This window comes from Haliotis cracherodii, unplaced genomic scaffold (assembly GCF_022045235.1).
Source record: "Haliotis cracherodii isolate W230 unplaced genomic scaffold, xgHalCrac1.p SCAF_22, whole genome shotgun sequence".
Taxonomy (NCBI): Eukaryota; Metazoa; Mollusca; class Gastropoda; order Lepetellida; family Haliotidae; genus Haliotis; species Haliotis cracherodii.
This window is the reverse complement of record NW_027266278.1, coordinates 10,574,619-10,713,792: the sequence shown is the minus strand read 5'-3', so window position 1 is coordinate 10,713,792 and position 139,174 is coordinate 10,574,619. Positions and strand designations below refer to the sequence as shown.

Here is a 139,174-nt window from a genome sequence, read left to right as displayed (position 1 = left end):
TCTTTGTCTACATAAGCAATTAGACATACAATTTAGAGCTAAGGACATTGCTAATTCTGCAGGCATGAAGTACGTCATAGCAAGCTGTGATCTTTATTCATACTTTAGATATTCGTAATGGAGATCTGTAACTGAAGTTTATCGTAATCTTCGGCAACTCTCACCTCCTGACCAGTTGAACGTCTTAGTGCATTCAGATGCCATTGTAAAATTCCAGGCTACCCCTCTTTCTGTGATGTTTTGACGGATGAAATCTATTGCGTTATAATAATCTCTGTTTGCTGATATATAATATGTACATGTAAAATATTTACGATATTTTAAACGTGTAATTCGATGCATATGCAATGCAATGTGAACATAAGTGCGGATGCACGAAGGCGGTTATAGTCATAGTTATACTGCGATGGATGTAGGGGAATGGTAGGGGTGTGTATGTATGTATGAAAGCACGAATACCAATACATGAGGGCGGATATAGTTATAGTTCGATGGATGTTGGGGAAGGGTGGGAGGATGGATTATGTATGAAAGCATGCGCATGGATCCATGATGGCTGACGTAGACATAATGGTGGGGAAAGAAGAATGTGATGTGTGTGTGTGTGTGTGTGTGTGTGTGTGTGTGTGTGCGTGCGTGCGTGCGTGCGTGCGTGCGTGTGTGTGTGTGTGTGTGCGTGCGTGCGTGCATGCGTGCATGCGTTGTGATACGAGGGTTGGGGAACATGTTGTCAGATGATTGTGTGAGTAAGTTAAGTGGTTGAGGATGTGGCAGGTATGAGTATTGATACATGCAGACTTGGGGTTTGGGGACTGGGTGTGCCTGTACTGAGGTCTTTTGTTTCACTCACTTATCGTGTTTTCTTTCACTCAAATACTGTTTTACGCATTTTAATGACTGAAACTGTAGTGACACAAAGGTCATACTGGCCGGGCATTCAACATATCTACCCCAATTACATACGTAGCCATTTTTATGATGTACAATTATTCTTCTACCTCACACACACACACACACACACACACACACACACATACACACACACACACACACGCACACGCACACGCACACACACGCACACACACATTAATTGTTTTATTAAATGTATCTTCGAGAGTCAGTAAGAAACTAGAAATAACTGCCTTTGTTCTGTAAACCTCACCAAGTTTCAGCTTTCGCCTCTTCCTTTGTGGACTGAGGTTTCACATTTGTAAAATGATCTCTCTTATCTGTCTGTACCATCAACTTAACTGCCCTCACCCCCTGCAGTTTTCCCGTCCCATATTGCCAAGCAGGTGACCCACAAGGAGGAATACCGCCCTCCCTCAGTCCAGTGATACTGTGCCTAGCACAATATGTTGGGGATACGTAGCCTTGCTGTGGGCAAACATTTTGTAACAATTTGGCAAACTTTGATATGTAAACAGCAAATATTATTCAGTTTTATTTCAACAAAAACGGAAAAAATCGGATCCTACTTATTTTGTGGATACCATAACAATAAATCAAGCCAATAGATCGTTTGAGCTGGCATGAATATAAAAAAATGATTAGCAAGTCGATAGTCATAATTCCCTCTGTTGGTCCCACGTGAAATGTTCTTCATGAATAGAATAGATGGCTGATAGACGTTCGACCGAATAATATCATTTGCTTACTTCAACTGTTCATCTAATTTCCATGAATGTATGTTACATAGTTCATATGTTCATGGGCTTCTTCACTGAATGTATAGTGTGGAGGACTACTTCACTTGAGGATAAGTAACATAATGATGATAATTATGATAGTATTGCCATTATTATTCCTTCAGATTATTAAAAAAAAAGTTATTTGTTTCATAGAGAGAAAGAGGTATGGAGATTGTGAGATTATTTTTAGCATCAGCATTGTTAACATAATTCTTAAAGATATTATGTTTTGTTTGTTTGTTGTTAAATGCTGCACTCAGCAACGTAAGGATATTAAAACATTACATTTAGGTTCAGTTGTATTTGTATATTTGTATCATTTTGCAAATGTTACAGAGACCTGATAAGGGATATATAATAATGTATAGTCGCTATTCTTAAAGTAAGAATATGGTAGATTTATCAACCAGAAATATTGCACACAAGAGGATAATCATATTTCATGACACAATTCAACGTCGAAGTCAACGATATGTGTGTATGTTATTGCTACATGACACGGATACGTCATGATAAAGCAATTAGAAATTGGCATTTCATGATATAAGATAGCTACGCGATAAATCACAATGAACAAAGAAGGAAGTTATATTTATTTCAAGATAAAACATTGTTCTATCATGACGTCATTTATTGAGATTCGAACATGCACTCGCAACTTGAAAAGTAAAATTTGTAAATTTGACCTTATTTTTGAGAGGTTGGTGTCTAGTGAGTTGTTCCCAATAAATGTTGCTGGAGAATCCGAAAGTGAGAGTGATATGACAATCGGTATTGGGGGGAAAGGTACAGATGATTGACGAGAAAATTGTGAGAATATGCGGGACCATGGATTTATCAAGCATGGCCTCTGTCGGATTCTATTAAAGGAATCATCATTATTTAAGTACGGGTAAATATTGTTAAGCGTGTATATTTTCCTAATTTAACACCCTAAAAGAGGCTGTACGTAAAGTTGATATCTCATATAGAAATAAACGAGTCTCGGTCGTTGTTTATCGTACAATAAACAACTCCCACTCGTCGTTTGTTTCTTAATTACATGACCATTTTCACTAACATTATATCTTTTCATGTTTATCGGTCAGCAAAAGCAACATAAGCATTTCCATTATCATGAGAAACCCTTGCCAAAAGTAGCGGCAACTGTACCATTGCGACAACATCAGGAGCATCTTTCATGATTCATCATAATAAATGATGACATTGGATGCTCGCAAAAACGCGAGCTCATTCCGATCCACTAGTGGCACCCGCCACAAACACAACCAAAGGCAAGCCAATTTTTCACCCGAAAAGGCAAAGAATTGCATCTGACATCATTTTTGTCATTGATACGTCAAACCTGGAAATGCCATCTACACGTCCAACACACAGCCCAAGCCAGGACCCAAATCCTTCAAACCCGGCCAAAGTTCTGTTTATTACATACATTTCCCCCTAACCTTAAATAATCTATACTAGTTCTGAAGTAAATCGTATTTACCCGTATGAATCGTCTTATGTTATTTATTGCCGATAAACAGAATATGCACACTTTCTGAAAGTACTGTGTGATAAGTCACGCACCAAACCTATACTCTCAATATACATGCTGCTCTTACTTAAAAAAGAATATTGGGTTAACAAGATACGTATATTAAAGTACCATGCTTTCCTGATGTGCTCTCATTCTAATTTGAAATAATGACATAAATAGTTACCACTCATCTTTCAATATTTTTCAAGGTTGGGTTAATCACGAACATATTTGAATATGTACAACATCTATACTTACTTATCTTTATACTTAAAGGCATCAGGTTTGTCTGTCATAAGACCCCGAAACAAATATGTCCAACACATCCCAATATTTGGCTCTTGGCTCCTTGTTCTTATATTTTATAAGTATTGTTTAAACAACTGTATTTTTCTGTAAAATATGTTCATTTCAGAAATTAGATGTTATTCTAGCATCAGGTCTGTGGTACGTTTACTGAATCAGCATTACATTAAAACGATATTACATTATATAAATCCATACAGAGGAAATGCTTAACATTTATCTTTTAAGGAAGAGTGCAGGACGACTTGCTTTATACATATAAATGTGGACATATATGTATGGACATTTGGATGATACAGATATACCTCCTTAAAGCTAGTGTTCGTAGATGACTGTAGAAAATGGAATAATAATGTGAGTAATCGGGTTAATACCACGTTCAGCAAAATTTAGCCATATTGCGATATTGGTTTCCAACATACAAGACGGACCATGAAATTATGACTTGAATTTGGACCTGGCTTTCTGGTGTGATGTAACACCCCAGAATCTCCGGTAGAAAAAGGGCTCAAAGCACGAATTAAGATCACGAGATGATACTGATGTATGCATCTGGACATATATTTGCGTAGTATTACTACCTTAATTCATCAGTAAATATGTATTTTGCATAAAAGGATATTATAGGATCGACGCTGACATGCGCATATAACCTATTCACCAGTGCTGTAATATTTCATTTCTTCTGACACATATCGACACGAGAAATTATATTTAAATTTAAAAGGAGCCCAAGTGGGATAGAAATTTGAGTCTGAACCTGTTGAACAAGGCTTGTTTCATTTTGGGCTATAGCATTGCCGCAAGGCCTGGGCGGAAGGGAACACCTGTTTGCACCCATCAGATACCAATCACAACTTCTCTCTCCAAACGAAAACAAAATACGAAAAATGTCGGAAGTGTATCCTTCTAATTTTCTATTTAGATACATGTTTTAACTTTAAAGTAATTATATGTATCTCATGTATTATTGGTAACTGTGATGCTGGTACCGTTTTGTTGCCATTGTGTAGCTTTTGTGGAGTTACTATGAATATCAAATACATGCCTTGAAATATGGACTTGTGAAAGAACTCATCATTGAATCATTTGCATTTAAATTAATGCATATACCATTTACTTGGCATGTATGGACATATAATCCATCTACTTATACACACTTATTATGGACATATACAGAATTTCATTGTACCTTATTATTTAAAAAAATACCCGTGAAGATCCGGGTTAGAATAGGCATTCAACAACCCGTGCTTGTACGAAGGCGACTTGGCTCGCTGACTTGGTTGATGCATGTCATCGTATCCCAAATGCGTAGATCGGTGCTCTTGATGATAATGACTAAATTGTTTGGTCCAGACTGGTTTATTTACGAACTACCGTCATATAGCTGGTATATTGCTGAGTGCGGCGTTAAACAACAAACAATCAAACAAAATCTATATAATTATTAAACACCTGCCAACAATGAGAAATTAAACTTATATTTTCTAAATATTCTGTTATATTTATAACATAATTTGATTCATAATTTATTTATTGCGTTGCTTTCTTCCCTGTCATTCAATGTGCATGTTCAAACCCCTAAACTTTTAATATTTCCATTCCTGGTGTCCCCCGCCGTGATATTGCTGGAATATTGCTAAAAGCGGCGTAAAACCATACTCACTCACTCACTCACTTTAATATTTCACTTTTCATAAATGGCTACGTTAGTGCGTTGCCTAGATCTCTCGTTATCTATTCACAAGAATAGATTAAAATAATTTGTTTTACTCTCATATTTCTGTTTATCTAATTCATAATACGAAATTGATAATTCATTTATAATAGTATAGATCATATTCGTGTATATCACTATCTGATGCTAAGGTTTTATTTCAGAAAATATAATTAATTCAAAATGTAGAAAGATACACAATTTGCCATTATTTGACTTTTAAACTGTACAAAGTATGATATAATGATCAGAATGCCTGTAATGGGTAGTATTTAAGAAAGAAATATTTGTCGAGAAGTCCCATTTTTCAGATATGCCCTTCAGTAGTATTATTGCATATCTCCAGAGAGAGGTTTACATTGTAGTTCTCATTATTTGTGGATAATTCAAAAAGCAACATAGAAAATATATATGCTACCATGACGAAAGAATACAGAGTATACATAACTCGCAATTCTATATATTCAGCACACAGCCCCAAACCGAAACTCCACAACATATCCGATTACACTGATTAAGGCTGTCCCAGTTCTCCATGCGATACTGACGCCCGTTCGTCTCCCAGACCATACAGAATAAATTTAAAAGGAATCCAGCTCAAGTCTAGAACGATTTGGCAAGCCTAGATTGCCTTAATTCTATCCATGAAAGTAAGCATTAATAAAAAAATATTGTTCTTGTCTGCTTCAGATTATATTTTGTAGATACTTATTTTAACTAGGAAAATTGTACTGACACCGGCGCTGTCCCTATTGAAGCTATCCATAAGAATTTCGAATTGCCGTCCATTGTTCGATGTCAATACATCGATGACAAGTGAGGATATCATAAAGTAATCGTTGATGCCGCGCTACACTTTGATAAAAATTATAATCAAGTTGACTGGTGTGTACATTACTACAGTGAACATGTACATGATCATGATGCCCTAATAATCAAATGCCGTAATGTCAAATACTAATTATATAATTGTGTGATGAATTTAACTGGATCAGTGGTAACATGTGATATTAATATTCAATCAATTTATTTCCTGGTTGGTCCATCCATGTCTACAAAATCAAAATAATACAATGAAAATGGAGCATAGAACAATTCTTAATTTCTGGCTAGAGCTGTGGAAATCTAGACTTTCCCAATCATTATAGACTTGAGTTGGTCTCATGTTTTACATTATTCTCTTGGGTCAACGTCACAGCTCATACCATACACTAACAAGACCAGCTTGCCCTCCGCCGGAGCTCCCGGATTTTGGTTATATCATCTAACATGGCCAACTCTGCTCTTAAGTAAACAAGAACCTAATCAGCGAGGGGTCCTTTATCATCCCTATGTGGCTGCTTATAAAAATCTGATATCTATTCCCAAAGACCTGGTTAATAATATATTTTCTGCTGAATATTCGAAACAAATAGAGTGAGTTGGTACTACATGTACATATGTATACGGTTCTATTTTAAATGACTGCAGCGCTCCATTATGAAAACAATTTGTTTTAACGCCGCTCTCAGCAGTATTCCAGTGATATATGACGGCGGTCTGTTGTATATGAAATATATGCAATTGAATCTTGAATCTTGAAAGTTGTAACATTTCCGCAAATAAGTATCGCATGCAGTATACAGTATATCAACTGCAATATACTGTATACATCAGTATACAGTGTGTCGCGAGCTCTGCGCTGGGCTGGAGCACACATTTCCTACACCTCTCCCTTCGGCAAACACATCACGAGGGTTGCAACGAGGTCACAGGTCAGGCGTGCACTCGTCAGTTGTCTAATACGGTCAAGAGTAAGATCTTCCGGAAGACCACTGGAACTGGGAGTTGAACACTAAGCACTTTTAGAGAAGAGCTCACAATAAAACGTTATGGTCTCGCGGACGGACTTGTGTTTTCATTTCAAGACGTACATTTATCAGGTTGAACTTCCTAACTGTAACAATAACTGAACTTTACGCCTTTTATACACATTTGTGATGGGGCGACAATGCGACAACGAGACATATTTTGACCTTGAAAATGTCGCGTTACGGCATCGTCGCCCTTTTGTAAAATAAAGAAAAGGATTATCAAAGAGCGACAATGCGAACACGCGACAATGCGACAAATGGCCAATTGTCGCGCTTTTGTTAATTTTGACACGTTTTGCTTGTTTTTATTAAGGCGTCAAGGCGACAATGCGACAACGAGACAATGTCACTTCCATGGTAATCCGTGCAAATAAAACTGAGTAATGAAATAGAAGTCTGACATGCCAGTTAAAAGATAGAGTGTTGCAGCTTCTGATTTAATAGATCTTCAAGAAGGGTTATCAATAATGGGATGGGTGATGAGTTCAACTGCATACGCTGTGATTAACAATAATGCTCCGAGTCAATACATTTTGTCAAATGTATGACATGTATTACGTGAATGAACATATTGTTTATACTCGTCCATGTTTTTGACGGACAAAATAATTTACATGCTCGGTAAAACTGAGGACGGGCATCATTGTGTGTTTCCGTGCTTTGTTCAGGTGAACAATTGACTTGTCCTTGCATGTGTTTGTGACGGGTGCCACTTGTGTGGCAGGATACGCTCACCTTTTCCCGAACACCCATTGGATGACCTGAACCACTTCGGATTTTTATCCCACATCAGTCTGATACACCATGATATAACTGAAATACTGAAATACTGTACAGTTGAAAATGATGTTTAATGCGATTACCGTAGTGTGTTACTGCAACTGTTCATATTTTGTGCAGTGATGTTATGTAATATGTAAAAGAAAGCATATTCAATTATACAATTGATTTGAATAGAATATACTTGCGTCAGTGTATTTTATTAACGCCCCAAATCGTAATTTAAACACATAAAATAACAGATCACGCATGGTGCCTTGACTTACTACTAGATTTAATGGGCCACCCCGGAACAAAATAGTTCCCCCCAAAGCGAGGAACATATGTTTTAGTATGTTTACAAGGAATATATTCCAAACAATATCCTCATTAGATGAGAAGATCTTTTACATAATTACCTCAGAAAGTCAATTACAATGACAGAGCGTCGTAATACATTTACATCAAGTACAATACGTCAAAATGGCCGACACGATAAACGTGACGGGAGATATTTTCGAAGTTGTTAATTAACCTGTGGCTATTTCAAGCCTTTGGCATCACTGATCAAATGGCCGATCATTGAAAGGTGATTGTGAAGATGTGTCAAATAGATACTAAGGTAAATTCAAAGATTTCTGTAAATTGTCACTGCGACAGTTTGGATTTTTTTTCGTGGTTTTTCTCTCTGGGATGGGTTGTAGCGAGGGTATCCATAAATGGGCTTGCAACCACGCTTCTGTATGAATTCGTACCACGGAATTCCAAGGGTTTTCCCCAGGAATGTGGAAGCAGTCAGTGTTTACGCCTTTTCAAGAATACAGTCACGTGAAGAACGTCATGTGACCGACCTCGCGTCCCAGTCGTATATCTTGTAAACTTCACATTAAAAAATTAGTTATTGTTATAACCAAATGAAACACAACCCATTATCCGATAGGGGTAACTGTACATAGCCGTTACCACAATAAACTTAGTAACATTGTTTGGTTTGACTTCTTGGCGCGTGTCTGAATTCCATTAACATGTAACATATCCTAAAACTAGCTTATCAGCAAATCTCGCTACACTGCGCGCGACAGATACTAGAGCAAGGCATGCCAGAAATACGAAACCTAAAGCTTCCGAAAGGAAGCCTTGGACATCACGTGCGCCGGGGGACCAGCGCCATCTGATTGGCCGTTAACAGTTGTACAAGGCGGAGCAAAAAGCATCGTTTTTCCGTCCATTTTACGCTTGAAAAACTCGACCCTTTTCTGGACACTTTCTAGACGCTGACCAATTAATCAATTTTAATGAATTTTTAGTCGTTTTTCCGTCCAATGACCATATACGGAAAAAAACGACGTTTTCGTATTTGCAGTGGTATTCTCAATCAATTTAGTACCTGCGGGTTCAGATCACATTTTGATTCAATTAAGGGGGCGCAAAAAGACGGTCTTGGTACCTAATGCGCCTAAATCACAAGTACTACTACAATAATTACTACTACTACTACTACTACTACTATTTCTACAATGACGGCTATAACAGGCAGGAGTTACTACTACTACAACTACTACTACTACTATTTCTACAATGACGGCTATAACAGGCAGGAGTTCCTTTGACAGACAGTGGCAAGACACTATTGATGGAAATATTTATGTTAAGTTTCAGCATCGCACCGGGAACTGTTAAGGAGAAACTGGCAGAAAAATTGAGCTCGAACACCTGTGAACAGACCAAGGACAAACTCTTTGGCATATGAGCCATATCTCTCTGGCCATGGTAATGTCAAGAAATCAAGAGGCAGCTCAGCCCACCAAAGCAGGGACACTTTCGTGTGAGGCACTACATGACCCCATGGACCTCGTGACGTTTCACATTTGACTGGTGCTGTGTTTCTGCTTCCCGCTCTGGGCTCGCCAACAGCTTCGTGGTCTCATACCAGTGAAATCATTGGGGTTTCAAAGCCATTATCTTTTCCTCTGGAGCTTCTTGTTGAAATAGTTCAAGATGCTGGACAATTTGTCTGCAAAGACGGTAGGAAAGGTTGCAAGAAACCACTTAATGCCGTGTTTAGAATTATGTTTTTTTAATTCTTGCTATTTAAAACCAATAGATTAGGACAATCCCTAAATACACTTGTTAACAGAGTAAATGGTTTAAAAATAATATTGGAGGTAGAACACATTCAGAACGATGAGACATAACATAAAATTTTACGATTTCAACAGAAATGTTTAATAAATGCAAAGGTCGTCGTGTTGATTGAATCGATGTGTGTAAAATACCATTCCATCTGTGGAGGTTGGCAGGTAAGTATTAAATGTCCCTGGTTGTCTATGGTTGAACAGTTTCCTCAAAGCTGTATAAAATATCAGATCACTATTCGCTTTTGACATTATTTTATTAGTGTTATAAAATATGCATGTTCTTTTATCTGTATCGTTCAAGGCTAGTATGGTATTAGCACGTTTTGGTGTATTACATTCGCAATTCAGAAACACTAACGTAATCATCCCAGCTCTATCGTGGCTCCAGCTTGCTGGTAACATTGAGACTAACCCAGGCCCTTTCTCAGAACGATTGTCACGAGAAAACGATTTTTCACCTGAATAGGATAATTGTTTGTTTCATCGAGACCCATCATGATAAATCGTTTGATAACGCTTCCATAAAGTGGGAAAACTGTTACGACCAAATACGTAAGGATAGAATTTTTTTCGGCAGGGGTGTAATGTTATATGTTAAGCAAAATGTAGCTTTTAAACGAATGCATGATCCCAAGAATATCTTTGACCATAGAATTTGGGTTAAAATACACCTTCCTATGAAACTCCATATGTTATACGTAGCGTATAACAACGTGGAATTATTGAATGGTATTGATACAAGTATTGACAGTGCCCTTGATATTACAAGCAAAAGTAACAGTGTTGGAGATTTAAATGCAAATCCGTTATCAAGCGTTAGTACAAGTAATCATCTCAAGGATGTATTGCTAAGTAAGCATTTAAGAAATATCATAGGTGAATAAACACGGGTAACACGATATTCAAGTACATTGTTTGATCCTATACGAATCAGCGGAGATGTAAATATTTATATTGTTCAGAATCAGAATTTGAGAGCAAACGCATGCTAGTTGGAAAAGGCAAGGTATTGGATTGTTGGTCAGCTCATTGACATGGTTGATTGTTTGTCATCCACGGAGTGGAGTATTGATCATAATATCACTGGATTATCTGGTCCAGACTCGATTATTAAGGTACGACTGCCATATAGCTGGAATATTGCTGAGAGCGGCGTTAAAATAATAAACACCCATAAATGCAACTTTTAAATGAAACAAGACATGTGGCACTGCTCTTAGGTCTTTCATATATTTACTTTTCAAAGTGTACTTTACGCAAAGGCATATAATAAAATGTTGAGTTATTACCAAGCAATGAATGCAAAGTTCCTACGCAATTATGGCAATAGCAGAGTGAAATGTAAAGTCAATAATATAATGTTGTCATAAGAATTATATATACTTGAATCAATCATGGAATGAAATAACAATGAATTAATATCGTTGTCTTGTTTGAAAGGATAATGTCACCATAATCTACTAATGGCTGGGGAGTGCTTTGGGAAACAAGTTTGGATTGTGTTGATATCATGTATTATAATATCACGATTAACATGACTGATATATGTTCATTCCGACACACACACTCCGCATTCCCTCCTTCTAATAAATATCTGACGTTGATATCGGTGAAAATAATTTATTATTTATCCCATACAAACCTAATCTAGGTTCGTAATTACGTATGGAATATATCCAGTCTGTGTACAACACAAAATACAATACAAATCTTACACAAAATGTAATATACTGTTATGACGCTTCACCATCAATAGAAAGGACGTGATTGTACCAGGGAAGGGTTAATTCGTTGAGAGGGTTTGTATTTCAATGTGGCGGTTTGCACTGGTGTCTATTCGCTAGGGGAGCCTCTATGCTGGGTGCGATTCTAATTCGTGCCATCCACAGGAAGTGTTGTTTACCTCAAGAAACATAGGAACCAGCTTTCATGTGAGGATTGCTCATCATCCCTTACCTCGGTAGCTAGAACATACCGGTGAATATATTAACTGAATATATTGATTTGTAAACTTAGTGAAGTTCATAATGCATTTGTTGACTGTATACCACTTGTTGGTTGTTTGTTGGTTTCACCAATTTCTGGGTTAACACATTGTTGCAATTCGGGAATCTTTGCTTTGCCTATCACAAATGTTATGCTTGTAGTTAGTGTAGTCTAATATAACTTTGTGTTCAAGTCGGTTTACATGTAAGGCATTATGGTTAATATCTTGTGAATATAACACGTTATGTGGTTTTATTCCTACCACCTAGTGATATTTGAATACGTATTTCTCGTTTGTATAATGCATCATACAGGCCCATAGGAACAGAGGGTGCTAGGGGGATCAAGCGGCCCCCTTTCGTGTTGGTATACCATATTAGCTTTTCTAGGAATGATTGCTCATGAGCTATTTGTAGATAATGACGGCTCCACAACACAATACGACCCCAGCGAATTAACCTTACCTCAATCTGAAGTTACGACCGTTTCCCCGTAACTCGATCTTCGTGCGATATGTCAACCTTAGCGCTGAGAGTACAATCACAAAGCTGCTTGACTTGCGTGCTAAAGCCATTACTCGATATGCTTTTAACATCCACCACTTTGTAACCAACCTTTCTTAATAGCATGCGTACATGTTGTTTCAAGTCCGTGTGTAAGATCTGTATTTAATTAGTTAAGTATAATCAGATTCCCTTCAACTACCCAAAAATGAGTCCAATCGCTGAAAGAATCTAGCAACAGGTAATCTGAATGATCATCACACAATTTTTTATTGTGTAAATGTTGCTTTGTTTATAGAACATCAGGAGAATACAATTCTCAAACACGGGTAGAAAAGTACTATGAGCGTCACCAAATATATAATCACAATGTACCACAGATATCGACTCTTGTCTTGTTTATATTTACCTAACCTTTATTTTATACTTCAATTGTTTATTCAAATGGGATATTAGCATTACACTATTAGAGGGGCATTACGCTATTAAAGGGGCATTACACTATTACAGGGGCATTACACTATTATTGGGGAATTACACTATTAAAGGGGCCTTACGTTATTATTGGGGAATTACACTATTAAAAGGGCATTACACTATTAAAGGGGCATTACGCTATTACATTATGATTACACTATTAGAGATGCATGACACAATTAGAGGGGCATTACACTATTACAGGGGCATGACACTATCATTGGGGAATTACACTATTACAGGGGCATTACGCTATTATTGGGGAATTACACTATTAAAAGGGCATTAAACTATTAAAGGGGCATTACACTATTACAGTATGATTACACTATAAGAGATGCATGACACAATTAGAGGGGCATTACACTTTTACAGGGGCATTACACTATTACAGGGGCATTACACTTTTACAAGGGCATTACACTAGTACAGGGGCATTACACCATTACAGGGGCGTTACATTTAATACAGGGGCATTACACTAATACAGGGGCATTACACTATTGCAGGAGCATTACACTATTACAGTATGATTCCACTATTAGAGGGACATTACACTAATACACGGGCATTACAGTATTGCAGGGGCATTACACCATTACAGGGGCATTACACTATTATAGGGGCATTACACTAATACAGGGGCATTACGCTCTTACAGGGGCATTACACTAATACAGGGGCGTTACACTAATACAGGGGCATTACACTAATACAGGAGCGTTACACTATTGCAGGGGCATTACACTATTACGGTATGATTACACTATTAGAGGGGTATTACACTAATACAGGGGCATTACACTAATACAGGGGCGTTACACTATTGCAGGGGCATTACACTAATACAGGGGCATTACACTATTGCAGGGGCATTACACTAATACAGGGGCATTACACTATTAGAGGGGCGTTACACTAATACAGGGGCATTACACTAATACAGGGGCGTTACACTATTGCAGGGGCATTACACTAATACAGGGGCATTACACTAATACAGGGGCGTTACACTATTGCAGGAGCATTACACTATTACGGTATGATTACACTATTAGAGGGGTATTACACTAATACAGGGGCATTACACTATTGCAGGAGGATAACACTATTACAGGGGCATTACACTAATACTGGGGCATTACGCTCTTACAGGGGTACTACTATATTACTGAGACTTACTCTAGTATAGGGAATATTTCTTTATTACAGGACATTACTCTATCGTAGTTGACAGGTGGTATTAAGAAAACATTCCAAATCTGTAACTGTGAATAGACAGATGAGTCGTTCTTTCCTCGAAAATAGGCACTTCTCCTGAAGACGTAAAGCACCATCTGACATGTTCCTTTATGCGGCTCTTAAAACTTGTATTAAACATGTTCCGCCTCGGTCACCATGACCGGATGCACCCGTCCCATGGAAAGCTATCACCAACACAATACAATTTGTTATTAAGATAGTCAAGCCTGCTTACTTACAGGTGGCTAACAGAGTTTGAACATGTGCGGATGAACTGGAATCAGATATGAATCTGGAAAGCGTTATTTCACATTCAAACTGAATGTCTTTCATATCTGACAGAAAAGGATTTGTAATCGGCTTTCTGGCGTATTGTGTAAATTAGTAATACCTGGTCATTTGTTAGCTCTCAACATTCATTTAAGTCCAGTGATTCTGCTTTCTGAATTAAAATACCTCTGGCTTAGTGTGTCACTTTGAGCAAAGCCCCTTACAAAAGACTGTTTCACGTTTCATTGTACACTTGAATATCACTTGTACAGAAATCTATCTCACAACTGTACAATCATCTAGCATAGATAACCAAGCCCTTCATGGTCTTATAAATAAAGAAACGATCAGTCGACCTATCTATTCACTTTCATCACAAGTGGGGACCTATCAATTCTGGTAACACTAAATCGTGTTTTGATCTGAATTAGTGTATTGTGTACATTCTATATGTAGGCTTACCTCGCATGTTGTACAACATGTCACAGCGAAGACAACGGACCTATTGAGAAGAGCAGTGTGAGATATACTAGCTACTACCACAGCAAACACAGCATTACCATCTACAGTATCAGTGACATCATTACAAATGCCAGTTGTAACATCACTTCCATCTACAAGATATTTGTTTGAAATGTCATTCATTGAAAAAGTATATGCAAATGGATTAGTGAGTGAGTGAGTGAGTAAGGCGTGTCAGCTGTTGAACTTTTGTTGAAGAATTCTCTTCAAAAAGTTCGTTATGCAGTTCATACTATAATTTATCATTAGCACGTTTGTTCGTTTGTGTGTTTGTTGACTAGCACCGCACTCAGCAAGCGTCTAGCTATATTGCCTTAGTCTGTAAATCTGTAAATAGTCTGGACCAGCCTGTACAGCGACAAGGAGGTGACATGTTGCGCCGGGTGCATTGATAAAACATAGAGATGGTATAAGTGTACGGGTTACCTCCCTTATTGAAACCGGGTTGTCTGAAACTACCACACTGGTGCACAGTTTACCCTGAGAATGAGAGTTGGGACTCATGCTGCTTTAATCTGAGATATTGCATGATCTAACCATGTAACATAACAATGATATCATCACAGATGTTAGTTATAACATCAATTCCATTTACAAGAGCTATTGTATAATGTTACCATCTAAAATATTAATGATATCATCCCATATGCCAGTTGTGACACCACTACCATCTACAAGAGACATTGCATACTGTTACCATATAAAATATTAATAATATCATCACACGTGTCAGCTGTAACATTACTTCCATCTAGAAGAGTTATTGCATAATGTAACAATAGAAATATTAATGATATCATCATACTTGTCAGTTGTAACTTTACTTTCTTCAACAAGAGCTATTGCATAATGTAACCATCTAAATATCAATGATATCATCATACTTGTCAGTTGTAACATTACTTTCTTCAACAAGAGCTATTGCATAATGTAACCATATACATATTAATCATATCATCACATATGATATTTGTAACACCACTTCCATATTGCATAATGTAACCATCTTAAATATAAATGTATCATCACACATGTTAGTTTTAACATCACATTTATCTACAAGACCTTTTGCATAATGTAACCATATAAATATTAATGATATCATCACATATGATATTTGTAACCTCATTTCCATTTTGCATAATTTAACCATCTAAAATATCAATGATATCATGACACACATCCGTTGCAGCATCACTTCCATCTACAAGAGCTATGTATAAGTACATGAATGGTTGAACAATTGGGTTATATTCCTTTGTACTTTTTCAGCGATGTTTGATTTTTGTAAGAAGTATATTGAGTAATGTCAATTTTGGGACGATTCATTATTGAGTGAGTGGGAGGGCGAGTGTTTGTTTGTTTGTAACGCAGCACTCAGCAATATTCCAGCTTTATGACAGCGGTCAGTAAAGTAATCGAGTCGGGATCAGACAATCCAGATTGACATCATGAGCATCGACCCACACAATTGGGATCGATAACATGTATCAACCAAGTCAGCGAGCCTGACCACCCGATCCCGTTAGTCGCCTTTTACGACAAGCATAGCCGCCTTTTACGGCAAGTATGTGTTGCTGAAGACCTATTCTACCCCGGATTCTTCACGTGTAGGAGGGCGAGTGAGTGAGTGAGTGAGTAGGTGGGTGGGTGTGAGAGTGAGTGAATTGGTTCGGGAGTGAAGGTTTGCCCAGCTTTGGTAATTTCCAGGAATATGTTATGGACACAGGCTTCATGCATTTGAACACGTGGTGACTCGAACCCTGTCTTCGGTGTTACAAGTAAAATTGTTAACCATATCGCCACTTCTCGTCAATAGGGAAACACAGATATCAATACACCGAAACCTCAATATTGCGCTAAAGTAGAAACGTTCTGCAAAACATGAGAAATAATCTGGCACTGGTGTATTGCGTTGCGTGTTTAAATGTCTTGCGTATAGTGAAGCGACAAAGTAGTGACAGCTGGTGCATGCTGACCTAGATCGATATGCGCAGTGTGTGTGTGAAAGACAGAGGCCAGATAAGTGACGTCGTGTAGCGCCGGGTACGGTGATAAAACATAGGTGTTATGCACGTACGAGTTACCTCCCTTATTAAAAACCGTTTGTCTTGAACAGCCCAATTGGTGCATAATTTACAGTGAGAAAATGGGTTGGGTCTGACGCTGATTTCATCTGTTAAATGAAGTGTCAGCTTGACGTGTGAGGAAAGTCCGAAGTGATGCATGTCTCAAACGTTTACCACTGTGTTGAACCCACAGGTACGGGACTGGCGGTGACAAAACAAATATGATTATGAGGACTAATCTGGACTTCGAGTCCATGGTCATAGTATCCTTGCACGCCCAAGGGACGCAACTTATCATCCTGTCATCATCATCTTCTATGGTTAATTTATGACACATGAAACAAAATATACATTTTCCCAAATTTATTTTTACAGTTGATTGTTTCAGAATGTTTTCATTATCAAAACGATATTTACGTTTGGCATATAAAAACAACTCTACTTGTAATTCGGATTCGAAACAAACATCATTTGTGAAAGACACGTTCATAAATCAAGGTAATTAATGTAATATACGAATGTGTTAATCCAAACTGTTGAAATCAGTTTAAACGTAAATGAACGGTCACTTAGTGCATGTAATCATGCGGCATAATGACGGTCAGAAATATTAACTAAACTAGTGTTGTTAGATATATTAAACATATTTCAAGGTAATATTGTTGAGACATTGTTTCCAGTTTATAAGGTCCCATGTGTATTGAAGATAGGTTAGGTAGTCAGTCGTGGTCCCATGCTATAGCCGACCCATGTATATGCATTGAACATAGGTTAAGTGACAGTCGTGGTCTCATGTTATAGCCAACCCATGTATATGCATTGAACATAGGTTAAGTGACAGTCGTGGTCTCATGTTATAGCAGACCCATGTATATGCGTTGAACATAGGTTAGGTAGTCAGTCGTGGTCTCATGTTATAGCAGACCCATGTCTATGCATTGAACATAGGTTAAGTGACAGTCGTGGTCTCATGTTATAGCCGACACATGTATATGCATTGAACATAGGTTAAGTGACAGTCGTGGTCTCATGTTATAGCCGACCCATGTATATGCATTGAACATAAGTTAAGTGACAGTCGTGGTCTCATGTTATAGCCGACCCACGTATATGCATTGAACATAGGTTAAGTGACAGTCGTGGTCTCATGTTATAGCCTACCCATGTATATGCATTGCACATAGATCAAGTAGTCAGTCATGGTCTCACGCTACAAACGACCAATGCAGTCGGGCATACATACATAAATGTAGCACTCGCATGGCGTTGTTTCCTCAGGGGTACATATTTGTCATCAGCAACAAACATTCTCCTACTTAAAGTATTTGTACTATGGTCAAAATCTTCCAACGTATAACTTTCTCAAAATCCCCCATAGACCACAGGACGCCTGTAATCCTATCCCAGTAGTGCCCTGATCAATTGTTTGCGAGCACCATTATGCTACTAAATTACACGAAAGTGAGGGTTTGGGAATTTTTCCTCTCTGGAGCTGCTTACTAGATCGTAGATGGAATCGGGGATGGTTTGAATCGATTCCGAGTAAAGCCCTGATCAGTATCAGTAGTTTGTCTGCACCACATATAACTTAAATAATACATGACGACGATGAACCTTACTTTAATAGTTGGCAGTGTTGTTTGAAGTGTGTCAAGGGAAACAACATATGTATAAATTAACGCTGCAAACATAAAATGTCCAGAGAAGGTGGAGGTGAGGTGAATTGGGGAATTATTGTACTTATATAGCGATCTGAATTTTAATTATCTGGTGTGACTACATAAGCCCAAGTGTTAGAGATTAAACTCAGTTGAAAAGCTGACATTCACTTCAAGACATGAGGGTTTCTCGCCTTGTTAAGCTACAGAGCTGGACGCTGATGTGATGTTCTTTTGTCTTGACCACCAGTTTTGTGTAGTTGACAGTGAAGATGACTTCTGTTGAACATTCTGATGATTAGTTTTGTGTGGTCGCAGCCAAGAAGATTCCAAGGATAGGATTCTAGCATGCCTGTTGTCACAACAACTGTGACCCCTGGTCAATAGTGACACTTCATTGGCATTCAGTAGTACTTTTTCACACATTGTGCTGTAACTCCCTCATGCAACTGGGGTAGTCTTCAAAGTGATGTTGAATATAAGGCACACATTCCCCTTCTAAGTACATGGATTTCATTTTAGAGAATTTCAAATGCTTCAAACAGCAGTGACAGTGATCATGACGTTTAACATTTAACTCTTTATACCGCTGTCAGTGCTTCTGAAGAATAAGTCATGTATACATGCAATGTAAGACAAGTGATGTTGGTTGTAGTGCCTCGGTCGTGATGGGACACTGATCATTGCTTCATCTGTATTTCAGGTAAGTCAATGATGATGCAAGGATCCCAAGGATCCCAGTTACATGTGCATGGGTCTCCTGGAACAAAGGTATGTTAGTGCTACCATAATCATAAGTTGCATACTTTTGATATAGACTCCAGGTAGTATTAGTGCTGCGATTACTTTGTTGAACGGGACCCTCGAATTTTTATTTTATTTTTGCACTTCTTAGCCCTGCCTGCTGGATTAATTTTTGCCCAGTACACAGTGTCCGAAATAACAGCCCGTGGCTGGTAACTTTCCTGTTGGGTTGCTTGAGACTACTTGATTATTCCGTTATATTATTACTCCTTGTAGATTCTTTAGTAATTATTTAGAGAGCTGCTGTTCAGTGTCAGCATCTGTTTGTTGTGGGAGAAAGAAAGGAGCCATGATGTAGTCAGTGCAACAGCAGAACACGGGAGATGACTCTTCAGTCCATGTAGTCAAATCATAGGCCCATCTGAAGGGTGAATCCAAGATATGTTAGGCTCTCTGTCCCTCCTCCCTTTAAACTCACCTGGAGAAAAGTTCTCAAGCTATGGTTTCTAAAACCTGTTCACAGAATTCCAACTGAACTTTAATCAAAGACACTATTGTTACTTTCTTTGTTGAGCTACAGAGGTTTGTGGCTTTATTTTTCAAATGTCACATTTAATTGTCAGTTTAATTTTTCTTCCCGAAAATTGCATACATTAAAGGGAAGACTTTGTAAATTTTCTTCCACATCATCAAGACAATGATGAGGAATAATTACATGTGTTGTCTGTAAAGTACATGAAGACTTCATTGAAAGTGGACAGCAGTCGTGACTGTAGATAATTGGGCTTCCTGATTATGTCGCGTTCGCTCATCATACCAAACGCCCCAGTTGGATTCCCCACATGGGTGTAATGTGCAGACATTTCTGGTGACCCCGTAATATCACTGGAATATAACTAAAATCGCCGTAAGACCACACCCACTCTCTACTGTGACAGCTTTCAGCTTTGGTTCCTTCAGTTAGACAACTATCAAATCCATTCGAAAAGTTGAGTAAAAATCCATTTGAGAAAAGGTAGTTGTAGTTGTCAGAATTCTGGTGAAAATGGGCTTCAGGTTGGCTTGTCTGTGCCTTATGAGTTCTGCTTGTGGAAATTACCTCCCCTTGATCTAACGATACACCTGCCAATATGAAGTGATTTAGTTATTATGATGTCGAGTGCTGTGTGTAGAGTGAGTTTGTCTCTCCAGCAAAGTGTTCCTCCTGTGATGGCCTTCAACATGGGATCCATTGGCTTCCTCACTCCATTCCACTTCTGCAACTTCCAGGAACAAGTCACCAGTGTTTTACGAGGTAATTAATATATGGCGACATAGTTTCTGAGTGATAGGTAAACAGGTCACCAGTGTTTTACAAGGTAATTAAGATATGGCGACATAGTTTCTGAGTGATAGGGAAACAGGTCACCAGTGTTTTACAAGGTAATTAAGATATGGAGACATAGTTTCTGAGTGATAGGGAAACAGGTCACCAGTGTTTTACAAGGTAATTAAGATATGGAGACATAGTTTCTGAGTGATAGGGAAACAGGTCACCAGTGTTTTACAAGGTATGATATATCGACATAGTTTCTGAGTGATAGGGAAACAGGTCACTAGTGTTTTACAAGGTAATTAAGATATCAAGACATAGTTTCTGAGTGATAGGGAAACAGGTCACTAGTGTTTTACAAGGAAATTAAGATATCAAGACATAGTTTCTGAGTGATAGGGAAACAGGTCACTAGTGTTTTACGAGGTAATTAAGATATCAAGACATAGTTTCTGGGTGATAGGGAAACTGGTCACTAGTGTTTTACGAGGTAATTAAGATATCAAGACATAGTTTCTGAGTGATAGGGAAACAGGTCACTAGTGTTTTACGAAGTAATTAAGATATCAAGACATAGTTTCTGAGTGATAGGGAAACAGGTCACTAGTGTTTTACGAAGTAATTAAGATATCAAGGCATAGTTTCTGAGTGATAGGGAAACAGGTCACTAGTGTTTTACAAGGTAATTAAGATATCAAGACATTGTTTCTGAGTGATATGGAAACATTAACCCAAATTGCTGAAATCTGACAGATTATTTACAGGCCGCCATCATTTGGCTGCAATATTGCTGAGTGCGGTTTTCAACAACAAACAAACAAAAACAAACACAATGATACAGTGTTGATGGTGATGTTACTGTTTCAGGTGCTGAATGAAGTAGTGATAGACCGAGGGCTTTCCCCATACTTGTGCAATATAGACCTGTATATAGAGAGTCGACTTGTCACGTCAGTACAGGGGGATGGTGAGTGAGAATTATGTTCATTATGACCACCTTGACCTTTGTTGACAGTTGGACTCTTTCAGAATCCATGGCTTGACTGTTTGAATGTGTCCAAAACCAAACTCTGCAAATCCTGTTTCAGGCTTGATCATCTCCACGCCGACGGGCAGCACGGCGTGTGCGGTGGCGGCAGGGGCATCCATGATCCATCCCAACGTCCCCTGCATCCTCATCACACCCATCTGCCCGCACTCACTCTCATTCAGGCCCGTTGTCGTCCCAGCCGGCGTGGAAATCAAAGTGAGTAAAGTTACATGACCATTAGAAGGGTGATGGTCATCTGGAAGTATTGTGCAAATAGCCTGAAGTCTTTGTGAAGATCTGGTGTTGGTTTTGTGGAGCTCTGCTGAAGTGTAGTGATGGTCTGGGGAAGTCTAGTTATGACCAGTTGAAATCAGCTGATGGTTTGGTAAGTCTGGTGATGGTCTGGTGAGGGTTTTGTGAAAGTCTGGTGAAGTCTACTGATGGTCTTGTGAGGGCTTTGTGAAGGTCCAGTGAAGTCTACTGATGGTCTTGTGAGGGCTTTGTGAAGGTCTAGTAAAGTCTAGTGATGGTCTGGTATAGTCTGGAAGGTAATTTTAGGTACCGACGTTTACTACATTATCTGAAAAAACTATTGGACCTACTCCAGTCAAAGTTTGTATGAGATTTTTAAACAGTCATACATAACTGGATATTACATTTAAAGACAATCGGTGCACGAATAGAAAATCTGTAGATTTAGCTATCACTATATTTCATCAACAACCAGAGTGTTGGTCACGGGTGGAACAAGCATTCATTGAAACAGCCATCTGCATAATGCTACCCCTGCGTCACACGGCCATATGACACAGTTGAACCAATCAACTCAACTCAAAAGGTTGTACAGGAATCACGCACGCACGAATACGGTGTTAGTTTCAATAGTGCACTGGCATCGCACAAGGCTTTCAGTGATTATTCATTACATTCTCAACTCCGTATTCTTCTGTGTGGATTGCAGTTACAAAATGGTCCACTGCAACTTGTCGTTATAGGCGACTGAATGGATGGTCAGGTTTCATGACTTGTTTTTTAGCTTTTCTTCAAACCCTAATGGCATAACATCAATCACTGGATAGTCTGGTCCTGCCTTGATTATAACAGACTGCTGTCATAGAGCTGGAATATTGTAAAGAAACAAAACAAGTTGCAAATGTGAAAGTGAAATACAGTAATTGTCAGATCTAACTTGTCTTTAGAAATATCTTTATCTTCTTGTAAGTGTGAACCTCCACATGCTTGTGTAGCGTATGTTTTGGCTTGTTCAGATCATGGTGTCTCCGGATGCGCGGAACAATGTCTGACAGGAACAAACAGGAAATACAGCAAGGAGACACGTGAGTAGATGTTTAGATGTTGTCTATCGTAGGTTTCACTTTGTTTTAAAGTATGACTTGTAACATTGTGGAATGTTTAGTTGAAAGAACATTTATGAGTATCATCGACTAACTGTACCTCACTTGCAGGCTACGTATCCCTCACGTATCACCACAACGATGTACCCGATTACCTCGGTGTGTACACTGTATAACCATGTATACTATAACTTACTGCCCCTCACTTCCAGGCTGCGTATCACCACGGCGATGTACCCGGTTCCCTCGGTGTGTACACTGTATAACCATTTATTACTAGAACTTACTGTCCCTCACTTCCAGGCAGCGTATCACCACGGCGATGTACCCGGTTCCCTCGGTGTGTACACTGTATAACCATGTATACTATAACTTACTGTCCCTCACTTCCAGGCTGCGTATCACCACAGCGATGTACCCAGTTCCCTCGGTGTGTGCCAAGGACCAAATAGACGATTGGTTTGATGGTCTCGCTGACTGTCTCCACTGGAACGTACGGCGGCAACAGAAGACATTACCTTCATTACCCAGCACCACCAGTCTGGACTCCGTTATCTTGGACCCTGACAGCAACTGACCAAGGTGTTTGTGTAACAAGCCTACAAGTAAATTCTAGCAGGAAATATACGTCATAAATGTGCTTTTATAGACCCTGACTCACTGACCAGGACACCGTGAGATTGGTGTTGTGTCAACTGTGTTCTCTGCTGAAGATCATCTGAACTGTATAACTGACCACGTCAAGTGCAAGGTCAAGGCTGTGATTAACAAGACACCATGATTAGACAGCTTCTATGTACCTCCAGATTCATACATGGTTATTTGGATTTGGCAGGAGGTGAAGATGTGTGAGATCAAGACTATCTAGGTGTGCAGGTGTCTGTGTGCACATCTGTCTGAATGTCTGGTGTCTAAGTGTCAAGATGTGCTGGTATCTAGGTGTCCAGATGCCATGGTATCTAGGCGTCCAGGTGTTTGTGTGCACATCTGTCTGAATGTCTGGTATCTAAGTGTCAAGATGTGCTGGTATCTAGGCGTCCAGGTGTCTGTGTGCACATCTGTCTGAATGTCTGGTATCTAAGTGTCAAGATGTGCTGGTATCTAGGCGTCCAGGTGTTTGTGTGCACATCTGTCTGAATGTCTGGTATCTAAGTGTCCAGATGTGCTGGTATCTAGGCGTCCAGGTGTTTGTGTGCACATCTGTCTGAATGTCTGGTATCTAAGTGTCAAGATGTGCTGGTATCTAGGCGTCCAGGTGTTTGTGTGCACATCTGTCTGAATGTCTGGTATCTAAGTGTCAAGATGTGCTGGTATCTGGGCGTCTAGGTGTTTGTGTGCACATCTGTCTGAATGTCTGGTATCTAAGTGTCAAGATGTGCTGGTATCTAGGCGTCCAGGTGTTTGTGTGCACATCTGTCTGAATGTCTGGTATCTAAGTGTCAAGATGTGCTGGTATCTGGGCGTCCAGGTGTTTGTGTGCACATCTGTCTGAATGTCTGGTATCTAAGTGTCAAGATGTGCTGGTATCTAGGCGTCCAGGTGTTTGTGTGCACATCTGTCTGAATGTCTGGTATCTAAGTGTCAAGATGTGCTGGTATCTAGGCGTCCAGGTGTTTGTGTGCACATCTGTCTGAATGTCTGGTATCTAAGTGTCAAGATGTGCTGGTATCTGGGCGTCCAGATGCCCTGGTATCTAGAATCAAGATGCCCTGGTATCTAGGTGTCCAGATGCCCTGGTATCTAGGTGTCCAGATGCTATGGTATCTTGGTGTCTGGGTGTTCCGGTACTCAGTATCCTGTCCTCAAAACTCGAGCTGGCTCATGTTTCCCTATACGGAATACAATCACATTTGTTTTTGATAGAGATGAAACTTTGGAATGGAATCATTTTTTATAATTCTATATGATCACATGATAGGTCTATGAGGAGGCAATATTGAGTTTTATAAACAGGACTGGAGTGCAATAATACCAGCTTGATCGGGAAGGTGAGAGGGACAACTGGGTCACATTGACCTTTTCCATTGGCGCCGTTATCTGGTATATTAAATGTGTATACACAGTCTCATGCAAAGGGTGTGTTTCTGCTGTTGTATTGACACTGTGGTCAATTGGCATTTGTATATATGTCAGATACGTAGTTTAAAATACTTAAAATGTTTTAAATGGCTGAGAAGGTGATGAAGGGAGATATCGTTATTCATTGTGTCTGTCTGGACAGAATGATTTAGTTTAATTATCCTGTTAATTGTTCATACATCATTAATATATATGACAATAGCTTTATGTTAGTTGATGTTTCATAATTCTCTTGGCGAAGCAGTTTTGTTGTCATGGAAACAGATGATGTCATCCCTTTCCGGTGACCAACATTCCTGAAAACTGTAATATTTCCAAGAGCAAGGCACATTAATAATTTATTTTACTTAAAGAAAAAGACTGGACTACAGCTGCTTTTATACTTATACTGCATTGTTGAGTTTTAAGTGTTTTTATTACTGTATGGTGATCATGGTGATAGAGTAACTACCTGCCCAGTTTGGTAATGATCACCGCGGTATATCACGATGTGTGATTGTACTAGTTATAAAATTGTATATGTGAATGAAGTTCACATGCCACTAGCACAATGTCATACAAGCACATCACAAGGTTACTACAAGTTTAGTACGATGTTTAGTAGAAATGTGATTTCTGAATTATACCGATGTTGGCATGATATCGACTAGTTTCGTACGAGTTGAGTACGCTATACTTACAACCTTATCACGACATTAACACAATCTCTATGAGTTTATCACGATGTCAACACGACTAAACCGCAACCAGAATAAGACCGAATGTTGCGGCTGCCATCTTGTCAAGTCAAGTCCGGTGCGAGGACACCTTGCTGCAGGAGCTGACACGAGAGACCACTACAGGGTTCTAGAACTTCCCTCTGGTGGACCCGCATAGAGAGTCCTTACCCTTCTCCCTGAGTCCTGAGGGGCTGTGTCTGGACCTGGACCTGGACCTGGTCCTAGTTCTGTGTGGGTGTGGTTGTGCGTAATCTCCAGACTGGGATGGGTGATGCAACCCACACACTCCTCCCACCGTGACTATATCGAAGCGGACTTAGATAAGCTCGTATTCAACACTTGTTTATCGTAGTGAACTCTAGGTACACCGTAGCTAACTTGAATTATGCACGTTTCCCATATCATACTCGTGACAAGGACACGGTTTGCTCTTCCCCATGAAAATTATAATGTGTTGTGCTCTCATGAATCGAACTAACTTTGTGTCTATCGTGAAGACGTTGTACTCACATGGTGTCTATCATGAAAAAGTCTTGTTTGTATCGGGTCAATTACAGCACGAGGTCGCTACGAGTGTGGTATGACATACACAAGCTTCCTTCGAACACAACCGTGGACAACACATATATAACACGAGCAAGGCACGATGTCACATGATCCAACCACAATTGTGATCACGAACACATAAGGAGTGAAGTTCGAGTATATTACGAGCTGATGTAACGATTGCTCATGCGAGCTTAACATTGTGAAATGTCCCAACCTAAATCGCGAAAGGTTACAGGTAGCATAACATATAAGAAATGAATTGAAGCAACATGCAGTTTTAAGTGGTTCTTTAAATGACGATGTGAGGAGTTACCTCCCTTCCAATATCAATCAACTGGTAGGTGAAAATGGTAGTTACGAAAGGATTGCAGGAAAAATAAGAAAATTATTTTTAATTGTTCACTTATGATTGTTTATCTATACAGCAAGTAATGCAAACCCTGGAAATACACAAAGAAAGTATGTCCATGTTGCAGATTGAAAACCAAAACATGAGAGTAATTTATTTAATCACCTCCACATTGTGTCTTTACTGTGCACCTGCTGTTGTTAATCATATATATTTGTTGTATGTTTCACCAGCTGAGAAATTTATATGTGTTAAAGTTGAAAGAAATGCCGAGACATTAAGCCAAGAGCAGAATCTTTTTGCAATACTAATATGAACATTGTCACTCGCTGTTTTCCAATGAGTTTTTTATCAGACCATAGGTTTCCAATCACATAATCAGTCTTCCTGCATTCTGCGTGAAACGTTTCTCTATGCCATCCACATGTACAGGCATATAGGTAGTTTCTGTAACCCACGGCTTCTAAATTAACCTGTAAAATATAGAGTAGTCAGCAGACATCTTTAACAAATACTTGTAGTTGTAAGACCAGTAGTAGCAAATGGGCAGATAACTCTAATTACCCCTAGCTAGCCATGTGCTTGGCATCTGTATTTCTCGACTTGAGACTAAAGTAAGGCATTCTAATCAGCAGCTGAGGTTGTTAACATTAAAAAACCTAAACCTTTGTGGCGTCAAAAATTGAAATCCCAACTTGTGGAATTGTGGTGTTTATTGACAGAGTCAGTCCTCCAGAAACATCAATCACTTAATTTCCACTGCTGTGATATTTTGTTATAATGCTAAAAGTGGTGTAAAACTTACTCTCGTAATAAACTCAATATGGATGCAAGACATTAATCATAAGGCAAGTTATTCTAGTCACTGGATTAATGTAATATCGTCATTAAATACTGTATCTCTATGAAATGATGACATATGGTGTCTAATCTCTGCGTGGACCAGGTCCACGGTCCATCATGAACTCTTCCTTTAGCATGCAAGTAATGGCAACACTTATCATATTGATGTTCTATTTCAAGTGAAGTGTCATGTACACAGGTTGTCTAATAGGACCCCTTTGTGGCCACTGACCTGTCCGCACCATATCAGTGTTCACTGTAAACGTCCTGTGTCATTTGAATGATTCTTCAACAGTAAGCTCTGATTTAATTAAGATATTGTTCAAAGCAGTGTTGAACCTGACTCCCTCACTCGTTTACCCTTGCTGCCATTGTCATCTTTCCAACTGTCCGTGTGAAGCTGAGTACACTGCCAATGTGTCATGTTGAGGGAATGGTGTGTTCGTTATTACACAGCATCATTGGTATGGGGATATTGTAGGGAAATGTATCCGTCAGTGTTACAATAGTACTGCAAGAGTTAACACTTGCGACTGTATACCCAGTACCTTTACCTTCCAACATTGTGTCTGACGTAGCTGTCTGCCTGTTGTCCCGTGGATGGCAACATTTCTTCTTTAATTAATTCTTACCTGTCCAACTGTCTTGTAGAAATAATCAGTTATTCATATTCACAATGATGTTTGTACAGTCAACTACAGTTATAACGAACTCGCTTATAACGAACTGACAGATATAACGAACTTACTTTTTGGTCCCAACTATTTGCTGTAGTTATGCTGTATATATGCTTATAACGAACTACGGTTATAACGAACTAAAATTAGAAGTCCCTTTGAGTTCGTTATAACCGAGGTTTACTGTAATATATAAATGACGTTTTGAATTTGATTAATATACAATGTCAAGACGTGTTTGTATTTTATGAAATACTTTATTTATCAAGAGAAACAATAAAAGACTACACAATTACAAACTCTTAGTTGTGATATTTGTGATGCAAAGTCAGTGAAAGTTACGTAGAAACTACAGAGACACAGCTGATTATGGGAGACCTGGGTATCTTAGACTGAAAGTAACTAGGAAGGGTTCTGCTTTACATGTAAAAACAGAAGCAGTCCAATTCCAACCATTTCCTGAATGTCCACAAATGATGTGACAGCAAACTCGATTATCCAGTAATTATATCTCCATTCGGTATATACCTACGTCTTCCAAAAGACGTCTTCCAAAGCAAAAGCATAAGTTTAATTCAGTACAACTTAGTCATAAGCCTATATCTGTCCTATTAACACGTGGTAAGCACGTCTGGTTTAATGACATCTCTTCTGGATTTAGCACAAAATTCATACTTAAAACAGTATAACTTCGCAACTGCGACCTAAATAACAAAGGTGTAAGGACTTCCGTTTAAATTACATCATTTCTAGTTGATTAAGACAACAACAATAAAGTGCAACTAGGAAAATGACAACTCAATGTCTCCAGCTACCTTAATAAGAAAGTCATAAGTACTGGTTTAATTACATCATTTCCCTTTGGAATATACAACAATACAGTGCAACTAAAAACTTGAAACATACATGCCTCTAGCTACTTTATTAAGAAAGTTGTAGATCTGGTAAAATTAAATCACTTCCCTTTTAGGAAAACAAGAATACAGTGCAACTAGAAAATTGAAACATACATGCCTCTAGCTACCTCAATAAGAAAATTATAAGATATGGTTTAATCACGTCACTTCCCTTTTAGGAAAATCAGAATACAGTGCAACTAAAAAGATGAAACATCCATGTCTCCAGCTACCTTAATCAGGAAACTATAATCACGGGTGTAGTTATATAATTTCCCCTTATTGGGGTGGTTAAATAGGAACTTAGGCCTCCTTGATTTGTCACACAGATCTGGGCATGGGGAAGATATTTAACAATCTGGACAACTTACCTGTTGGATGTACAGGATGTATCACGTTGGTGAGCCTAAGAAAACAATTGCCGCTCTCTAGACAACCTGAATGAGTCTAATACTTTATATATTTACAAAATTCCGAATTCAAGTACAAGCAAGTAAAAGGAAAAACATAAGTTTCTACACAATGGTTATCTACCCATATATTCCTGTATGAACTCCAGCTGTGAGTTGATACTTGTCTGGGTAGAGGGATAAACTTACATATTAAAATACTAATACTAATACTAATAAAGTAGTTTGCCAAGATGTTACAAATGTAACATAACAAATTACGCCCAATCTGATAACATTCAGATATGGTAAAAATGGTATTTTCGACTGCTTCCATGAAAGCCATATCAATAAATCTGATCAGAATCCTGTGAGAACTTCCCTGACACACCAATTCTAGGATCATATACACATTATTGCATTTGATTCAGTGTTATTTAATTTGTTTCCAATCGTTGGTCACATGTTATAGTAAAACAGGAAAAAAAACACACCCATGAAAATACATTTATCTTTTGTTGCATACAACAGAGGACATTCTACCTTCATAAACTTCGTGGTACATTAACAAATGGTTAAACAATCAGTTCCATATACTTCAACATTGTTTCAGTGAGATATATGTTTTATTTTGCTTTTTAGACTACAGTATTTACAGTGAAATTGACATGAATCATACGGGTTACCTTGGTATATTAACATGTGTATAGAACAGATATTGACCCAAATGAGGGTGTGCATGTATTACCTAATTTACTCCACCTTTAGTAACCAATACACACCTATCTGTCAAATGAAGCCCAGAGTTTGACATCAATAACCAATACACACTTGTCTATCACACAAATCACAGTGTGACATCAATAACTACCACACATCTGTCTATCACATAAAACCCCAGAGTGTGACGTCTGTAACCAACACAAACCTGTCTGTAACACAAAGCCCAGTGCGTGAATGTGACATCCGTTACCGACACACACCTGTCTGTCAGACAAAGTATAGTGTGTGACGTCAGTAACCAACACACACCTGTCTGTCAGACAAAGCCCAGTGTGACGACATCAGTATATTACACACATCTGACTGTCACACAAAGCCCAGTGTGTGACATCAGTAACATACACACACCTGTATGTCTGTCAAAGCCCAGTGTGTGACATCAGTAACATTCACACATCTGTCTGTCAAAGCCAAGTGTGTGACATTAGTAACATACACACATCTGTCTGTCACACAAAGCCCAGTGTGTGACATCAGTAACAAACACACACTTGCTTGTCACACAAAGCCCAGTGTGTGAAATCGGTAACCAACACACACATTGAGTTCATTATTTAGTCTATACAGGACACAGGCTCTTTGTACAAAATGTATGACAATTTATGGCCACAGTCACAATGATCAAATATGTGTTCTTTACTAGGATACAGCTTTTTAGCGATATTAATAATGTTTGTGTTAGTTGTAGATAAAATAATATTAAACTAATGGACAATTAGGTGTAGATGATATTTTGAAGGAATAAAGAGATGGCGAAGGTGGGTATATGAAGGGCACAATAGCAAGAGAATGAAACTCGTCTTCTATTTGCCCAAATTAACATACTAGTAGTTTGCAAAATCTTTCTTTAAGAGGGATGCTAAGTGTTCTACCAGTTTCTATTTCCCTTGTGCCTACTGTCTGTAAACTTCGCAAAAAGTTATACTTTTGAAAACAATTAGTGAATAATTCAAGCAGATAATAAAATGTATATTTATGTGACTGCCAAGTGAGGAATAGTGTCTTGGCGCTACAAACAGTGTCGAGTGAGTGATTACCACCTCAATTCATGGGGCATGCACAGAATATGTATCATTAATGTTAGCAATTAAAATGTACATACGTAATGACACTCAATCGTATAGGCCAATACATTCTTGTTCCTAATCCTAATGAACGACACATATCTTCTTCATGATTTCATGATGTGTTTTACTTAATTCCAAGACAAAAATACACGATGACCCAACATACACGCCAATCATAACTTTGAATTGTTTCGTGTTTAATCCACGGAAACGGGAACTATCAATTTCTATGATAATCAATAAAAGACAAGCTACATAAAAGGCAGATACTCTAAATCTTGAATAGATACATCTCCAAGGGTAGATTTACCGGTATAGTAAATCCGAATGTCCTGTGGTTAATCATGTTAACACTATTGATGATAAGTTGCCTTTGTTCATTGCTGTATATGTAAAATTGTTATATTTATCATAAAATAGAAATTGAAACAAATATAAACAAAATTGACACCCCTCTCCATAATTATACGAACTATCTGCCATAAACAGCCCATTCTACGATTCCGACTATACCATTAGACAGGTGCTTATGAATCACTATCAAAGAGTGGTAAGACCATATGTCGCTGCTATTTATCCTCTCACAGTTATGACAAGTGTTAATATACTTGATAAATCATTGGAGTCATAGACATGTCATTATGATCTCACATATTTTATTAATTTAGTCGTAAATGTTTAATTGTCTGATGCTCATTCGTAAGTGTGAGTAAGGAGCCATGTTTAGTTTAGTTTTTCAGCCAAGGGCTTCAGTTTTGATTTATATGTTTCGAGGTTCAGATGATCTGAGCTGAGGCAGCCATCTTTCATCAAAATGAGAAGGAGCACAAGGTAACCCACTGGCTGCCGGTGTGTGTCTCTTGATATTCTTTCTAAAATCTTGCGACCAAGTGTTGATTTCCCAGAGCCTGACTTTCCTTTTATGAAGACAGATCCCTTCTGTTGTATTAGTCTACATGCATACATCTCAGCTTTTGTAGATACATGCTTTCTTGAATCCTCCTGAATGGTGAGATTCCTTGCATCACCTGCAGTAAAATGTCAGTGCCAGTATTCAAATAGTTATTGTCTAATATTGAGAATGAAAGTAGTGAAACATATGTAACAACTCTCACATTTCAGCCAAGTTTCTGCAACAATGAATGACATTGAATAAATCATTTAAAAGTTGCAGCACACAACATTTGTAACTCATTTAGAAATATTTTGAAGTCTGTATAATATCATTTTTTTGAGAAACAACAAAGTATCTAATTTGATAACATTTGACCACATAATGGTGAGAAATATAAATACAAAGTATCATTGTGGTGTAATATGGCTTTTCTGAGAAAAGTGGTACATTGCATACAGAACCAACACATTATGTCAACTCTTTTAGATTTTAAAATTGGAACTTTTAGTTCAAATTGTATATTTATGTCCTATCTCACACTATTCATTTCTTCTTTGATCCTTTGTGGAAATGTTTCCAGGTTCTAAAACAAAACATTCACCCGAACACAACCCAGCATCCGTATTAGTCAATTTCATGGTCCGTGCATAGTAACCTTCCATGATCTGACCACATGTGTCTCTCTGGCAACTCATTCTCGTAGAGCTATAAGACTAGATGAACTGAGATGCGGGGATGGTCAGTGTGCATATCGCGTGTGAGATAAATATATAAATATACAATTTATACTAAAATTTTCATTTATTAAGCTTATCCCATCTCGCACTATGCATTTATCCTATGGCTGGACGGTGGACCGCAGATCCCCTAACCTGTAAAGACTACAACCAGGAGATACATGAGGCAAGACATCAACTCGTGAGCGGGAAAACACCCAATCAACCGTTGCTACGATCGCTAACGAAACGGCATGAGATTGGGGACACATGCCAAACGTGTTTAGACGTATGTAATTGTTCATAGATCGATCGCGTAGCTGTAACCTCACAGGCGAAAGAGCGAACGACTTAAAATCCACCCTGGGCCGTTATCGATTTATCAAACAGGTCGCACATCAACCCTACGTCACAAATATTCAAGGCAGATGTGAGCAGAATAAAGGTGTGGGACACAGCTCTCCTTTTAGGAATACCCGCACCTTGCGGCAAATTCGAAGTTGAAGTTACACTTTCAGGGAAAACTCAAACAATACAAAAACACACAACATACAGAACCAAAGCTAATATTTAAAGATTTAATATGCATATACATTTGTAAGCAAGAGGTCAGGATCAAGCTCATGTGATGTCTCTATCTGCGTTGGTTGGGATGTGAAAGTAACCGTTGTTACATCAAAACCAGAGGATTGAACTTGTGGATACCCTCGACGTCAGTGACAGAAATGTTCCAAAGGTAATGTCAGGCAAAAGCTGTATCAGATTTCCAGAACCACCCTTCCATGAGGATGTAATTGCTGTGTTAAGGCCGTGGTGGAAGCAACCGCTCGACTCTCATGTGAGTTGGACGTTTCCAGTGAAGGCAACCCAGCTAATGTATAGGCCTGGAGTTTGATGGAATGAATCCAAAATGACATCATGGTACGGGACATTTCCTCAGCGGAATGAAGCGTCTCTTCGGGTCTCTCCACCCGCCTAGCACTTGAACATTTCAACTGCATCCTAGTGACATCCAAAGCATTATCTTGCTAACGCAATTGCAGTAGCCAAGACCAAGATGAAGACAGTCTTCAGTGTGATCTGTTCAAACCCTTTGTCAGCCAGTGACACATAATCACTCAATGTCAGACTTTCAAGGAGGCGGAAATCGCAAGGATTGTAGGAACCTGTTAAAAGGTGCCAAGGAGCGATTTGAGTTCCGCAACAGTGGAGACTTTTGCACATGAAGTAGTGGCGATCAGGGAGTTGATAGCTGCAAGGTAGATGGTCAATGTGTAGCCCTTAAGCTTATGTGTAGATTGCAGGTGATGTATATGATCAGCGTAGGAATGGAAATGTCGCAAGTGTGACAATAGTTCTTGATGGCTGTCGACTTATGATCATACGGGTGAGCTGCAGTGATCGTCGCTACCAACCTTAAGTAGCCTTAAGCAACAAGAAACTTCTGCAAATGAGCTAGACACATGGAGCCTTGCAAGGGACAGATGAAGACACTGGGAGCTAGGTTGCAACAGAAGGTCGTCAAGGAGCGGGAGATTATGGAATGGTCTCTAAATGAGCCTTAGAAAGCTGGGGACCCTTTTGCACTTTATCTAACAGGGAGTGACCAAAGTCAGAGAAAGGTGACTGGTGGCTTCCACCTTCTGAGGTACCTAGTGAAGAACGCCTGTCCGTGGAAAGGTGCAGGCACTGAGTCCCTCCCATAGGAATGGCAAAACATCATGGTACCAGGCTTGAGGATCGATGATGGGCCACACAAATCGGGAGAGCTGAACACTGAAGCAAGTGGCTAAGACACCAATTTCCAGGGACGGATACAGTTTGCGATTAACTGGAACAGCACCAGGTTAAGGTTACCACTCTGTTGCCGACGGTCTTTCGGTTTGGGACAGGGATTCGTAAAGGACATGGGAGACCCCTAGAATTTGCCGAGCCGGGACATAGTTATTGAGGGGGTCAATGAACGGGAAGAAGGCGACATAGACTTCATGGACCCCATTCTGTTTATGCAGTGTTGTCAGAATGTATCGTGAGTTGAGAGAAGCTCTGACCAATATGTCACTGCTAGATTGACTGCCTTGATTTCTATGTTGTTTGATTTGGAGACAGTGGTTTAGTACCAACATCCTGCTACTTGGAGACAGCGAAAATGCGCTTGCCAACCACGGTTGAGACCTCTACAAACAGATGAAAGGACAGGACAAACAGCTTCAGAGAGACACTGCTGCAGACGTTCGATTCAACTAGCCACCATTGTAGATGTGAGTGGAGCTGGATCGGTGGTGTAATCTGTGTCTCACAGTCGTCGGTCCTGATGAAGTGAGCAAGAAAGCACTGAAGCAAACACTGGTGCAACTGGCCTCGCAAAGTGAGACCTCACGCTGACGTCAGGAGGCCCCGGAGCTGTTCCTATCGTCAGAGCTGGAATTATTTTTTGAGTGCCAAGGAACAAACCGTTGAATCTTCACCCAACAATCGTACGGGATGAACATCATGCCTTGAAGAGGGCCCCAATGAATTCTAGTCATTAGCTGAGTACTATCTTGGACTTGTTGACGTCGACCATCCACCCCAGTTGGTACAGAAGGCGATGCAAGCTGTCGAGTTGTTGAAGGAGTATGTGCCTGAATGTAGTTGTCAAGATAAGAGCTAAGATGAAGGAATTTTGTGACAGGCAGGGTGAGTCAGGTAAACAGCTTCCATGGGAACGTCAAGATAGGTATCCTGTAGATAGAATCAGACCAGGAAAACGCCGGGATGAATGAGTGTGATCGACGTTTAGCTGCCTGACTGTATACACCCTCTGTAGAGGCTGGAATGTAGTTGGTCTGCGAGGATGATCCAGTTGTCCAAGAACAGCCCCAGTCTTCTGTCAACGAGACTGTCTGAAATGGTTCCTGCTGTAGGCTGAAGTAAGTCGTGCTGTATTGGAGTAACAGTTGGAGCCTAACAGCTTAGGTCTAGTAAAGGAGATTGATGGTCCGGAGGATGAATTAGATCCCTGCTGTTAACGACGTCCTCTTCCAAAGCTGCGAAAGCCGAGCTGACCTGGCATGAACTGTGGGTAGCTGCAATACTCCTTCTCCCGATCCTCCAACAGACCTATAAGTAGGTGTCTCTTTGGACTTCCTGAGTAACTAAGAAGCTATGTGAAGACCACGGGAATTGGTACATCTTGGCCTTATACTGGTTATATACTGAGAAGTACCGCACATCAAACGAAGGCATCCTCTCGTTAATGATGGGAGACGGAGGTGGAAAGAATTTCTGTTGTAGACAAAATAGTCGACACGAGTGGCAAAGTAAAATGCACCCTTGTATCTAATGCAGAAGGTCTTGATCCTCCGAAACAAAGTGTGGAGACATCACTGTCAAATTCCGGGAAAGTAACAATTGGTGACATGCCATGCGTGTCAGCATCCTCAAGGGCGAAGCAAGGAACTTCTAGACAATCATGTAGTCAACGAAACGAGGTGAAAACTTTGTCAAACAAATGTCCAACAATACCAAAAGTAGAGGGAGGGTGATATTGGAGCAACTGGACAAACGCACTGTGAGACCCTTAAGGCATAACTGCAAGTGTCTGTCTGTTGATCGGGGAGGTGAGCGAGAGATACGCCCCGAATGCGAACCCTGATCCTGAGAGCGGGAGCATCGATTCTGAGAGTGAGAGATTGGATTTTGAGAGTGGGGGCGTTAATGCAGCTCGTTGATCCCGCTTGTCCGTCTCAACGCGATCCTTAGCAGGCTGATCAGCAGCATCCTGGTGTATAGTAGTGTGATGATCGGCGCACTGCCTTCTACCGTGGAACATGCAGAGGAGCAGAACGTATCGATTCAGTAAACAAACTAGAAGCAATATCACACTGATTTGAACAAATTTTGATGTCAAATATGAAATACATCTTGAAAAATGATGTCCAACTGAAGGCCATTTCATCCCCGTCAACAAATGCAGGTTTGTTATTGGTGGGATAGTGCATGTGAACTTCAATTTCATTGGTCCTGTGGTTTCTGAGAAGACCAATGCCAGACAAGCAGGGTATGACATAAAGTCAGTTGATGTTAAGTCGGGTGAGCTTAAAATTGAAAGAACCCCAAGCTTTAGCAAATATCACAAATGCACATAAACTGTTACTTAGTTGGGAGGGAAGCATCTACAGAGACTGGATATATCATAAATCAAACGGATCAGAATATTTTATATCCTTTCTGATGTCATGGCTGTCTGGTCATGTTTAAGGTATAATATCTTTGCCGATTTTTGGTAATCTGTCAGTTTAACTTTGGAAGCAGTTTCTTTTGTACGCCACAGTACCAATCAGTTTGTTACCACCAAGCATCCATTAAGTAGTGGTGGCTAATTAATTCCTAAAACTGTACCTGTAGGTCTTCCAATCCACTGAACTAACTTGGGTTTGCACAGATGAAACATTTCAGTACTTACTGATTAGATTGTCCAGTACTGCCATTGTCTGCAACAAAAAGGTTGTACAATTTTATTCTGATAAATGAACAGAAATGCTCTTCATCTTTTATAACGACTTGATGTAACAAAGCGTCCATAAAGAGGGTGAGGCTAATTCATTCCTGAAATTGTACCTGTAAGTCTTCTAATCAACTGAACTAGATGAACCATTTTGTACTTACAGACTAAATTGTCCTGTTTGGAATTATCACCATTGTCGGATTTAATTCCACTAAATAAACAGGAATGTCTACTGATTAGATGAAACATTTGATATCACATTTGATGGGATTAGTCAACATAACCTATTTCAAATGGATGCACTCGATCAAAGGTATGATGTGTTGGTGATGTGTTCATCTACACCCAAGAGTAACTGAGACCATGCTGTTATGGATCATTATCAATGTTTGTTTCCTTATTATTAAAAGTTCCAAAACTTAAGTTCCATCCAGCCAGCTTGGTGTTCTTAAACAAAGTATTCTGGAACGATGATCAGGAGATACGCCTACTGTATCTTGTGAAATTCTTAAGGGTACATTAGATGCCTCTTATATTAATTTTGAACCACATGCTTAAGTGTAAGGTTACACATGTATGGTATATGTGTTATGCCATGACAACAAGAAGGCCTTATTACAGTACCCATTTGGAACTCACAATTACACAGCAATTGTCTGAGTCTGTTAAGTACTGGATGTGTTCTGATCAGTAATCCATCGAGTCGGATCTATATCCTTAAATAGTTCCATGATGGAAGTTATTATCCTGTCGCAAGTGTAAAAGGAAATTCGCTACCATGGGAATGTCCAATGTGACATTAGTTAGACCACATCTGTGTCTCCACTGGACGAATTTGTTCCATCTGTTGTCATAAAGTTGGGTGAATAAGGATCTCCATGATCTTGCGACAGCAGTAGAGCCAGCTTGAGAGATCCCGGAGGCCTGCATTCTCTGAGAAATACTTTCCAGGTGGTGAGATGGAGGCTTGGAAGATTAGAGTAAAATAGGCTTAACCCTGGCTGACACAGGAGATCTTTGAGGAGTGAAAGAGTGAGTGGCTCGTCCATCAGGAGCGATAGTAGATACCATGGGATACCATGTCCTGCTTGGAGTTGGAGCGATGAGGATGACTGTGCAATCTGTCACTTCCAACTTCTGTATGACCTTGTCTAGGAGAGACCATGGAGGGATGCGTAGGCGAACAGTCCTGTCCTATCCATGGATGGTGCATCTATCTGGAGAGCTCTCAGAACTGGGACCAGGCTGAAATAAACCCGAATTTGATAGTTGAAGCAGGTCACGAAGAGGTCCAGATATAGGGTATCCCAAACGGAGGTTATACAGGTAAAAAGGTCTAGGTGAAGAGTCCAATCTGTGAGTACAATCCTCCCTCTCTGGGATAAGCTATCTGCTAATATGTTCAGTTTTCCTGGAATATGGTTCACTTCCATCCTGCAGCTAAATGAGACGGCCAAGGCATATAGCTGAGTATTTTCCGTCATAAGCAAGCTGGACTTCCGCCTTGCTTCTGAGTGTAGGCCACCACTGTCGTGTTGTCTGTGGCAATCAGCACGGATGATTTGATGAGGCGATCTTTCCAAGTCTGGAGAGCATAATCGATTGGTTACATTTCTCTGCAATTTATGTGTAGAGTGGATTCCGTCTCGGTCCATAAACCCTGAACTGTCGTCCATGTTAGTTTGTTGTATAACGCCGCACACAGCAATATTCCAGCTATATGACGGCGGTCTGTAAATAATCGAGTCTGGACGAGACAACACAGTATTTGACATGATCAGGATCGATCAACGTGAGCTCGCCAACATGAATCCAACGCGTCTGTGAACAAAGCTGGTAGGGTGAGAGACATCAACCATCTTGGAGGTATGAAAAAAGTCCTTGTTTGGGATCTTGAGGTCGATGAGTATCCTCATTTATGTGGTAATCGTCTTTGGTACGAGGAATACTGGAGAATAAAAGCCCTTGCTGACGTCCTTCTCCTGGAGTATATGTATGGCTTTTTTCTCCAATAACGTGTTGATGGCAAGATAGTCTGCCAAAAACGTCCAGCCCTCCAGATGGCTAGTCCCATTACAGGTTGTAAATCCCAGTTGAGGTCAGTGCGTGCGCCATCTGGTGGCCATGTTTTTTCTTCAACGATGGGTCCATACGGAACATGGACAGTGGTAAGGCTGACTCCTTAACAATGGGTTGGGAGGCTGAATAACCTGTGCAGTCTGAGAGCGAATCGTGATATGGCTTCTCTACTGGCTCTGTCAGATGGCTGGTTGAGCTGTGCTGGGATCTGGACCCTCTTGACACCCGTGAAGTGAAGGCAGATAACTGTTTGGAGATGGACTTGTGCTGGTGGCTGGACTTGAAACTCCATTCAGTGGCCGGGCGGCTGTAATGCTTGCAGAAGTCCGTCATAGACAAGTGAAAGCCTGACTGACGCCATCGCGGAGAAATGGTAGGATAACCCTTATGCAATTAATACTTACGAATCAAAGCCCATAAAACTACTTACACATTAGTAGGATTAAGAAACTTACTCTGAAACGTATTTGAATAGTGTGTCTACAGATAAGTTCTGGAGAAATACATAGACACAGAGAGAAAAGAAGTAAGATTTTCCCTCCCTTTACCCATAGCAGATCTACATCGGTGACAACTAACCGTATAGTTGACAGTGAAGTGGACACCAGTTTAAAATCTGAAAGTTTAGTATGGTGTGATTGCAACCAAAATACAGGATTTATGGCAATGATGTAATAGAGGTACAATATTCACAAGAACTATTTCTTAATATTATGGAAATGGTTTCGTCTCTTTCTTTTAAATAACTTGCAATTGTAGTGTTTAAAGTATGTTATAAAACATCCCTTAAAATACATTTAACACTATTTCAATGACCACTTAATATTGTAAGTCTCTTTATTATTGAGGAATTACCAACAAGAATAAATAACTTACTCCTATTTAAATAAAATCTTCAATATGTATCAAACCATATTTGGTGTGAATATTTCATTATCCTATTTCACTTCAATTATCCTATTTCTCTTTCTAATGTATCGCCATTGTTTCTTTAGCTTTAGGACCAGCATGTAGAAGCACTGTCACCTTCTGATGTGTTGACATATTGTACTGTCAGAATTAAATCTTTCTGACCATTAGATATTAATGTGCATTATGAGATTATTGGGGCAAATATAGATTAGAATGTCTATAATAATGGTCATGTAATTTTAAATGAAAAAGCAGCAAGTGAAGATATCAAACAATAATTATGAAACACTTCATTATTCATAAAATACATGAGTGGCAGAAATCCTGTATTTCAGCTGTCATCACGCCATAAATTTCCTTGTGAACTATTTATAACGAGTTGCCCATGCTCTGTGCATGCACAGACTGGAAGTCTTCACTTTTTTCAACACCAAATTCCTGGATACATGATATTTGGGAGGGGAGGCAATTACTCCTGATGTGAAATTGGTAGTATTCTTTGAATTATTAACAATGATAACTATTGTGTTATAATTACAATGTGTACAGATAAACCCCGAGGGATAGGTGGCTTCTGACATCTGTTTTACCCTTGCTAGTTAATACCACGATACCCATCAAACTGAATGTTTTTCCTAAACCCAGTATTTTTGTTGACCTAATTATAATGGTTCCAAACAACCAATCCAGTTGTTTTGACCAATATTTGGTGCATATAATCACGAAATCACCTCAAGAAACAAATGTGTGGTAAACTTCCACCGAATTAGCATACCCCTATTGTGACGTCATCAATCGATTTCTAGCAACCTTGATCCTACATGACCATCCAGAACATGACGCCTATGACGTTACTTCCGGTTCTGATAATGTTACTTCTGGTGGACATCATTCCGGTGACTTATGACAGTGATCACTTGCCATTAAGACAATATTAAAGTACCCACCTCTACAAGTTTTGGGAGTTTCTGGGTGATGATCGACTGGCCTGCCAGACCACTGGATCGAGGCAAAGATACCATGCAAATCCGGTTGTTTGTCCCAAAGACATGACGTGGTAAAGTTATTGGTCGAGCACCACTGATAACTGGATAACGTATTCTTCTGAGACTGTATTCCTTGAAGCGAGGGTGGTAGGCATTTATATGTCGGTGCCTGCAGCCAGTTTTCATTAGCCAGTTTGGTATCGTACAAGTCACAACTTGGTAGCCAATTGGAATGCTCTTTTCGTGGTTGTTTCTAACAATGTGGCAGATGCCAAAGGTTCAAATAGATTCTCCAAGGGCGCTGAACGAACAACCAAGGGATTCCGTTTTGGGAATGTGAAGTTTTGATGTCTTCCAGGAGGAGGTTGAGGACAGGGGGATCTCTGACAGGTAGCAAATTGTAGTGGAGAACTCATGTAAGGGTAGCGTGGTATCTTTCAATGGTGCCTGGCATTCTGGTGAAAATGAGGGAAATCTGCTAGCTTGTCCTGCAGAAGGTGTTCCATCTATAGCTATTGAAAGTGGATGAGGGTGGCCTCCATGATCAAGCAACTGTCACTGAAGCAGATTTTGAGTAGCCAGTTGTCTGCATCTTTGTGCTGTAACTTCCACGCATGAAGTAGAGGGAAGATGATGTTTGAGGAGAATATCCTAAGTTCGTCCAGAAGTAACGGGAATAGGCTTGGGAACCATGGATGGGATGGCCATATTGGCACTATGAGATCGATCTTCCTAGGATAGACAAAGGGGGAAAAGTGCCTTTCGAAGTTGCTTGTCCAATCCATGGACAGCGCTTCCATGTAAAGAGTATTGGGATCCGGCACCCTTTGACATTCACTGGGAGCTTTTTCATTGAGGTTTGTGGCAAAGAAGTCCAGATGAGTTTATCCATCAAAATAGCTCTGGGTCCCCCATTGAGACCAGCTGTCCACCACCATGTTGAGTTTCCCGATAAGGGGCGGGCGTCCATCCTGAAATTCATCACTTTGACCAAGGCTAACAGATGTGTCACTCACCTGTTATATGTCATTGCACAACTGTCTGTGTCAGGGCATGTTCCAAGAGTGGTAAGGTAATATGCAACTGGGATTTCAACATCCCATAGGCTATATAGCTTGGCTGAATGCACTGGTAACTGTTATTGCCAAGATGATTACCAGTGTGGAAACTATCAGCGAAACACCATACTCTTTACATTCCTTCAGAATTTGGCACAGCAATTACAGCAGCCTGTACAGAGTTCAGATGTGATACAGAACTTTTGTAGTTGGGGGCCATATAGGTGGAAAAGCTATATACGTCAGGCAGCACCTCATTGAAGAGAAAATGGGGATGTCTCCGACTGATGGCATGAGGTGGAAGGAAATGACCAAGCTAGTAGACGCCCAGGTTAAGTCGGTACGGACACCACCATAGCCAGTGGTGAACAACATGCCAGCTCTACATTGACATCATGGTGCTCCTCAGAATCTGCCTACTCCTCCCTGTAGACATCCTGATATGGTCGGATATGCTGCAACGCCGGTACTGGCATACAGCCAGCTGTCTGTGCACCGAGAAGGGCCAGGCAGAAGTTGAATAGGCGGGTGGGGAACATGGCCCATGAGATCAACTGGGAAAACTGCAAATGTACCTGCGTGATGGTTTTCACTTGTCGCCACCTGGGCTGGACATCTTCATTCACTGCCCTTTATCTGCTGTTTTCTTGAAAAGGTATCCTTCCTTCATAGGATAACATGGTGGGTGTGTGATTCTTTTTTATGGTAAACGTGAATGGATATGGGTGCTTCATGTGGGGTACTGGTAGAGTGCTTCACAAGTTACATTTGGCATCTATGGAAACATCCCAAATCATAAATTATATAAGATAGGGTTGCCCTCTTTACAGCAGGGACCAATTTTGTCCGTTCTGCTTTAAAACGGATGAGTCATTGTGTGCTTTGAAGTGGATGGTCACCTTGGCAACAATTGTTGCCCTCGCTCAGTATTTGCCAATAGTACTAGCCTGGCTGCGTTGTACAGCAACATGGGTTGCTTAGCAGCGGTAGTTGCCAGGAAGTGGTGGTTGCATTGGTAGAACAAAACATGGGTTAAGCTCACAATCTGCAGTCAGCAAAAACCTCTACATCTTCTACTATATCTTTCAAATAAGATCTTTTGTCTTTAAGATCTGCTATCACCGGGGTCATGTCCTTATATAGTGAAGATATAAACAAATTTAATCTTTGCGAAAACATATTTCTACCGAAGTTTAGGTGAAATGCCTGGATGTTTCAACTCTCCAATAACAGTTTGATAGGAAAAGAATTTAAATTCTGAGAATTTCTATTTGACCTGATATAACTTTAATATAGTATCATGCTGTGCTGGTTTATTGTGTACACAGTAAGAATAGAATCAAAGCAACAAAACACTTTCCAAATGCCATTCATAAGAGTTGACTGTACGATTCCGACCATATCATGAGCATGTGTTTAGGAATCAATATTAAATCACTATCAGAAGACTGATCAATCTGTTGCGCCATATAATCCATATAATCAATCATAATTTGCATATACTTCTTCATTTGAGTATATACTACATTACAACGTGTCTTGCGTAATTTGCAGTACTTGCAATTTTGATTCAACTCACTCAAAAGCAACTCTTGTTCATGACCGTATATGACCGCGTATAAGCCGACTTTTGAGGACCAGAAAAAAGATTCTGTAGAAAGGGGACGGCTTATCCACGGGATACACTTTCATGATAGTATTTTTCAGATCGTGATCCGTCAGAATGTATGTCAGTCTAGTGGTTAGTGAATATACTACTATCAAATGTTTCAAAGAATGTTCCTAATTCCACATATGTTTGTCCAGAGTCACACATGCATGTGCTCACTACATACATTGGAAAAACTATTAGAATCAGAAATGACATAGTTACACTAACTAATTAATCTCATGCTTAATCCATGGGAGTACATGTCAACTTAAATATTACACTGAGAAGGCACTTTAGAAATTATTGTTTCTAATGCAGTATGTTATTTACTTTCTCTTGATACTTTGCCTTTAAAGTAAATCTTTTTCAACAGAGTCGTCTTTGATTCAGCTGTCTGCACCACAAATGTTCCGTCAGCTGTTTCACAGTGATGGTTGTTCACTCGACGACGTATGGTGGTCATCAAACTATCTAGGTCTTCCCTGGAAAATATCAGATTAAAAATTATCTCAGAAAAGTGAATTTTCGAAAAACTATTTAAAGTACAGTACAGTCAAGTCTCGTTAATCCGACAATCGGCTTTATCCGACACTTATAATGGGAACCGATTAAATCAGTGCTATTTAGACCCGTTGAGTCTTGCACACCCAATTTGCAACGAATTGCCGAAATCACTCATTAATCAGTCTTGTTAATCCGACAAAGTGATCAGCGTACTCCGTGGCCATCTGCCCGCGAGTACACAGCCCAATGTTTTGGTGCAAGATGAGTCGGCTGGTAGCTACATATTAACCAGCTGCAGAGATAAACTTGCTCAACAATAAACAATTAATGCTTTAAATGAACAAAACAGGACGAATCACATGCTTCGTGGGAAATGAGGTTAAATTTTACAATTAATATATACTCACACGCAAAAGAAACGCAAGTGCTTTTAAGCAAAAAGGTAACAAACACGGAACCATAAATTGATACAAGTATTAGCCTGTAGTGAAGCCTGATGGTGTTATCAATATTTTTGTTTGCATTTTGGAAGCCCCGAGTAAAAATGCAACATGAAAAACGAATCGCCAAAACGAACCATTTCAATGAATATGTGGGTACCATACACCCATTTCTCGCGAAATCGAAAATGCACGAACTGTCACGAACTGTAGTGTGTATAAAACAGTGGCCGATTCTTGGACCTTCCACTCCTCGGTTAACAATGCCATGCCCAACTCAAATTCAGAGAAACCCGGCTATCGGACGTTTGGAAGCTGAAGAGTCTGTCCAAGATGTTGCCTGTCATTTCAACGTTAACATAACCACCTCTACCGTCTCCTGCATCGATACAATGCTACACAGACCACAGATGACCTTCCTCGGAGTGGTCTTCCTAGGGTCACTCCACCTCGTCAAGATCTCCTGTCAGAATCCCATGATCAATCCCGGCTATGTTAATGGTAGATGACGAATCCATAGGAATCCATCTAGGCAATCATCACCATCAATTTGAGAGCGACTGTGTCCTGAGACAAAGTTGTGGGTTTGACCCCAACTTGAACAAAGTGAAAGTGCGAGAAACGAGGAACAACTGGCAGTTGATGAAAGGAAGCTCTAGGACCGTCATTGACTCGCGCTGTCGAAGCTGGCGTGGATGAAATGTCCGTAGAGAGAACCATCTGGACGTCCAAAGCTGCCCGATCTTGATCATTAATCAGTTGGAAATCTCCTTGAGCAACTGAGAATATACGAACGCCGAGGAGAGTCTGGATCTATGAAGGAGGTAACGGAACAGGATGCCAATATAGACTTTCAAAACGTCTCCAAACTTACATAGTTAATCAGATGCGTGTGTGAAAGAGTGAGTGAATCAGTGAGTGAGTGAGCGACTTTGCTTATTCATTGCTTGTAGAAAATTTAGTTACGATCATGTTGATTCTTCTGTAAACGTCAATTCTATAGAATAACCTCACAGGCTGTGGTTGTCGAAAGATCAGCTTGAACTATCAAGAGGAGGTGCCACCATAAGGCTGGACAGACTCTGGAGGGCAGAGGTCCCTGCCTGCATGAACGATCGTAGGTTCTCCACTTGGTCATTTGACTGGTCTCGATGGTCCAGTGAGTTAGGAAGTGGCTGAGTGGATGGAGTGAGCATCACATAAAGTGTCTGCACAGACGAGTTTGGAGGAACCTGAACCGGAAGAAGAGACGATGATTAGAAGTGGCTAGGAAAAAAGCGATCCATTTGAGTGCAAGCTCTCACAGCAATGCTGGTGGTCTGCATAATTGCTGTATCAATACCTAAGGAAACAAGTCCGGGCAAAATGATAATTGTAGGAGCAGGAACGATCCCTTTGACGATGTTTGATCTGTGTAGCTGGATGACCAGGTACAACCCAAAGTAAAGTCAAAGTAAAGTTTGACCAAGTCTATATAAGAACCATCCTCGGAGAAGTGTTGATCCTTAGAAGGTTGATCCCCAAATCGTCCATCCTGAGAGAGTCAATCCCCTGACCATTGTTCCTGCAAGAATTTGTCCAATGAGTGAGCATGTGAACTGGAACGATGACCCGAGACAGTTGATCCTGAGGTGAGCAATCCTCAGATGAGAGACAGGAGAGCGTTCCTTAGATTGCCAATCTTGCGATTGACCTTTCTTGACTTCTTAAAATGCTGTCTCTTGGAAAAAGCGCGAGACCAATCCTTACTCTGTCGATCCTATGTAGAGGGTGAACATGTTATACTGGTATCAGCGGGAGACTTCTTCGTCACCGCCGATGGAGAAGCGCCAATAAAGTTTGATGGAGACAAGCGATCATATCAACATGAACATCATACTGTGGTGCGAGAGAAGAAAGACGACTGGTAGGAGACGATGTCATAGCGCCAATAGGGTCGTCCAACAGTTTATCAGAAGCAGCTTTGCCCGCAGAGAAGGAAGCGAGAACCTGCCTATGTCTGACGTCTGATAAACGACCCAAAACTTACGTCTAGGAAACGCTTGGAGGGTCGACGGTAAATGCTGTCGAATCTGGTGTAGAAGAACTCTGCTAAATGTGAGTCTGCCCATGGGTGCAGGATGCTCTAAAGTCAGGTGTGGGCACTGGTATTTAATGGCTGGCTCGTTTTGGTGTGAATGTCGTCAGTACCTATCTAATATGCCACCGTCAACAACAGATAAACATGTAAGGATGACAAGGATGGTATGGTACACATAAGAGGTGGCTTCACGTACGGTGGAAGACACAGCCAACTTGGTATGCATTTTGACTCCTTTGCCAAAGGAAGGCCGGTGTTCTGCGAGCTTAGATTAAGACCACCTATCAATACTACACTTGTGTAGGTAAATACAAAAGGCTTTCTCTGAGAGATGAGAACACTAGGAAAATCCTCATGATCAGAATCAAAATGTAGTCTCTATTTTATTTATTCAAAAACCGATTGGTGAGGAAAATGAAAATAATGTGGCAGGGGTAATAACATGATTAGTTTTAGTTTTAGGAAGTGAGCTCCTAATAATCACGGAATTCACCAAGCAGAAGGTCAAATAAGGAATAAAAGTTAAGAGCGACTAGCGAACTGGGACTGGGACGAACTGGGACTGCAAAGGAGGAAAGGTTATTGATCAACGGAAAGTCATTATGTAGGGAGATGTAACATAGCAACCAAGGTTGTTTTTTTATCAAAGAGTGAACCTCAAGTTATTTATTGTGGTGCCACTATCTTTCAAAACAAAAAACTACTCTTAGGCATCTGCATTTTGACTTAGACTTAATTCTCTAAACTGAGAGGCGAAGAGTGTGGGATGTGAATAAAAGTTGAAAACAAAGAATTGGGTGATGATGATGATGGTGTTGTAGATTTAACGAGCGCATCCCGTGTTGCCGATTTCGCACTTGGCTGCTATGGGAACTACAGTAAAGATCCTCAGGCATTGAGGCAGAACCTCTCGCACATCCCTGATCGTCAGGACAGAAGAACGAGGGTGTACTGTAGTTCAAGTAGAACTACAGCTGTTAATTCAGGTTTTGTATATGTCTAAGCCAGAACACTAAAGGCTGTCGAGATACTGTAAAATAACCCATGAAATAACCTTGATACTTTAAATATAATCAAGGCAAATCTGGGCTTCAAACCCACTATCATAGGTTTGTGGCAAGCCAAAGGGACGCGACTCTTCACAGTACATTGCTGCAGCTAAGACAGCTGGTCCACCCATGCGTCCAACCCAGGATAGAATCTTAGTAAAAATCTGAATATTTTTTGCATGTGTTTACTTATTCTGCATTACTCCTTAATGCATTCACTGCTTTCCTTACGACAAAAGACGGCACAGCGTAATGGCGATGGTCCTGGGTGAAGAAATAAAAAACTGTTGTTCGTAGACCCACTTTTGGTGACCATCGCCGCTGTCCTGTGACCTTTATGACCTGAGGTCACCTTTTTAATATCAGTGCCTGTCGCCCGAGGTTTTTAGAAAAACATAATTTAGAGGTTTCTGAAGCCAAAATGGAGAGGCAAGTCTTTGACGGATGGGGCTGAAACGTAGTAACACAAATGTAAAAAAATATTTCTATTTTCATAATTATCCTGCATTACTCCTTAATGTATCTGTATCATACGGTTTGGAGGTGGGAAACCCTCAAAATACAGAAACCTCAATAATTCACACCCTGAATACACGACACCAGTTGGTTGATAAACCGTGAAGCGGAAAAGTTAAGAAAAAACGTCATTACTATTAACTATATGATATTGCTAATATCCCGGCTTGGTCCGGTTGAACATGTTGATGTCCTGTGTTTATGAGCGGAAGCGGAAGCCCTTACGGTTACATTGTATGATGGTTGGTTGGTTGGTTGGTTGTTTAACGCCGCACTCAGCAATATTCCAGCTATATGACGGCGGTCTGTAAATAATCCCGTTAGTCGTCTTTTACTACAAGCATAGTCACCTTTTACGGCAAGTATGGGTTGCTGAAGATCTATTCTACCCCGAATCTTCACGGGTCTCCGGTTATGTAAATGCGGAGGAAAAATGGTGGGAATAAAAAGACACTGACACAACGAGTATTAGAGAGATTTTTCAACATTCAAAGTGTCACAAAAGTACAGATTGACAATTACGGTCAGGTTATTTCAATATGAAAACAATTGAACACAGGAATTAAAGAGTAGATCTCTATACGCCCTAGTAATAAAGACAAAACTAGCTCACCAGCTAAATCTTTACTTAATACGTCATAGAGCACTTGTAGACAACCAATTCTCTAATATATTTCCACCCACAAAACCTGAGTGACTGCTCAGGAAAATGTAATGGCTCTGTATGGGGCGAGTTCATTATTTGGGTCAGGGATTGGAAACCTTACTGGGGTACGGTCAAAGGCTAAAAAATTTGTATACCTTCGACGTCCTCGAGAGTCACATCTCTCAGATAATGACTGGAGAAAACTGTGTCGGACCTACAAAAAAATACTTCCATGTTTTAATAGAACAATTACTGTGTTAAACCATGGTAGAGGCTAGCGTCCGGATCTCGTGAGGATTATTCACCAATGACGGATCCAGATTGGCGATCGCATAAGCCTGAAGGATGACTGCTATTAACCATAGAGATATGGTGTTGCGACTAACTTCAGACGTGGACGTAGGTGATACAGGTCTAAATAACATGTCTAGTCTTGGAACGGCGGATAAAAATTCGCAAAGCCCGCACCGAACAAAGTAGTAGTTCACCCTCATTTTTCCCTCCAACAATAGTTGATATTGGTGGGATTGTGAAGGAACGATCGGTTTGGCCTGGTAGTTGATTTTTTGCAATAAAATCCCAGCACAACCCGAGATGTACCGCTCCAAGCGTCCCATGCTTAAAGCGAACCCGGGTGATGTCGATCACATGTAGTTCGTAGGTCATACAATGAGGATGCATGGAGAGGTTTGAAGGGGGGCCTCGCAAACCCTGAAGTACAACATTCAAGTCCCAAGCAGGTCGGCAGAACTTGGCCTTCTGATCCTCAAGCCTGAATTACTGAGTAGAGCCTTTAGTTCCGGGACCTTAGTCATCTTGAGATTTTGCGAGTTAAGTGCAACCGAGTACGTAGTAATGGTGGTATCTTTCAAGTGTCTGTTGGTATCCAATTGTAGGAGGTATTCAGCTCGGAATTGTTTTGACACATTTGTAGGGTCTTGACTTTTCGCCTTGCAAAAGGTTTCAAACGATCCCCACTTGTCATCGTATAGAGGGATGATGACCTAACGTTATAGCTTTTGCTGCTCGTGCCTAAAGATGAAACAAGCGTGCACACGAAACCTGTCTGGTGTTGGATGAGGCAAATTGCCGTAAGGGTGGAAAAGTAAGTTGGACCACTGTGGGAGAAGTAGTGGATTGTCCTCTGAGCTTGACGAATCACCCTCTCATCGGCCATCAGGCCGCGACCAAAGTCAGAGCAAGGCTCCTTGTCTCCTTGATCTTTTGTATTACTCTGGGAAGTAAAACTGGTGGCGGAAAAGCGGACGCTTTTAGCCCTTCCCAAGAGTGGGAGTGCATGGTTCCCTGATTGTGCAGGCACCACACCACAGTGCTGTTGACGGTGGATACTGGCTAGAATTATAGCTTCCAACTCCAAGTTGTTTATGTGCCACTTTTGATGAGTGCTGGATCATAGCACTGAGGCTGGCCTTGCAGGCGAGCACCCCATCCCTGAAGGGGGGCGTCTACGAACAGGTGTAGATTTGGGGATAACCCAGATAAAGGGACTCATCCTGAGACATTTGACTCTACCGTCCACCAATTGAGTTAAGGCCTTATTTGGGCCGGTAGAGTAATGGCCTTAAGTGGATCCTGACACCTGGTGTAAGGATTCAGGATTTGTTGAATTGCGTGTAATTGTAATCGGCTTCTGCTGGTTAGATCCTGTGCTGAGGTGATTAACCCCAGCAACACTTGCCATTGGAGAAGTGTGTGTGGTTGATAAATAGCTGGACTGTTTAGAACAGGCCTCCTATGAACTGTAGTCGATAGGATGGAGTTAACTCATTCTTCGATTTTCCATCCCAGTTGATAATCCCGGTGGTGTACTAACGTCTGCTAACGTGTGTTGATGACACAGGAAACCAAATGTTCCTCAGGTGTAGAAACGCAGTTATGGGCTTCCTTACTCCTGTAAATAGCCAGGGGGCCACTGAAATGCCAAATGGGAGCACTGCTCACTGGTAGTGAACCCCATTGGACTGGAATCTGAGGAACCTGCGGTCGGAGGGATGGATCGGTATAGGCAGGTAGGGATCCCGCAAATCGAGGCTGATCAAGGAATCAAACGCCTTTATGCTGGTACTGAGTAGGCTCAAAGTGATGAGGCGGCAGTAGGGTGGACACTTCAGGCAACGTTCGTTGAATATAGAGAGATTGTGTATCATTCTCATCTTGTCTGAGTCCTTCATGGGTACCAGGAAGATTTTGGAGGAATAACCCGGTGTTAACGCTGGTGTGTGTACAATATATATACGGCTCCCTTTACCAACAGAAGGTCTATGTTAGCAGATGTTGCTTTCTTTGATAATATCAAGGAAGTGGAGCCGTGGTCAATGGTGGAAATACCTCTATGTCTAGTTGGTAACCATGACGTATTTCGTTGAGAACGTAAACGTCCTTGAAGATGCACCAATTCTTCCAAAATTGATCAGTCTCCCGACTACGGGGTTATCGACAATTTGGACGACTTGGGGTGGTATTTCCCAGTCGTGACTGGCCAACATATCAGTGTTTACCAACTTTACCCCTCTTATCACCTGCCCTACTATGGAATTTACCCCGCAAGGACTGGCAAGTACCTTGAGGTTTCCCTCTGCCACGCCCTCTACCATGAAAGGAATTCTGCGCGTGGTCTTCCTTGAGAGATTCGCGTCTGGGCCTATAATTGCCTGACTTGCCGGATGGCTGGGACAAACTGTGAGATGAGTGCTCCAAAGCCTTGAATGCCGTCTCATTCCTAGGATAACTGGAAACTTTTACGTTCGTGTCCGTAATTAGTTCTTTGAACAGAGACGTGGTAGACCCAGGATGACGTAGATTGAGATGATCTAGTCTGTTAGGTTTATCCTCTGACAGATCCTGCCTTACCGCACGTGTTGACGATGCTAGTGCTGATAAAGGTTTTAATACCCGTCGAATTTCTGTTTCAATAAACGCAACTCTGGTATCCTTAACCTTAAGAGTAGTAGGCCTTGACGAACCTGTCATTCTCTGCATATGCTCATCCAAAATATGAGCCTAGTCTGCTATCTCAAACGCATGGATAGGAAATTCATCTTTCCTAAACTTGGGTGGCTATAATAACCCTCTTTACCATTAGAATAGTCGGAAGAATCACAACAATGATGATGTCGTGTGCGTCTAGATGGTGAATGACTTCTACTCCGATGTGTAGTGCTACCTATGACCGAGGGCTTAGATGAACTGCCTGGCAAATAGGAGTCATGCGTCAATGTCCAAGTACGCGCAGACGTACTGGCACTACTCAACAATGAATGCGCTGTATTATGACGCACAATAAGTGTATTATATACGTTAGGTGCCGGAGTAGGTGCCTATACCTGTGCTGTAGATGTAACTGAGGCAGGTTTCTGATACATAGGCGCAGGCGTGGGAGCAGGATACAATTGCTTCATGGACTGCTGCCACATGGTCTGCAGAACATTTTGCATGCAATTAGTGATCTGTATCGGTGTTGACGCCTAAGAGGGCATCTGCTGTACTGGATATGTTGGTACAGTGCTAACATTGTACGCTGATAGCCCTAGGACTGATGTCATAGTAGATGAACTTGGGTCGGATGCAGGGGCTGAGACGTAATGCTCAATGGTGTTGACTGAAGCGTGGCTTGTGTTTGCGCTACCCCCATTAAAGCTTCTTGAGATGCTGGCGCAGACGTCGCAGATCTATCAGATCTGAAAATTAGGGTCAGTTATGAAACTTACAAAATTCTCTGGATTTGATGTTTTCGGCGGAGCATGCACTTTAGCACGACCGACATATTTCCGCCTAAGATAATGGTTGCGTAGGAATGACCGAACCATGTTCCTTGCTATTCAGCAATCTTCCTGGTCTCATGACGGTATTCCTACAAATTACCTTTTTGAGTGAGCTGCCTATAAATTGTAAAACTCGTTGGAGTGATATTTATGAAAGACACATTTAGAATTTGGTGGACAAATTTGCGGGCATGCCAGACACCGTGGATGAGGATCTTTGGCAGATTTGACAATTAGTTCAACGCAGAAGCATAAGTTACGCAAATAAAGACTTTTTGATGAAGTGGGACGGGAAGACTGCCATAGAATTTTATTAATCTATCGGCAAAATATTGTAACGAGCTGAAAGTGTATTCAATAATTTGTATATAAGCAGCTCAATGTAACGCCAAAGCAAGTAGTATTTAAGAACACATAAATATGTTATACATACGTTGCTGAGAATTGTAAACAATTTGACTACCTTGGCAGGCAAACAATTGTAACACAATTCAAAATTGAGGTAAACAAACAGCACGTGACGAGAAAAATGACAGTCTTTTTACGCCTAAATAAATCATATACAACGTCACAACATGGTGTGAGTAATATGAAAAGAATACATCGCCCGTCGCAGAGGAATTTTAGAATTGAAGACGAAAACTGAAGGTCTAAATTAATCCAAAACGAGAGCTCCGCTGGTACACGTCCATGCTGTAGCGAGACAGACAGTGATGTGAAGAGGTGACATCAGTCATCAAGATCACAGGATAGCGGCGGTGGTCACCAAAAGAGGGACTACGAACAAGTTTATATTTCTTCACCAAGGACCATCGCCGTTACGCTGTCCCATCTTTTGTCATAAGGTAAGCAGTGAATGCATTAAGGAGTAATGCAGGATAAGTAGAAAATAGTAAAAATATAGATACTGTTTTATTGTCCTCTTTAATTGACGTCTTAGAGACTACCTGGGAATGATGATAGGAAGTCAAAGGTGTTGATGTAGTGTACTCTAGCTATGTTTACATCACCAATCGGTGTGATATGATTTTCCTGAATAATTACCTATTACCTATATTGATCATGTAATGTGATGACTTCATGTTTTGAGTTTTTTAGTAAATAAAAGATGGCTTCACTGAGGTGATGTGTTTGAGAACGGTGACTACACAAATTGTTAAACATATTACTTCATAATTACCTATCTGCTGATTCACGAAGTGTTTGGACGAGCTCTTGAATAAACCATGAGCCAGTCTCCTCGTTTCTGAGAGCCCTTGTCCCCACCACTGTGGCAAAACTGAGGAAAAAATCTGCCTCGGTCAGTACCATCTTGTCAACCTCATCTTTGATTTTGGTAGCGGCTGGAGTTTTACCACCATCTACGTTGCTCTGAACTGGAACAGACAGAGATGCCAAATGTCATGTACACAAGTTATTGTTTTTTAAGGTATGAGACAAAATGTGTCAAACAATTTGCAGGAGACGCACAGTCGCAAACGTACGCTAACTTGAATCAAAACAGAAGTTTTTAATTATACTTGTTCAAATAGCATATATCATTTATATACTGGTCTTAGTAAAACTGCACCTTCTTGAGTTTCCTCTCCTCTGCATGACTGAAAGAAGAATAACTTTGGTTTGCCAGCCAGTAAAGGACAGTTTGCAGCTTTGAACGGAGATATGATACTGTCGATTGTCAACCACTCGTTATCTGATCCCTGTACTGCCCCGTTGTCCCCATGCGTCAAGAAGATAACCACAACACAGTCATTGTCCTTGTGAACGTCCAGCCTGGCCAGCTCCTGCAGCTTTTCTTCCATTTCCTGTTTCCTGAGGTCATCAAAGGTTCTAACCTCAAACTGTAACGTTTTCCATACTTTTTCCAAGAGATCTAAAATGAAATTTCAGATATTATGTAAATTTATGGGTTCAAGATAAACACATTTTCAGAAACCCATTTAAGTCACACGTCTGATTATGTTTTCACGCCAATGTCGTTGACAAAATGGCAACATTATTCTTGTCGTGTACAGACGTACGTGTCCCCAGAAATTGACATGTGTTATGACAGCCTGTCATTGTTGATTTCATGTTGACAGTTAGTTAGTTTTTCAATGTTAAAGACACTATTTCTTCACGACATCACATTATAAAAGTCTAACACGTGTCTTTTAACTTTTGAATGTAACACTGTTTCTATGTATACACCTGAAAAATGTTAACCACCACCCTTACAATGTTTTTTAATTTCCCGAACTCCCATGTATGTTGGGATTCCATAATCTCAAAATCTGCCTGAATGCTTTAGGAGCTTATTAAAATTTCCACCATTAATGTAGGTATAATATTATTAATGAAAATTTAGCAAAATGTGATCCCAGCCCCCATTATTAATAAAAGCCAAATATATAATTGCATATCAAAAAGATTATTTTATACAACACTAACATTTTTGTACACGAAATTGTTTTATTTGAACACGTGCATCATTTAATTATCTCACATAAATGAGATTGAAAAATTTGATTTATCCAATATGGCGGACAAAGTGGCCTCCGAGATGGCTGCCAATACAGCAAAATAACAATATTTCGTCTTCACTTCAGAATGTATGAGAAATTTAAATGTCAAAATATAGGTTTCGACCAGGACCACTATCTATCCTGTTATTGTCATAGATAAGATAAGTATCGCCTATGTCATATGCTATAATTGCTGATCATATTGACTTACTTTGAGGTGTCAATGTAAAACACTTATTTGCAATTGCTTCAATATTGTCATTAACAAATTCATTGTTTTCTCCAATACAGTAAGATGCATCTAGTCACTGCCACTGTCACTCAAGCCTTCAGGTTTATCATGTGCAGAGTTTGGGAAAACGAAGCAGGTGTAGTGTTCAGTACGTGGGAGTCCAGGCATGAGACAAGGACACTTGCTGGGGACCACATGTGATCTATCATTGCAGATGAGATGAGTGATGTCATCTAGGGTATAGCAGTAGGACGAATGCTCTGGCCGAGTTTAGGGACACTTCTAGGGACCCAATCCATACTGACAAGTTCTTCAACATTTCAACATGTGTCAGCAATGTTGAGAAAGATGTCTTCTTTAAATCTATATCCAGACATCACAACAATATCCTCACGTTTCACAATTTTCTTCTAGATCCCAATTACCGGCATGCAACTGCCTTTCCCGATTCACTTACAAATAAATATCGTCACGATATGACTGAAATATTTCCGATGTGACGTAAAGCATTAACTCACTCACTACAAATAAATAAAAATGCTATTGAAGCATGGGTCTAAAGCAGTGTGACCGCCTTGGTGGTCTAGGGGTAGAGCGTCCGCCCGGAGAGCTGAAGGCCTGGGATGGATCCCCGGCTGCGTCATACCAAAAAACGTTTAAAGATGATACTAATTGTTACCCTGTCTGGCGCTCGGCATTAGACGTTTAAAACAAGGACTGTTCCGCTCGGAGTCAGTATACTGTGTCTCAGTGGGGTATTCATGTTAAACTGCGGCATGGTATCTCGGTGGTCTAGCAATATAAATCAGCATCAGTCCGGTATAGTACAAGCAGCCGCACACACGCACGCACATACACACACACACGTGCAATCACATCGCTGTATATGTGCAATAATCTTGGATGCGATGTTAAACCCCATTTCACCTCACCTCACCTCAAGGGGTGTAAGTGTTTGCTTTCAGTTGCCCTTGTCATGTTTCCAACTTTGTTAAGTTATTACTTATTTTGTTCTCACAGGAACATATACATGTTCTCTGCTAAATAGTATTAATTTACCTGATAAAGGAGTAAGAATATATATAACCCGAAACGTTGTGTTCCTCATAATAAAGAAGTTGACATCTATAAATGTTTTTCTCATACCTAATGTGTCTTGAGATTGACTCCACAGTATCATCTGCTTGTCCATTTGTGAGGGAGAGCAGTAATATTGATTTTGTTGTGCACATTTTTGGTTTGTTTCTTTGTTTATTCCATAGGGCTTTACTAAGCATACCCAGAATCAGTAATGATAGTTGTGTATGCATCTGTTGCATTATTTATATGGTTTATGTATTTTCTTTACAGCTTGACCTTCAAAGTAAATCATTGCTTTTAGGCAAACCATTAGTAATATCCTATATAGAAAAGGTATTTGCAAACGGTGATATGCATTGGTTGTAAAAAGTTTTTATAAATGACATTAATAATAGAAATATAAAATTGCAATTTTGACAAAATGGGGGGAGGGATAACACATTACCAAATTGTTAAAAAATCATAAAAGTTATGCGGAATATGAACACTGCCGTCTCATAAGACGTGTCTGCTGATTTTGAGATATCAAATGGGTTGGTTGATGATAATAATAATTCATAAGGGTTCATTTACCATTTATTGGCTAATAACTCAATTTGTGAGAGGCTATAATTAAAAAAAAATACTAATTCAAGTCTACTCTACTATGTGTAAACTATCACATAAATGATAAAAATAAGGACTCACTGCTTCCGCTACCTTTTGAGGGGACTTTGATTTTTTCTATTTTTACAACAGAAATGTGCATTAATTTTGACCGAAAAACAGTATCTGCCACCAAAATATTTCACCACAACCATCATTTTCTAGTCTGTTGGATACAAACACATGACGAAAATCTATATTTGCTTTGTTCTACTATGGGGAGGGGTATGTCTGCTATTCCACTACTCATCAGTTACGATACGTACACAGTGAAAGACAAAACGTGGACCAGCATGCCACCTATCAGCACACCTATTGGTGCCAGTGTAATGTCTGGGTAATACTGTCCAGTGACCCTTCCTCGGGCAATATGCATTGGCGTTGTGGCAGTTATAGTGATTCTGCCCCATACCAGTACAGATCCACCACCAAATCTGTCATGTTGTCATATGTTGACGTTCGCACGATGTAAAAGAGTGAATCTTGACTTATCCAGAAAAAAGTAGGGGATATTTGAAAATAACAGACTACTACAGAATTACAAAGAGGTGTCAAGTGATGGTAATGGATGAATAAGAGTGAGTCAGTGGGTGTGGTTTCGAGCTGCTTTTGGCAACATTCCTGTAATATCACGGCAGGTGACAACACAAACGGGTTGTATCTATGTGGGAAATCGAATAGGCGTGATGAGTGAACACGTGATGAGTGAGAGGCATTTAAAAGTTGGAGTACTGAGCGAGGATAAGATATATGAATGATCAACTTCTCAAAATCAAGAATGACCCCTACCCACAAAGGTATTTCACGGACCACATGCAATGTTTCGGGTGTGTTGAGGCATTAGATTTTGGTTCCGTCTGGCAGTCATTCTTCAAAGCTGATCTTTCGTCTGATCATAACATTTATTTTTAGCTATCCCCTACTTTTTTGGAGAGTATATGAGGAAGTCCAGCATTTCACATGCTGTTTTCTCAGTAAACAAAACCAAATGTGTTCCATCAGGAAATTAATATGGGATACGATTCTATGAATGACGATTTTATATGAAAATATAAAGTGAATACAAGCGGTGGTTAACTTTGTTTTCTTAACAGAGAATAGATCGATTCAATCTATTTGACATTCCCTTACATCTATCTCAGTGAGAACGGTTTAGATGCCCTTTCCCTAAAATTAAAAATGAAAGGATCCACTGTGTTATTGTTTGCGAACATCTGTTAAGTTGCTGAAGACAACTCAACCCTACAACTCAACCCTACTCAAAGGTGTAACACACAAACCTGAAAATATTCAACTTACCCCTATCTTTCTCACTTCCGAATCGTGATTTTCTCCCCTCATAGCGTTTGTTATTGAATATATAACAAAGTCCTGAAATACAGAATAATATATAGTTTTCCGTGCAAAGCTATTTCAATGTACCTTTACCTCGTTCTATATTGACAACACAATATGTTTATCTCCATTTTACCATCAAAGAATTGAATGCCAACATTTTGATTTTAGCAAAAATTTGAGTGGAGTGGGTTAAACTGAAGCAGCGAATATGCATTTCATAACCTATAATTGTTTCCTATATGATTTAAAAATAATGCTTTTACAATGTCTGACAAAGAAGTACTTTTCATTACATATAAGCTTACGCTGTGATACAGCCGTCAAATCAGCTGTTTCAATCAGCAGTGGTTATTGTGATTGGATACCTCTGATTAACTCATCAGAATTGAGTAATTTTCAAATTCATGATAGGATGCATCACAATATGTATACAGTATTAGATTCACAAACAAGTCATTACATTTGAGGATACAATATTCTAAGGGACCAAGGATTTGTTTTCCTTCAAAACATTTTTTTATACATAGATACAACGCAGCTTTTAACAGTATACAGTTATATCACAGCAGTAGTTGGTTGCCTGTTTACAGAACCATGGCGGCATGTCCGGTTCCTGTCACGTGACTGTACACCCCTTAAGACTGATTGTACAACAATGTAATATTGACTGTACAACCCCGTAAGACTGACTGCACACCCTTAAGACTGTCTGTACAACCTGTAAGACTGACTGTACAACTCTGTAAGACTGACTGTACACCCCTGTAAGACTGACTGTACCACCCTTAAGACTGACTTACACCATGTACTATTGACTATACAACCATGTAAGACTGACTGTACAACCCTTAAGACTGACTGTACACCCATGTAATATTGACTATGCAGCCATGTAAGACTGGGTGTACACCCCTTAAGACTGACTGCTCAACCCTTAAGAGTGACTGCACACCCCTAAAGAGTGACTGTATACCCATGTTATATTGACTATACAACCATGTAAGACTGACTGTACATCCCTGTAAGACTGACTGTACACCCTTGTAAGACTGACTGTAAACCCATCCCAAGGGTCTGTGTCCGGTTTGGAAAAACCGAGGGTCAGACCAGGCGCCGGAACGGAACCATCGGCGTGCTGCGTTTTCGACCAATCAGGAAGCAGTGTTTCAGTGCCTCTCCTATAACAAATAAAAAAGAGCGACGCCACGCACACCGTCACAGTCCGAGCACTGAATGAGAGATCAACCATGTCGTCTCGATGCAGCTGTCTGAAGTGTCAGACCAACAGTCAACAATGTCCCTGGATGAGTTAAGTCTATTCCTGGACAATAGTGGCCTGCCCACCTGGCAATCTTATCAATCTTATCACAGAGGCAATCTTATCGCAGAGCCCGCACTGGTTTAAGAACAAGTCTGAGGCCATTGCAGCATTACAACGAACTATTCAGCCCCGTCCAGCTTGTTTCCAGTTTGCTTCTAACGGCCCTTTTCAGGGCCACCCATTCTCTCCCGAAAGAACGCTTTCATCCTTGCTTTGCCAACACTAATAACAACAATCCAAAAGAACCGACACCCTCCCCAGTCCTCTTGGAGGGACACGCCTACGAGTGGCACCACCATGTATGTTTGTATGTATGTATGTGTACACGAGTGGCATCCCGTTTGCATGGAGACACGAGTATGTCGTATGTCTATCGCTCTCTCTCCATCCTTATAAATCTAAATATTATAAATAATAATTTTTACAAACGTCTGTTTGAAGACACGCAAGACACCACGTTTGCATGATAACACGCGTAACACGACGTTTGCATGGAGACACGAAGTACGTCACGTTTGCATGGAGACACGAAGTACGTCACGTTTGCATGGAGACACGAAGTACGTCACGTTTGCATGGAGACACGAAGCACGTCACGTTTGCATGGAGACACGAAGTACATCACTTTTGCATGGAGACACGGGTGACAGTACGCATGTAGACATACACGAGTGCCAACACCTCGACATGGATGAACGAGTGACAACGTTTGCATGGAGACACGAGTAAAACACCACGTACATGTATGTCTATAGATCTCTCTCTCTCTCTATCCTTATCCATCTAATAATAATAATATTTATAAACGTCTGTTTGAAGACACGCGTGACACCACGTTTGCATGGAGACACGCTCGTCACCAAGTTTGCATGGAGACACGAATGGTAGCACGCATGTAGACATACACGAGTGCCAACTTCTCGGCGTGGATGAGCGAGTGGCTATCGATCTATATTTCTAGTAACGTCTGCTTGTAGTCACGCGTGGCACCACGTTTGCATGAGACACGACATGTCTGTGCATGTCGATTCACCTTTAGAATTCAGACGTCCGTTCCACAACGTGATCGTAGCGCTATGGTGATCGCCATTCACATAGTTTAACTTAGACGAACGATTGTCATTGCGCTACAATACGATCGCCTTGTGCACCGAGACCTTGCCCCTCAAAGTTTACAATCGCATCATAATACCCGATGATGTCATTTGTGGAATTTTGTTGAAAGATCCTTCGGCGACGTGACGTCTACCTAGTAACAAAGTTGCTGGATCATCGACTGTGTATAAGCGCGTCTCAGTGATCTATCATCTCCACATGCAATCGCCACACCAGTAAGTGTCCTGTCAGGAGACAAGTGGCAGGAAAAAACAAAGAACCCGACTCCTTTCCCTCCGCCGCCGCCGCCCTCCCTCCCCCTCCGCCGCCATCTTGGAGGCGCCGTGCCGCCCTCTTGGATGGGGAGACGGCCCCTCGGAAACGGACGCGCCGCCATCTTGGAGGCAAAGGTCACGTGACCGGAAATGGACATGCCGCCATCTTGTATGCGCACGCATGACCCGTAATGCACCTCGTCGCTTATGGGCAGAACCACCTCCGGTTCTGTAGACATGCTACCAACTACTCACAGCGTGCCATGTGCGAGCAAAGTCCAAAGTGATGCAGGTCTCAGACGTTACCCACTTCGGTGAAACCCACGAGCACAAGTATGATGCTGACAAACCTAGAAACATAATCGGGGCGAACCGGGATTTGAACCAACAATCATAGGTTTCTGGCCTGCCCAAGGGACACAACTCTGCACAGTGAATCGGGGCGCCTTAGACGACTGGGCCACCCGTGCCCCCATAAATACAAAGATACTATATACATACATAATCTTTTACAGTGATATACATAATCAAATGACTGGTCCCTTATAACAAACCTCGTTGAATACATTGACAATGTACTGCAGGTTTGTCCACAGCGGCTATTTGCCTGGATTTAATTAGAAATGAATAATGAATATACAAACACCAACCTCTTGGCACTGAGTCCATTTTATAGCAATCGTCTTGCATCTGGGGTCTTTCCTCATCTAAAGTAAGCAAACAGGTTAATGTTAGTACATAAGTCAGCGTGTAGGTTTAGTACCCTAGAACCGCAAAGGTATTTACGTCATGGAGATAGTGTGTTATGTTTGTTTTCATCGGCGACGATGAATGTCTCTGTACATGCCATCACATACGTATGAAACAGACCTCAACACAATCACATCCTCTATACACTCATATATGTATTTCAACCTACCTGGAGGCTGTGCATTATAGCCCGTCTTCCCACCATCATCAGAAGAAGCCATATTTTGTTCTGTATACTCAGCGCAGTCTTTTACTTTAAAGTCAGCATCCACTTTATTTGTTTGCCGACCTTCTGATGTTGGTGCCTCTGATAGAAATATAAAACATGAAATTATTTGTAAACTGAATACTCATACCAGAGGTTTCAGTTCTGCTGAAGTCCATTGATTGCACATAAGACAACTAGCATGGCCTGTCGATATTGCTATTGTAAATAAACGTAACGTGGAAAAAGTCTTTGAAAGATATTTAGAAGTGATACACAAAAGAAGGGGAATTTAAGGATGTCAACTTCTTTATTATAGAGAACATAATTCTTCTTCCTTACAAGATTGATGATTAACTGTAATATGCTCATGTTATTTTATTGTCTAAAGTACAGTCTAAAATGCATACACATGTGGCTCAATTGTCTAAGACCTCATGATCATGGATTTGAATACCAGTTTGTCATCTCTGTAACTATGCTCTCTCTTTAAAAAAGACTTTTGTTTCACCAAAAGGACAAATGTCTAAGACGTGTAGCTGGGCGTGGTATGAGATGTCTAGCTTCTGGGCTGCTAGTCAAAACATGAGGCAGGTTTGGATGATGACGGTGAAGTTTATTTTGAATCAGGTGAAGGGAGGGAAGCTGTAAGGGAGAGTCCTCTTTGCCAGTCCTCCATAAGAGTTCATGCAGAATTACAATGGTTGACATTTGTTTGTTTTTTGTGCAACACGCACACAGCAATATTCCAGCTACATGGAAGCGGTTTGTAAATAATTGAATTGATTGATAACATGAGCATCAATTCATGGAATAGGGATAAGATGGCATGCATCAACACTGATAGTGTAGATTTTCTTTATATATAGAATACTCAGGGGAATACACTTCTCATACGCGGGGAGAAATACCAGTTGTTACTACATGGACAATGAATGTCACTCAATATACATTCAAATTTCACAACGCACCATACTACATATGTCGACTCAACCTTACCTTGCTCTTACTTCCTTAAACCTATGTTTTACACTTCTATTGTTAGTTATAATATTAGCAGTACGTTCACTGGCATCAACACATGTCTAAGCACAGCCTTCGTTTATGAATAAATGGATATCGTTTTCATCAGGGAAAAAGTGTTCACTTCCAAGACAAGTTAATGTGCTCACCAGATATTTTAAAAAAAACTTTAAAATCTTACCTAAACATCATGAATTGTTGACAGAATCAGAATCAACAGTAAAGGCTTTTGAAACTTAAGTAACATCATCACAGACTTACATGTCTGCTAAATACTCTTCATAAGGCTCACAGTGGGCCTTGTTCCAAAACTACCTGCATCACTGTTCTACTTTCTGTTTATGCCAAGGGATGTTATCTGAGAACACTTGTTACACACTTGGTACTCTTATCAGAGTGGCATATCAAATCCATACCTTTACACTTTTATTTATAGTGTTATTTCCAATAATATTAAATTAAATATGATAAATATCAACTAACATTCAAATTTATAACTTTTGTTTTTGCAAAAATAGGACTGTGTCATTATCTCCTGCCTCCGGAATATCAGTGTTTAGGTGTGAGCTGTATCTCTACTTTCGCATATCCGAGAAAGGCCACTGTTAGAAAATGTACATTTTTATACAGTGCACTGGGTGTCCCTTGGTTTACCCTTTCTGAAAATTCGCGACGGAGATTAACCATTGGGGATTCCGAATCAGAACTGGTCCCCAACAAGCTCTGCGACAAAATGAATCCGGCGGCTTGGCTCTGTGACTAGGTTGATTGCCAATCATCATACCCGGACGTCACTGGACGTTCGTCATATTATCAACCTGTGGTTTATCTATTCCAGACTAGAACATTTACATACTGCCGTCATATAGCTGAAATATTTATGACTGAGGCATTAAACAATAATCTTACAACAAAATAAAGATTTCATTAAAAGTACAATAATTATTTTGAACGAAAAGAGAGCCTCTATTATGTGTGGAACAAATTTGTATCATCGCATCATTAAAGAATTCTACAAAAATATATACATGTGCGTGAGCACTTTCAGCCAGATCGAAATTCCAGAATATGGTGTCATTTTAAATTTGACTGTAAACCACTAACTGAAAACTAATAAAAAGACAAATGAACCCTAAAAAGCCAAACTAGAGTACAAATACGTCAATACCTGCGGTAAAGAGTTCTACATTTAACATCACATTTCCTTGTCAACAAACATTCCGTGCATCCATACGCATACACCAGACATTAATTGGCAAAAATCACGCTTGCAGTCACAGGTCCAAGGAGTCATACATGAAGATGCAAAACACACGTCCTTCGGTGCCCAAAGTTATAAAAATCCATCCCTTTCGAAGCCATTCAATGTTCTCAATGCTTAAATTCTGACCACTTTGCAACAATATTTAAAAATTACCAATTGTGCCCCAAATCTGTCTCACCTCACACAAGAATGGGCCCTGTTTTGTGTCAACTGTAACGCCAAACGTCACACTGCCGCACAAAATACATTACATTAAATAGCAGCGCCTTCTAAAAATTAACAAATGTATCTCTCAAACAGATCTAGCCAAGCCTGCCATTATCCAGCATCACTACACAGCAAGACCAATTTGAAGCACTTTGAGATTCCGTGCACAAAGATCTTTGGAGCTTCCTCCCCGAAAACCACAAAGACAAACCACCTCAGCAAAAAACAACTTTTCACCACCCCTCAAACACACACACACACAAAAAGCGAACTGACACCTGCTCATAAAAGTCTGCAATCAAATAGACCAACACAGATACAAAACGCAGACACTTTTAACACAAAAGTTGCAAACAAAGTACACGAAATAGCCAGTAAATGTATACCTACATCGAAAACAAAATACACACACAACCCGGTCCCATAGTGGAGCATTGAGATCGTTAATGTAGACAAAAAAGAAAAGAGGGAAAGTTCAAATCTACAATTGGTAAAACAAATAGGAAATACAGGCAGATGAGAAAAATCCCTAGAATATTGTGGGAAACAATTAAAGCCCTTAAATCAAATTGTAAATTCACCATTCCACAAATATTCAGAACTTTAGAACCACAAACAAAGAAATGTCAATGCACTTGCCGTACACTTCTCGAAATCAAGTAGCTCCACTAACCATCCACTTAAATTTCAAATTTTGATTAATAATTAACCCAAATTCACTCAAAAGCCAGCGTCCACTCATTTAACACACAACCAAACATAAAACTAATAAGAATTACAAAAAGCACCAAAAACAAAAATACAACCTCAGCAAATACCAGACAATATCGGTTACATCATTCGAAACAAACTTCCTTTCAAAATTCATAAGTAACTTTTACATTTTTTAGTCAAATTTGGATATCTGACACAATCCCCAAACAATGGAAATCAGCCATGGTGGTACTAGTATTTGAACCAGGGAAACCACGAAATGAGCCGGACTCTTATCGTCCTGTATTGCTTACCTCCCAAATTTGAAAAATCATGAAATCCATCATTAAGAACGTGCTCAAGTTCCAAATTTCCAAAAACAGACCTCATTAGCCGTGACAAGAGCGGCTTTTCTCCAAATCGTCAAACATTAGATCAAATGTAACATTTCAGGTACAATGTCTGGACAGAACAAGCCCAAAATCAATACACACTTGCCATATTTTTAGAGTTTAGCAATCCCGTCGACTTGGTTTGGTATTATGGTCTACTTATAACACTAGAAAATAAAGCCAAAAATGGACGAATTCTAAATTTCATTCATTCAGGACTGGAACATAACAGAGTAAAATCAAACAACACCTCATCTGAAACCTACTCTTTAAATAACAGCACTCCACAAGGATGCAGCGGCCACGTGGCCCAGTCACCTAAGGCGCCACGTTTCGCTGTGCAGAGTTGCGTCCCGTGGGCACGCCAGAGACCTATGATTGTGGGTTCGAATCCAGGTTCGCCCCGATTATGTTTCTAGGTTTGTCAGCATCATACCCGTGCTCTTGGGTTTCACCGAAGGGGTAAACGTCTGAGACATGCATGACTTCGGGCTTTCCCCCCACATTAAGCTGACACGCCGTGATATTACTTGAATACTGTTAAAAGCGGCGTTAAACCCAACTCATTCACTCACAAGGATGCATAATGTCGCCGACAGTCTTTTAACCTTTAGCCTGCTGCATTATTTTCACACTTCTTAATTACCCCTGCCTGCTGGATTAATTTTAGCATAAGGCGCTCTAAAGAGGGTGAGTGATTTCAAACAGTCGGTGCCTCATTAAACAATGGCCAATTGAAGAATATTTTTCACATTTATCCCTATAGAACACTACACAGTACTCTATAAAAATATCCCGATGTTTTCAATCATACCAAGTTTAAGACCAAAGCGAACACAAAATTTGTAAATTTTCTTGAACTTACCTGAATTGCGTAATTGAAGGTGTTTGTGTTTCATGCTAGGAACCTTTTAACATCGTAACATTTGTGCAAATTGATTTCAACAATCTTATCTCCGATATCTTAATTATTATTGAGTAAAAATTCGGGTTTTTTATCGGCAAATAACAGCGCGATGGTAAATTATGAACCATTTCAGTAAGTTTATTATCTAAACGTTTAACAGAAAAAATAACTTAATTTTCGAGGTCATAATGTCGGTTGCTGTCATACGAACATTCGGGTTAATCTGACGTGTCATGATATACAAGTTGCAGGAAACAATAAGTATTCACTAATCCTAATTTCAAGCGTTTTGGTTAAATATGATGCTAGCAAACGTCCTAAAATCAAACATGGCGCGCTTCGCCCGACCTCTGAATCACTTTTTGCTATTTCAATATCAACAAAGTTTACATTGCCTTTATAAATATGCCTTGGCAAAAGGTGACGATCTTCCCAATCGAAGGATGTTTTATTTGTAATTCTCCAATTAATATGACGAAAGAAAAACAAAAATAAAGATCGTAAATTCTGACAGCAATATTTCAGTAAGTGCAAAGGTCACCGGATGGGATGTCACAGACAGGGATTGTCTGCTGATAATTTTTAGTACCAAAACAATTACAGTAAATTTTGAAATATTTCGCCTATCACATACAGTAAAAACATAAATCAATACATAGTATCAGTAATCACCACTGATATGAAATAAAAATGCGACTTTGATGATATAACTGGCGTATTATTTAATCCGTTTGACCTTGCATGCTCCCGTGACCCGGAAACGGTAGACAATAATACAACATGCCACATGCAAGTTTCTCGGTATCTTTTATTTTTAACTTTTGTTGATATTTAAGAATCACCATTCAGTGTTATGGTGAAAATAAATGGGCATGATTAATATTTCTGGGATGTACACGGTGATAAGTTTTACTATTATAAGTGTTTCTCCCATAACAGGGCTTGATCTTCAATCGCCAGCAGTGGTTTATTCGCAGTGGTTTATATTTATTCACCCAATCTGATTGGCTGTCTGAGGGTCATCGCGTTTTGATTGGCTGGCTAAAAATAATTGACGGCACTATTTTCGGATCGGGGATTCCTGATGTCGCCTAGTACAGGAAATCCCCCATCTGTCAAAATATTACCGTAGTGATGATGTTTCCATCTCCGAAAGTTGGTGACCGAGAGGCATTTTGTGGGGGAGGAAGGTGTGTGATATGTGGAGATATATCAGAGAATTTCGGCTCCCCAGTGAACGAGATTGCAGTTGCAGGAAGACGGTAACCGAAGCGAGATACCGCATTGATATCACGGGACCAGGTGAGCCATTCCGGTACATTCTTTACAGGGCGTTTTAAAGAAACAGTTAATTAATTCATGTAAAAATACTGATGAAATAGTGAAACAAACCGTATTGTTTTTATTATTTTTAAAATATATGCCCATCAACCACATAAGAAATTTCACGTTATAACGAAGTGTTGATCTTGAGCTGATCGATCAAAAACATATTTCATACTTATATTAAAATAATCGAGACTTAAATTTCATATTTTAAGAAAATAAACACTCAAATCATTTGGATCTAAAGCAATACTCAATTTTAATGCAGGAAACGATCAATCTTTGCCGGACGGACCGTACATCTCACGACCAAGATGTTTTGCAGCCACAGCAGTTGTTTCCCCTTTCAACATAATAGGTGGAGTTTATCCAGATCAATATAATTAATTTATTTTGGCCTTTAATTATTTGGTGTGTTTTTTAACATGAAGACTTCAATTATTTAAACATACTATCTCAGGACAACTAAGAAACTCATTTTTTATCACCACGTTTAAACTTGAATGTAATAAATCATACCTAGATCTATGTAAACTAAAGAATTTAATATATGTTTTTATATTTTTTCTTAGCAGACAAACTGAAGAAGAAAAAGATGGTGGGCACCAATCAACCTTATTATGAATTTTTTCAAAAACATTTTTTTTTTTCAACAATGATTTACATTTATGCATCTTGAAATATATTTTGTATATTAGATAGGATGAAATTATCTCAAAATTAATTTCATATTATTATTTTTAGGTAGAAACTCAATATCACGGTTAATTATTTTCAGAATTTACAGACAATACAGAGTATTAAAGACATGTAGATTATGTTTGTCTCAGGTATATTCTTAAATCTAATTTGTGTAAGCCTGTCTGCAACAAATTTGTTTAAGTGAGAGGTTAGGCGCTCTACCACCAAAAAATCATGAGTTACTTCCCTTTGACTGTAAACCCAGTGAATCCGGGTGCGTAAGCGAGCGTATTAAATAACCAATCGCCATGTTGTCTCACGGTCACGTGATTACGTTAACTTGTGCGGGAAGATATCTCGTTCTTTTCACAGCGACCAACCAGCAGTAAACACTATCTCATTACAGCAAGTTTGTGCCGCCCACCACGCCCTATAATAGGTCAAATTATTGTGAATTCCACATTTATTTGTTTACGTTACTCAGTACCACACTGATCTTGGTATAACATTGGTATGCTTTATTTTTTTTTCTTTGTGCCATGAATATTCAGTGAACATAAATAACTTGGTCATTTGAAACCACAAGTGCTATTTATTTCACATGCTACAATAATCATTATGCATAATCCTTACAGTTTTATTCAGCAAATGTTCATAACACTGTATTAAGTGTAGTCACTTGATGTATTAATTTTGCATCAGCGTAATTTTAACGCGTTATTTCATTTATCATGACCGGTGTCCCAAATATGTGATATAATGGTTTGTCACCACAGGACTATTTGAACTTCACGTTGCGTGTAACCACGGATGGTAAAGTATTTACCAAAACGTTTGTAGTTAACCTGACCCTCATGTTGTGTGTATCCACAGAGGGTACACAGGGTGTTATTGTTCATAGCAGGACCTCACGTTGTGTGTAGCCACGGAAGGTATTCAGTGTGTGTGTTTGTGCTTGTATTATATTCCGGCCCATTTGGTCATAATGAGCATATCAACCTCGGATGCAATAGCAAGTTAACTTTGTGTGTGTGATAAGTGTACCCTTGTATAGTACCCTTTATTTTTCTGAATTGCCCATCCTTGTAAGGTCGGTGTTCAGTATCAAAACCTGTCGTGGCTTCCGCCATGTAATAAAGCTGCGCCCATATTTTCCCATTCAATTGTCGTTATGCTATCCTTGGCATTCACACTTACACAAAATATCTATTATTTACCATGTTTACCGAAAAAAACACTTCTTTAATAATGCAAATGTTATATTATCATGGCAGATAAAGAGCCCCAATATGCATAGCTTGCTTAATTTTAAATATAATTATTTAGCATTTCTTGGGATGATAAACTGGTCATAAGACAAAATAAGAAATGTATTTTTATGTATTATTCTCCCATTACAAGGTTTACAGTGGTTTATTTTTTCCACATAATCTAATTGGCTTACTGAGAATTGAAAGCTGCGTCGCTGGTAAGTAAAGAAAAACTCAAATTTATGGGTGATGAAGAAATAACCAACAAGAGGTCGTCTTATAACATTTTACCATAAACCTAATTTCTTAACATTAGCAATGTCTAATTTTAATTTTAATACTTTTTACAAAAAACTCATATGTTAACATGTCACTGAAATATATATTTATTATGACTCTTGTTTTCATGAAGATGAAAAGAAGAAAATGTTAATTTTGAATTACCTGTTATCAGTTAGTTTTAATTTCTAATCTGATAAATAAGAAAAGAATAAAGTTTGGAGGTAACTGTTACAGTAAAATAACAATGTAACATTACAAGGGTATTAAAATGCCAATATTTGTAAACCATTTGGAACGATAATTTATTGTTTACATATATCCTATGTTTTTATGTTTCACACACAACAAAGTATTCACATTATTTCTTGTCATTCACGAATATGGGGAAATTAGATAACTCATTTAAGAACATTTTTGGTGTTATGATGTTAAATATTATGTTCAAAAGAATAATTGTCCACTGAATAAGTTTATTCTGTTATATATAATAAAAAAACGCATGTGCTCACCATGTTCAGGAACAAAAAAATAATATAAAAAAATGACATGAAATAATCATCATTTTACATATTAAATTATTGACTGTAAAATTAGAAAATTCGTTCAAAAATATTTTTCAATCCATTGATGGACTTGAGAAGATTTACCTAGCAGTAATCAGTTGACCAGTTGCATGAGTTGTTATTTATAGAATCCTGCCTGATCAATCCTGCTGACAGTTCCTTGGGCCCTTGTTTTTCGTTAACAATATTTCACAATATTTAAGACAATATTTAATTTCCTCTTAATTGGGTTTATAACATTTTTTTCTAACGAACAAATAAACGAATAACGTATTTACATACACTAAAAATGTGGGCATTGAGAATAATAGTCTCAACGAATGCAAATAAAGTTATGGGCCGAGTAATCCAAAACAATTAACAGATATCAAATAACATCACATTATTCTCAAAACGTTACTCCCATCAGCTTTTAATTGTTAACAAAAATAATAATATGAATACTAAAATGTGGCTTGCCTGTCACGGGAACACTCGTGTGGGTTGTCTTCGCTAGATCCTTTTTACCTGTTTATTGTGCAGTTGTTTTACTGAGCATATTCGAAAACGAACACATTACATTTGGGACAGTTTTCCTTTTATAATACATTCATAGATTCTAGCATGATTTTAGAACAATTTCACGAAGCATTTTTAAATTTATTCCAAAAATATGAAGACTGTCATGCTTGGTTATAGATTTGTAATTGTTTATTTATTTACAGCTGTTTACAGGTTTTAAAATTGTATTCGTCAATGCATCAGTACAGCGTTACTGATCAAACTTCAGTTATTGTCTTTAGTTTAAAAATATTTTATTCAACAATTATTATCTTTCATCAATTATGTGAATAAGTAACAATTTGATGTCATTTAATTTTAGTATTACATGAATAATGAAAAAAATTAGTCAGATCCTTAACATATACATACTAAACTCATATGGACATTCATCTTGTGCATTAAGTGGTTTGTTTCCAAATAAAACAATTCTAAAATATATTTGTGATAGGAATATGACACATTACTTACTTGTAACAGTACATGAAGGTTTTGCTTGTTTAATCACAAAAACCATGGTGGCACATAAGCTGGTGATTTAGCCATATGTTTCTAAAAAATTCTATTTCAATCTTCTGGTTGGAGTGAAAAGAAATGTGCCTGTATACATGTTTACCCTTGCCAGATGTATTTTGTTCACTTTATGTCGTCTATTTTGCATATACAGGTACAGCTGCAAACCTGTTTTTCCTTTGTATGTAATCACAGTACTAGTAACACAACTTCCTCAGGTGGTGTGTATAAAAGTTCCTTGTCATCATGAAACAAGAATTATAAAGGAAAGTCATATTCACAATTAAAACACATCTGTCTTTCCTTGAATAATCTTTGTCTAAGTGTTGGGAACAATTATCAGTGTCATATTAAAAAATTAAAAAGATTTTCATAAGGACTTTTCTTTGATAGACCGAAGTCATACCATGTGTCAAGTTATGTAGAATTATAACTTTAAAAGCCCTCATGTGTCCATATTTTTCACCTTTTCGATATTTTTAGGACAAAATGTGCGCCATGTAGATCTGCCTGTTTTGTTACCTAAAACAAATTTTTGTCTTAAAATGAGAAAAGGAATCATTCAAACGATGTTGTTTTATCCCACTGATTCACGAAAACCAGTTGAAATGTACAGTAGATCTAGTGACTTTTGTACCCAAAATCTCTAGCTATTTGGTACCCAAGTGGGTATGTGATTTTGTAGATCTACCTAGAATTATTTCAAAGATAAACATTAATTTTAGTGTCTTAAACTTAACATACTATCAAAACAAAACATTCTAACTTAGGTTAAACCAACTTAACTGGCCTCTTCTTCAGTGACAAGACGTCAATTTTCTATCAAAACTAAACAATCACTTTCAAGGATCACAGTCATAATCATATTATGAACTTGATGAAATATTTTATTGTGTGTGCTGTTCATCTACATGCAAACATAAATATGATTATAAATCTTGTCTTATTTTGTTAGGTACGATTTCACAAAGTATTTTGGGTACAATTTAATTTGTTTTGGGTACAAAATCACATATAGGAGCCATTGTATATTTGCACTACCTCCATACAGTCGTCGTGTGCCAAAATATTAATCGGTTCAGAGGACGGGAGGTTCTCAGAAAGTGTTTAACAACATCTTTAATATTCTAAATTGTTCCCTTTGTAATGTTGGACCAATAACAGTATTATGTTGTTATTATTATGGCATATCAATACGTTATATCGCTCTCCGTTTCCAGATGATAATTTTAAATTAAAATCCATTACGATTTCAGATTTGGATTGACACATTTCATGGCGACAATCACGAAGAAATATGAAACAAATTGGAGTGAAGACTGCTCTCCAGATCAATAAATAGTAAATAGTTGACAAAAAATGGTAAATTATGTATTTTCTTTTGAATTTGAATCTATTTCGGAATTTCTTTATGATAGCTTACAAACATTTGCATATTTTGCTTCCATGACGTGTCACATGTGGTACGTGCTTCCAGTTTCAGAAATGATAGCTAAAATTGCAAGTATTGTGATTATTTCTCGTAAAGTGCACTAATTTGCTATTGAATGGTTTACCTAGAATGTATATCAGTTCAGTTTTTGCCTATCATCCAATATTTGTCATATTTCGCAGTGTTTGTTGACTTTGTTCAACAAATCGCGAGTTAGGCCACGCCCAAAAATTGTCACTGACGTTTGTCGTCTTGTCAATGTGTTCGAAAGTTTATCAAACGAAATCATTTGCAAACTCTGTAGAAATGATTTTTTACAAAGATTTATACATGCGTGTCAATAATTCTAGAAAATTAAGTTAGATGTAGCAAAATGATTGTAATAGTCAAACGGGATAACTGTGCATGTGGAGTTGTTTGAGTTTGTTTGTTTGTTTGTTGGAGTTGCTATGATCGTACAAGTTCCATCCAATCGATGATGTTATGATTCAGATTGTTTTTGTTTACAATTAGTTACACCGAAAGTTGCTAATTTTTAGAAATTAAGGAACATGTGTGTTTTCCTTTCGTCAGCAAACAAAAAAGTATGATCGAATAAGAAAAATGATGAAATTATAAAGAAAATATCGGACTGCATGCCGCTCAAAGTGAAGTGCCAAAAGTCAACAATGGCCGTTTGGCCGAAACTTTTTTAACTCGCGATATTTTCTTTTTGAGGTAAATAAACTACTGAGAGTTTTAATATTGAGCAAGCTGAGCAGTTATGCATGCCATACTTATGCGCAATGTTACGCAAAGCCTTCTTGGTAAATAGATATGGCGAGTTTTATTTTGGGGTGTCGAATGGGTTCGACATCAGATGCACGGGAAGTGACACCTCTGTCGAATGGGTTCTACGTTAGCGTGCAGAGCTTTAACTTCATGATCGATAACCTTTTTCTAAAATTCCATTAAAAACGACTCCACAGCTAAACTTGTTGATAACCTGTAACTTCATCAAGTCAATAATTCAAGATAAGAAAACAAACATAACCTGTACAAAATCAAATTAAAAATTGGTCTTCTAAATGGGGATTTACAATTAAGTTAAAAATATAACCCATTAAGTTCTTATTTAAAAACAAATATATGCCAAATCATACACTCAACATAACACCTACATAACGAAGACATTACTATCCATAAAGGAACAAAATTCCTTGGAGCTACATTTGACCAATAGCAAACGCGGACATCCCATATGCTTAATTTTGTCAATTCATGCTAAAAATTCTAAACCTCATGAGGGCCATACAGACATGGATGTAGACAGACAAACCCTTTTGAACATATATCAAACACTCATACAATCAAATTAGGTCTGTGCCGCGCGCTGGTATTAAACTCCATATCAATTATATATAATAATAAACCAAGCTCCATACAATATGAAACACTTAACTAGCCATGGAGACCTGGTCCTACCAACACACACTGCTACTATCAGGCTCCACCTTAAACCTACATATAAGGCAACAAATGAGCCTCAACTACGGGGCTAGGGCCTTACATAATTGATTTTGTGGTCAGGATTTCATCAAGGTCATGATTCATGTCAACCAATAATCTGACATATAGGCAGGTGGTCGTCGGCGCCTGGACAAAAACAGGACAGGGCACCCGTCTTGCGAGCGCGACCGTGTTTCTCCAGGTATATTATTGTCATAAAATTCCAAGTTCATAAATAGGCAAATTACTTACAAATCCGGCTTGCCAGACCATAAAAAGAAGACGAAGAAGGCTCCGGTAGTCATTCGAGACCATTTAATGGCAGTCTATTATTTCATCATCATCCAGGCAAGGGATGGCACTTTGGCAACACACGGATTGCACGTGGCTACATAAAGAGTATGTATCGGGTGCATGTAATTGTTGAACCGGCAACGGAATGACAGACAAATGAAATTACACCTCACGACATGTACACCACAATCGGCAATAGGCGAAAAGCCTTACTATTCCTATGATTACTGAAAAACATTCTTTCAATTACCAAATACCAACCGTATCTACAAAACCATAACAATAAAATATCATAACACAAGCACAACCACCCTTATAAAGTTCAAAACATCACAAAAACCATCTACCTAACACACCTCTTTAAACTACTCCATGCCCATAACCTAAACAATGTTCCACCTGCTGCACTACCAAACACATACATACAGAGACCATATGGTCTCTGATACATACAAATACCCACCGGGATAGACATGTCACTACACACTACAATCGCAATCCAAATTAACAAAAACAGCAAAAACGTAACAAGAGTACTCATCACATAAATGGAAACTCGCCTTGAATGTAAATCAACCTATTTTAATAACTTCTAATTGCCATTTTTAAGAAATACACTCATTCTAATATCGTTGATCCATTGGCTATATCAGTAATATTAATTAAATCAGGTAACAAATATAAACAAACAAACTTTCACATTATTTCCGACTCACTGAGCTCTGTTAAAGCAAACTCTCTAAAACCCTGACTTAATCAATAATATTATACATCACCATTATAATATCAGATCTAAAACTAATAGGTAACACAATAACCTTACAATAGATTCCTTGCAATACAAACATTTGAATGGAAATGGAATTCCGCGGGCCTGGCAGCAGTTCTACAAACCTATCCCCCGGAATAATCTTCACTACTGGAAAACTATTCTTCAAAACACTAGATCCACCTGAATTTAATCCTTCTTAACAAATTCCAAGATTAAATGCACAAATGTTCAAATATCACACTTTTAGATACAATAATTTTCAGAATTCTCCGTGGCACATCAAATTTAAGCTATACATTATACAAACAAAACAGACACACTGATGGTAACTGCCCACTTTGCAATTCACCCAAGGATACTGCATACTGGTGTCCCCTATAACATGCTCACCATCCCGATTTTACCATTCTCTTCCTTTTCTCTTTAAAATGTTCTGCCTTTACTCTTAAGACCAATATTCTTTCGTCAGTCTTCACATCAATAACAATTTTTTACAAGAAATGTCAGTCTACAAAATACACCCGGATCGGATCTATCTATCTATCTATTTATCTATCATTTCATTATTTATTTACCTATACCATTTCTCTAAGTGAATATTTACCATATTACTACTATTTTCTATCTATCTATCTATCTATCTATCTATCTATCTATCTATCGTTTCATTATTATTAACCTATATATCATTACTCTGAATATTTACGGGCGGTCGGGTAGCCTAGTAGTTAAAGCGTTCGCTCGTCACGCCGAAGACCCGGGTTCGATTCCCAACATGGGTACAATGTGTGAAGCCCATTTCTGGTGACCCCCGCCGTGATATTGCTTGAATATTGCTAAAAGCGGCGTAAAACCATACTCACTCACTCTGAATATTTACCTTAATACTACTATTTTCCATACATACTAAATAGAATACAACTCCTCTACATCCACGCGAAGTACTTATTTAATATATTGTATATAATTAACAACTTCTCTGTAACTTAACATATGACTGAAATGGGCACTACCTCAGGTTATAGTTTTTTGGACCAGGTGTGTTATATCTTTATTCACTATGATTATATATTATTCCTTGAAGCCACCCGTCCCAATGTACGAAATTGAAACTTTCGGAAGTGGACGTAAAATACCTAAATGATGACGATTATACAGTTTTGCTTCACAACGATATGAGGACCTATACCAACACGTTTCTATTATAGTGAAATAAAGAATGGATGTTGTTATACATAAATTGTGTCCATTTTGGTCATCCGTCAACTTCTAAGAAATCAAACATGACAGTCGTAATTCTGTAGGCAGCTGTGGAGACCCCTGTTTGTTCAAATGTGTCAGTTTCGTCTATGGTCAATAATGCTGGCGGCCTAGATAATATTGGGCGTTCTGGAATTACACAAAGTGTAGGAAATAGTGAGTGAGTTACGTTTAACGCCGCTTTGAACAATGTTCCAGTTATGTCGCGGTGCCTGAGCTTGACTGAGAGAGAACTCCGAAGTGATGCAGATCTCAGACGTTTACCACGCGGGACGAGTACATGTATGGTGTTCTTCGAACCCAGAATCATAGGAACAACAGTTAACATTATTAACAATTCTACGAATACTACCTCTTTTACATCATTGCCAAATTAGTTTCTCAACTGGTTGTGGATAGTTTACAGTGGAGATGACTTCTGTTGAAGGTAAAAAGAGTTACAGTGTGATGACAGCCGATATACAGGACTACTGTCAATTGTGTACTTGAGGTAGGAATTTAATTTTTTTAACAATGATAAATGTTGTTTCCCTTGGGCACGCCAGAAACCTATGATTGTGGGTTCGAATCCTGGTTCGCTCCGATTATGTTTCTAGGTTTGTCAGCACAATACCCATGCTCGTGGGTTTCACCGAAGGTGTAAACGTCTGAGACCTGCATCACTTCGGGTTATCTTCTCACATTAAGCTGACACGCCGCGATGTAACTGGAATACCGGTGCTGTAAAAAGCGGCGTTAAACCCAACTCACTCACTAACTCTTTAACAACCGTTATGTGTTCAGTTAGTGCATATTGATGATGTTGACGGTGCCTGTCCAAACATTGATAACATCTCCTCGATACATATTTCCTTTGTGCCCAGTGATCTGCGTTAACGGAAAATCTTTGGACACAGAGCGGCAGCAGCATACAGTACTTTCATGAATGATTTAAGTTTGTTTTACCAAATCATGTGACTTTGTTCCACGCCGTCTCTTTGTAATATTTTGTAAAAATGATGTATGGACATGGGGGTTTATTGGTAATAGTATAGGAAATTTAGGCATTTCTAACTTAGGCATTTCACGTATGGAATATGTGTTTTACATCATCCCGTTGGCCCACGAAGACGTTGGCCCACGAAGATCCGGGTAGAGAATAGATCTTCAGAAACCCATGCGTGCCGTAAGATGCGACTATGCTGGTCGTAAGAGGCGACTTACAGGATGAGGTGATCAGGCTCGCTAACTTGGTTGATGCATGTCATCGTATCACAATTGCGTTGAACGTTGCTGATGATGTCAATCACTGGATTGTTTGGTCCAGACTATTATTTACAGACCGCCGTCATATAGCTGGAATATTGCTGATGACGGTGTTAAACAACAAACAAACATATACATTTCCGTTATATTGTTAGTTGTTTAGTTTTCTTTGTAACAAATGCCCTAAATTCATAAAATGTGTTAGAAAATGTATCTCAATAATGAAAGTGAGTCGCGTGACCTGAATAGTCTACTGCGCGTTTCGATAATATGAATTCGGTAAGTACGATGGTAACCACATATGAGGCAAAACAATTTCATTTTTACTCATATTCCTCTTGTTTTGATTCTAAACGTTTTAACATGTATCAGAATTAGTTAGTCATCATTTTATGAATTTTTAAAGTTATAATCCGTAACTCTTAATATTACATTTGTGTTTCCCACAATGACCAAGAGCACCCTGTGAGGGCCGATCATTAGCATTTTGTGTCTGCCGAAATCTGTTCAAAAGTCTGCAAATCGCAGACTGTGACACAAAATATTGGCCAGCTCTAGTTGAGTCCTACCAGTTTGAAGCATGCCAATAGCCATGTGGCATTAGGCGTTCATCATTCTTAATCTTATCAAATATATTGCATAAAAGAAAGGATGAAGGGCTAACGTGTTATAATGATTACATCTTGTACGAGCTTGTAACAGTATATCATCAGTAAAATGTTCAGCGATACTTACCAGCTGTGACCAAGCACTGCCTGAGTCCAGTACTAGCTCTAAATGCAGCACCGCATTACCCCAGTCCCTGACTTTATAGTGTTACCTTTAGTTACAATAAGTCACATGACCGACCGGGTTTGGCCACATGCGCTGTATACAAATGCGCAACGTCTGTGCAATCCAACACAAAAGGAGAAACATATGACGTCATACTGGTGACAGGTAGAGATATAAATATATGTTCTATGACAACAGCACTGGGCCTTACTCCCATGAACGGCTCTGTACAGTTTTTTACTATATTTTAATAAATTTGTAAATGCATCGCACCAAATGTATATGACTATGCCTGTTAGATTATCAGATTATACATGACTGCTCTCCTGCGGTTTTAGTTAATCTTTTAGCAGTTGTTAGTGGCTTGTTCATCCTCTCTAGTGTATCATGTAGTGTAACTATTCAATTCCAGCTTATCCTTCTTGATAAAATCTATTATCATGCAATACATTGAATAACAAATTCCCCTTTACCAATTTAAACCTGAGTGATGTGTTGACCCATACAACCCTATTTGAGGCCCAAATACTACCACCACTGGCAATCAAGATGTCCTAGTTAAATCATGATTTCACAAAACGACATTCTAATACATTGCTCTCATTTGCAGATCAGCTATGATTCCAGTTGAATTGCCATGGAAAGATATCAGCAAGAATTAAATCACAACTAGTACTACAACAAAATTACAATAAGTGTGTCGACATGTCACATCAGTACAGGGGGCTGTGAATGGGAATTATACAATGTACTCCTGTAGAGGGTCGACTTGTCACATCAGTACAGGGAGCTGCGATTGGGAATTAATACATGTCACATCAGTACATGGGGTGGTGATTGGGAATTATACAATGTACACTTGTATATAGAGGGTCGACTTGTCACATCAGTACAGGGGGCGGTGATTTGGAATTAAACAACACGATGGCATGTTTGGATCGTACCAGCAAACATTTCAACTGACTATGGTATCATAGTTCCGATACACAAACAGGGCGTCTCAGATAACACTGACAATAACAGTGGCATTACACTATAAAGTGTTACAGCAAATTATTCATGTTTATCTGTCTGATTTACTCAGTTGCAAACTTTGTCTCCCTGTAAGTTGAGTTTTTTTCTCTTTGATATTCAAGGCAATTCATACTCGAACTCTAAAATGGCACTTGAGTGTAGTTGACAGGAGGTACTGACTACATTCCCTGCGTATCACTGTGGATCGACGTGACGAATGAGTCATGCTTTCCTCGGGAATAGCCACTTCTCCTGAAGACATAACGTACCACATACCTGTTCCTTCATGCGGCTCAAAATGCTTAAACATGTCCAATTTTCTGAATACAAATACTTCTCGCATTGTGAGAGAGCGAGAGAGGGAGAGAGAGAGAGAGAGGGTGAGAGAGAGAGAGGGAGAGTGAATGAGTGAGTGAGAGTGAGAGTGAGAGCGACCAGTGTGAGGGAGAGTGAGCGTGAAAGTGAGAGCGAGAGTTAGTGAGTGAGTGAGAGTGAGAGTGAGAGCGAGAGTGTGAGGGAGAGTGAGAGTGAGAGCGAGAGTGAGAGTGAGAGTGAAAGAGAGAAAGTGAGAGAGAAAGTGAGAGTGAGAGAGAGCGTGAGAAAAGGTGAGAGAGTGAGAGAGAAAGTGAGAGAGTGTGAGAGAGCGAGAGAGTGAGAGTGAGAGTGAAAGCGAGAGTGTAAGGGAGAGTGAGAGCGAGAGTGAGAGTGAGAGTGAAAGAGAGCGTAAGAAAATGTGAGAGTAAGAGAGAGCGTGAGAGAGAAAGTGAGAGCGTGAGAGAGAGAAAGTGTGAGAGAGTGAGAGAGTGAGAGAGATAGTATGTAAGAGAGGGCGAGTGCGAGAGAGTGTGTGAGAGAGAGCGTGAGAGAGAAAGTGAGAGAGTGAGAGAGATAGTGTGTGAAAGAGGGAGAATGCGAGAGCGTGTGTGAGAGAACAAGCGTGAGAGTGAGAGAGAGAGAGCGTTAGAGAGATAGTGTGTGAGAGAGTGAGAGTGTGAGAGAGAGAGAGTGAGAGAGAGAGATAGTATGAGAGAGAGGGTATGAGAGAGAGTCTGAGAGTGAGGTGAGAGAGTGTGTGAGACAGCGTGAGAGTGTGTGTGTGTGTGAGAGAGAGTATGAAAGAGAAAGTGAGAGAGAAAGCAAGAGAGATAGTGAGAGAGATAGTATGAGTGAGATTGAGAGAGAGAGAGCGTGAGAGAGTACGTGAGAAAGTGGGAGAGGGAGAGTATGAGAGAGTGTGAGAGAAATCTTTGAGAGTCTGTGAGAGAGAGTGAGGTAAGAGAGCGTGTGAGAGAGAAAGCACCCCTCTTGTCATACAGTCTTGTGGAGAGTCACAACTCTAAGCGTACACCATTTCCGTTTCTCCTATCTGGCCAAATTGGACATTCATGGTCATCGTTTTGCTATTCATTTGATGTCCTCTCCGTAATTACTGCAGCTGGGAGTAACTTCCCAGAATGCAACGCCAGCCAACATCTTTGTCCACTGCATTGAGGAAGACCTGATTAGGAAATGACTACTTCATTTATGTGGTTTATGTGACAATGCTAATCCAACTTGACTGTTGCTTAGTATGTAGTGAAGTTGAAAAGGTGTTTAACATAGCATATGGAGTGCATCATTCTTCCAAAGATACACGTAGAGACCAGTTAACTATCTAACACCTGGAAGACTGTAGACACATTAGTCTTATTACTCATTCTCAATCATTTGTCACCTCTTGCATGTTTCCGTTACCTACATCAAGGCTCGTCCCCTTCTCGAAAGCAGCTATACGTCGAAACGGCGCAAGCCTATAAGATTGCGTGTCAGGATATCGGTACTTCGATCAATATAATCAATAGTTTTTAATTCATTTTGGCAATATGCGTTTGCTTATCAACTGTGGAAATAAGTCGATTATCAGATCAGGTGCGCTCGTTTGTATTCAGGTAACGCCCCACTTGACTACGACATCCGTTCATTGGAGTTATAACCAGACCTGGATTTCCAAAACGATATACTGTTTAATATCCTTTGGTATACTATTCCAAGAGTTGAAAAATATATTAAAGTAATTAACTAATCACTGATTTCAAAACATATTATTCACATACCTATTAAACTTTCATTATTTGACATTGTGTTGCCGACATTTCAGTCCCTTTGCGATATTTACGGATTTGATTGTGTAACACACCAAGTTAGCTAATGCTCCAGTAAAGATATATAAAAATACCTAAGTAATTTTCAAACAGATTAATTAAATATATGGTGTACTGAATTATTATTATTTGTAAAAGACGACATTTAACAATAGAGATGGCTGAATTTTCTAAGGTCATTCAAATTTGTCATGATATTCACGAATCATATCAACTGAGTTTAGATACCTGTATCAAATGAAAACTTGTATTATAATACATATGACTTTGTCAGATATTTTTGGGGTATAAAGTTAATGTATACCAGCTAGCACTGCCATATTTAGAGACATATCTACTTCCACAACGAGTGCTTTAATGATGTTTAACTTTTCTTAGTTTGCATATAACGGGTGGATACGTGTGGGTGGATTGTAAACATAGGGCAGTGGTAATATATGTAAAACGGATCGCCCTAAATATATATTTGGTGGTTTGCAGGTTCTCTAAGATATGCTTACACACACTCTCCTCTGTGTTATGTCAGATCCGTGTCACATACCTCTATTACACTAACAAAAGATACCTGAACAGTGAGATAAACAACTGATTCATCAATAACATTCACAACTATATGATGATTGGTATACCACAAATCAAGAACGAAGATATATGATTCCAACAAACTTTTTCGAAATTTGAAGAAAGAAAGTCTCGCATAAAAGGAAGCTATCGCGAAGAGTTCATTAAAATAAATACAGATAGTATTAATGAAAACTTAATGTAATATATATTATGGGTTTATAAATGATCTAAATGGGTGACGTAAATATATTCTGTTTTTTACACCTGTAAGAGATAATGCTACTCGCACACAATTTATTCCTTTCTATACAAAAGATATTTATGTTGTAACCATCAACTACACTTTGTCATCTTCCCGAGGCCTGGGGATTAACTGACTATGGAAGTCTAGTTTTCAACCTTCCTGAACAAGGCTGGAATTTCGTGGCTCGATCGTAGCGCCACCAGTGGCGATGACAAGTTATGTCCCTTCTGTGTGCCTCCTTTTGAAATCAGATTCAACTCTCATATCACTTGCATTACACTCCGGCACAGTGGTGACTTAGCATATCACCACACCCACAGGCTTATTTGCATATCACGTAATCGAACTGTTCTCGTATTTTGTAAGCAAACGTGATAATTCTGAAATCAGATCAGACTGGCCTAATGCAAGCCTTTCGGAGCCCATTACATATTGTTCAGGACATTTATATACATATGCTACTACAACTGCGATCGTGAGGTGCATGACAATTTGTCTCTACACATCAGTGTCGTTAGTTTTCCGTAGGGCTTCGATGACAGCACGTGGAGCCGGTACTATACTGGCCGAGTCACATGAACTTGCATTTGCTTTAAACAAAATGGCTGCGCCCGGTGAAGACGTTCTGATCGGTTATCAAAATCGTTATTGTAATTCAAAGGGTCTTACCTCGCAAAGTACATCAAATCACTTTGATTAAAAACGAGAAAACATTTGGAAAACCTCTGTCGACGCCCAGTTGACGGTACACATGCTCTGCAAACCTTGCAATCTACCGAAAGCTGTACGGCAGTCGCCATGTTGTTTGATTTTGATTGAACTGTGCATAGAGATGTTAGTCCAGCCAAAATATAACTCCACAATTCCAGCCTGGTTGGGCAAGGTGGAAATTGGACTTTTATGGGAAGATGCTACTTTGTACTCAGCTTAGTGTCCTTTAATATATCCTGTAATATATCCTTTTTGTCTTAACACATTAAATTTGAACGAGCTTTGTATATTAAAGCTTGTTTGTTGTTTAACACCGCACTGAGCAATATTCCATCTAAATGACGGCTGCTCGCACATAATCGCGACTTCAGGCAAGTCAGCAGTCTGTGGCAAAATATTTTTGGTCTAACAGCCCGAATATGTCTCTTAACATTTTTTTTAAACCCCAAGGGGTTTGAATGTTAACATGGCCTCACCCTGTTGTTGGTATATATTTAGAAATGTTTCTATACATCGCTAGACAAGGTGGATACGGCATTCCTTCATAACTGTATTGTAATTAATTCATATAAAATATATGTACTATTTGTCAACACTGTCTGGAAAGGAAAGATTCAGTTATATGATATAAATTACTTTTATAATTGTTTCAAGCAAATTTTAAGTAGTTCGTGTACTTTTTAGTACGCCAATATCAAATAGAGGGACTTGAGTCTACATTCGGCTCTTCCCGAAATGGGACGAGTTGGTCACGAATGATTCTCTATGAATCGTTGCATTCGTGTAGCAGGCAATGCTGAATACAAGGTGTAGTGTGCATTAAATGTGAGATCACATCAATTACAAGCAACCTATATAACGTTTATTCTTTACAGATTCTCTTTAAAAGACACAGATATATTATATTGCTTGATTTGATGTACGTTGCTGTCGTGTTTAAAATTCCCACTTAGATGTGCACGCATTCTAACAGTTCTACCATAAACAACTTTACACTGGATACGTTCTATTATTTAGTTTGTCTTCCTGAAAAACTGACAAAGTGCATAAGTCGTGTGTCTTGCCTGCTGTTTGTATGTCACCTTTTTTTCAGAATTACACAACATAGACGTTCCATGTTTCATCTTTACCAAAGAGTCATATGATATGTAATCAGAGGAAAAGCATCAAGTAGAGAAAGCATTTTACTCAACATTATCCTCTGTGATTGCTGACGAATTCCAGTATATGTTCAAATGTGATGACTTTCTGAACTAGATATATAGTTATATCGAATCTTATTCTTATATGTTTCTCTGTTACAAAAAAAAGCCTCTCTAAATTTATATTAGTGCTGTTAGAACAAAATATAGACCGTACCCGCTATTGTGATCATGTTATTAATTGTTTTGTAATTGTTATAAATATATGCTCTTCCGCGGTAGTAGGTGATTTGAGAATAAACAATTGATATGATTGTAATGTACGTCACCTGTATGTATGACTTCATTTGAAGTTGCATGAAAAATTTAAGTGATTGACACATATTACATACACACACACACACACACACACACACACACACACACACACACACACACACACACACACACACACACACAAAATATATTGAGACTATTTCTCTTTTATCTTTATTGGTTTTGTGATACTTCCTTAAAAGACAAAAGGAAGCGTCAGAATACTTGCATTTGACAAGAATGGGTCACAATGGGTTACGTTTGGTCAGCATGAATCTTGCTTTTCTTGATTAGAGTTTCTACCTGGTTACCATTCGTAATAAACATTTTTACAGACGAAGACCTTGAGCTTTACGTTTTCCTGAATGTATAATGTGTCAATTCTTCAACACTTGTAAACACTCACTTGTAACGATAAATTGATAAATAGTCAGTGTTTGAAATATAAACAAATTGTTACCAGGCTGCCATCGGGACCTACAGACTTCAGAAGCTCCAGGCCCTGACTAAACTCCTGAGGTCCCATTAAAAAAGCCCAGCAGGTTATTGTGACAAATACATTGACACACAATTTAATGCAGGCCATAAAAACCCATACAAGCTTGAATCTACCAGCCTACCAGCAGGTGCTTATTTCAAACACTGTAAATAATAACCCTTTTTTCAAATAAATTCTGCTTCAAGGAACGTCTGTTTATAATTGATGCCGCACTCAGAAATATTGCAGCTATATGACGGGGGTCTTTAAATAATCGAGACTGGCAATTATGAACATCGAACTACTCAATTGGGACACAATGACATACCATCAGCTAAGTCAGCGAGCGTGATTACCCAATCCCGACTGGGTTGCTGAAAATTATTTCTTACTTCGATCTTCAAGGGAGGTTTAAGGAGCGATGATGATTCTCTTCACAAATATAACATAACTTTTACAGGAACCTTCTTAAAGTAAATCTCACTCTCAAATAAAATTTATTTCTTTATATATTATTTGTATTATTTCATTAGTTGAAGGTTAGATGCACTATTTTTATGTACCGAGTTCTGATTTGAGAAAATAGTGAAAAGAAATAAAATTAACACAAAGAAGAGTGAAGAAAGACAGGCCGCCACATTACTGTCTGTTGATCAAATGTGTCCAGGTATTGCAGATGTCACTGGGGTTGTGTATGAGGGAGACTGGTATATTGGCTCCATTGTTGATGATGACGGTGAGATCAAAATTACATTCCTAAGAAAAAGAATAGAGAGTAGCAGTGGCCAAAGCGTGAGGATATTATCTTGATCTCGAAATCAAAGGAAAAATAAAAAGAACCCCAAAGAATTTGGTACAGAATTGGTTTGATCATTTAGAAAGATGTAGTGAACAGAATATCATTCATCAGTTAAATGGTATAAAACTTTTTGAAAGCATGAACTTGACATAAACAATAAATTATCTGAAGAAAATAACTCACTGACTTGGTTGATGCATGTCATATTATCACAATTGCGTGGATCGATGCTCATGATGTCAATCAATGGATTGTCTGGTCCAGACTTGATTATTTACAGACCGCAGTCATATAGCGGGAATATTGCTGAATGCGGCGTAGAACAACAACAAAACAAATGTGCTGAAGAGGCGGTTCACGGCCATGTGGTGAATCAAACCATGGTTCGTCGGGTTTACGAGCGACTTTGTTAACCACAAGGCTACACCGACGCTTCTCAATTACAGAGAACACAGACATCAATTCCCCGAAACCTCAATATTGCGCATTTTAGAATTAGTCAAGACCTACTAAACGACCACTGGTGTATTATGTTGTGTGTTTAAATATCTTGCGTATTGTGAAGCAACAAGGAAGTGACACCTGGTGCATGCTGGCCTACATATTAACATGCAGTGTGTGTGTGTGAGAGAGAGAGAGAGAGAGAGAGAGAGAGAGAGAGAGAGAGAGAGAGAGAGAGAGAGAGAGAGAGAGAGAGAGAGAGAGAGAGAGAGAGGCCGTGCTCAGTCTGCTGCGCAGAGTGCTTTGATGAAACAAACAAGATACCTTCCTTATGGAAACCGGGTTGTCTTAAACTACAACACCTGTGCACACTTTACAATGATAAAGTGGGTTGGGACAAACGCTGATTTAAACTGAACTTTTGCGTGGTGTTACCATCTAACGTATGTGATTATTATTCAATAAAAGAATCTGGATTGGTAAATAAGTCATCTGACTTTAATACCGCTCCAGCGAGTGGTCAACAGTTCGGTGCAGTTGATGGAAAGGTGTTCAGTTACTGAGAAAGTCATTAACTATTTAACACTTATTCTACCATGACTTGAGTGAATACTTGATTCTGATTGACACCAAACATATTACCGATATGACGATGGATTACGGCGATTTTGCTGTCGGAAATTTCACATCTGTTTTCGAAGATGGATTTAGTGATGATGAGCTCAACTCATTACTTGCGCAAAGCAGGTGATCATGTAAACAAATTACTCCATACGCAGAGAAAAAAGTTTTCAGTCGAACTCGGCTACATTTATGGAGAGTCTGCTTTCTTAAAGATTCAGCAAAAAATATATGGTTACATTAATTCCATATCATGGCACAATAGATGAATCTTTTGCTTGTAAAATAAATTACATATTGAATTCAATTGATTGTCACATGTTGTTGAGGATATGAACACTTATCATGACCAGTTAACGGAGAATAGGCCCACATCAACATCAAACACCGAGAAAAACCGTCAGTCCACATAAACATTGACACTTTTGGTAATAATTAAAAAAACAACAACATTCGCTTTTAAATTTAATTTAGTGCTACTATAAATCCGAAATACGACCTCTTATTTCACAGTAGGTCTATCTCATAAGTACGTATCTTAAAATATGAATTAAGTCTAACATATTATTGATATCCTATATGCCAGTTTCAAAATCAATTCCATCAACAAGAGCTATTGCTTGATGTTACCATCTCAAATATTTATTATATCAACACACATGCCAGTTATAACATCACTATGCCATATAAATGCTGAAGATATCATCACATAAGCCAGTTGTAACAGTAGCTATAGCCAGCCGCATCACCGTTTTATCACGTGACAAATTGTCCAACATGTCAATGACAGTTGCCTAGCCGTCAAGATGGCACTGCTTACGAATTTGTGAATTGTACTATGGAAATGTTTGTTCAAAGAAGCATTGCTTTGTTGATCATAAAAAGCCCCTTTATCTTGAACTAAGTGTGACCGTGTTGTAACTTCGAGATATTCGGACATTCGAGAAAACGAGGCATGGACATCCAAACAGATCCAGAAACAGTATTATATATAGATGGTATCATACATAGCTTACGGTTACATACACAAGAAATTAGCAATCACTATACAGTCTATCTACTTGACAAAATCAATAAAGTGCCACTCTTGCACCATCCTTGGTAATTCAATATTGTGAGTAGCATGACACCACTTTGATGCCTTTAATCCGACTTTGATTAGCACTTTTTCATGTAATCAGGAAGTGCCGCCATGGTTTTACTCATGTCTAATCATGATGGTTTATTTGTCAATAAAGATTACCATTACAAATGTATTAAAAATAAATACATCACTGGTTGAACAAATTAGTTTAGATTTCATTGTACTTTTACAGCGATGTTTTATGTGTGGGGATAGGTACTACATATACTCTACAAAAACTGTTAATGTGGCAAATACCAACTTCGAGATAAAGATATAAAATAGCAAAGTCGATGTTGAAACCGAATCAAAGGTTCGAGATAACACAATATGTTTTAATCTCGAAATCGAGATAAGTGGGCAAATCTATATTTAGTTTATATCGTGAGGCGGTCGGGACCGGAGAATAGGTTCGAGATATTTGTACATTCAAGAGAACGGGGATCGAGATATCAAGGTTCGGTTATATATACGAAACTAGACGCATGGCAGGGATTCATATGGTTGTTAAAAACATACATAGTGGAGATAAGTATGATGACGTGGCGTTAACACATCTTTGAAATGAAATGCATTGATAGTGAGTGAGTGAATCGGGTTTACAGCCGCTTTGAACACTATTTGAGTCATATCACGGAGCGTCAACTTCAACTACAGAACTGTCTGCAGGAGTCCGTTTGTACAATTCAAATTATGTCATAAGCATGTTAGGTTGTTTGTCCAGCAACAGTCTAGCTATTTGATGTCCCTCTGCGTACGGTAACTCCTTTTCCTGGAATTCTGCCACCTAACAATATATTCTTTGTCGTGATATTTGAAACATGTTTTGCTTTGAATGCCTGTATTGTTCACACAGGTGTGTAACCAGATCAACAGGCTTGTCAAGGACGGGTGGGTATGTACTCGGAAAAATAATCTCAGCCCAATCTAAAGCTGTGTTAACTTCTAATACGAACAAGCATGAAATACTCATATCCCCCGCCAATGTCCGGTTGTGTACAATGCATTAGCTCCTGTGAACTATGTTCACTGGGCCTTTCGGTAAATGGCCTTTTTGCAGCTCTAAAAAAGTTATTACTGGTGTTGTTTTGCCATCTGCAGTTTATGATAGAATATGTAACTGTATTTGTAATGAGTAAGGATGAGACATATGGACAAACAACTTATTTATTACAATTAGGATCGATGGTTTCGGTGTAGGTTCTAACACCGTTATCAAGCAAGTGAAGTACAGATTATGGTTGACAAGAATGTATACAGGATAGGAGGCAGTGTTTATGCAGTTGAGTAGGTTTAAGATCAGTTACACTGTTGTATTTGTGATGAGGTGTGTTTCTGCATGAAATTAGTCAGTGAATGCAACAACCGTGTCCATGGCACTATTGGAGGAACATACACACAAGCAATGCAGAACTAACCAACAAGAAAGGAAATGTATTCAAAACTGCGAGATGACATTATATGCCAAGTTTGGTGAGGAAATATGGTTTTGTTTTCAAGATCTGCTCCGGAAACGAGGATTACTGCCAATATCAGTCGAAGTCAAAGTCGTTGCCCTGGAAACTCAAAAAATAATTTCTTTAAAAATCCCAAACTATTAAAAGGCACCAGTTCACCACTAGACCTATCCGGAAACAAAATGTGACGGACGGACGAACGGAAGGACGGAAGGACTGAAGGATGGAAGGACGGAAGGAAGGACGGACGGCACCCATTCCTTTATCCCCCTTCCACTTCGTGGCGGGGGATAAATAAGGAAAAGATTCGTGAACACAAACATGATAAATTGTTTGATAGGCATTACTTCGAAGTTGACGGGTGACAAGGTAAACACAATTTTAACGATAACAACTTCTTTAATACTGTAAAGTGCAACATTTCGGTATAGACTGCTTGACAATGGTATAAGGATCTATACCGAAACGTCGCTTTTTACAGTATTAAAGAAGTTGTTATCCCTAAAATTGTGTCTACCTTGACAAACATGATAATAGAGACCCAGCCTCACTGATCGGCCGTTTGAATAAAACTGGAAACTGAACGCGTAGATGTAAGCGATAAAACCTTCTGCTGGGAAAGCTTTCTGGGGGAATGGAATCATGATGAAACATTCCACCATCTGGTATGATATTCAACACAGATTTATCAACTCGGACAAAATTATCAATGAAAATATGTTATAATTCCAACAGCGATAAATATGGACAGCTAAAAATATATAAACGTTGGAACGCCATAATATTATACTTTACATTTTGGCTAAATAAATGAAGTTAAGTTGAGATAAACATTTACATTTAAAGTTATTTTTAAGAAGAAATAGTAAATGAAATTAAATGAATTTGAAAGGAAAAGGTAACATAAAAAAACACGTGTTTGCAATCTGTCGCGTGATGTAAATCAATTTCCTGTGCATGAGAATTAAAATAAGAAGACTTATCATGCATAGTTACGCAGTCAACTACACACATTTGACAGAAAAAGAAAGTATAGAATTCTATGAATATAACATGCTGCACATATTCAAATATGATGGCTCTTATCCATGGAAGAGCGCACGATTTTGATGAAGATGGCATAAAGTTAGGCGAAGCTACATTATTGATGGTTCGAGAATGGAGCTAACTCTGCTTGTCTAATCGAAAGTTCGAACATTCGAAACAAATCGCACCTGTTGCAGAATTTATGTTCTACATAAATAGGCCCGTATTACGAACTATTATGTTGTCTATTTGAAAAGAGTATTGTGACTATTAATTGTATTACAATTAGCAAATGTGAAGAAACTACAGCAGAGCTCACTTCTACGAACATCGCAAAACTAGGTCGTGGGGTCAGTGATATTCATTAGATATTCCTTTTATGGAACAAGTTTGAGGACATAGGCGTGTATCATGTCCGAGTTCGATTCAAGGGTAGACATTATTTTCAGGTTTAAATCACCACCGACATTTATGATAAGATTAATGAAGTTGACTTCTTGTACCTATCGTAGAGCTAACGTCACACTAAATAATTTATAGAGACATTTCTCATCAATATATATTGAAATATATGAGAATTATATATAATGCTACATATCCATACCAACAAAACAAATGTGCACCTACTAAATGACTTAGTCAATCCAATGAAGCCTAGCAATTTCAAAATGGTGAAGAAGTGGGCCCAGATCTTAGAAAAATAATTATTATTTTGCCAACCTACTGAAGCTTAGCAATTTATAAATGTGGTCCCTCCTGTCGCAACCACTATGACGGAAACTGTTGGCCACATTTAGAAATTGATTATCAGCACTAATTAAGCAGCCTAATGAAGCTAGGCGAAATACAAATGTAGGCCCACTCGTTTGGATCACCATATCTGATCGGAAAAATGTGGGCCCACATTATCAGCACTAAACCAACCGAAGATAGAGCAGGCACACATTTTGTGAAAACTAATTTTACGAGTTATTGATTTTATTGTCAAGCACCGTTGTTAATTTTCTGCAATTTACAAATAGAATGATAAATATATAATGTGTTTAAACATTTAATTTAAGAATAGGGTTTACTTTAGGGATTAGATGGTCAATTAATAGCTATGCCAACGACCAGGTACAGCGTGTCTGACGCCATTGTTCGCAAATATGAAAACAATGGAGATAGCTCCTGGTTGAAACTAGACTGCCCGAGAAGACTATGTGTTTCAGGTTGAGAACATGACATAAAAAAATTAGGAAAGTACTCCCAAGGTTTTAAACTTTAAGTACAATTTTCCCTTGGTACCTATTCCAAAGCATTTAATTGTGAGTGCCATGACATTGCTTTTTAATTGGGAGTATTGATAATAATATCACTGGATTATCTTTTCCAGACTCGATTATTAAGGTACGACTGCCATAAAGTTGGACTATTGCTGAGAGGCGTTAAAATAATAGGCACCCAAAACAGATGCAACTATTAAATGAAACAAGACATGTGACACTGCTCTTAGGTCTTTCATATATTTACTTTTCAAAGTGTACTTTATGCAAAGGCATATAATAAAATGTTGAGCTATTACCAAGCAATGAATGCAAAGTTCCTACGCAAGTATGGCAACAGCAGAGTGAAATGAAAAAGTCAATAATATAATGTTGTCATAAGAATTATATATACTTGCATCAATAATATCAATTATTATTAATATTGTTGTCTTGTTTGAAAGGAGAATGTCACCGTAATGCTTTAATCTATTAATGACTGGGTGCCTTGGGAAACAAGTTTGGATTGTGTTGATTTCATGTGTTATAATATCACGATTTACATGACTGATATATGTTTATTTAGACACACACACTCCGCATTCCCTCCTTCAAATAAATATCTGACGTTGAAATCGTTGAAAATAATTTATTATATATCCCATACAAACCTATTCTACGTTCGTAATTACGTATGGAATATATCCAGTCTTTATACAATACAAAACTTACTCAAATCATACACAATGTAATATAATGTTATGACGCTTCAACATCAATAGGAAGGATGTAATTGTACCAGGGAAGGGTTAATTCGTTGAGAGGGTTTGTATTTCAATGTGGCGGTTTGCACTGGTGTCTATTCGCTAGGGGAGCCTCTATGCTGGGTGCGATTCTAATTCGTGCCATCCACAGGAAGTGTTGTTTACCTCAAGAAACATAGGAACCAGCTTTCATGTGAGGATTGCTCGTCATCCCTTAGCTCGGAAGCTAGAACATACCGGTGAATATATTAACTGAATATATTGATTTGTAAACTTAGTGAAGTTCATAATGCATTTGTTGACTGTATACCACTTGTTGGTTGTTTGTTGGTTTCACCAATTTCTGGGTTAACACATTGTTGCAATTCGGGAATCTTTGCTTTGCCTATCACAAATGTTATGCTTGTGGTTAGTGTAGTCTAATATAACTTTGTGTTCAAGTCGGTTTACATGTAAGGCATAATGGTTAATATCTTGTGAATATAACACGTTATGTGCTTTTATTCCTACCATCTAGTGATATTTGAATACGAATTTCTCGTTTGTATAATGCATCATACAGGCCCATAGGAACAGAGGGTGCTAGGGGGATCAAGTGGCCCCCTTTTGTGTTGGTATACCATATGAGCTTTTCTAGGAATGATTGCTCATGAGCTATTTGTAGACAATGACGGCTCCACAACACAATACGACCCCAGCGAATTAACCTTACCTCAGTCTGAAGTTACGACCGTTTCCCCGTAACTCGATCTTCGTGCGATATGTCAACCTTAGCGCTGAGAGTCCAATCACAAAGCTGCATGACTTGCGTGCCACTTTGTAACCAACCTTTCTTAATAGCATGCGTACATGTTGTTTCAAGTCCGTGTGTAAGATCTGTATTTAATTAGTTAAATATAAGCAGATTCCCCTCAACTACGCAAAAATGAGTCCAATCGCTGAAAGAATCTACCAACAAAATAGACTCAGGCCGCAACAGATTATCTGAATGATCATCACACATTTTTTTATTGTGTAAATGTTGCTTTGTTTATAGAACATCAGGAGAATACAATTCTCAAACACAGGTAGAAAAGTACTATGAGCGTCACCAAATATAAAATCACAATGTACCACAGATATCGACAGTTGTCTTGCTTATATTAACCTAACCTTTATTTTATACTTCAATTGTTAATTCAAATAAGATATTAGCATTACACTATTAGAGGGGCATTACACTATTAAAGAGGCATTACACTATTACAGGGGCATTACACTATTATTGGGGAATTACACTATTAAAGGGGCCTTACATTGTTATTGGGGAATTACACTATTACAGGGGCATTACGCTATTATTGGGGAATTACACTATTAAAAGGGCATTACACTATTAAAGGGGCATTACGCTATTACAGTATGATTACACTATTAGAGATGCATGACACAATTAGAGGGGCATTACACTATTACAGGGGCATGACACTAATACAGGGGCATTACACTATTACAATGGTATTACACTAATACAGGGGCATGACACTAATACAGGGGCATTACACTATTGGAGGAGCATTACACTTTTACAGGGGCATTACACTATTGGAGGAGCATTACACTTTTACAGGGGCATGACACTAATACAGGGGCATTACAGTATTACGATGGTATTACACCTTTTACAGGGGCATTACACTAATACAGGGGCATTACGCTATTACAATGGTATTACACCTTTTACAGGGGCATTACACTATTACAGGGGCATTACACTTTTACAAGGGCATTACACTAATACAGGGGCATGACACCATTACAGGGGCATTACACTATTACAGGAGCATAACACTATTACATGGACATTACACTATTACAAGGGTATTACACTATTACAGGGGCATTACACTATTATTGGGGAATTACAATATTAAAGGGGCATTACATTATAACTGTGGCATTACGCTATTACAGTATGATTACGCTATTAGAGGGGCATTACGCTATTACAGTATGATTACACTATAAGAGGGGCATTACACTATTGCAGGAGCATTACACTATTACAGGGGCATTACACCATTGCAGGAGGATAACACTATTACAGGGGCATTACACTATTACTGGGGCATTACGCTCTTACAGGGGTACTACTATTTTACTGAGACTTACTCTAGTATAGGGCATTACACTATCGTAGTTGTCAGGTGGTATTAAAAAAACATTCCAAATCTGTAACTGTGAACAGACAGATGAGTCGTTCTTTCCTCGGAAATAGGCACTTCTCCTGAAGACGTAAAGCACCATCTGACATGTTCCTTTATGCGGCTCTTAAAACTTGATTAAACATGTTCCGCCTCGGTCACCATGACCAGATGCACCCGTCCCATGCAAAGCTATCACTAACACGATACAATTTGTTATTAAGATAGCAAGCCTGCTTACTTACAGGTGGCGAACAGAGTTTGAACATGTGCGGATTAACTGGAATCAGATATGAATCTGGAAAGCGTTATTTCACATTCAAACTGAATGTCTTTCAGATCTGACAGAAAAGGATTTGTAATCGGCTTTCTGGCGTATTGTGTAAATTAGTAATACCTGATTATTTGTTGCCTCTCAACATTCATTTAACTCCAGTGATTCTGCTTTCTGAATTAAAATACCTCTGGCTTAGTGTGTCACTTTGAGCAAAGCCCCTACAAAAGACTGTTTCACGTTTCATTGCACACGTGAATATCACTTTACAGCTGTCTATCTCACAACTGTACAATCATCTAGCATAGATAACCAAGCCCTTCATGGTCTTATAAATAAAGAAACGATCAGTCGACCTATCTATTTACTTTCATCACAAGTGGGGAACTATCAATTCTGGTAACACTAAATCGTGTTTTGCTCCGAATTAGTGTATTGTGTACATTCTATATGTAGGCTTACCTTTCATGTTGTACAACATGTCACAGCGAAGACAACGGACCTATTGAGAAGAGCAGTGTGAGATATACTAGCTACTACCACAGCAAACACAGCATTACCATCAACAATATCAGTTACATCCTTACAAATGCCAGTTGTAACATCACTTCCATCTACACGATGTTTGTTTGAAATGTCATTCATTGAAAAGTATATGCAAATGGATTAGTGATTGAGTGAGTGAGTGAGTAAGGCGTGCCAGCTTAATGAAACCAGGTTGTGGAACTTTTGTGGAAGAATTCTCTTCAAAAAGTTCGTTATGCAGTTCATTCTATAATTTATCATTAGCACGTTTGTTTGTTTGTGTGTTTGTTGACTAGCACCGCACTCAGCACTCAGTCTGTAAATCTGTATACAGTCTGGACTAGCCTGTAAAGCGACAAGGAAGTGACACCTGGTGCATGCTGGCCTAGATTGATACATGCACAGGGAGAGAGAGAGAGAGAGAGAGAGAGAGAGAGAGAGAGAGAGAGAGAGAGAGAGAGAGAGAGAGAGAGAGAGAGAGAGAGAGAGAGAGAGAGAGAGAGGTGTCCGTGCTGAAAGCAGCTTGTTGCGCCGGATGCATTGATAAAACATAGAGATGGTATAAGTGTACGGGTTACCTCCCTTATTGAAGTCGGGTTGTCTGCAACTACCACACTGGTGCACAGTTTACCCTGAGAATGAGAGTTGGGACTCATGCTAATCTGAGATATTGCATGATCTAACCATGTAACATAACAATGATATCATCACAGATGTTAGTTATAACATCAATTCCATCTACAAGAGACATTGCATACTGTTACATGTACCATATAAAATATTAATAACATCATCACAAGTGTCAGTTGTAACATCACTTCAATCTAGAAGAGTTATTGCATAATGTAACCATCTAAATATTAATGATATCATCATGCTTGTCAGTTGTAACATTACTTTCTTCAACTAGAGCTATTGCATATTGTTACCATCTAAATATTAATGATATCATCACATATGATATTTGTAACACAACTTCCATATTGCATAATGTAACCATCTCAAATATAAATGATATCATCACACATGTTAGTTTTAACATCACGTTTTTCTACAAGAACTTTTGCATAATTTAACCATCTAAAATATTAATAATATCCCCACAAATGTCAGTTGTAACATTACTTCCATCTACAAGAGCTATGGCATAATGTAACCATCTCAAACATCAATGATATCATCACACATGTTAGTTTTAACATCACGTTTATCTACAATAACTTTTGCATAATTTAACCATCTAAAATATTAATAATATCCCCACAAATGTCAGTTGTAACATTACTTCCATCTACAAGAGCTATGGCATAATGTAACCATCTAAAATATCAATGATATCATCACACATGACAGTTGTAATATTCACTTTCTTCTTCAAGAGCTATTGCAAAATGTGACAATCTACATATCAATGATATCATCACATGCCATTTGGGACATCACTCCTATATACAAACGCTATTGATGTTTCCAAATACATACTAAATAGCATCACAAATGCCAGATATAACAGTATCTAGGGCCATCCGCATCACTATTTCATCGCGCTGCATACACAATTTAGCATGTAAAATATTGATGATATCTACGAGAGCTATTGCATAATGTTTCCATATGAATACTAAAGATATCATCACGACTTTTCATGTAACCAGGAAGTGCTGTCATGATCTTACTCATGTCGGCTTATGAGGGTTTATTTAATGTGTGTCAATACAGATTTCCAGTGCACCCGTCAATTTTGGGACAATTAACTATTGCGAGTGAGTGGGAGGGCGAGTGTTTGTTTGTTTGTTAGTTTGTTGTTTAACGCCGCACTCAGTAATATTCCAGCTATATGGCGGCGGTCTGTAAAAAAATCGAGTCTGGACCAGACAATCCAGTGATTGACATCATGAGCATCGACCCACACAATTGGGATGTATTAACCAAGTCAGCGAGCCTGACCACCCGATCCCGGTAGTCGCCTTATACGACAAGCATAGTGGCCTTTTACTGCAAGCATGGGTTGCGGAAGGCCTATTCTACCCCAGATTCTTCACGTGTAGGAGGGTGAGTGAGTGAATTAGTGAGTAGGTGGGCGGGTGTACGAGTGAGTGTGCGAGTGAGTGAATGAGTTCGGGGGTGAAGTTTTACCCAGCTTTGGTAATATCAAGGAATATCATGTTTGGGACACAGGCAATTGGCTTCACGCATTTGAACATGTGGTGACTCGAACCCTGTTCTTCGGAGTTACAAGTGGAATTGTTAACCATATCCCCACTTCTTGTCAGTATGGAAATACAGACATCAATACACCTAAACCTCAATATTGCGCTAAATCAGAACCCTTCTGCAAAACATATGAGAAGTAATCAAGCAATCACTGGTGTTTTGCGTTGCGTGTTTAAATGTCTTGCGTATAGAGAAGCGACAAGGTAGTGACAGCTGGTGCATGCTGACCTAGATCGATATGCACAGTGTGTGTGAGAGAGGGGCCGTGCTCAACACAGATAAGTGACGGCGTGTTGGATGCAGTGATAAAGCATAGGTGGTATGCACGTACGAGTTACCTCCCTTATTAAAAAACGATTGTCTTAAACAGCCCCATTAGTGCTTAATTTACAGTGAGAAAATGGGTGGGGTCTGAAGCTGATTTCATCTGTTAAATGATGTGTCAGCTTGACGTGTGAGGAAAGCCCCAAGTGATGCACGTCTCAAACGTTTACCACTGTGTTGAAACCACAGGTACGGGACTGGCGCTGACAAAACAAATATGATTATCAGGACTAATCTGGACTTCGAGTCCATGGTCATAGGATCCTTGCACGCCTAAGGGACGCAACTTATCATCCTGTCATCACCATCTTCCATGGTTAATTCATGACACATGAAACAAAACATTCATTTTCCCCAATTTTAATATTACAGTTGATTGTTTCAGAATGTTTTCATTATCAAAACGATCTTTACGTTTGGGATATAAAAACAACTTGTAATTCGGATTCTAAAAAACATCATTTGTGAAAGACGCGTTCATAAATCAAGGTAAATAATGTAATATATGAAAGTGTTAATCCAAACGGTTAAATCATCAATGAAATATTATTTAAATGTAAATGAACAGTCACTTTGTGCATGTACTCATGCGGCATACTGACGGTCAACTAAACTAGTGTTGTTAGATATATTAAACATATTTCAAGGTAATATTGTTGAGACATTGTTTCCAGTTCATAAGGTCCCCCTGTGTATTGAAGATAGGTTAGGTAGTCAGTCGTGGTCTCATGTTATAGGGGCGGTGGGGTAGCCTGGTGGTTAGAGTGTTCGCTCGTCTCGCCGAAGACCAGGGTTCGATTCCCTACATGGGTACAATGTGTGAAGCCCATTTCTGGTGTCCTCATTCGTGATATTGCTAGAATATTGCTTAAAGCGACGTAAACCCATACTCACTCACTCACTCTCCTTATAGCCGACAAATGTATATACATTCACCAAAAATTCAGTGACTCGCGGTCCCATGTTATAGCCGACCCATGTATATGCATCGCACATAGGTTAAGTGACAGTCGTGGTCTCATGTTATAGCCGATCCATGTAAATGCATTGAACATAGGTTAAGTAGTCAGTCGTGGTATCATGTTATAGCAGACCCATGTATATGCATTGAACATAGGTTAAGTGACAGTCGTGGTCCCATGTTATAGCCGACCCATGTATATGCATTGAACATAGGTTAAGTGACAGTCATGGTCTCATGTTATAGCCGACCCATGCATATGTATTACACATAGGTTAAGTGACAGTCGTGGTCTCATGTTATAGCCGACCCATGTATATGCATTGAATATAGGTTACGTGACAGTCGTGGTCTCATGTTATAGCCGACCCATGCATATGTATTACACATAGGTTAAGTGACAGTCGTGGTCTCATGTTATAGCCGACCCATGTATATGCATTGAACATAGGTTAAGTGACAGTCATGGTCCCATGTTATAGCCGACCCATGTATATGCATTGAATATAGGTTAAGTGACAGTCGTGGTCTCATGTTATAGCCGACCCATGCATATGTATTACACGTAGGTTAAGTGACAGTCGTGGTCCCATGTTATAGCCGACCCATGTATATGCATTGAATATAGGTTACGTGACAGTCGTGGTCTCATGTTATAGCCGACCCATGCATATGTATTACACGTAGGTTAAGTGACAGTCGTGATCCCATGTTATAGCCGACCCATGTATATGCATTGAACATAGGTTAAGTGACAGTCGTGGTCCCATGTTATAGCCGACCCATGCATATGTATTACACATAGGTTAAGTGACAGTCGTGGTCTCATGTTATAGCCGACCCATGTATATGCATTGAATATAGGTTACGTGACAGTCGTTGTCTCATGTTATAGCCGACCCATGCATATGTATTACACATAGGTTAAGTGACAGTCGTGGTCTCATGTTATAGCCGACCCATGTATATGCATTGAACATAGGTTAAGTGACAGTCATGGTCCCATGTTATAGCCGACCCATGTATATGCATTGAATATAGGTTACGTGACAGTCGTGGTCTCATGTTATAGCCGACCCATGCATATGTATTACACGTAGGTTAAGTGACAGTCGTGGTCTCATGTTATAGCCGACCCATGCATATGTATTACACGTAGGTTAAGTGACAGTCGTGGTCCCATGTTATAGCCGACCCATGTATATGCATTGAACATAGGTTAAGTGACAGTCGTGGTCCCATGTTATAGCCGACCAATGTATATGCATTGAACATAGGTTAAGTAGTCAGTCGTGGTCTCATGTTATAGCCGACCCATGTATATGCATTGAACATAGGTTAAGTAGTCAGTCGTGGTCCCATGCTATAGCCGACCCATGCATATGTATTGCACATAAGTTTAGTGACAGTCGTGGTCTCATGTTATAGCCGACCCATGTATATGCATTGAATATAGGTTACGTGACAGTCGTGGTCTCATGTTATAGCCGACCCATGCATATATTACACGTAGGTTAAGTGACAGTCGTGGTCCCATGTTATAGCCGACCCATGTATATGCATTGAATATAGGTTAAGTGACAGTCATGGTCCCATGTTATAGCCGACCCATGTATATGCATTGAACATAGGTTAAGTGACAGTCGTGGTCTCATGTTATAGCCGACCCATGTATATGCATTGAACATAGGTTACGTGACAGTCGTGGTCTCATGTTTTAGCCGACCCATGTATGTGCATTGCACATGGGTCAAGTAGTCAGTCGTGGTCTCATGTTATAGCCGACTCATGTATATGCATTGAACATAGGTTAAGTGACAGTCGTGGTCCCATGTTATAGCCGACCCATGTATATGCATTGAACATAGGTTAAGTAGTCAGTCGTGGTCTCATGTTATAGCCGACCCATGTATATGCATTGAACATAGGTTAAGTAGTCAGTCGTGGTCTCATGTTATAGCCGACCCATGTATATGCATTGCACATAGGTTAAGTGACAGTCGTGGTCTCATGTTATAGCCGACCCATGTATGTGCATTGCACATACGTTAAGTGGCAGTCATGGTCTCATGTTATAGCCGACACATGTATATGCATTGAACACAGGTTAAGTGACAGTCGTGGTCTCAGTGTTATAGCCGACCCATGTATATGCATTGAACACAGGTTAAGTGACATTCATGGTCTCATGTTATAGCCGACCCATGTATATGCATCACACATAGGTTAAGTAGTCAGTCGTTGTCTCACGCTACAACCGACCAATGCAGCCGGGCATACATACATAAATGTAACACTAGCATGGCGTTGTTTCCACAGGGGTACATATTTATCATCAGCAACAAATATTCTACCACTTGAAGTATTTGTACTATGGTCAAAGTCGTCCAACGTATAACTTTCTCAAAATCCCCCACAGACCACAGGCCGCCTGTAATCTTATCCCAGTAGTGCCCTGATCAATTGTTTGCGAGCACCATTATGCAAAAATAAATTTCACGAAAGTGTTGAGGGTTTGGGATTTTTCCTCTCTGGAGCTGCTTCCTAGATCGTAGCTGGATTCACGGATGGATTGAATCGATTCCGAGTAAAGCCCTGATCAGTATCAGTAGTTTTGTCTGCACCATATATAACTTAAATGATGCGCGAAGATGAACCTAACTTTAATAGTTGGCAGTGCTGTTTGAAGTGTGTCAAGGGAAAAAACATATGTATAAATTAACGCAGCAAACATAAAATGTCCAGAGAAGGGGGAGGTGAGGTGAAATGGGGATTATTGTACTTCTGTAGCGATCTGAATTTTAATTATCTGGTCTGACAACATAACCCCAAGTGTTAGAGATTAAACTCAGTTGAAAAGCTGACATTCACTTCAAGACATGAGGATTTCCCGCCTTGTGAAGCTACAGAGCTGGATGCTGATTGGATGTTCTTTTGTCTTAACCACCAGTTTTGTGAAGTTGACAGTGAAGAGGACTTCTATTGAACATTCTGATGATTAGTTTTGTGTGGTTGCAGCCAAGCAGATTCCTAGGATAGGATTCTAGCATGCCTATTGTCACAACTACTGTGACCCCTGGTCAATAGAGACACTTAATTGGCATTCAATAGCGCTTTTTCACACTTTGTGCTGCAACTCCCTCATGCAACTGGAGAAGTGTTCAAAGTGGTGCTGAATATAAGGCACCACACCCCTCTCTATTTACATGGATTTCATTTTAGGGAACTTCAAATGCTTGAAACAGCAGTGACAGTGATCACGACGTTTAACATTTAACTGTTTATACTGCTGTCAGTGCTGTAGTTCCCTGCTTCTGAAGAATTAGTCATGTATACATGCCATGTAAGACAAGTGATGTTGGTTGAAGGTGACTTCATAGAATGCCTCGGTGGTGATGGGACACTGCTCATTGCTTCATCTTTATTTCAGGTAAATCAATGATGATGCAAGGTTCCCAGTTACATGTGCATGGGTCTCCTGGCACAAAATTCTGTTAGTGCTACGATAAGCATTAGCTACATACTTTTGATATAGGCTCCAGGTAGTATTAGTGCTGCAATCACTTTGTTGGACGGGACCCTGGAATTTTTATTGTATTTTTGCACTTTTTAGCCCTGCCTGCTGGATTATTTTTTGCCCAGTACACAGTGTCCGAAATAACAGCCCGTGGCTGGTAACTTTCCTGTTGGGTTGCTTGAGACTACTTGAGTATTCCATTATGTTATTACTCCTTGTAGATTCTTTAGTAATTATTTGCATTATTTTAAATGAATCAAGATCATCACATGCGATTTGTGGCTTATTTGTTTAGCGATTGTTCAATATTTCTGATGTCTGAATGTGTGGGTCATCTGCCTGAGTATCTTGTTGGGTTTTAAAATTATTTCAAACACTGACTGTAATGAGGGTGGGTCATGCAAAAGAGTGGGTTCGGAGCATTGAGGGCATTGAGGAAGGTAGAATAGATTGAGCTGTACTGTAGAGAGTTGCTGTTCAGTGTCAGCATCTGTTTGTTGTGGGAGAAAGAAAGGAGCCATGGTGTAGTCAGTGCAACAGCAGAACAAGGGAGATAACTCTTCAATCCATGTAGTCAAATCATAGGCCCATCTGAAGGGTGAATCCTAGATATGTTAGGCTCTCTGTCCCTCCTCCCTTTAAACTCACCTGCAGAAATGATTCTCAAGCTATAGTTTCTAAAACCTGTTCACAGAATTCCAACTTAACTTTAACCATAGACACTGTTGTTACTTCATTTGGAAAGCTACAGAGGTTTGTGGCTTTATTTTTCAAATGTCACATTTAATTGTCAATTTATTTTTTCTTCCCGAAAATTGCGTACAAAGGGAAGACTTTGTAAATTTTCTTCCACATCATCAAGACAATGATGAGGAATAATTACATGTATTGTCTGTAAAGTACATGAAGATTTCATTGAAAATGGACAGCAGTAGTGACTGTAGATAATTGGGCTTCCTGATTATGTCGCGTTCACTCATCATACCAAACGCCCCAGTTGGATTCCCCACATGGGTATAATGTGCAGACATTACTGGTCTCCCCGTAATATTACTGGAATATTACTAAAATGGCGTAAGACCACACCCACTCTCTACTGTGACAGCTTTCAGCTTTGGTTCCTTCAGCTAGACAACTATCAAATCCATTCGAAAAGCTGAGTCAAAATCCATTGGAGAATAGGTAGTTGTAGTTGTCAGAATTCTGGTGAACATGGGTCTCAGGTTGGCTTGTCTGTGCCTTATGAGTTCTGTTTGTGGAAATTACCTCCCCTTGATCTAACGAGACACCTGCCAACATGAAGTCGTACATGATGTGATTTAGTTATTATGATGTAGAGTGCTGTGTGTAGAGTGTGGTTTTCTCCCCAGCAAAGTGTCCCTCCTGTGATGGCCTTTAACATGGGATCCCTTGGCTTCCTCACTCCATTCCACTTCTGCAACTTCCAGGAACAAGTCACCAGTGTTTCACAAGGTACGATATATAAACATTGTTTCTGAGTGGTAGGGAAACAGGTCACCAGTGTTTTAGAAGGTAATGAAGATATGGAGACATAGTTTCTGAGTGATAGGGAAACAAGTCACCAGTGTTTTACAAGGTAATTCAGATATGGAGACATAGTTTCTGAGTGATATGGAAACATTAACCCAAATTGCTGAAATCTGACAGTACATATTGTTTTTAAGCATTCTCATATAACAAGGCAACATAGAAACTCCTTACGTGTGAAGATGCACACAGTTGGCACCAGTCATAAGTCATCTACAATGTAGATATCGCTTGATCTCACACAAGCGATATCTCCTGTGAAAGCCAGTCTGGGTGATAAATGATTATTTACAGGCCGCCATCATTTGGCTGCAATATTGCTGAGTGCGGTTTTCAACAACAAACAAACAAAAACAAATACAATGAAACAGTGTTGATGGTGATGTTTCTGTTTCTGTTTTGTGAATGTCATAAGATTGTCCACAGTTGCAGTCAACTGACCCAGCATTATGTCTGTGGTGAGGTCATACAATGGTCTTTTAAATGTCCAAATGAAGCTCTTGTGATGTTCATTGACGCAGCATTATGTCTGTGGAGATGGGCACAAGTTCTTGGATCATATACGTCGTTGCTGTCATATGAAGAAACACTTCACATCGACACCTTCAGATAAAGGGGGGTAACTCCAGCCCAGAAACTTATACTGTGATGAGAATCGTAGGAAATTATCTCTTAAGGCTAGAAGTTTCTTATGACAAAATGTCTTCGAGAATGTTTCAATAGTGCACTGACATCGCACAAGGCTTTCAGTGATTATTCATTTACATTCTCAACTCCGTAGGGAGTGTTCTTCTGTGTGGATTGCAGTTACAAAATGGTCCACTACAACTTGTCGTTATAGGCAACTGAATTGATCATGTGGTCAGGTTTCGTGACATGTTTTTTAGCTTTTCATCAAACCATAATGGCATAATATCAACCACTGGATAGCCTGGTCCTGCCTTGATTATAACAGACCCCTGTCATAGAGCTGGAATATGGTAAAGAAACAAAACAAGTTGCAAATGTGAAAGTGAAATACAGTAATTGTCAGATCTAACTTGTCTTTAGAAATATCTTTATCTTCTTGTAAGTGTGAACCTCCACATGCTTGTGTAGCGTATGTGTTTGCTTATTCAGATCATGGTGTCTCCGGATGCGCGGAACAATGCCTGGGTGTCCTTTGATGGCCGGAACAGACAGGAAATACAGCAAGGAGACACGTGGGTAGAGGTTTAGATGTTGTCTATCGTAGGTTTCACTTTGTTTTAAAGTATGACCTGTAACAATGTGGAATGTTTAGTTGAAAGAACATTTATGAGTATTATCGACTAACTGTACCTCATTTGCCGGCTACGTATAACCACAGCGATGTACCCGATTCCCTCGGTGTGTAAACTGTATAACCATGTATACTATAACTTACTGCCCCTCACTTCTAGGCTACGTATCACCACGGCGATGTACTCGATTCCCTTGGTGTGTACACTGTATAACCATGTATACTATAACTTACTGCCCCTCACTTCCAGGCTGCGTATCACCACGGCGATGTACCCAGTTCCCTCGGTCTGTGCCAAGCACCAAATAGACGATTAGTTTGATGGCATCGCTGACTGTCTCCACTGGAACGTACGGCGGCAACAGAAGACGTTACCTTCATTACCCAGCACCACCAGTCTGGACTCCGTTATCTTGGACCCTGACAGCAACTGACCAAGGTGTTTGTGTAACAAGCCTACAAGTAAATTCTGGCAGGAAATATACGTCATAAATGTGCTTTTATAGACCCTGACTCACTGACCAGGACACCGTGAGATTGGTGTTGTGTCAACTGTGTTCACTGCTGAAGATCATCTGAACTGTATAACTGACCACGTCAAGTGCAAGGTCAAGGCTGTGATTAACAAGACACCATGATTAGACAGCTTCTATGTACCTCCAGATTCATAAATGGTTATTTGGATTTGGCAGGAGGTGAAGATGTGTGAGATCAAGACTATCTAGGTGTGCAGGTGTCTGTGTGCACATCTGTCTGAATGTCTGGTATCTAAGTGTCAAGATGTGCTGGTATCTAGGTGTCCAGATGCCCTGGTATCTAGGCGTCCAGGTGTCTGTGTGCACATCTGTCTGAATGTCTGGTATCTAAGTGTCAAGATGTGCTGGTATCTAGGCGTCCAGGTGTTTGTGTGCACATCTGTCTGAATGTCTGGTATCTAAGTGTCAAGATGTGCTGGTATCTAGGCGTCCAGGTGTTTGTGTGCACATCTGTCTGAATGTCTGGTATCTAAGTGTCAAGATGTGCTGGTATCTAGGTGTCCAGATGCCCTGGTATCTAGAATCAAGATGCCCTGGTATCTAGGTGTCCAGATGCTATGGTATCTTGGTGTCTGGATGTTCCGGTACTCAGTGTCCTGTCCTCAAAACTTGAGCTAGCTCATGTTTCCCTATAAGGAATACAATCACATCTGTTTTTGATAGAGATGAAACTTTGGAATGGAGTCTTTTATAATTCTATATGATCACATGACAGGTCTATGAGAAGGCAATATTGAGTTTTATACACAGGACTGGAGTGCAATAATACCAGCTTGATCGGGAAGGTGAGAGGGACAACTGGGTCACATTGACCTTTTCTATTGGCGCCGTTATCTGGTATATTAAATGTGTATACACAGTCTCATGCAAAGGGTGTGTTTCTGCTGTTGTATTGACACTGTGGTCAATTGGCATTTGTAAATATGTCAGATACGTAGTTTAAAATGTTTTAAATGGCTGAGAAGGTGATGAAGGGAGATATCGTTATTCATTGTGTCTGTCTGGACAGAATGATTTAGTTTAATTATCCCGTTAATTGTTCATACATCATTAATATATATGTCAATAGCTTTGTGTTAGTTGATGTTTCATAATTCTCTCGGCGAAGCAGTTTTGTTGTCATGGAAACAGATGAGGTCATCCCTTTCCGGTGACCACTTAACATTCCTGAAAACTGTAATATTTCCAATAGCAAGGCACATTAATAATTTATTTTACTTAAAGAAAAAGACTGGACTACAGCTGCTTTTATACTTATGCTGCATTGTTGAGTTTTAAGTGTTTTTATTACTGTATGGTGATTTCTGAATTATACCGATGTTGGCACGATATAGACTAGTTTCGTACGAGTTGAGTACGCGATTCTTACAACCTTATCACAACATTAACACGATCTCTATGAGTTTATCACGATGTCAACACGACTAAACCGCAACCAGAATAAGACCGCATGTTGCGGCTGCCGTCTTGTCAAGTCAAGTCCGCTGCAAGAACACCTTGCTGCAGGAGCTGACACAAGAGACCACGACAGGGTTCTAGAACTTCCCTATGGTGGACCCGCATAGAGAGTCCTTACCCTTCTCCCCGAGTCCTGAGGGACTGTGTCTGGACCTGGACCTGGTCCTAGTTCTGTGTGGGTGTGGTTGTGCGTAATCTCCAGACTGGGGTGGGTGATGCAACCCACACACTCATCCCACCGTGACTATATCGTAGCGCACTTAGATAAGCTCGTATTCAACACTTGGTTATCGTAGTGAACTCTAGGTACACCGTAGCTAACTTGAATTATGCACGTTTCCCATATCATACTCGTGACAAGGACATGGTTGTGCTCTCATGAATCGAACTCACTTTGTGTCTATCGTGAAGACGTACTCATATGGTGTGTATCATGAAAAAGTCGTGTTTATGTCAGGTCAATTACAGCATGAGGTCGCTACGAGTGTGGTATGACATACACAAGCTTCCTTCGAACATTACCGAGGACAACACATATATAACACGAGCAAGGCACGATGTCACATGATCCAACCACAATTGTGATCACGAGCACATAAGGAGTGAAGTTCGAGTATATTACGAGCTGATGTAACGATTGCTCATGCGAGCTTAACATTGTGAAATGTCCCAGCCTAAATCGCGAAAGGTTACAGGTAGCATAACATATAAGAAATGAATTGAAGCAGACATGCAGTTTTAAGTGGTTCTTTAAATGACGATTTGAAGAGTTACCTCCCTTCCAATATCAATCAACTGGTAGGTGAAAATGGTAGTTACGAAAAGACTTTGCAGGAAAAATAAGAAAAGTATTTTTAATTGTTCACTTATGATTGTTTATCTATACAGCAAGTAATGCAAACCCTGGAAATACACAAAGAAAGTATGTCCATGTTGTAAATTGAAAACCAAAACAGGAGAGTAATTTATTTAATCACCTCCACATTGTGTCTTTACCGTGCACCTGCTGTTGTTAATCATATATGTGTGTTGTATGTTTCACCAGCTGATAAATTTATATGTGTTAAAGTTAAAAGAAATGCCGAGACATTAAGCCAAGAGCAGAATCTTTTTGCAATACTAATATGAACATTGTCACTCGCTGTTTTCCAATGAGTTTTTTTATCAGACCATAGGTTTCCAATCACATGATCAGTCTTCCTGCATTCTGCTTGAAACGTTTCTCTATGCCATCCACATGTACAGCCATATAGGTAGTTTCTGTAACCCACGGCTTCTAAATTAACCTGTTAAATATAGAGTAGTCAGCAGGCATCTTTAACAAATACTTGTAGTTGTAAGACCAGTAGTAGCAAATGGGCAGATAACTCTAATTACCCCTAGCTAGCCATGTGCTTGGCATCTGTATTTCTCGACTTGAGATTAAAGTAAGGCATTCTAATCAGCAGCTGAGGTTGTTAACATTCAAAAACCGAAACCTTTGTGGCGTCAAAAATTGTAATCCCAACTTGTGGAATTGTGGTGTTTACTGACAGTCAGTCCTCCAGGAACATCAATCACTTAATTTTATTAAACAGTACTTATTACATATGTGCTCAAAAGATAACTCTATGTAAGCCCATTTCCACTGCTGTGATATTGTTGCTATAATGCTAAAAGTGGTGTAAAACTTACTCTCGTAATAAACTCAATATGGATGCAAGGCATTAATCATAAGGCAAGTTATTCTAGTCACTGGATTAATGTAATATCGTCATTTAATATTGTATCTCTATGAAATGATGACATATGGTGTCTAATCTTTGTGTTGACCAGGTCAAGGGTCAGTCATTAACTTTTCCTTTAGCATGCAAGTAATGGCAACAATTATCATATTGATGTTCTATTTCAAGTGAAGTGGCATGTACACAGGTTGTCTAATAGGACCCCTTTGTGGCCATTGACCTGTCCGCACCATATCCGTGTTCACTGTAATGTCCTGTGTCATTTGAATGATTCTTCAACAGTAAGGTCTGATATAACTAAGATATTGTTCAAAGCAGTGTTGAACCCGACTCACTCACTCGTTTACCCTTGCTGCCATTGTCATCTATCCATCTGTCCGTGTGAAGCTGAGTATACTGCCAATGTGTCATGTTGAGGGAATGGTGTGTTCGTTATTACACAGCCTCATTGGTATGGGGATTTTGTAGGGAAATGTATCCATCAGGGTTACAACAGTACTGCAAGAGTTAACATTTGCGATTATATACCCAGTACCTTTACCTTCCAACATTGTGTCTGACATAGCTGTCTGCCTGTTGTCCCGTGGATGGCAACATTTCTTGTTCATTTAATTCTTACCTGTCCAACTGTCCTGTAGAAATGATCAGTTATTCATATTCATACTGATGTTTGTAATATATAAATTATGTTTTGACTTAATTAATATACAATGTCAACACGTGTTTGTATTTTTATGAAATATTTTATTTATCAAGAGAAACAATAAAAGACTACACAATAACAAACTCTTAGTTGTGATATTTGTGATGCCAAGTCAGTGAACATTACGTAGAGGCTACAGAGACACAGCTGATTATGGGAGCCCTGGTTATCTTTGACTGAAAGTAACTAGGGAGGGTTCTGCTTTACATGTAACAACAGAAGTAATCCACTTCCCACCATATCCTGAATGTCCAGAAATGGGGTGACAGCAAACTCGATTATCCAGTACATCACATCTCCATTCTGTATATACCTGCGTCTTCCTGCATCTCTTACTCGGCACTAAATGTCACATGAGAGGTATTTGGTCGGATGTCTAATTTCCTCTTTGTGCCATTCAAATAGGTCTCAGGATGACCTTTTATCAGCAAATGGGTGCGGGGTATTTATCATTATAGAATGGAGATATAATACAGTGGATAAATGACAATGGGGTAACAGAAGGTCCCCATTGATACATAGCTGTAGAAATGCATTGTCTAGTATGTCTAATTCAGTCCTGAGCCTATATCTGTCCTAAGAACATTTGGTAAGCATGTCTGGTTTAATGACATCTCTTCTGGATTTAGCACAAAATGCATACTTAGAGCAGTATAACTTGGCAACAGCGTCCTTAATAACAAAGGTGTAAGGACTTCCGTTTTAATCAAATCATTTCTAGTTGGTTAAGACAAGAACAATAAAGTGCAACTAGGAAAATGACAACTCAATGTCTCCAGCTACCTTAATATAAAAATTCATAAGTAATGGTTTAACTACATCATTTCCATTTGGGGAATACAACACTCCAGTGCAACTAAACAATTGAATCATACATGCCTCTAGCTACCTTAATAAGAAAGTTATAAGATCTGGTTTAATTACATCACTTCCCTTTTAGGAAAACAAGAATACAGGAAAATGACAACTCAATGTCTCCAGCTACCTTAATATAAAAATTCATAAGTAATGGTTTAACTACATCATTTCCATTTGGGGAATACAACACACCAGTGCAACTAGAAAATTGAAACATACATGCCTCTATATACTTTAATAAGAAAGTTATAAGATTTGGTTTAATTACATCACTTTCCTTTGGGGAAATACAACCGTCCAGTGCAACTAGAAAATTGAAACATACATGCCTCTAGCTACCTTAATAAGAAAGTTAAAAGATCTGGTTTAGTCACATCACTTCCCTTGGGGAAAACAAGAATACAATGCAACTAGAAAATTGAAACATACATGCCTCTAACTACCTTAATAAGAAAGTTATAAGATCATCACTTCCCTTTGGGGAAATACAACCGTCCAGTGCAACTAGAAAATTGAAACATACATGCCTCTAGATACTTTATTAAGAAAGGTATAAGATCTGGTATAATTACATCACTTCCCTTTGGGGAAATACAACCGTCCAGTGCAACTAGAAAATTGAAACATACATGCCTCTAGATATCTTAATAAGAAAGTCATAAGGACTGGTGTAATTATATCATTTCTATTTGGGGGAACAAACAATCCAGTGCAACTAAAAACATGAAACATCCATGCCTCTAGCTACCTTAATAAGAAAGTCATAAGCACTGGTATAATTATATCATCTCTATTTGGGGGAACAAACAATCAAGCGCAACTAGAAAATTGAAACATACATGCCTCTAGCTACCTTAATATGAAAGTTATAAGATCTGGTTTAATCACATCATTTGCCTTGGGGAACACAAGAATACAGTGCAACTAGAAAAATTGAAACATACATGCTTCTAGATACTTTAATAAGAAAGTTATAAGATCTGTTTTAATTACATCACTTCCCTTTGGGGAAATACAACAATCCAGTGCAACAAGAAAATTTAAATATAAATGCCTCTAGCTACCTTAATAAGAAAGTCATAAGTACTGGTGTAATTATATCATTTCTATTTCGGAGAACAAACAATCCAGTGCAACTAAAAACATGAAACATCCATGTCTCTAGCAACCTTAATAAGAAAGTCATAAGCACTGGTGTAATTATAGCATCTCTATTTGGGGTAATAAACAATCCAGTGCAACTAAAAAGATGAAACATCCACGTCTCTAGCAACCTTAATAAGAAAGTCATAAGCACTGGTATAATTATATCCCTCTATTTGGGGGAACAAACAATCAAGTGCAGCTAAAAAGATGAAACATCCATGTATCTAGCAGCCTTAATAAGAAAGTCATAAGCAATGGTGTAATTATATCATCTCTATTTGGGGGAACAAACAATCAAGCGCAACTAAAAAGATGAAACATCCATGTCTCTAGCAGCCTTAATAAGAAAGTCATAAGCAATGGTATAATTATATCACCTCTATTTTGGGGAACAAACGATCGAGCGCAACTTGAAAATTGAAACATACATGCCTCTAGCTACCTTAATATGAAAGTTATAAGATCTGGTTTAATCACATCACTTGCCTTGGGAAAAACAAGAATACAGTGCAACTGGAAAATTGAAACATACATGCCTCTAGATACTTTAATAAGAAAGTTATAAGATCTGTTTTAATTACATCACTTCCCTTTGGGGAAATACAACCGTCAAGTGCAACTAGAACATTGAAACATGCATGCCTCTAGCTACCTTAATATGAAAGTTATAAGATCTGGTTTAATCACATCACTTGCCTTGGGGAAAACATGAATACAGTGCAACTAAAAAATTTAAACATAGATGCTTCTAGCTACCGTTATATGAATGTTATAAGATCTGGTATAATTACATCACTTTCCTTTTGGGGAAATACAACAATCCAGTTCAATAAGAAAATTTAAATATACATGCCTCTAGCTACCCGAATAAGAAAGTCATAAGCACTGGTATAATTATATCATCTCTATTTTGGGGAACAAACAATCCAGTGCAACTAGAAAATTGAAACATACATGGCTCTAGCTACGTTAATATGAAAGTTATAAGATCTGGTTTAGTCACATCACTTCCATTTGGGGAAATACAACCGTCCAGTGCAACTTGAAAATTGAAACATACATGCCTCAAGCTACTTTAATGGGGAAGTTAAAAGATCTGTTTTAATAGCTACCTTAATAAGGAAGTTATAAGATCTGGTTGAATCACATCACTTGCCTTGGGGAAAACAAGAATACAGTGCAACTAGAAAATTGAAACATACATGCCTCTAGATACTTTAATAAGAAAGTTATAAGATCTGGTATAATTACATCACTTCCCTTTGGGGAAATAAGACAATCCAGTGCAACTAGAAAATTTAAATATAAATGCCTCTAGCTACCTTAATAAGAAAGTCATAAGGAATGGCATAATTATATCATCTCTATTTGGGGGAACAAACAATCCAGTGCAACTAAAAAGATGAAACATCCATGTCTCTAGCAACCTTAATAAGAAAGTCATAAGCAATGGTGTAATTACATCATTTCTATTTGGGGGAACAAACAATCCAGTGCAACTAAAAAGATTGAAAATCCATGTCTCTAGCAACCTTAATAAGAAGGTCATAAGCAATGGTGTAATTACATCATCTCTGTTTGGGGGAACAAACAATACAGTGCAACTAAAAAGATTAAATATCCATGTCTCTAGCAACCTTAATAAGAAGGTCATAAGCAATGGTATAATTATATCACCTCTATTTTAGGGAACAAATGATCGAGCGCAACTTAAAAAATTGAAACATACATGCCTCTAGCTACCTTAATAAGAAAGTCATAAGCAATGGTGTAATTATATCACCTCTATTTTAGGGAACAAACGATCGAGCGCAACTTAAAAAATTGAAACATACATGCCTCTAGCTACCTTAATAAGAAAGTCATAAGCAATGGTGTAATTATTTCATCTCTATTTGGGGGAACAAACAATCCAGTGCAACTAGACAATTGAAACATCCATGTCTCTAGCAACCTTAATAAGAAAGTCATAAGCAATGGTATAATTATATCACCCCTATTTTAGGGAACAAACGATCGAGCGCAACTTAAAAAATTGAAACATACATGCCTCTAGCTACCTTAATAAGAAAGTCATAAGCAATGGTGTAATTATATCATTTCCCCTTCTTGAGGTGGTTAAATAGGAACTTAGGCCTGCTTGCTTTGTCACATAGATCTGGGCATGGGGAAGATATTTAACACTGAGACAACTAACCTGTTGGATGTACAGGATGTATCACGTGGTTGAGCCTAAGAAAACAATTGCCGCTCTCTAGACAACCTGAATGAGTCTGGATTATTTCTAATACTGTATATATTTACAAAATTCTGAATTCAAATACAAGCAAGCAAAAGCAAAAAAACATAAGTTTCTACACAATGGTCATCTACCCATATAGTCATGCATGAACTCCAGTTGTGAGTTGATACTTGTCTGGGTAGAGGGATAAACTTATATATTAAAATACTTATACTAATACCTACAAAGTATTTTGCCATGTGTGTTACAAATGTAACATAACAAAATACACCCAATCTGATAACATTCAGATATGGTAAAAATGGCATTTTCGACTGCTTCCATGAAAGCCATATCAATAAATCTGATCAGAATCCTGTGAGAAATTCCCTGAAACGCCAATTCTAGGATCATATACACATTATTGCATTTGTTTTCAGTGTTATTTAATGTGTTTCCAGTCGTTGGTTACATGTTATAGTAAAAAAGGAAAAGAACACACACATGAAAATACATTTATGTTTTGCTGCATACAACAGGGTACATTCTACCTTCATAAATTTCATGATACATTAACAAATGGTTACACAATCAGTTCCTTATACTTCAAACATTGTTTCAGTGAAATATGTGTTTTGTTTTTCTTTTTAGACTACAGTATTTACAGTGAAAATGACATGAATCATACGGGATACCTTGGTACATTAACATGTATATAGAACAGATATTGACCAAAATGAGGGTGTGCATGTAACCTCAGTAACCAACACACACTTGTCTCTCGGACAAAGCCCAGTGTGTGAAATCAGTAACCAACACACACATTGAATCCATTATTCAGTGCTATACAGGACACAGGCTCTTTGTACAACATGTATGACATATTTATGGCCACAGTCACAATGATAAAACATATGTTCTTAACTGGGATACAGATATTTAGAGATGTTAATAATGATGTTTGTGTTAGTTGTAGATAAAAGAATATTAAACTAATGGACAATTGGGTGTAGATGATATTTTGAAGGAATATAGAGATGGCAAAGGTGAGTACATGAAGGGCACAATAGCAAGAAATGAAACTCGTCTTCTATTAGGCCAAATTAACAAAGTTTGCAAAATCTTTCTGTACGAGGGATGTTAAGTTTTCTACCAGTTTCTATTTCCCGCCAGTGTGCACTGCACCAAACTTTGACATATATGATCGGAAGTTTCTCACGGTTACACAATACAAATATTCTTTACACTTCAACGTTAATATAAAAATAAAAATAGAAGGACTTTTTAGAATTACATAAACTTCGGTGCCATATTTGTTGAATTGTCTTTCAAATGTAGCAATAAAATCGAAGTAAATACCTGTGCATGACCAGGTGATACCTGTGCATGACCGAATCCGAGAGAAAATAACGTTGTTCTGATATTAGTATCCCAATTCTTTTTTCCTTGACTATCGTATAAATAGAACATATCATAACTCTTTTCAGGTAAGCGGGTACCTGGCATACACATTAAACGTACCCAGTATTTAAAAGCTCTCATCATTGCATTTTTATGTAAAGGGAATCTGCCACATTCACCCAATACAGCACCACTTGATGTATATTGTTAAACATTCAATAACCATTTACACGCATATAAATAAACTTTCTCAACTACAATTTTATGTAACATAGGTGATAGGTGTACAGTAACATATGTGATATCTTGGAGTCAAACAATCTGAAATGAAATTTTGGAGAATAAGGCTAATAACAATTAATGCTTTTTAATAGGTTGATTAGTACCATTTTAGCTTGAACTTCTATGTTCCTTAAGGCTTGTGTCCTGCTGCTAAAAAACAAACCTAAATATGTATACCCTTGTGTAACTTCCACAAGTTGTCCATTCAGATACCATTTTTCACTTTTATTCAGCCGCCCACCTTTTCGAAAAACTACAACTTCAGTTTTGGACATCTTAGAGCTGACACCATGCTTTTCAAATACTGTCCACAAATTAAAACGAGTCCAACATGTCTCTCACACAAAGCCCAGTGTGTGACATCAGTAAGCAACACACCTGTCTGTCACACAAAGCCCACTGTGGTAACATCAGTAACCGACACACACCTGTCTGTCAGACAAAGCCCTCTGTGGTGACATCAGTAACCGAAACACACCTGTCTGTCAGACAAAGCCCAGTCAGTAACATCAGTAACATACACACCTGTCTGTCAGACAAAGCCCCCTGTGGTGACATTAGTAACCAACACACACCTGCCTGTCACACAAAGCCCACTGTGGTGACATCAGTAACCAACACACACCTGCCTGTCAGACAAAGCCCAGTGTGGTGACATCAGTAACATACACACACCTGTCTGTCACACAAAGCCCAGTGTGGTGACATCAGTAACATACACACATCTGCCTGTCACACAAAGCCCACTGTGGTGACATCAGTAACATACACACACCTGTCTGTCACACAAAGCCCAATGTGGTGACATCAGTAACATACACACACCTGTCTGTCACACAAAGCCCAATGTGGTGACATCAGTAACCAACACACACCTGCCTGTCAGACAAAGCCCAGTGTGGTGACATCAGTAACCGAAACACACCTGTCTGTCAGACAAAGCCCAGTGTGGTGACATCAGTAACATACACACACCTGTCTGTCACACAAAGCCCAGTGTGGTGACATCAGTAACATACACACATCTGCCTGTCAGACAAAGCCCAGTGTGGTGACATCAGTAACATACACACCTGTCTGTCAGACAAAGCCCAGTGTGGTGACATCAGTAGCATACACACCTGTCTGTCAGACAAAGCCCAGTGTGGTGACATCAGTAACCGAAACACACCTGTCTGTCAGACAAAGCCCTCTGTGGTGACATCAGTAACCAACACACACCTGCCTGTCACACAAAGCCCAATGTGGTGACATCAGTAACCAACACACACCTGCCTGTCACACAAAGCCCAGTGTGGTGACATCAGTAACCGAAACACACCTGTCTGTCAGACAAAGCCCAGTGTGGTGACATCAGTAACATACACACACCTGTCTGTCACACAAAGCCCAGTGTGGTGACATCAGTAACATACACACATCTGCCTGTCAGACAAAGCCCACTGTGGTGACATCAGTAGCATACACACCTGTCTGTCAGACAAAGCCCAGTGTGGTGACATCAGTAACCGAAACACACCTGTCTGTCAGACAAAGCCCACTGTGGTGACATCAGTAACCAACACACACCTGCCTGTCACACAAAGCCCAATGTGGTGACATCAGTAACCAACACACACCTGCCTGTCAGACAAAGCCCAATGTGGTGACATCAGTAACCGAAACACACCTGTCTGTCACACAAAGCCCAATGTGGTGAGATCAGTAACCAACACACCTGTCTGTCACGCAAAGCCCACTGTGTAACGTCATTAACATACACACACCTGCTTGTCACACAAGGCCCAGTGTGTGACATCAGTAACATACACACACCTGTCTGTCACACAAAGCCCAGTGTGTAACATCAGTAACATACACACACCTGCCTGTCACACAAAGCCCAGTGTGTGACACCAGTAACATACACATATCTGTCTGTCACACAAAGCCCAGTGTGTGACACCAGTAACATACACACACCTGTCTGTCACGCAAAGCCCACTGTGTGACATCAGTAACATACACACACCTGCTTGTCACACAAGGCCCAGTGTGTGACATCAGTAACCAACACACACCTGTCTGTCACACAAAGCCCAGTGTGTAACATCAGTAACATACACACACCTGCCTGTCACACAAAGCCCAGTGTGTGACATCAGTAACATACACATACCTGTCTGTCACACAAAGCCCCCTGTGGTGACATCAGTAACCAACACAAACCTGTCTGTCACACAAAGTCCAGTGTGGTGACATCAGTAACCGACACACACCTGTCTGTCAGACAAAGCCCTCTGTGGTGACATCAGTAACCGAAACACCTGTCTGTCAGACAAAGCCCAGTCAGTAACATCAGTAACCGAAACACACCTGTCTGTCCGACAAAGTCCAGTGTGGTGACATCAGTAACCAACACACATGTATGTCACGCAAAGCACACTGTGGTGACATCAGTAACATACACACACATGCCTGTCGCACAAGGCCGAGCGTGTGACATCAGTAACCAACACACATCTGTCTGTCACAAAAATTCCAGTGTGATGATATCAGTAACCACAGAAGATAAACCCATTCATAATCACATTTTACTCCGGTCATAAATCAAAATTAGGCATCACTAACACAATCAAATGCATATTCTATAGCTACACGTAAATATTGGAACAACATTTATGGAATGAATCTCTGACAAAATATAGTATATACAAATAAAAGAGACTATTACACAGGGAAGCAGGCATGCACATAAATAGAACCTACAACCATGCAAACTTGTGGGCAAGTGTGGATTTACATCATGTGACATAACAATGTGTTTCACTTCGTCATGGATCCATAGTGAAATCCTGAAGATTCTATCATATAACATACATACATATTCATATAAATATATTCATAACATACACAAGATGGATTTGAGAATGCTGCCATAATCTCTGATGTCATGAAGACCTCATACAGACATATCTAGATATATCCTTTCAAAAGTACTTGTCTTTGAAGCAACATATACATTTCGTAATTCTCTCATTGTGCTTGTCATTGTGTAAGCATGCCTTTGTTCTGCTTTAATTTAGTTCCGATCCACAAAAAAATATCAGGATTACATAAAATTGCAGTGAAAACTTTCCGACCCGGTCGTGAAAAGTTCTGGTTGACAGAAACAAATGTTTGGGTTTGTTAATGAGCGATGTTCCTGTATATTGTTAATGTGCAACATGAAAAAAGGGGAAATTAAGACATACAATCGCAATGCAAATCAACATCATCTAAACGATTACAAAAACAAATGATGAAAAAGGAAAGCATGAAACAAATCCCAATAGTTTATTAATTATAAACGCAAATGTGAAAAAAAATTAATTTTGAGTGAAACGGATAGAATGCAGAAACCAAAACGCAACCGAAATCGGAAGTACATGTACTGCTGCACGATAATTCCATGAAATGACTGTGTTTATGTCTTGAAAGTAAATCAAACAAAACGGCAGTCGCCAGTGAATACTACGGCTGTCGGGATGAAGTCCCCCAAAAACTTAACAGAATTTTCTACCATGGTAACAGAGCTATAATAAAAACAACAACATTTGTGTCCAGAATTTGTTTGTTTTTTTCCAAAATGTAAAAGGAAATGTCAAATAAGAACTTTCACACACAGAGCATTTGTTCTGATGGGAACAAATATATTGCAAGTATTTGTTCCATGCTTTAAATGCGTGTATCCCTTCTCTATCCCTCCCCGCCCCCTCCCCCAAATAACCAGGGACCAGTTTGTAGTATAGCCCAAGAAAAATCGCGCTTTTAGACACTTGACAGTTCCACAAGGTAGAACATATGTGTGCGAAAATCTGTATGACCGGAACAAATGTCAGTGATAGTATACAAAAGCTGCACCTCAAAATGAAACAAAAGTTGGTAGCAAAGATTCTGCCGGAACTTATATGCACATGGTCGATAAGTCATGGAATATGAGCCTCAGGCATGATTTGAGGTATTGTCTGAGGTAGAGGAGACATCTCCCTTGTAGGGCGGGTAATACGAAGCTTCTGGCGGCTTCTTAGTAAGTAACTTGCCCCTTGCGTTCATGCAGTCAATGTATCATCAACTGTACCCACCCGCTTACTCATAGAAGGAATTGTTTTACACAGCTTTGAGACAGTATAGTGGCAGGGATTTCATCCTTCAGCTCGGAGTCTAGGAGTCGTTTGCTGTCTCACCATGCTGCTAGGGGTAGAGAATTGTCATAATTTTTGTTTTACAGGGATATATCTGCCACCCCCCAACCCCTTGTCTGGAAGAAGTTTTACTGTCTTACTATGTCCCGTGAAGCTGCGAGGTGTTATGGAGTATCGCCATCTTTGTTTTGTGTAGATACATCAGCCTCCTTGTCTAGAAGCAGTTTTACTGTCTCGCTATGTCCCCGTGATCTTGCTAGGTGTAGAGGAGTTTTACCATCTACGTTTTGTGTGGATACGCAAGCCCCCTCGTCCAGGAGTCGCTTCACTGTCTCAATTTGTCCCCGTGATGCTGCTAGGTGTAGAAGAGTATTGCCATCTTTGTTTTGTGAAGATAGAAGTAGCTTTACTGTCTCACTTTTTCCCTGCGATGCTGCTTGATGTAGTGGGGTATCACCATCGTTGCTGTGTGCAGGTACAGCAGCTGCCTTGTCTAGAAGTAGTTTCAATGTCTCATTTTGTCCCCAGAAAGTTGCTAGGTGTAGAGGAGTATTTCTACCTTTGTTTTTTGTAGTAAGAAGTAGTTTTACTGTGAGTCCCCACGATGCTGCTAGGCGCAGAAGAGTATTACCACATTTGTGTTTCGTAGATAGAAGTAGTATTGCTGTGCCACTATGTCCCCGCGATGCTGCTAGGTGTAGAGGGGTATCACCGTCTTTGTTTCGTGCCGATACATCAGCCTTCTTGTCCAGAAGTAGTTTTACTGTTTCATGGTGTCCCCGCGATGCTGCTAGGTGTAGAGGGTTATCACCATCTTTGTTTTGTGCAGATACACCAGTCTTCTTGTCCAGAAGTAGTTTTACTGTCTCACTATGTCCGCGCAATGCTGCTGGGTGAAGAGGAGTATCACCATCTTTGTTTTGTGTAGATAGAAGTAGTTTCAATGTCTCACTATGTCTCCGCGATGCTGCTCGGTGCAGAGGAGTATCACCATCTTTGTTTTGTGAAGATACATCAGCCTCCTTGGCTAGAATTTCTTCCACTATCTCACTGTGATCCAAATGTGCTGCTGGGTGTAGAGGAATATCGGCATCTTTGTTTTGTGCAGATACACCAGCCTCCTTGTCTAGAAGTAGTTTTACTGTCTCACTATGTCCTCGCGATGCTGCTTGGTGTAGAGGAGTATCACCATCATTGTTTTGTGTAGATACATCTGCCCCCTTGTCTAGAAGTAGTTTTACTGTCTCATGGTGTCCCCGCGATGCTGTTAGGCGCAGAAGAGTATTACCACATTTGTGTTTCGTAGATAGAAGTAGTTTCAATGTCTCACTATATCGCCGCGATGCTGCTAGGTGCAGAGGAGTATCACCATCTTTGTTTCGTGCCCATACATCAGCCTTCTTGTCCAGAAGTAGTTTTACTGTCTCATGGTGTCCCCGCGATGCTGCTAGGTGTAGAGGGGTATCACCGTCTTTGTTTCGTGCCGATACACCAGTCTTCTTGTCCAGAAGTAGTTTTACTGTCTCACTATGTCCGCGCAATGCTGCTGGGTGAAGAGGAGTATCACCATCTTTGTTTTGTGTAGATAGAAGTAGTTTCAATGTCTCACTATGTCTCCGCGATGCTGCTCGGTGCAGAGGAGTATCACCATCTTTGTTTTGTGAAGATACATCAGCCTCCTTGGCTAGAATTTCTTCCACTATCTCACTGTGATCCAAATGTGCTGCTGGGTGTAGAGGAATATCGGCATCTTTGTTTTGTGCAGATACACCAGCCTCCTTGTCTAGAAGTAGTTTTACTGTCTCACTATGTCCTCGCGATGCTGCTTGGTGTAGAGGAGTATCACCATCATTGTTTTGTGTAGATACATCTGCCCCCTTGTCTAGAAGTAGTTTTACTGTCTCATGGTGTCCCCGCGATGCTGTTAGGCGCAGAAGAGTATTACCACATTTGTGTTTCGTAGATAGAAGTAGTTTCAATGTCTCACTATATCGCCGCGATGCTGCTAGGTGCAGAGGAGTATCACCATCTTTGTTTCGTGCCCATACATCAGCCTTCTTGTCCAGAAGTAGTTTTACTGTCTCATGGTGTCCCCGCGATGCTGCTAGGTGTAGAGGGGTATCACCATCTTTGTTTCGTGCAGATACACCAGCCTTCTTGTCCAGAAGTAGTTTTACTGTCTCATGGTGTCCCCGCGATGCTGCTAGGTGTAGGGAAGTATTGACATCTTTGTTTCGTGCAGATACACCAGCCTTCTTGTCCAGAAGTAATTTTACTGTCTCATGGTGTCCCCGCGATGCTGCTAGGTGTAGAGGGGTATCACCATCTTTGTTTCGTGCAGATACACCAGCCTTCTTGTCCAGAAGTAGTTTTACTGTCTCATGGTGTCCCCGCGATGCTGCTAGGTGTAGGGAAGTATTGACATCTTTGTTTCGTGCAGATACACCAGCCTTCTTGTCCAGAAGTAATTTTACTGTCTCATGATGTCCCCGCGATGCTGCTAGGTGTAGAGGGGTATCACAATCTTTGTTTTGTGCAGATACACCAGCCTTCTTGTCCAGAAGTAGTTTTACTGTCTCACTATGTCCGCGCAATGCTGCTGGGTGAAGAGGAGTATCACCATCTTTGTTTTGTGTAGATAGAAGTAGTTTCAATGTCTCACTATGTCTCCGCGATGCTGCTCGGTGCAGAGGAGTATCACCATCTTTGTTTTGTGTAGATACATCAGCCTCCTTAGCTAGAATTTCTTCCACTATCTCACTGTGATCCAAATGTGCTGCTGGGTGTAGAGGAATATCGCCATCTTTGTTTTGTGCAGATACACCAGCCTCCTTGTCTAGAAGTAGTTTTACTGTCTCACTATGGCCCCGCGATGCTGCTAGGTGTAAAGGAGTATTACCATCTTTGTTTTGAGTTGACACATCTACCTCCTTGTCTAGGAGTAGTTTCACTGTCTCACTATGGCCCCGCGATGCTGCTAAGTGTAGAGGAGTATCACCATCTTTGTTTTGTGTAGATACATCAGCTTCCGTGTCTAGAAGTAGTTCTACTGTCTCACTACGACCCCAATGTGCTGCTAGGTGTAGAGGAGTATCACAATCTTTGTTTTGTGTAGATACATCAGCCTCCTTTTCTAGAAGTAGTTTTACTGTCTGACTATGTCCCCGCGATGTTGCTAGGTGTAGGGGAGTATCACCATCTTTGTTTTTTCTAGGTACATCTGCCCCCCTGTCGAGAAGTAGTTTTACTGTCACACTATTTCCCCACTTTGCTGCTAGGTGTAGAGGGGTATCATCAGCTTTGTTTTTTGTAGATACATCAGCCTCCTTGTTTAGGAGTAGTTCTATTGTCTCACAATGTCCCCACTTTGCTGCTAGGTGTAGAGGGGTATCACCATATTTCCTTTGTGTAGATACATCAGCTTTATTGTCAAGAAGTAGTTTCACTGTCTCACCACGTCCCCACTGTGCTGCTAGGTGTAGAGGAGTATCACCATCTTTATTGTGTGTTGATACTTCAGCCCCCTTGTCTAGAAGTTGGTTTACTGTCTCATTATGTCCCCGCGATGCAGCTGCGTGTAGAGGAGTATTACCATCTTTGTTTTGTGTAGATACATCTGCCCCCCTGTCCAGAAGTAGTTTTATTGTCTCACTATGTCCCCACTTTGCTGCCATGTGTAGAGGAGTATAATCAGCTTTGTTTTTGGTGTATACACAAGCACCATTGTCTAGAAGTAGTTCAACTGTCTTACCATGTCCCCGCGGTGGTGCCAGATGTAGAGGAGTATTTTTGTCTTTGTTTTGTATAGATACATCAGCCTTCTTGTCTAGAAGTAGTTTTACTGTCTTACTATGTCCCCACTTTGCTGCTAGGTGAAGAGGGGTATCACCATCTTTGTTTGGTGCAGATACATAAGCCTTCTCGTCTAGAAGTAATTTTACTGTCTCAGTATGTCCCCACGATGCTGCTATGTGTAGAGGAGTATCACCATCTTTGTTTTGAATGGACACACAAGCCTCCTTGTTTAAAAGTAGTTTCACTGTCTCACTACTTTCATTCTCTGCTGCTAGATGGAGCGGAGTACTTCCACTTGTATTCAACCAGTGTATGCACTGTGGATCTAGTGGCAGATGTTGACCATTTTGTTCATTTAAAAACATGTTAGTGTAGTCAAGATTTCCTGTCTTAACTGCCAGATGTAGCAGTGTATTACCGTTAACATCTGTGATATTTTGAAGAGGGCAGTTGGCAGGTATCAAAGATATGAACATGTGTAAGATGTTACACATGATGGTAGAGTCTTGACAAGTATTTGAAAAATTACTTGAACAGTTACACCTCTTATGAAGCAACGAAAGCTTTAATATTTCCTGACACCTTGATACAATATTCTTGTCTTCTTTAATATGGTGTAGCATATATTCCACTAGGTACTTATTTCCAACTAACACAGTGACAAGGAGTGCATCATACAGCTGAGGTATCTCCGTAATATTCTGTGTCAGATGTTTCTTGATAGCTTGATCAATAGCCGGAGAAACACACAGTGCCAGGAAGCAATCAGACGGATGTGTTGTACACTTTTCTAGCAAATTTCGCACTAACTGGTTATCCTGGATATACAGAGCAGGTGCCAGCAATTCAATTGTGTCAACTTGTTGGAACACATCAGACAGTATTTCATCCAGGAGTAACGTCAACCTCTGTAAAATGACATCAGAGATAAGTGAAGTATAGTGGAAAAGCGTAAGTGAATTATGATAAAAACCAAAACTTGAATCAAAATCACCATCTTCTTCAGAAGAGGGAACGTCCCTCTCAACAAATTTCATCTCGTGCTTTTTCTGTATAACTTCAGTTAATTTTATATTTTTCCGCCAACTTTCTACCAGAAACTTCACAAATTCCTTATGCTGTAAAGAAGGATGATCAAGTATGACACTGTAGCTTTTTGACAGAAGAAGATCTGTGATCTTGTCAGCTAATATATGGAAATTGTCTCTCTCTAGGATAACAGCCAAGTCATCCTTGTTCATCTGCTGTGTATGCATCAATTCCACCAGCATCTTTGGTGGGCAGTTGTGTATAGCAATTTCAGGTTCCCGTTTGGAAATATTGATAAATACAACGTCATGTATAGATTGATGCTGGAACTGGTAGGCTTTCCCTGTTTTGACTAAATACACTCCACAGAAATCCTCTATCTTTGATTTAATGTGTGTCGCTGTGACAACTGTAGAAATGTTGCAACATTCTTTGAGATACTCAACCGTGGACGCAAGTTCTTCTTTATAGGTAGAGGGTTTCAGTTGATCTGAGCTGAGGTTACCATCTTTCATCAAAGTCAGAAGGAGGACAAGGTGACCAATTCCATCACATTCCTGCATTCTCGCTATTTCCTCAGAAACGAACTCATGTGGCCTTTTGAAGAACTCCTTGCCTTTTGATTGTGCTTCCTTGCTTGATGCAAAGAATGTACAACACTGTGGAAAACCGAGGACAGTGGCCATTCTAACAATGTCATAACGTTCATGATGATTAAAGAATTTATCTCCACATATCTCTTCTATCATTTTAAGTTTTTCTCCTGGTGTGAAAACATATTCTCCTTCATCTAGGACCATGCACTGAATAGTTTTTATGAGTTTGTACTTCCTGATTTTGGCATCACACTGTGAACATATTTCAGATCTTGAGGTAATGACAAGCCATACATGACCTGATTCCACATTTTGCCAAAGTCGGTCAAACAACTTGACCCAATTATTCACATCTGATTCAACCAGATTACTTGATCCAAATATATCATCGATTAACACCACATACTTTTTCTGTTCAGTTCTTTCATCCCCCTGGCGGTTCTCGTGATTTACCTTAGGAATCAGATTCCATTCATTCCATGATGAAAGCTCGATTGGCAAGCGGTCTGTTTCTTGTGATACGTTTGCTAAAATCTTTAGACCTAGTGTAGATTTCCCTGAGCCCGACTTTCCTTTTATGAAGAGAGAGCCACGTTCTTTTATTAGTTTGTATGCAGACCTCTCAGCGCTTGTTGATACATGCTTGTTTGAATCAGCCTGCTTGATAGAGTTCCATGCATCACCTGCAGTTATATGTCAGTGTAAGTATTCATATAGTTCTTGTCTAATATTGAGAATGAAAGTATTGCAACATACATGTAACAACTCTCACATTTCTGCCAAGTTTCTAAAATCTGCAACAATGAATGTGGTATTGAATACCGGTATACTACAACAAAGTTGAAAGACATAACATTTCTAAAAAGTTCCAAGTTACCTCTGTGTAATATCATACATTGGAGAAACAATAAAGTACCCTTTTTGATAAAACTCGACCACATAATGGCGAGAAACAGAAATATAAAGTATGTTTCTTGTAATATGTTTTATCTATCTGAGAAAAGTGAGCGTCAACATAAAATCCCAACGAGGCAGAGGTGAACCGCTCTGTGCGTACCAGGCTCAAAGCGTACATGAGTGATATTGAGTATAGCTAACTCACTAACCCTTGCTGCTGTGGCTAGTCCCAGGAGGAAGATCGTCTTTTTGGTGAGGTCATAAAAAGGATAAGTGTGGAGAGGCTCAAACAGAGGACCACACTCAAATACCAAACTCAAGCCTGGATGAGCACTTTGGTCATCTTACAATCCTCTGGAATTGTCAACAATGAATTAAGAGGCACTAAGTATGGTGATGGAGTTTCAACTCCGTGGGAGCCGCGTTGTCTGGCCCAGATAAAGCATGTTCCGACACCCAGGGATGTGCTGGAATATATATTACAGACCCAGATGATCCACTAGATGAAACTAGAAACCGAAACTTTTATTGAAGCAGGTAGCGGGAGGGTATTGTGCCCTGGTTGCACAGACTTCAAACCAACATGCTGTTGTCGGTGGAGATGGGAAGTTACCTCTGTGTAATATCATACATTGGAGAAACAATAAAGTACCCTTTTTGATAAAACTCGACCACATAATGGCGAGAAACAGAAATATAAAGTATGTTTCTTGTAATATGTTTTATCTATCTGAGAAAAGTGAGCGTCAACATGTGCCGTTCATGGATTTATAAACTTCAGTTTCGCGGTCATGTGACCGACCTCTCGTCCAATGGAAAAGCTGTACATTGTGAAAATTTCACATTAAAAAACATACATGGATAAGCTTTTTTTCTTAAGATTTTGCAGTCTGTAATACACTGATCCACTGAAAGTATTCTTCAGTTATATCTAGTAAACTTGACTTTTCACCTTCAAGTGACTTCTTATTGTCTTGTGATTCTTATTGTTTCCATTGTCTTTAATGGATGCTTTCAGTCAAGATGTTATTTGATTTATACTTTATTCTTCAAAATAGCAAATTGTAAATTGTATGACCTTTTACAATCCAGCATTATGATGGTGGCAAACATTTATGCTCAGTTCCAGAACATTTGGTGCAATAAAAGGGCAAACACTATTTTTTGTAACTTTGTCCACCATTCCGAATATATTCACCATTCCTAAATCTCAATCAAACTTTAATCTCTAGTATTAATCATCATTCAAACATAGTTTCAGCTTTCTGGAAATTATGGTTCTTGATATTATACTGATATAGTATATGAGGTGAGGTGAAATGGGGTTTAACTAGTCCGGACTGACGCCGATTTATATTGATAGCACACTGAGATTCCATGGCTGCAGTTTAACATGAATACCCCACTCAGACACAATATACTGACCAGCCCTTGTTTCAGCCCCTTAATGCCGAGCGCCAGACAGGGTATATAATACATGATATTATACTTTATTAAAAATATATGCCGTGATATAACTGGAATATTGTTAAAAGCGGCGTTAAACACAACTCACTCACTCACTAAAAATATATATTTTCCGTAAATGAACTGGAAGCAAAATCCGTTCGATTTGAACAAAACAAAATTCATTTTGAAAAAAATGAGTTCAAACTAAAGGCCATTTCATCCTTTTAAACACATACAACTATTTTATTGATGGGAACGAGCATGTGAACTCAAATTTCAGTGGTCCAGTGGTTTCTTAGACGACCAATGCCACCTGTCAGGTGAGCTTAAAAGTGAAGGATTCCCAAGCTGAAGCAAATTTCACAGATGTCGTCCATGCAGATCGGTACTACTCGACCAATGCTGTGCATGGAAGGAAAACAGATCTAGAGAGTGTGAGTGTGTCCATAATAAAATATATTACGAGTTGCTTCAGAAATTGGTGTCCAGAAGGCCAAAACTTCGAACGCTTTTGACATCTTCTTATGCCACGTCTCTCAGATAATGGCTAACCAAGACCCTGTCGGAACTCCAAATACATCCTTTAATGATTTCTCTAACAGTTGTAATGTAGAGCCATCAGAGGCGACAGCCCTAATGTCGTGAGGATTGTTTGGTCTCCGGGTATCAAGGTTGACGATCTCGTATGCCTGAAGGATGATTGCGCGTAACCATAGAGATATGGTGTTAGGGCTGACTTCAGTTAGGAAACGGAATTTAAGAAACATTTTCCGGCGCCACTTGGAGTCTTGAAACGGCGGATATAAACTTGCAGTGTGCGCACAGGGCACAGTACAATTCCTCCACCTCTACAGCACCCATAATCCTGGTGATAGGTGGAATGGTGAAGGACTGGTCAAGCTGTCCCAAAAGCTAATTCTCAGCTATAAAATCCCAACGAGGCAGAGGTGAACCGCTCTGTGCGTACCAGGCTCAAAGCGTACATGAGTGATATTGAGTATAGCTAACTCACTAACCCTTGCTGCTGTGGCTAGTCCCAGGAGGAAGATCGTCTTTTTGGTGAGGTCATAAAAAGGATAAGTGTGGAGAGGCTCAAACAGAGGACCACACTCAAATACCAAACTCAAGCCTGGATGAGCACTTTGGTCATCTTACAATCCTCTGGAATTGTCAACAATGAATTAAGAGGCACTAAGTATGGTGATGGAGTTTCAACTCCGTGGGAGCCGCGTTGTCTGGCCCAGATAAAGCATGTTCCGACACCCAGGGATGTGCTGGAATATATATTACAGACCCAGATGATCCACTAGATGAAACTAGAAACCGAAACTTTTATTGAAGCAGGTAGCGGGAGGGTATTGTGCCCTGGTTGCACAGACTTCAAACCAACATGCTGTTGTCGGTGGAGATGGGAAGTAATCCTGAGGTGCTCCTTCCAATGTGATATCACCAGAATGAGCGCCTTCAACTGGATGTTGTGAGATGTGCGTCGGAACACAGCCCTTAAACTGTATGGTCCTGAAAAAGTTGTCCACAAAGAAGTGTAACATAGGAGCCAACTCTGTTATGGAGACACCTCCAAAGACATCAAACTCTATCATCAACCAACGGAGATGCGTCCTGAAGTGAGACGATAGGGGGATGGCTACTCAGGAGTCCTGACATCTGATGTATGGTGCCAGGAACTGTTGTATCTTCTTGTCAAATTCTGGGCTGATGTGAGCAACCCCAGCAACACTTACAACTGGTGAAGTGTGATGGGTTGTCGAAGAGGAGGTGACATTTTCCCTTGACTCTTAAAGAAGGTCGCGTACTGACTGGAACAGCCTCCCTATAAACTGGAGTCGGATGGAAGGAATAATTTCCAACTTTGTCTTGTTGACCACGCATCCCAGTTGATAAAGTAGCCGTCTGGGAGAGTCCCGATTTAGAACCAGGGAAGCCATGTCTGAATTGTGCAGGAGACAGTCATCTGTGTACGATTCGAAACTAATGTCAGATAATTGCTTGGTGAATCGAGTAAATAGCTACATGGCCATTGAAATAGCAAACGGCAGGACAGCCCATTGGTAGTGGACCCCATTGAACTGGAACATGAGGAACCTCCGGTCATTGGGATGGATAGATACATGCATGTGAGCATCCTTACTCAAGACTGAATGTTGACTGGGCCTAAGCAGTCTCAGGGTTGTGAGGCGGAATTATGGCGGACGCTCCAAGTAGCATTCGTTGAACATGGAGAGATTGTGGATTTATCCGCATCTTGCCTTCTTGGGTACCAGGAAGATGGAAGAGTAGACACCAGGTGTTAATGCTGGAGCGTGTACAATCTCTTCTATAACAGGATATCTATGTTGAACCCCAGTAGCTGCTGTTGCTTTGTGGAGTAGAGCCATGATATGGTGGTGGAGCCGTGGCCAAGCTTCCAGCATACAGGGCTGTCGACGATTGGGATGACTTGGGATCGGAGATTACAGCCATGAATATCTGAGGATTCATTGCTTTTCCCCACTTATCCCTACTGCTCTGCCTATGTCTCATCCTCTGCTATGAACAGACAGCTGCACCTGCGTCTGATCTTTGAGGGAGGAGAGTCTCAGACGATAATTGCTTGATTTGTGGATCACTGTGAGAGGCTGTGAGAATCATGCTCAAATAGTCTTAAGCAGTATCTGATTTCGTGCGTAACTTGAGACCATGGAGTGGGTGGCCGTGACCTGATCACTAAATATTGAAGAGGACGACCACGGTTCACAAAGGATTGAATTTGCAGTCCCAATTCTATAATCACCCTGAGGTGATTTCTCATATGTTCTATTTCTCTCTGCTCAAAGTATGTCTGTAGATGGTCTAGACGATTGAAACTGGTCTAAGCAAAATCATGTTCCATGGAAACGACATAGGATTAAATGAGAGCCTGACCTCAATAAAGGCAAAATCTTTATAGTGGTTAGCTTGGACAACCCGGTGCTTGGTCAGCTACATCAAACGCATGGATAGGAAAAATTACATTTCAACTCTATAGTGTACAAACATGAGTACAATCCAGACACCATGTAACTTGCAAAAACTGAAAAATAAATGTTAACTTCAGAAAAACGGAATTTATTGCATCAAGCGTTTCACACTTGCTAAGCCAACTAGCAAGGTAATAATACTATACTCTTAAAAAAAGAAACTATACATGTACATGCATAAACTTGATGACACTGGACTCAATCAATTTTGTATGGTAGAAATTTAATTTTAGTTCTTAACTCTTTCAACACCAGTCATCTACAAGCGTATACTACTGTGACACCGAGTTTCCAGAGATTCTTGTGTGAAAGATGGAGCCAACATTTATCAAAGAAAATATCTGCTTGTAAAACATCTTTGCTACTACATGTTATACACCATTTGAAAGGTCTAATCCGATTGTTTATAAATACGAAAGTTATGTTTATCACATTATTTAAATAATTCATTTACTACTTAAGTTCGTTGTAAATAAAAAAATGTAGTCTTACACATTCATAACGTCCAGATTAAGGACCAAGGAAGCGAAAAATTGACGATTTTCGCAAATATAAGATTACATAAAATTCAATTATCTATTTCTTTTTTATTGTCATTGCTTATGTAATTGAATTTTTTAAAATGAATTATAAATAATATCTGTCATCACCCATTTTCCGATAATAGCAGCTGTTTGCTCAGTAACATGACGAAACAACTCCGTTTTCGAGCTTTGTTATCGGCAAGATCATTGATGGCCGCGATCAGGTTCAATTTAAGTTTCTTGCTCACAATACCAAATCCCAGGTCTACATGGCAAGAAAGAAACTAAAGGGTATATACTGAACATACTGTGACAATGAATAAGATTTAATGCAAAGTTATGTTTTTTACCAAATCTGAAACAATTTCTGTTTGCAACAGATAAAAGACTCCTGTGAGTGTTCAAATGGTTTAATTTGCCATACTGACTTCAGAAAATCCGTGATTTCATAAAAAAACCACGAACATGCAAAAATGTCAATTTACAAATCAATAGCCTGTGTATCCACCTCTGGTTGCGATGCAAGCAACACATCTTCGTCTCATGGAATGGACCACGCGTTGCACAAAGTCCAGTGGGATATCTGTCCATTTCTGCTGGAGCATGTTTCGAAGTTCCTGGAGTGTCTATGGAACACTTGGTTGACGTCAAAGGGCCGATCCATCTCATCGCACATGTGCTCGATTGGTGAGAGATCAGCCAGGGAGCGAGCCGACCAGGGGATGACATTCACGTTGTTTTGTTGAAGATAATCCTGAACAAGTCGAGCAATATGAGGCTGGGCCATGACAACGCAAAAACAGTAGAACAACCGGGTCGATGATCTCGTCGCAGTAGCACCGTCCATTGACATTGCCCTCTACCACTATGAAACGGGTCCTCTGTCTTGCTGTAATCCCATCGCATATCATAACGCTGCCGCCCCCGAACCGATCTTCTTCCATGACACAATGATTGACGTAACGTTCACCTCGACGTCGGTACATTCGGAACCGTCCATCGCGGTGGCTGGGGTGAAAACGAGACTCGTCAGAGAATAGAACTTGTTTTCACTGCATGGCCGTCCAACGTAGACGGTGTCTGCAGCACTGAAGACGTGCTTGACGGTGGGTCTTCTGGCAACAATCCCTGCACATCTGAGGCGGCGACGTACGGCTTGTAAAGATATTCGTCGGAGGCCAGGGATGCTTCTTGCAGTCACTGTTGCTGGCTGGAATGGATTTCGTAGCTGTGTTGTTCGAATCCAGTTGTCTTGTCGATTATTGGTTACGCGTGGCCTGCCACTCCGAGGATGGTCTCTGACTGCATTCGTCTGTTGCCAACGTTGCCATACACACCAAATGGTGTTTCTGTTGACGTTAAATGGTCTTGCAACATCACGTTTACTCCATCCTGCTTCAAGCATACCAATGGCTCGCAGACGCTCATTTTCGGATAGGCATGGCATTTCGTTATGTAGAATAATTGCGTAATTTTGTTGTTTTTCTGATTGGTTGTTGTCAGCTCGATGCTGAATATGCATATCGAATCCTGTTAACGCACGTTTTTATACCCATTCTTGGGTAGTGAAATGCATGGGGCTTGCATAAAAGTCAACTTTTGCATGGAATGCATGCTTTTCTGTAGCAGTTGCGTTTTTGTGACTTGATTCCATACACGTACTACAATATTGACAACCAAACTTTACTTGTTTGAAAAATACACTAAAATATTGGTGTCACAGGAACGTTTGTTGTTGAGTATATATGAGATTGAGCTCTGTGCACTCATATCAGATATATCTATATCTTTCTTTTATATTACTCATGTCATTTTTCTGACACATTTATATGTGTTGACCAAAACACAAACTGCCAGTGTCCATACAACATGGCTTGGTAGCACAGTGTACTGCACTCCACTACATCTGCTTGTATCTCGCACATCATTGCATTTATGGACATATCTATACTTCTTTCTCACCTTCTTTACTCATGCATCGTGGTTTTATATTCAACCAATTACCCCTATTACCTCACGCATCTCATTTAGGAAACACTTTCTGTACCTGCTGCTTACCACAAAATGTCACTATTTTCTACAATGTAGCGAAACCACTGACTCAGTAAACCTATTGTCATTCTTGGTGCTTGTCTTCGATGTTCACAAACTCAGATATAATGTCATGCAGAGCTTCGATAGGTTTGTTTCATAGCAAATACAGTCCTACTTACCTTAAAAGCAGAAAAACGTATAAATGCCCTCTTTTTGTTACTCTATCCAATTGTATCAACTTAACCAGGTCTGATGTAAGGGATGTTTTACTTTACAAGCAAGGTGATTATCAACGCCTTACCAGCTTACTGTTGCCACAGATTGGGAAAAAATGTTTGACTGCTGCAATTCGTCAGCGAGGCCTGTGACGCCCTCACGTTAGCACTGAGTCAATATGTTAAAGAGTGCGTACCCTCCAAACAAGTAATAATAAGGCCAAGGGATAAACCCTGGTTTCACAGTGAAATTCGACGAGCAATCCGTATCAGAGAAATACTCAGAAATATAGCAAAATTACCCTGTAAACCAATTGATTTTCTAAGGTACAAAAAGCAAAGAAATACTGTTAAATAACCCCCTTCCTTTGTTACTTATTTGGGTTTTTATGAACTGTTTCCAAAGAAAATAACACCAACTATTGGAAATTACTTAGATATAATCTAAAGGATTCTGGTACTACAACAACTATACCCCCTTTGGTCACTTATGTTTCAAGTATGCCAACCGCTTTTGTAAGATTCCGAAAAGTCTGAAGCTTTAAATATATATTTCAGTTCAGTCACAAATTTTCGATAATGGTAAACATATGTTACCTTATACTTATAACAAAAGTGATGCTGAACTCCACGATTTACACGTTGAACATAACGAAGTAATTGATTTGATGAAGTCACATCCAGTGAACAAGGCTAGTGGTCCATATAACATTAATCATCGCTTATTGAAACATATTGACCATTCAATAGTCACGCCATTGTATTAATTGTTCAGTTTGTCTTTGCTTAAGCATGAATTTCAACACCAGTGGAAACTGGCACATGCCATTCCTATATATAAGAAAGGGGATATCTTCACCTTCCAATTATAGACCTGTACTACTATAATCTATCAGTAAGATTTTAGAGATTGTATAATCATCTTATAGATCATAACTTGCTTTGTACATACCAATCAGGATTTGTACCAGGACACTCAACTACTTTACAACTACTAGAAATATATCAAGTATGTAAGTCTTTAGATCAGCATGAATATTTTGCATGTTTTTTTGTGACATTTCTAAAGCACTGACCGAGTGTGGCATGAGGGATTATTACACAAGTTAAGGCAATATCGTATTGGTGATAACCAGCTTAAATGGTTCCCGAGCTATCTCACAAACAGACGCCAAAAAGTAAAGGTTAACGGTTGTCTCTCCAGTGAAAAAATCCTACACGCTGGCGTCCCTCAGGGGTCAGTCTTTGGTCCGTAATTATTTTTTATTTATATTAATGATACATGCTATGAAATGAAAAATTTGACACGTTAGTTCGCAGATGATACTAGCATTGGCATATCATCTCCAGATACTAAGCATATTGAAAACTCCATCAATAAAGATCTATGCAAACTACACAAGTATATATTCGTCGCACATAAAACCCAAGATGAAATACCATCAATAGTTTTCAATAACACATGTATAGAAATGGTAGACTGTCACAAGCACCTTGGTGTTACATTATCACAAGACACAAAATGGAACGATCATATCAATAATATTCTTTTAAGTGCATCAAAAATGATTTCGTCGATGAGAAAAACCTAAATATCGGTTAAGTAGATCAATATATCTAGTTTTTATCAGACCGACTTTAGAATATGCCTCAGTTGTCTGGGACAGTTGCTCTTCCTATAATGCTAATAAATTAGAATTACTACAACTTGCGGCAGCTAAAATAGTGACAGGATTACCTAAAGTTTCCTCCCTTCACAGCCTGTATCACGAAACTGGATGGCAGCCTTTAGCGTATAGAAGAAATGTCAACAAACTTGTAACTATGTATAAAATAATAAATAAGCAATGTCCTTCATATGTAACTGATCTTATACCACCAGCTGTCACAGAACCTCAATGATAATCTCAGAAACCGACATCATTTTGTACTACCATTTACATGGACATATATGTTTAAAAGGTCTTAAAAGGAATAATCTAGCACCAGAAATAAGGGATAGTTCGTCAATATCTTCTTTTAAAGCTGTCGCATCTGAGCAGCCTAAACCACCACTTATGCACTATAATTGCGGTAAACATATTGCACACTAGATTGAGACACAACTGTAGCACACTAAATTCCGACCTCTTTCGTTTTATCTGATACTATTTCCTGTAAATGCGGAGCTCCTTGTGAAATTCATACTTTATATGATGATTTTAGGGAGACATTACTGACAGCTATGGATAATCTTGGAGGACAAAAGATTGTACGTAGTAATCTTTTTGGTGACCCCAACCTTAATGTTTCATTAATACAAAAATATTCTTGTCTGTACACAAATTTATAGAAACGACTAACAGTTTCAGTAGCTAGAATATTATTGTTTCCAAATTGTTAATCAATAATATTGTTAAATATACATATATATATATATATATATATATATATATATATATATATATATATATATATATATATATATATATAAACACTAAAATATATAATATTTGCATATGTACATGTATGAGATGCACACTGTTTTTACTTTCCAGCACATTGTACATATCCTTCGTATGAGCACTGTGTATATATTGCGCACTATGATTCCACGATGTGAAGCTTCAATTGTAAATTGTTCATTTCCATTATGAAATATTATGTTTTTACTGTATACAGAGAGAAGGCCGTAATAAGCGTTGCACTTGTGACCAATCCCTTTGGCTGTTTGGACAATAAAATATGTTTAATGATAATAATAACACGTTCGTCACATCGCTAGATGTTTTTTCATCTACACGGTTGTAACATTGCCTGGAGGCATTTCATAACAGTACCGGTCAATTGTATTGGATAAAAATTGGTTTCTTATGACGCGTTCTTGCCGAAATCTGCTACAATTTTCGTGATAGGTCAAATGTAAGCACGTGACCTAAGATAGCCAATCAAATTACAGCTATGATACCGTACGCGTGTATGATGAATTTCAGAATTTGACGATTTTTTTTCTCGTAATTCTGAACGCTTTAGGCAGGAAATCGAAATCTATATTACAAATACGGAACTTCTTGTCTTAGCCGAACTTAATAACTTAAGTTTGACAAAAAAAATTAAGATATATTTTTATTTATTACTTTGTATAATATATTTAAAAATTTGCTTGAAACGTCTTTAATTTGCTCATTGACATATCCGTTGTAGAAGTGTGTGTCCGAGAATTTTATTTTCAATAAAATTGCAAGAAATAGTGAATATTTGTTTTCATTTATCGATAAAAAATGATAAATAGAGATGGAATACGTATTTCAGACATTGTGAAATGTGATAGATTTAATAAATTATTTATATGACAGGTAGGTTCATAAAATTATATACTATTTTGACGTGACTAGGGCTTGGCCGGTCTACCGGCCAACAGTGTCTGGGGACTCGAGTCTTCTTGGCAGGTGTACCGGCCTACGGTGTTGAAAGAGTTAAGTAATCATTAAATTGCCATAAACGTGCAGCATGCAATTTTCTGAACTGTCGTGACAATTCCTCTTTCAGCAACGTTTAAAAGGCCAGGACAATGACTGCTGACACCCACATCAGAAAATAAAAAACAAGCATGTGGCGCAGGTGATGGTTGTGACCAGATTGACCGTCTCTTACTTGTGGAGACGTCACAACACCACCGGCAACGATCGTGACAGGCCAAGGTCAGGACGACCTCACGTTTCAACGCCCAGCAAAGATCGCCTGCATCTGGGCACAACACCTGCGCGACCGTTTCATCACGGTGACGTCAACAGCCTCACAAGTACTGGGACAGCGTCAAATTTCAGATCAATCTGTTCGAAAGCGCCTGAGAGCAGCCTGTATTCTAGCCAGGAGACCCGTGTGGCGTAACATCCTGACGCCGCATCACCTCCCCGAACGTCTGCAGTGGTGTCGTCAGAGGGTCACATGGGCTGAGGCAAGATGGAGACGTGTTCTGTTCACAGACGAGTTTCGGTTTCTGCTGAGACGTGATTGATGTAGCAGTGTGTATTGACGTAGTAACGAATGTTACGCCGAAAATTGCGTTCAGCAAGTGGATCGTTTTGGAGGGGGAAGCGGGGACAAGGCATTCATCACGGAGGCCTGACTTGTTGATGGTGCTCTCAAAGGTATACGCTATCGAGACGAGATCCTGCATCGCCACGTTTTTTCCTCTCGTTCATCAATGTCAATGGCTGCATCTTTCAGCAGGACAACGCCAGACCCCACATCGCATGTGTTTGCACAGACTTTTTGCGTTAGAACAACGTGACAACGCTACCTATGCCTGCCCGCTTGACAGACTTGTCCCCTATTATCGTCGTGTTCATCAACGTCAACCACCGCCACAAACACTTCAGGTTTGGTTTGGTTGTTTAACGCCGCATTCATCAATCTTCTGAGTAAATATTCTGTAAATAATAGAGTCTGGACCAGACAATCCAGTGGTTAATATCATGAGCATCGATCCACGCAATTGGGATTTATGCCATGCTTTAACAAAGTCAGTGAGTCTGAGCACCGGATCCTGTTAGTCGCCTCTTACGACAAGCATAGTCGCCTTTTACGACTTTTT

At 39.4% G+C, this 139,174-nt stretch overlaps 2 protein-coding genes and 1 pseudogene across 2 annotated transcripts; 1 reads left to right on the top strand and 2 right to left on the bottom strand.

Annotated features, from left to right (window-relative positions):
• The first annotated feature begins 19,365 nt into the window (after positions 1-19,365).
• LOC139471227 (NAD kinase-like) lies at positions 19,366-106,984 on the top strand (annotated as a pseudogene).
• Positions 35,247-62,799, bottom strand: LOC139471400 (caspase-3-like). Its single transcript, XM_071253767.1, has 8 exons — positions 62,718-62,799; positions 62,449-62,505; positions 59,069-59,140; positions 54,879-55,181; positions 54,489-54,693; positions 44,622-44,773; positions 37,564-37,591; positions 35,247-35,427 (listed from the first exon to the last, which is right to left on the bottom strand). Exons 1-8 carry the CDS (start codon positions 62,767-62,769, stop codon positions 35,247-35,249), a joined length of 1,050 nt encoding a protein of 349 aa, XP_071109868.1. The 5' UTR covers positions 62,770-62,799.
• A 14,222-nt stretch (positions 106,985-121,206) lies between the features above and the next one.
• Positions 121,207-130,754, bottom strand: LOC139471477 (serine/threonine-protein phosphatase 6 regulatory ankyrin repeat subunit C-like). The gene is made up of 8 exons (XM_071253836.1): positions 130,627-130,754; positions 130,199-130,326; positions 123,023-127,145; positions 122,812-122,941; positions 122,366-122,718; positions 122,155-122,284; positions 121,719-122,061; positions 121,207-121,562 (listed from the first exon to the last, which is right to left on the bottom strand). The coding sequence occupies exons 1-8, from the start codon at positions 130,752-130,754 to the stop codon at positions 121,207-121,209; spliced, it is 5,691 nt and encodes a 1,896-aa protein (XP_071109937.1).
• Between the last annotated feature and the right edge of the window lie 8,420 nt (positions 130,755-139,174).

Coding starts and splice junctions, on each gene's coding strand:
- LOC139471400 (XM_071253767.1), bottom strand. CDS start 62,769: ATGGCTTCTTCTGATGATGGTGGGAAGACGGGCTATAATGCACAGCCT. Junction 44,774..54,488: donor CTTCGTGAATCAGCAGATAG/GTAATTATGAAG, acceptor GATATTTTCCAG/GGAAGACCTAGATAGTTTGA. Junction 37,592..44,621: donor AGGCAAAGTATCAAGAGAAA/GTAAATAACATA, acceptor TTTTTGTTGCAG/ACAATGGCAGTACTGGACAA.
- LOC139471477 (XM_071253836.1), bottom strand. CDS start 130,754: ATGGCTTCCCTGGTTCTAAATCGGGACTCTCCCAGACGGCTACTTTAT. Junction 127,146..130,198: donor ATCTCCACCGACAACAGCAT/GTTGGTTTGAAG, acceptor ATATAACTGCAG/GTGATGCATGGAACTCTATC. Junction 121,563..121,718: donor CCTAGCAGCATCGCGGGGAC/ATAGTGGCACAG, acceptor CTTTCTGGGGAC/AAAATGAGACATTGAAACTA.